At 40.4% G+C, this 143,679-nt stretch overlaps 4 protein-coding genes across 18 annotated transcripts; 2 read left to right on the top strand and 2 right to left on the bottom strand.

Moving 5' to 3' along the window:
* The first annotated feature begins 2,264 nt into the window (after positions 1–2,264).
* On the top strand, positions 2,265–9,671 carry OLFML1 (olfactomedin like 1). The gene is made up of 3 exons (XM_041423257.1): positions 2,265–2,593; positions 4,905–5,193; positions 8,210–9,671. The coding sequence occupies exons 1-3, from the start codon at positions 2,468–2,470 to the stop codon at positions 8,986–8,988; spliced, it is 1,194 nt and encodes a 397-aa protein (XP_041279191.1). The 5' UTR covers positions 2,265–2,467; the 3' UTR covers positions 8,989–9,671.
* Positions 9,672–23,797: 14,126 nt separating this feature from the next.
* PPFIBP2 (PPFIA binding protein 2) lies at positions 23,798–115,625 on the top strand. Of its 15 annotated transcripts, none has more exons than XM_041423243.1 (31): positions 23,798–24,015; positions 24,348–24,411; positions 24,507–24,589; positions 40,746–40,843; positions 53,794–54,008; positions 74,553–74,642; positions 78,474–78,587; positions 86,496–86,627; positions 91,328–91,507; positions 92,913–93,005; positions 95,522–95,630; positions 97,072–97,104; positions 98,754–98,815; positions 99,332–99,407; positions 100,118–100,215; positions 100,395–100,459; positions 101,078–101,146; positions 101,524–101,584; positions 104,787–104,931; positions 106,323–106,355; positions 106,915–107,053; positions 107,690–107,818; positions 109,050–109,200; positions 109,364–109,475; positions 109,962–110,050; positions 110,772–110,894; positions 111,504–111,629; positions 112,482–112,670; positions 113,056–113,226; positions 114,748–114,813; positions 115,496–115,625. In XM_041423243.1, the coding sequence occupies exons 2-31, from the start codon at positions 24,403–24,405 to the stop codon at positions 115,565–115,567; spliced, it is 3,132 nt and encodes a 1,043-aa protein (XP_041279177.1). In that variant the 5' UTR covers positions 23,798–24,015; positions 24,348–24,402; the 3' UTR covers positions 115,568–115,625. The 15 variants fall into 15 exon arrangements, 14 of the variants coding, with proteins under 14 accessions (XP_041279177.1, XP_041279170.1, XP_041279167.1 ...); XM_041423236.1 differs by having other exon boundaries at positions 23,798–24,102; positions 24,277–24,411; XR_005954034.1 differs by having other exon boundaries at positions 23,798–24,102; positions 24,277–24,589; positions 114,662–114,813; positions 115,496–115,549.
* A 1,939-nt stretch (positions 115,626–117,564) lies between these two features.
* LOC121345923 (NADH-cytochrome b5 reductase 2) lies at positions 117,565–124,145 on the bottom strand. The gene is made up of 9 exons (XM_041423247.1): positions 124,023–124,145; positions 123,729–123,875; positions 123,015–123,087; positions 121,856–121,962; positions 120,728–120,857; positions 119,946–120,029; positions 119,351–119,436; positions 118,672–118,771; positions 117,565–117,741 (listed from the first exon to the last, which is right to left on the bottom strand). The coding sequence occupies exons 1-9, from the start codon at positions 124,035–124,037 to the stop codon at positions 117,569–117,571; spliced, it is 915 nt and encodes a 304-aa protein (XP_041279181.1). The 5' UTR covers positions 124,038–124,145; the 3' UTR covers positions 117,565–117,568.
* Positions 124,146–126,486: 2,341 nt separating this feature from the next.
* Positions 126,487–142,972, bottom strand: OVCH2 (ovochymase 2). Its single transcript, XM_041423249.1, is given in 31 exon segments — positions 126,487–126,509; positions 126,937–127,006; positions 127,008–127,109; positions 127,396–127,544; positions 127,816–127,887; positions 127,890–128,010; positions 128,971–129,040; positions 129,255–129,348; positions 129,351–129,425; positions 130,074–130,160; positions 130,545–130,670; positions 131,433–131,526; positions 131,919–132,030; positions 132,342–132,501; positions 132,934–133,067; positions 133,167–133,257; positions 134,029–134,052; positions 135,247–135,366; positions 135,369–135,392; positions 135,395–135,439; positions 136,003–136,123; positions 136,125–136,141; positions 136,512–136,607; positions 136,824–136,841; positions 136,844–136,873; positions 136,876–136,991; positions 137,717–137,808; positions 139,150–139,250; positions 141,037–141,128; positions 141,603–141,612; positions 142,969–142,972. Coding segments are annotated over 31 exon segments (2,490 nt in total).
* Positions 142,973–143,679: the final 707 nt, after the last annotated feature.

Here is a 143,679-nt window from a genome sequence, read left to right as displayed (position 1 = left end):
TCAAAACTACAAACACAGATGGAGCTGAAAATGCCTATTTTTCCTTTGAAAATATCTAACAGCTGTTAAAACAGACACCAAATGGTAAAAAGGTGGAATAAATGCAGCAAAGAAGCAGCATTGACAAGAAAAGGATAACATCTCAGCCAGGGAGAGGACAAGAACAGTGAAAAAGGCATATTCACCTACATTTATAAACTTGTTTCTTTTTAAAGGTTTGAGAGGTCTGTCAAACGAAGGGAATAATGGTCATGAGAAAAAGAGTTCCTTGAGTTAAAACTTCTTGCTCTGTTAGTGTGAAATGTCCTGTGCACTGAGACCAATGTCTGCCCAGGCATGCCAAACAATCCTGCTTTAAATCACCATCAGACATACATATAAATGTAGATTAGCTCTAGATACAGATTAGATATAGATATAGATAAATATATTTGTTTATTATACAGATTATATATAGCTGGAAAAAAACCTTTTCTTTGTATATCTAGGCTGAACAGAAGTGGAAAACATACAACAACCAAAGCAAAATAAATGTAAAAACCCAACAAAGCTCAGGACTTAACCAGATGCTGTGGCATGCCTTCCTAGGATTGTGCATGGACCATCATAGCCATTTACCATGAGATCATGGTTTCAAAAACATGGGAATGCCTCATTTATGGAAATCCTTGGAAGGATTTCTAGGATTTGTAAGAACCCTTCTGGTCTTTCAGCTGTGGGTGATTCTAAGAAATGATTGAGCAACTTCACAGAATCTAGCTCCATCTGCAGAATGTTTAAGCTTATCAAGGGTGTACAGCAGTTCAAGATATTTTACCTTTTAGATTATTTTCCCTGTCTTAAGATAGAGGAAATTATATATCTGTATCTAGACTTCTAAATATGCATTCATGAGAGGAAGTTCGTAATTTGGAATTCCACAATCTTCATCTCCCAGTCATTACCTGGGACAGACGTGAGACTCAGAGATCAACTCTGAAGGGTTCCAGGTTCACCTCAGAGGTTAGAAAAGGAAATTTTTTTTTTTCCTATGTTGATCTTCCCTGGTGTTGCAGCTGATTATTTTGTGGAAAATAAGACAGCATGTGGTGTCATAGGACAGAATCAAGGAAATTCAGACTTCCCAAAGTGTCTGCTCTCAGGGCAAGCTCTCTGTCCCATCAAGCAGGAGCTCTGGAGTAAAGTAAAATGTCACTGGACTGAAAAATCAAATATTAAACTCTCTGTGCATCACTGGCTGTGCCTGTAAATAGGAGCTGGCAAATTGTGTGTCCCTCTTAGGGGTAAAGCAATACTGAAATACAGAATACTGCTCTGTGCACTTGGGTGAAATTTGCCTGCAAAGCACACATAACCACTGTGCAAAAAATCAAACACACAGAGGAAAGAATCTGCCTGCTGTGACACACACACTCACTCTTGAATTCTGCAATCATCACACACTTACACATAAGGCAGTTAAAAAGAAAAAGAAAGCTTGGTAAATGTGATGAAAAATAAAAAAAAACTGTAGAAAAAGAAAAATGGGAGGGGGAAAAAGTGAAGAGGTGGAGAATTCTGAGAAACAGAGGCGTCCAGCTTGGCTTCAGATACAACGGAGGCTTTTTAAGCTCCTAACACGTGGTTTTCTAGCAAATAGTGTTAGCATGGCCATGAGTTTTTCCAAACAAGTCATTCAGTCAGGAAAATTATGAAATCAAAGAAATACAAATTGCCTCAAATGCAGTAGGCTCATGTAAGTTAATTAGAATTAATTTTTAAGTCAGACTAAGTAGAATTATTATTCCAAAAGATGTCTGTCATAGGCTCCACTAAATGGACACAGATCTGTGTTAAGGGTATTGTTTTCAGCTGGAAAAAGTAGTTTCAAGGGAAAAAGGAGGAGGAACTTCTTTTAAAAACAGTTTTATGTCTGGTTTCCCGTCCCACTGTAAATAGGCTGAATAGTGGAAGTGAAATGAGTTATTTTAGATGGTTTTACAGGCACAGACATCAAGCACCAGACCTCCCTGTGTCCCACCCACCCAGGTCAGAATCCACTCTGACCTGCCCCAAGAACACACTGTAGGATTGGTCACACAGGAAAGCAGATGGGAGGAGAAAGGAGGGGAAAATAAATTACTTTTATTTGTATTTAATAAAATTTGGCATGCAGGCTCGATGTGACTCAGTGCTGAACATCTGGGATTGATCATAGGATCACAAACTGAGAAGTAGTCATCTGGCTCCTAGAAATAAACACATTCAGTCCCTCTGCCCCAATGTTGCTTCCTTAATAATGATAGAATGCAACAGCCATTTTAAGTCCTTTTAATCTTTTCAGCCACAGTATTTTTCACTTTTTAGTAATATTGAGTATTATTTTTTCACTTCAGATGATGGAAAATTGCGTTTGATCTTGGACTGGCAGCATTTGGGATTGCCCACAGAACTGATCCACTACTTTCCTCCAAATTTTTCTGGTGCAATGTTACCCTTACAAGTGCATTTCTTGCTGATTCCATCCCTCATGAGCATCATGGGAGCAGCACAGTACATGATGCAGGATGCAGCCCTGCTGAGCTACATTGACCAGCGTTTTCTGTCTCTGGAGGTATGTGCCTGATGAATCCTTCTGCAGCAAAAGAGGTTTGAAAACGTGTGGATGTTCTGAGGCCAGGGCAGTCTGTATGATAAATCAGGAGGGTAAATTTCCAGCTTTTTCCAATGAATGAGCAAAATTGTTGCTAAAACTTTAACTGTAATGAACCCAACTTAGCACATCATTTGTTGCAGGATAAAATTTCTAATGTTATGTTTTTATTCTGTTATAATCTGTATTTTTTTAATGACATCAGTGAATTTAGCTAAAAATGCAAATGTTTATGTAGAACTGTCACAGACCATCCTAAGGAGCTGTATAAACATATTGCCACCAGCAGAAGTGCTGTCAAATATTTATTAGCAAGGAGATAGAAATTTATCAGGTATTTTTCCTGTGTGCAGCTATCCCTACCTGGAAGGGTAGTTTAAGATACATTCATGCAAATCAGCAGTGTATCTGCACTTCAAATAAACCCTTAATATCTGAGAGACTGAAATGCAGTCCTTTCAATTCCTTGAATTAATTTCAATCACTTGTATAAATGCACCAGTTCTTGCTTTTTTTTTTCTACAGTAAAAAGCTACCAGTACTGCAAAATACCTCTTCAGTTTTGGTGTGTTATGGTCATATATTGTTTATTTTTAATTATTGACGTGTCCCTGGCTCCTGGCTTGCATTTTCAGACTTACAGAGAAACTCTAACTTGCCTGATTTGAAGTCCCTTTTTGTACAGAGCCCTCATTAGTCTTATCTTCTCAACACAGAAGGATTAACCTGATATTCTTTTCCCACTGTGTAGATGGAGATTTATATTTTCTTTGCCACGCTAGGAGTAACTTCCCTTGGCAATTTCTGTTCCTTTGGCACCCATTAAAAATGAGATAACCTGTGGCATTTAGTGCAAGGGGCACAAAAGGAACAGGACCAAGAGTGAGGCAGATACTGATGACAGCACTTGAAAGCATTATAAATAAAGGTTTTGTAGAAAGCAATTAAGTAACTTTCTGGAAACTTATAGTCCATAAAATAGGGGAGAGAGAGGAGGTAGCACAGAAAGCACAGCTCACAATGCAAACCAACCAAAGGTCTGCTCAAATTCCTCATCTTGCCAAAGTGGCAGCTGGGCTACTATTTTCAGGACACCTATGAAGCAGCTGCATTGCAACAGAAACTTATTACTTACCTTGGAAAACATTGATAATTTGAATTTAGTTGTAAAGTAATAGGGTTTTTTTTGCTTTCTATGTTTGGGGGGGGGGGGGTTTGGTTGTTTGGTTTTTTGTTGTTGTTTTACATTGGGTTGTTTTTGTTTGTTTGGGTTTTTTTTAATACACCCAATAATTTGAAGGGAAAAAAAAAAAAAAAGAAACAGCACAAAACTTGCTCAACTGTAGCATTTCAGTATTTTCATTTTCACATTTAAATGGGTGAAAAATAGCCACACTAGATTCTGGCTTGGTCAGAAGAGGTGTATCTATGTGAAATGTTCATGGCTATAGATTTCCAGCAGAAAACTCTTTGAGATTGCTTCACCAGTGGTCGTACAGGAGGAGTTCCAGAAAGTTGATGGAAAGCAAGTCATCAGAGATCATGAGCCCTTTGTTATCCATCAGAGCACTTTTCTTTCTTTAGGCAGCAAAACAGAGTATCTGTCTGTCAGTAACCACGTCTGTGGCCACAGCTCTCTTCACAGAGAGCAGCAGCACAACCTCTCCAAGGACTTTTCCTGGGGAAGGCAGTGAGAAGCTCAGAGAGAAGGAGAGAAAACAATTCTCATCTCTATCCACTGCTCCTGTAGTTTGGCACATGTGGAATGTGTTATGGAGATTGTTTATCCAAAGTGATTTGTTAATTGGACACTGGTGAAGGTTGTTTTGATTCCTTGGCCACTTGGTCCAAAGCTGTGTCCTGGCTGTCTCCAGACAGACACAGGGTTTTCTTTAGTATAGAGTAGTATTCTTTAGTATAGTATCTCTTTAGCATAGTATTAGTGTAATATAGTACAGCTTAATAAAGCAATTGTTCAGCCTTCTGAATCATGGAGTCAGAGCACATTATTCACTGTGTTGGGATCATCCTGAAACTATATATGTCAAGTCAAAAAAAAGTGGATTTTTGTCCAGACTTTTGAAGTCTGTGCCAGTCTGAGATGTTCTCCTGGCACAGACACCCAGCAAGAGCCCCCTGGGCTGGAATAGGTGTGTGCAGGGCACTGGGAAGGAGGGAACTGCAGGGCTGTGAAAGTAATCACAAGTGAGGTCCTGATGTACGCAGAATATCCATGTCTGTCCATGTGTTCTCTTCCATGTTCTGACTCAAGAAGAGGCTGGAGAAGTGCAGCCAAGATGTGCTGGAATACGTGGATGAGTTCCAGGAGTTCTCCAAGGCAGTGCTGTCCCGCCTAGCAAGGCTGAGCTCCGACAAAACTGAGCTTAAGGGGCAAGTGGAGAATTTGCTAACGAGGGTCGAGCACGCCCAGAGGGACATCGACTATTTTGGATCCGTCATGGACTCCAACGCCTGCGTGGAAGTGCACGAGGACCTGCTGAAACAGCAGCTGCTGGAAGAGGCAGAAGAAAAAAAGAGACTTAAACTCATGCTTAATGCAAGTAAGAACAGTTTATTTTTTTAGAACTTCGGTGTGGACAGTCCCACGTGTGCATGCTGATACAGGGATAACAGATTTTCATTAGCTGTGTGAATACCACAGATTATTGCAAAGGGGCTTGGGCTGTGTAAATACCAGACTTATAAAACCCATGTATATGCAAAAAGAGTATGGGAGAGGGAGGGAGGGAGGGAGGGAGGAAATACAGTTCAAATATTTACTTTGCAGAAATTCTACTGCATATCAAATTAGTTCTTTAGAAGTTACTTTTTATTATAAAATAAGGTAAAATCCTCTGAAGGTGTGTTCTCGCAAAATCCCAGAAAAACATATTCTGAGTACTGCAGCTGTACTAAAGAATTAATGGTGGTCTTTGCTTTTTGGACAGGCAGGGTCAAAACCTCAACTCAAAAGTAAATTCATGAGTTACTAAACTACTTAATTTACTTCTACAATTTTTACCTGCTTTACTGTTGTGCTCTGTCATCCTTCCTTGTCCCCTCCTTTAATAGGAGAGCACACTGGCTTGGCTGTCAGCAAAGTTTAGTTCTGATGTGAAAATTAAGTGCTACGGTACCCAGCATGAAGAATATATGCACAATCTATGATTTTTTTTAAACAAATGACATTTTATAATTATCTTTACCTTAAAAAGTTGTGGTGTGGATGTAAACTATGTATTATAGACATATTTAGCCTGTCTTCTTTTCATAGTAGTAAGAAATTAAAAGTAAATAATAAGAAATATAAACTGAAAATTTTTAAAAGTGAGTGAAAGAACCTTAGCAAATACAATTCCACTGACTTCAGCAAAATTAGGCTGATTTAATTTTACACATAAATTTACAATTTCTTCCTTAGACTTTTCAAGCAAATCAGTATCAAGGCAGATGCTTACAGAAGCAATCACCTATTCTGCTTCTGAGCTCTCCTTATACTCCACAATTCAGTGCTCTGAATATCAATAGTTCTGTTTTCCATTTAGAGAACTTTTGAACATTGGGCATTTTTTTCAGAGAGGAAAAAAAATCGGGAATTTTTAAATTGACTGTGGTTAAGGCACTTTGAAAATTGTATCTCTCTGAGAGTTTCAGAGGGGAAAAAATTACTTTCCATTTTTCTTTGGTGAAAATTATTACTTTTAACTTTATTGTAGCAGCTCGTGGTAACTTTATTTTCAATTTGTTCCCTACTGTCAGTACTAGTCAGATGCTTTTCCCATTGAATTTGATGTCAAACTATTCCCTGTGCAGATTTTACAGCACTTAGAAAAAGTAGGAAGATCCTCAACTCTAGAAAATAGCAGCTCTGCTTCTATGCTGTCATGTCTTAACCAGACTCTATGATTATTTTTGCTGAGTCTCTTAAAAAACCCTAGAAAAGAGGGTTTTTGAGTCCAGCTTTGTTACTGGGTTTGGGTCAAATTCGCACAGAAAACAACAATCAGACAAAAATCTGGTAATTTCCCCTGCAGAGGAAGATACTGCTATGTCTGCCTAGAGTTTTTGATTCAGCAGCTTTAAATTTTTTTAATCTATCTAATCAATAAATGTTAGATTTGAGAGAGCTGTTCTGGCTTGCTCAGGGAAGGCACTTCCAGAGTGAGGACTCCCAGGGAAGAAAAAAAAAAAATCCACTTTGTAGCAGCAATATCCAAAAGCTTTGATTAGAGGGTATCAGTGCACACAAATTACATAAAGATTGCTTTCTACAGGCAACTGGAGCCTTGCCACTGACTTCAATAGGTTCGTATCAGGCCAAACAGGGGGGCTGGTTTTGCTTTCTCCATTTCATCTGCTGCCAGAACTTCCTGCCTTAGAGCTTTGTTTGTCCTGTTTACTGAAATGGCTGCACTCCTCTGAAAGCAATTCTTCCAACTTCAAATGCTGCGCCCTGTAATTTATGAGTGCCTTTGGTAAACAAGCTTGTTAATACGCTTTGCAATCGTTTTTTTTCCTGGGAAGATTGCTGCTTGATAAAGATCTCAGAGTCTGAATGCCTGAGTCCTCCCAGGCTTGGTGCTTTCTGGTCTGAAAGGTCCCTGCAGAGTATGCACAGAAGGTGAAGAAGCCAGAGCTGTGACTTGAGGCCAGTTTTAACCCTCCAGTGAGGTGAAGAGCTGGGTGGTTCCACCAGCCACACTCCTGGCACACAGACACCACACCAGCTCCTTCCAAGGCCACCTCAGTGCACGCACACGCCTGGCTGTGTGATCTGTTTTCTCGTCTTGTTCCTTTGTGTGCAGGTGTTGGGAAGGTGAAAGGGAAGATAGCCCAGATTTTTGGCTTTCAGTTATGCTGATCTCTTTTTGTTTCTATTTATACTATAAATGCATAAAAAAGGATATTTGAGAATAAGACCAGTCCTGAAACAAAAATACTATACATGTGGATAATGGATTTTAATCTGTATGCCTCCAACAAGAAATAAATCTGATTACTTTACTGTGTTGATCTAAACCAGAAGTCAGTTCTCTGAAGTAAAAATTACAGCCTGTAAAAGGACAGACAAGAATAATCACAAAGTCACTAACGATGCTCCTCTGAGACACACAAATATCCAAATGTTTTGGACAACACTGGTGTAATAGAACAAAACCCAACACTCTACAGGTAGATGAAGATACTACAATTTTCTTAGCAGGAATATATAATAATAATAGAATTATATTATTCAAATGTATTATATATTATTACATATTATATATTAGTGTATAATCATTATAGAATATATTATTATATATTATATAATATATATTCTATATTTATTATATGTTATCTATGATACATTATATATTATTATATTGGTATTTTATATTCAAATACATTATAGAATTATTCAAATATCACATAAAACTATTTTCAGCACTACTTACCATAGCCACACTGCTGACACCTTTACTGATATATTGACTCAGGCCTCAGAGATGAATTAAAAGGAAACTAAGTAATTCAAAGAAAGGAAACTAGAAAATTTACAGATATTCTAATTTTTTGTCTTTTGTTATTTCCTTGCAGGTTGTGACCACATGCTTGCAGGTATTAGGTCCCTGAAGGTAGTTAAGAAGACTGGAGGGAAGCATGGCTCTTGGATGAAAGATCCTGGCAAAAAGCACGGGAAGATTTATTTATTAAGTGGCTCTGTAAATAATGTGATTTTGGAATTTGCCAATATCATGGCTTTCATGGAAAACAATCAGACTCTGAAAGCTCGCAGGGTCCCCTTGCCACTGCCCTGGGAAGGAACTGGCCACGTCATCTATCAGGGCTTCCTCTTCTACCACAGACACGGCTCCTTGAACGAGATCGTGAAATTCAACATCCAGAGAAGAAGCGTAGCTGACCAGATGCTGCTGCCAGGGGCTGGGAGGATTCCTGCCTACCAGCTCTCCCCACAGACAAAAATAGACCTGGCTCTCGACGAGCAGGGGCTGTGGGCCCTCCATGCAGAGCCAGAGACCGGGGGGAACATCGTCCTCACCAAAATCAACCCCGCAGCCATGGCCGTGGAGCACAGCTGGGACACGCCCTGCAGCAGCCGGGATGCTGAGGCAGCTTTCATGGCCTGCAACACCCTCCACGTGGTCTACAACTCTCCTTCTGGGGGCTCCTCCCGCATCCAGTGTGTCTATGATGTTTTGGGTGCTCTGAATGCTCACACAAACCCAGGACTGCATTTCCCAAAACGCCAGGGTGGCCACTCCACCGTACACTACAATCCTAAAGAAAAGCAGCTCTTCGCTTGGGGTGATGGATCCCAGATCATTTACAAACTCCACACAGAGCAGAAAGTTTAAAACCTTTAGCAGCTTTTTCAAGCAGACATAAAAGCCACCAGTCCCAGGTCAACACAGCCTTTTAATGTGTATTAAAACTACATTATTCCCAGCTGTTACAACTTTCATCCATTTTACATAACTTAAGATTTATGTACCCCAGTAATCTTAATGCCCAATAAAGAAGATGTGAAGACTGAATTAATTACATGATGACTACACACCACACATGCACAACCCATCCCCCCCGCCTCCAAATTAAAGTCTAAGGTTAATTGAAAAAAAATATATAGCCCATTTCTGACACGTTCTCTTCCAATGAAACTATGTTTTCTGTTTCAATGCCATGGAAATCAAATCAGAAATCTTTCCTGTCCAAAACACAGTTTGACAACCTTCACTACTCTGAAGATCACTATAGAAAGCCTTCTAGTAAGCTATATAAAATCACATGCTCCCAGAGAAATTAGATATTGGTTTTAACAGGAGAGGTTTATTTTACCACAAAGTGTAGGAATATACAGCCCCACAAACATGGTTTAAATTTAACATAGAACTCTCATACATTGCATCAAGGCTACTCCTATTCATTGAACTTCTAGAGCACTTCCATGAAAATTCTACACTTCTTATCCATATAGCTGTACAGACCACGTGGATCCTGCCAGTACATTAGCTGCAGCCAAGTATTCACTTTTTTCAGCTTCAAGTCACCATTTCTCACTATTTTTTGAGCACATCACTGTTTGTGTGTCAGAAGGAATATTCCTAGGTGAACTCTTCTGTATCTCATACTACTTTTAAAGGTTTTACATCTCACTCTTTGGTGTTTTTCTCATTAATTCTCTTTCAGCATGCACTTGTGAGGCATTTTCCCCAATGTTTCAAGTCATTTCCATTGATTATAGCAGAATCTTTCTCATCCTATCCTCCACCTCCAGGAAAAGGTGGCTCAGATGAGCACAACAGTGCAGGTGAGGGCATGGCACTGCTCAGTCCTGGACTTGTCCAGGTATTTTTGTTTTTAAAAAATAATGTTAAAAATATTAGATAATGTTTTGTTTAAAAAAAAAGCTTTTAGTGTGAAATACAGGTATAGACTGTATTTTAATGACAGCTGCATGTCTAATAGCAAACAAACAAACACACACACACAAAAAAAATCCCCTCTGAAAAACCACAAATAATGGTACTTGAAAAGCAATCCACAGCTGTTGCAACAGAAAACCCATTTTGTTCATTACTCTGAGAGAGCTGTTGTTCTGTTTAAAAATAGCTTCCAGAGAAGAGCCAGACATCAGGGAATGATTTGAGAAGGAGTTCCAGAGTACAATTAGGCATGTATAGACTGCTGGGCTGCAGCAGTGACACTCTGCCTTCAGCAGAAGGAGCTTTGTCATAGTCAGCAGGGTTGGTGACTGGAGCAGTGCTCCTGTGTCACAGCAGACTCGGGGTGCACAGCCACAGACACCCTCAGGCTGCAAGGGAGGTGGGTGGCACTGCTTTCCTGGCTTAAAGGCAATATTTGGCCTTTTATCCCTCCTCTGTAAAATCACAAACATGGAAATGAAAAGTGGTATCAGCCACCTCTGTGAGAGCTTTTACTGGGAAAGATGTGTAACTTTCTTTTAAGAAATAGTCTTTAAATGGGTGTAAATAGGGATTGAATATGCTTTTTAGAAAAGGTTTTCTTGGGATGTGCTTTGGGCCACACTATCACAGAGCAGAGGAAGCCCATGTCATTATTCTATAGAAAGATTTCAATGTGCAATCCTCAAAAGTTCAGGCAGGGTCTTCTCTGAGCCTTGCTGCCCTGAAAATCCAAACTTCATGATGAATTAAAGCCCAAGAGGGAGTGGAGCACCAAGACATCCCATCAGCAACAAAGCGAGGCACAGCCAGCCTGCACAAGAGCTCCCAGCACTCTGTAAAACAACTGCTCATTGTCAAACCCTGCCGGGGCCCTGCTTCCCCACGCCCTGGCTCTGTGCCAGGAGCGTGAGGACACCCCATGTCCTCTGCATGGAGCCCCAAGGACAGGGCAGGACAGGAGCTGGCATCCTTGGGGCCACTGTGCCAGCACCACACGAGGAGTCTGTGGGGGGCACTGAGCACAGTCCCTGGAGGTGAAGAAGGGGGAGCACTTTTCAGTCTGAGGTTCACTCTTGCTCTGTTTTATAGTTCTAAGATTAACTTTGGAGCTACTTTTGTTTTTCTCAATCCCCACAGATATTTTTGTGCCCCATTCCTGTGCTCATCCGGGAATTTCACTGCCTACATTTTACCTTGGCTGTAACAAAGACAAAAACAACTTATATCACTTCAGCATTGCTCACACTCTTCCTGGAGAACAACACAGACCAGGCCACTGGTCCTGAAGCAGGGAATAAGCTGGGAAACAGGCTGTGGGTTTGGGTAGCACAGGAATTTTGTGGGCTGCAGCATCTCTGGGCTTCCAGCACCGGTGACAGGTGAGGGAGTCACATCTGTGAATATGGTCTGCTCTGCTGATCAGTGAACATTCTTGTAAGAAAAAGGTGTCAGGCATTCTCCTCCAGCTTCCTAGTAATCTCTGAAATATATATGATTTCATTAATTTTCATAACTGATAGCACACAAGCAGATATTTTTGAGAAAGTCAGAAGAGACATTTGGTTAACTCCCGCATGACAAAGGGCAAAAAAACACCAAGGACTGTCTGTTCAGAAAGAGAAAGGAAAGAATGACAAATATCTGAACTGAATAATCTGCTCCAAGACAGCAGCCTCCAAAAGGCAAGGACAAAGGACTGTCAGGAGGCAGGAGACAGCCATGACAAGACTGCATGAAAGAGGGCATTGACTTCCAGTTCAGGTAGATGATATGATTGTTACCATGGAAATGGAATTGGTACAAGGGGATGAACACAGAGGAGTCTTCATCAGGAACAAAAAACACAAATGAGTTTATGACCTCCACCTTCACCATCTAGATAACATCCATTACTGTCCTTGTTATTCAAGTCCTTTTATGCTGCACTTTCTCCATGTGCTCATTTTGCCTGAACCACTGTGCTCATTCCATGTGAACCATTGGCTTCTTGCTTTTTCATGTCCAGACCCTCCTCTAGAGGGGAATTGGATGCCCTCTGCTCTGACAGCAGGATCATCATCCTCCCAACAAAAGCAGCACTCCTCAGTGCTTTGGCTGTGCTGAAGGTCCCTCACCCCTTCAGTGACACTGCTGTCACCTCATCCTTTTCCTGCAGTAGGTCGTGACTGCCCCTTCCCACGGTGAGAGCAGGATTCCTTGCACAGATGCTCCTCATTTCCCTGTCCTCCATTCCCTCTGCCATCTCTTCCCCACAAAGGTGGCTCAGGTCAGAATAATCTGCAATGATTACGTCCTGTTTGCACTTGGAGCAGTCAGAATTATCAAAGACAGAAAGGTTTTCAGCTCTCTCAGTTTATTGACACCCATGTGATGAATTTAAGCTTTCTGACAACCGTGTACTTTCTTATTTTAATTTTGTGGATACCAAGGAACTGTGGCTGCTAAAAGGAATTTACCAGCAGAGCAGAGTGTGCTGCTAGGAGCATGCCAGTTTAACTGGGTTTATTTTTACAGTGCCCATCAGAGATAAGCTTGTTTGTCAGAAAATAATCCTCCTGTCTCTTTTTCTTCTTCATTCCCACCTGCCTGGATCTGGAGGATGAGAGCCCCTTTTAGCATTCACTCCAGCAGGCACCATTTCAGAAGAACACACACTACATGTTTGTTACAGGTGGGTTTATCACTAGAAAATACAACTGTTGTCACCCTGCTCTGTCACAGTGCATGTTTTTCCCCCTGTGCTGTTTCCCACTCAGTTGCATGGAAGCTCAGCAAAGAAACTGCAGAAATCAAAACCATTAAAATGCAGCTCTCTTATTACTGAAGAAATAGCTCCTCCTGAAGGCAGAAATCAGGACCTGTGGCTTTTTGAGTTGTTTGAACTTTCTGTGGGTTTGGATTGCATATAAGAAAGTAACATTTAATTACACTTCCACCAGATTGAGCCTTGAGCCAGAAAAAGGGATGTACAGAATCCCAGAATGAATAAAGTTGGAAAAGATCTCTGAGATCATCAAGTCCAAACTTTGACCAGATGCCACAACACCTCCAGGGATGGTCACTCTACCACCCTGAGCAGCTCTTTCCAATGTCTAACCACCTTTCTGCTGGTGATATCTGGATGTTGCTCAGTCTTTTTTCCTGATGTTCATACTGGCAGCATAAACCATGGGTGTCATTTGTCTCAGAATTCATTATTGCAAAATATATCAAAAGCCCTTGTTGTTTTAAATCCTTTTTTAAAATAATTTTGAACAAGTAAAACCTTTGTGTGGAAAAGGTTAATAAAACAACCTTCTCAGCTGCTCCCTGTGCAAGTGTCATATTTATTGCAGATAACCATCTGCTTTTCCTTCTTATTTGAGGCTGACTTCTCCATGGGACTGACCCCATCTAATGAGTCAGTCCCTACTCCGTGACTACAGGACTGGGGCTTTTCTTTTGGCTTTTTGAATAGTTTCTTAAGAGCAGGAGAACAAGGGGGAAAAAATCAGTGGAAAATGTTTTATTTTATGAACCTTTGTAAGTACATCAAAAAGTAAATACTTCTGAGATGGCTAATTTTTGAGAGCTCCTAGCAGACTCTGATCTGGTTTTCTATTTCCCAGTACTATCTTCACCCAACTAATCTGAAAACTGATGCTGAAAGATATGGAATTTTTGGGAGCAGCTGTAGAGGTACCCACTTTAGAATGTGCTGGGACTACATCTGTGTGTAAAGAAAAATCCACCTAGGTTAAACAACCCCCACAGTCTGGGTGGGCAATTCAGGCCTTGGGTAGGGAAAAACATGTTTGTTTTTACCTGTAACACTCACATGGATCAAAGCAAAACCACAGCCACACAAAGTGGTGCTGCCACTTCTGACTTTACCAGTAAGAAGGCATTTTTAGGGTGCAATTTTTCCCAAACTGAGCTCAAAGGCTTGATACACACTGAGGTGTATTCCCCTCACCCCCTGTCATGAAGAGGGCAGTGACATCTCTCACAGACCAAACAGAGGCTCCATTTTTTGCTGCCTTGGCTCCCTGCAGTCAAACCATCAAGTCCAGTTCTTGGTAAAGACTCCCTTTTTGGCCCACTCATTTCTACCAAAATTAATCTGAAAAATGGGCAGCAAAATCATGGGAGATAATGCAGTGAGGGAAGAGCAAAGACCTACACTTAGGCAGGAATGATTTTTGGCAATTCCAAAAGAACCCCAAGCTTCAAAAGCAGATACTGTAATATTGTAATATTGTAATATTTATTGCAATTTTGTAATATTTATTGTAATATTTATTTTAATATTGTAAAGCAGAGGAGAAGGACTAGTTCCCCATCTCACCCATGGACAGAAGTAAGTCAAACTGCAGTCAGGTTAGGCATTAGACAATAGTCTCAAAAATTTCCAGTGACAGAAGACTAACAATTTCCACTGCCAGAAACAAGATTGGCTTGAGCAACCTTGCATTGCACTGATCACACAGCAGTTACCTGCAGAGAGGAGGAGCACTCTCTGGGGTACTGTCTGAGCCATTCTGGGACATTAACTGAGAAAAATAAACTTATTAGAGTGTGTATTTTCTCTAGGAATCTGTGCCCCTCCTGGAAACTGGGAGCTCCAAAACTGGAAAAATATTACTCAACTAGACCAGTCTTTCTATATTTGTGGATCACACTCTGTGTGATCTGATGTTGCATTAATTTGCCTTTGAAATATGATTGGCATAAAATCATTGAAAAATTGAACATTTTGTAACTCTTATCTGTGTCTCCTTGTCCTATATTTGTGATACATGAGGTTAGAAATAATATTTTCATTAGGATGTCCCAGTAAAGATCCCTTTAATAGAGGATTATTACACTACATTGTTCTGTGACCTCAAAGTTAGTCATGATTTTCTTACTCTTAATTAAAAAGGAAAGAATCCAACATGTGAACACTAATTGCTAATGCAAAGAGTTAGATCATGAACATTTTGTATATTTTTCTGTTATCGAGTCCTGTGTTATAATTAATCCTCTATGTAGAATTTTTGGGAGCAAGGGTTATATTTTGTACTTCTCACGTAATTTCTGAAACTCGCTGTAATTATTAACAAATACCCAGACAGAATTAAGTGCTTTAATGGACTTTTTAAATATAGATTTTTCAGACTATTTAATTTAAACAACACATGTACTTTATCAGAATATTTAATTTAAGCAATGCACATGACCCATGGCTTTTTCTTCTAAAGGCCTTATAGTGCTGGCATTATCACTGCAGCTGAGGGTTAGAAGATAAAGTGTCAGCATCATTTCCTGTGCACATTCTCAGTTTGGAATCAGTCTCTGTTCCACGCAGACGGATGGCTCTCCTCAGGAAGAGCTGCAAAGATTTACTTTGGCCTTATACTCACAGTGCATTTTTCCAAAAGCAATTTTAATGTGTCTGCAAGCTGCATGCTGCTTTCATGCCAGCTCTCCAGTGCCACATGTACAGCTGTGTCTGGGTTTGAACAGACAGGTGTCTGCCAAGGAAAGCAGCAGCCTCCCTTGAAATGGAGAATATAAACCCTGTCCCTCAAAATTATTATAATTTTGAAATTAAGGGACTCTCAGGCAAAGATATGGGAATAGGAATAACAGTTCTTTACTAGGAAAATTAAAAATACAAATGCTATAATAAAAAAATAAATTAAAAAAAAAAATCACTGGCAGAGTCAGTTTAGGAGCTGAGCCCTGTGGTCAGGGTGGTGGCACAGTCCCATCCCATGGGGGCTCAGCCCTCCTGCAGTGCCAGCTGTGGTTCTGCTGGAGCAGGGATCCTGCACAAGGCTGCAGTTTTCCTCTGGAGCTCCAGGGCTGCTGGAGATGGGCCTCCATATTCACATTCTTGTTGCATATTTGTTACCACTACATTCCTAGTCAGTCCGGTAAACAAGTAACTTCTTATTAAATTTCAAAGAAATATACAAATTGTGGTTGGTATTTAATGAGAATTATAGAGTCATTAAGGCTGGAGAAAACTCCAAGGTCATGGAGTCCAACCTTGGCCTGCACGCTGCTGTGCCGAACGAAGCACAGCCCCGAGTGCCAGGGCTCCTCTTCCTCTGAATGCCTCCAGCCCCACCACCGCCCTGGGCAGCCCTTTCCAATGCTTAACAACCCTTTCTGTGAAGAAATTCCTGCTGATGTCCAACCTGAACCTCCCTTGGTGCAGCTTGAGGCCGTGTCCTCCCATCCTGTCACTGGTTCCCCAGGAGGAGAGGCCGATCCCCAGCTGGCTCCAGCCCCCTGTCAGGCAGTTCTAGAGTGGTAAGGTCTCCCTGAGTGTTCTCTTTTCCAGGCTAAACCCCCCCAGTTCCCTCAGCTGGACTCCCCAGACCCTTCCCAGCTCGGCTGCCCTTCTCTGGACTTACCCCTATGCCCCTCCTGCAGTGAGGGGCCCAGAGCTTTAAGTATACACTTTGAATAAATCTTTTCCTCATCAAGTTTTTACTTAAAACAACCCTTGTTTTGCTAACAAACAGGTATGAAGAGTGTACTTTTTTCTATAGAAGAAATTCAAAATGTGTTGGCAATGGTCATATGCTTGTATGTTTATATTTTGATATTTGAAAAACAGATGAGATCTAATCTTTTTATGAAAAAACATTTGAGTTCTCCCCACCCACCTGATAAACCTCCATAGCTTTATCAGTCAGAGCACAGCACTGCCATCCAGCTGGGACAATTAAGTTGCAGTTTTCTTACTAGATATGATTTTACTGACTCCCTCTAATGGAGGAAGAGGGCAAGGAAGGGGCTACTTATCATGTCCACAAGCCAACTTTTTGGTGAAATATTTATATTTACTTTGTCTGATATTACTCAGAACACCAAATTACCTTCAACACTGTAAACGTCAGTACCCATAAACATTGCTTTTCATTTCAGCCCTGTTTGTGTTCAAACTAAAAGAATTTGTGGGGCTGTTTGGTGAGCACCTACAATATCACGATTGGCTAGCCAAAAACAACAAGGAATGCTCAAAAACAAGATGTGAATACTTTTTTAAAAGGAATGCAGCATGTACACAGAAGGAGAATATCTGATGATGCAAAAGCAAAGCAGAAGCTAAATGCCTGCCCTTATTCATTCCATTACTTCAGGAAAACAAATATTTCATCTGTGTACAGCTGCACTGAGTAAAGACAGTGGTTTAGGTTCTCCTATGGTGAACTAGGCTTTTGGAATTAAGGAGATTGTTAAAGGAGCCTGAAAAAGTGAACATCTTCCTAAGTATTTCAGCTAAAAATCCCAAAAGAAATCTTAAGATTTTAACAGGGGAAAAAAAAAAAAATTTACAACAGCAAAAAATGAAACACTTCTAAGGCTGAATCCATGAGCCACAATTCAGGTCTGGATCAGAAAGCCACTGTCTAAATCTATAGTTATGACAGAAATGCAGCCATTGGCATACCAGCAAGTTTCTGATACTGAGGTACGTCTTTTGGCTGGACATAAATTCACACTAGAAAGAAAATAAAGGTAATTAAAAATATGCAAAAAATTCTAGTTCCATGTCAAGAGCAGAGCACTTGTAGTGAAACAAATATCAGAACTACAACGAAGATGACTGACCATTATTATTTCCTGTTCAGAGAGGATTTTTTGGGAGATAGAACCCCCTAACTAATAATATTACAAGTCAAAGGCATTAAGAAGCTGCAAAGAATGAAATAATGCATTATGATAACATACAATAACAAATACCACTCAAATTTTAGATTGGATCTGTGTAAAGAAAATTAAACTGCAAATTACCTGAAAAGGCTTGCTAACTGCCCAAATGTCAGCATTTACAGCATTCATAAATATCTTTTTCTATGATTAATTGTGTTTTTATTTGAGCTAAGAGAAAGCATTGCAAAGCACAGAAGCAAAGTTTCAGTTTTCAAACAGAGACAAGTGCATTTAGAGGCTTATATAGCTGCAATCAGCATGAAATCACAAGAGCATTCTGAGGTCATGGGCAGTGAAACAGAGGTTTTCTCAGAGTCAATCAGAACTCCTGCAGCTGTGACACTGAGATCAAGCTGAAAACCCTTCTGAGAGAGCTTGTGCTGGAATTCATTTGGTTCCCCACCAGCTCCAGTCTCAAGGAGGTAAAATGTGCATGAAGGCTGTACAGCTGTACAGCTTCTACCCCTAAGGTGTAGTCCAGTTTCTAAGCTAGTTAATTTTAAGAAAGTAAAAATATATCAGGAGGAAATTTCCTGGTTACTTCTGAAATGTAGTGAAAGTATAGTGACTAGGATATGGGCAGTCATCTACAAAACAAGTTTACAGCTCAAAGGCAGGGCAGAAGGAAGAAACTCTTCAGACATAAACCACCCCCACTAAAAAAAAAAAAAAAAAAAAAAAAAAAAAAAAAAAAAAAAAAAAAAACAAGAACAAACAAACAGGAAAAAAACACCGTATTGTGCAAAACCAGGTCACATGTCCCCAGGGAACCTGTAATTCCAGGAGTTCCCACTGCTGTGTCACTCAGGGTCAATTACTCACAATTTCCAGGCCATGCAAGCTCTTGTGGGCTGTGGTTAATAGCTGATAAACATGTGGGTTATCAGCTGCTGAGTCCAAGACAAGCACTGGAGATCAGGACCTGCTGCTTTTTCCTGCCCTTGAGTTGGGGTTTGGGGTTTTCAGTGGGATTTTTGCTGTAATCCCTTTAATGACTGCTCTGGGACGGACACTTGGGGCGCGAATCAGCAGGGACTCAGCTCTGCAACTGGCCGCTCTTTAATCTGCACAGAAAGCACCATCCGTGCCCTGTGAGATGCAGCCACATCTCAGCAAACACATCTCACCTCTTGTGAGATGAAGCCACATCTCAGCAAACAGCAGAGAATACCAGAGCAGAGCTGATCAGTGAACAAACAGCGCCTGGGCACGTGAGAGAGCTCCTGAGTGTCAGCTGAGCCCCAGGAGCTGACCTTGTCCGCTCTGGCTCCTGTTGGGGTTAGATGAAAGGGGTTTAGGCTAATCTTGCCTGCCTGAGAGCTGGGACAAGTCCCAGCCCACAGCTCATTCCTGCAGCTAAGCCAGCACAGGGTGCTTTGTTCCATCACAGCACCAAGGGGCTGAGCCAGAGCTGCCCCAGGTCTGCCTCAAAGCCAAAAAGAAGGCATGACCTGCTGCAGCTGGGTGTGGGGCTGTGAGGAAAGGACTGTGAGAGAGCCACCACCACCCTGACACACAGAGGTGAGCAAGGACACCATCAGGGAAAGAGACAAAGCAGAGGCCCAGCTTGTGTCCTGCCTCCGAGCTTGCAGGTAAGCTGAACTCAGAGTTTTTCTTCTGTTGTGGCCTCTCCCGGTGTTTGAAGCTAGAGGATTTTGTGTGTATTTTAAAAAATAAGAAATACTTCACAAAAAAAAAAAAAAAACAAAAAAACTGGCTAGATTTCCTGAAGAGATAATATGACCAGAGATAATATGACCAGAGATATCTTTTCAGTCAAGAAACAGCTTGATAACACCTTCTGTAGCTCACAAGACTTTCTAGCATGTGGGGTTTTTTCCCCCCACAGCAAATTTAGGCATTTGTTAAAGCGTTGTGACTGAAACAAATCCCACGACTGAACATCATCTCGTGGAAGGAGCTGGAACACCAGCTCGTGCGGGACTGTGTTCTCCACACAAATGCATTCAGCCACACGCGGTATAAATCCTGTATCTCCCCAGCTGCCTGATGGTGAGAGCAAATGCAGATGTTAGAAACAGCTGTGCCTGCCTAAAAAGACTGCAGCTTCCCCCCTCATCTCTTTATTTACTAGGGCAGGCTTGCTAACCCCAGAATTTTTAAAATGCCTCCACATGGGGAGGCTGTGTTTACGGGGGAGGGGCAAGAACGAGCGCTCCCCCAAAAACTCGCGGGTAATTTAAAGGCTGAACACGAGATGGCGCCAGGTCCTTGCAGCAGCAGCACCAAAATTTGGACAATTCCACCTGTCTCAGGCGGAATTTCAGCTGCAGCAAGCAACCGCATTAATGGCTTGCTAAAATGTTTTTTTAAATGCTCAGCGAAAGGCACAATACTCTCCTGAAAGGCTTTTTTTAAGGACTGCATGTATGAATGAAAGCTTCTGGAAGAAAAAGGAAAGATTGGCGAAAAAACCCCAAATTGCTCAACTAGTTCTCTCTGGCAAAACCATCTACATATTAAGGATTTTTTTTAGCTGCATCATGTCTGTCCTAGTAAGAAGACCTCTATCGTGTTCTGCTAAATGGTGACAGAGGAGAAAAAAAAAGTTCTGTTTTTGTATCAAGTAACTCTAGCTAATCTGCAAAATCTCAATATTGTATTTTCTAAATGCAGGATTTCTACTTTTATGCAGAGGCAAAATATCTTTATTAAAGCTCTCAACTTGAATATTTTGAAGTCATTCCACCAAATAAAATAAATTACAGGCATACCTTAACTACTTAAAAAAAGGAAGTTTTCAAAGGGTAAGAGAAGGCTGTGCCAGAGGAAATTGGTGACGTGACTGGCCACGAATCTCAGCTGAAGATAAAGCAGGCTACACTTTCTAGTGAGACATGATGGGTTAGCTGCATGGAGGCCATGGGGAAGGATTCTCCAACACCTTATTTCCTGTCTGAAGCTGATTTATCCCCATTTACAGGAAAGGAAATCCCTGAATGTTCCAGTGGGTCACTTTTTTTTAAAAAAAAAAAAAAAAAAAGGTTACCAACTATTGCAGCTTTCACTGTCTTGCATCATAATGTTTATTTGTTGTTTTAATGCTGATGTTTCCCAGCCTGCAGCATATGAGGACTGTGATTTGGGGGAAGCAGTGAAACCATACTGTGACTAACATTTATTGTAGTCTTGGAGAAAAGATTTCATAAAGAAGGATGTGAAATCTTGTGAGAATTCTTGAGCAAATTGCTACCAAAGTATCCAAGTGGTTGGGACTGAATTCAGACTACTTTAGCTGCAACTAATTTACTGTCCTTCATAAACAGGAAAATTACAGCTTCATAAAAACCTTTCAGCAAATATAACAGCAATTTGGAACATGCTGCAAAGTGATGTATCAAAAGATGATTTTTTATTTCCTGCCTTAGAACCACGAGTTTCTATCCAGGGAGCACAGCCATTTGGAGCCTGCATCTCAGAGGCTGTTTTGGCCCTTACCCTTCAGGGACTATGATCATTTTGCCACTTTTCTGCACAATCCAGTAACAGGGCAAGCAGCACAAGGAAAGAACCCCTGGATGCATCAGCCTAAGCACCAGCCAGGCACACTTGCAGGATCAGGAATGCAGCCTGAACTGAAACTCAGCATTGCCAAAAATGTGACTGCGACACCAAGGAAGAGAAACTTGGTCAGGTCTGCTCAGTAAGATTTAAGAACATAAGAACAAACCCTGATGATTAAATCTCATTAGGATAAACTGTGAGATCTCACAGATAAATCTGTTTTTTGAGATGGAAGCAATGAAGCTGGTTGGTAAAGCCATGTCCAGCAGTGCTCTGCTGTGGGGCTCCTGACTTGTTTTTCTCGTGGGTCTTTTCCGAGAAGGATGATTCTGCTCTCCCTGAATAAACCCCATTGTTACATAAGAGAGGCAAAGACTTAGCACAATGCCAGCTTTGTGACAGTCGTGGGTCTGCACCACTGCAGCAAAGACACAGACCACTCTCATTGAAGGGGGCACTTCTGGAATGGTAATTAGCCAAGAGGCCAGCACAGCAGAGGGAGTGCTCCTGGAACCCGCTGCACTGAGAAAGGTGCAGAACTAACACACTTATTACAGTGAGAGTAAACAGGATAGACAGGACCAGCAAGATAAAGGGAGCCCAGAATTAAGATTCTCTCTCCTCTCTGGTGGTGCAGCAATATTATGTCAAACAGTAAAAAAGCAGAGCTGTAAAATCACGACCCACGAACTGACAGGGGCTTGTGCTCTGTGCTCAGCCTCCCTCTGCTCCTACCTGCTCTTCCCAAGGGAGTGGCAGTAATTGCCTCCCCATTCCAGGCCCTTCCCCTGCACTGGGGCAAGGCCATGCTCGCCTTCCCAGGCCCTGCCTGGCACTGCTTCTCCCAGAGAAACTGGAGAACAGCATGTACCAGCAGGGGCTTGGCAATTCCAGGCCAGGAATAAACAGGACTGGAGGAACCCTGCATCACGGGGTCAATGAGCTCCCAGGTGCTGCTTCTATCATGTGCAAAGTTGTCCAGACACCTGTCCTAGACCTTGGGAAAAAGGAGGGGAAACTGGGCTGTTTTCAACTGAGTTTTGCCCAGATTGTTCTAAATTCCACTGACGCTTTCCCAAACGGTCGAGCAATACTCAACAAGCAGTGCTGCCCAATAATTTTTGGTATCAGTATTATGAAAGATGCAAATGTTATCAACCTGTGCAATTTTCACCGCTCCTCTACATGACCTATTTAAGAGGACTACCTCAAAATTGAGACAAAACACAAGAAATTCAAAAGCTGAATTAACACACAGTCCGTGGATCTTTGCCAGGTTAAATTATTCTTTAGCATGTTCAGAGATGTTTCAAAGGCATTCTACTTCACTTCCCATTTTCTCTCTCTCTCTCTCTCCCACCTTGAGCATGTCTGCTCTCTACATGAGGTCCAATCCTCTATCTGGAATATCTGGTATGTGATTCATAGCCTTGGTGTTTTGTGTAAGTTTAAAGCAAAACTGAAATAACATGTAATTCTTCCCAAGGTCAGAGAGTGGCTCAGCTGGTAACAGGGAACAAGTTTTAACACTCCAAATACACTGGAAGATAATTCTAGGCAAAAAGAGATTCTAAAACTGAGGAGAAATGTTATAAGTGACAAAATTACAAAATTTAAACAAAATTAAGACATGCTTAAACTATTTAGGTGAAAGACATCACCATGTCAGAAGGAAGACAGCAAACTGTAGTGGTTGAAGTACAACCACTCCACAAAGAGTGAAAAGTGTGCGTTAATTGTGTTGTATATGTGTCTGGAATCTCTTTATCTCACTTTCTGCTAAGCAGTGACTTTTGTTTAGCCAGCTCCACAGAAAGCTGACATCCCCAGAAGCACTCAGCTGCTGTGAAAGGGCTGTGCGACCCCTTTGCTCAACAGAAACCCTTTATCAGATTTTTGCTCAGCCGGGCGTCCCAAGTGACCAGGGAACTCCCAATGACCAAAACTCACAGCAGTTTTCATATTCCTACGAGTGATCCTGGAATCTCTAGAAACGGAAGAAAAAGCTACACTTCATGAGTTTTTGTTTAATGTTTGTGTGCTTGCAGCCTTCCTGCACTAGAGATTTTTTCAGCCATAAACAGAGCATTAGAGGCTGATTTTTAATCAGCAGTTAACAGGGAGGTGATATGAAATAGTTACAACAATATGAACTAACTGTGCTGTTATTTTACTAAGAGAATTAAAGTGAGAAGTGCTTTAAGTAGACAAACGCCTGATTTTTCAATCTTTGGAGCAGTTAGTGTTTGTTCAGTCAACACTACAATGTCTGTGTTAACCTGGAAAAACCCCGGGGCGCAGGAAAACTCATTAAAAAAAAAAAAAAAAAAAAAAAAGTACGCGCGGTACCACTTCTTAAAACAACATACTTTCGATTCCAGCAATAGCGAGGGGGGCAAACGCTGTGCGGAGAATTCCCTGAGCGCAGGAATTCCCTGGAGCACCTGCCCGCGCGGGGGGGCCGGAGCGCCGGGCGCCGTCACTCGGGGGCGGCCCCGAGCGCGGCCGAGCCGGGCTGGCATCGGCAACGGGATCGCCATCGGAAAGGGACGGGGATCGGGACTGGAACGGGATCGGGCTGCCTGGGAAGGTCTGGCTGCAGCCGCCCGAGCCCTCGGTGCGGGAGGCGGCGGAGAGCGGTCCCGGCTGTCCCGGCGCTGCAGAGGCACCGCCGGGCACGATCGGGAAGAAGACCAGGACCAGGACCAGGACCAGGACCAGGACCAGGACCAGGACCAGGTCAGCTGGGGCCGCAGCCGCGCCTGTTGCTCGCCCCGCTCCATCCCGCCGGGAGCGGGGCTTTTAAACAGACGCGGCTCCTGGAAGGTAAATATTTATTCTCGCGGCGGGCAAAGCTCCGAAAGTCCAGTTGGACAGGCAGGTCGGTAAATAAAAGGCTTTGTTGGCGTGGGGCAGGGGGTTCAGCAAGCGCTGTCGGTGATGACACCCAGCTGCAGCCGAGCTCTCTAAGGTGGGAGCCCCCCTCCTTCCCCTCCCCAGGCTTTGACAATTAACTATAAAAAAAGCGGTATGTGCGGGTGTCACAGCGGTGAAAAGGAGGTCGTTTGAAGGGTGTTCAGGAAAAAGGAGCTGGAAGATGAAGCTGGCTGTTCGAGCAGCACAGAGATGAGGGAGGTGAGGGGATGTCAAGTGATCCCCAGTCCCATGGGCTAGTGCTCGAGGACCGCGCTGCTGGGATAAAAACACCTCCTCCTAACATTTGCAAGAAGGATAAGGAACCACCCTCCTACCTGCATCGTCCTTTCTCAGCTGTGCATGGGGCAGAAGAGGATGCTGAATATCATTTTGGAAGGTCAGCAGCTGCGGGTCTGACTGTGTGTGGGTGTAGTGCAATGTGTGTGCTTTTGAAGATTTGCATGTAAATGTCATTTGCAATTTCAGATTTTGAATTCTAAGGTTGTGGAAAGAGGGGATTCACTGAGGGATACTTTTCTGGAGTTGTTTTGTTGGGTTTGTTTGTTTGTTTGTTTTTTTTTTTAAGGAGTATATGAAAAAGTGCATAAAAGATTTAATTCTGAAACTTCTATGGAGATGCGGAAAGAGCAGGTGGGAGAGTAAAGAAAGCAGAATTCCAACTTTTCATGTTCATTTATTGACTTTGCCTGTGTTCCTAGTTTTTACTTTTATCTGCTGTATGAACTTTGAAACCATGAATCTTTACATTTCTCTCTATCTTTCTTATGGGGAAATACCTGGAGTAAAACTTGGTATACTAGGAAAGTGACAGGTCAAACTGGGACAAACATAAGCAAATATGAGTTGTTCTTTTTTAAATGATATGGGTTTTTCCACCACTTGCTCATGATTCCAGTTGAGAACAATTGTAAAGGCCTCTTGAACCTGAAGGAAACTCAGTGTAAGTTAAAGAGAGGGAGAACTCAAAAGAGCCTTTGCTTTGTCTTGAGGACAGGTATAGCTTGGTACCAGAATATGTGAAAAGAATGAAATGTAATAATATATCTGTAACGTTTAAAATAATTTCAAGTCCACAGTAACAAGACTTAGGCTGAGGGATAACTCAAGACTGGTCTCATCACCGACTGCTGAAGTTTTTTTTTCTTCTAAAGACACATGACTTGCCTGTAACTCTTCTGAACTAATGTTAGCATCACTTTTGAAAGCTTAAATGCTTTATTTACCTGAGTCAGGTAGTAATCAAATGTCTTGACAAAACATCCAGCAGCTTATCTGTCACCCATCTGGGACTCTGCCCTATGGGAAGCCCAAATTAAAGGAAGGGGGCAGAAACTGGTTAGTCTGTGTAGTTGGAATGTGGTAGGAATTGGGCTGGGAGTGTTGTTCCCTGGCTGCTTTCATCTCCCATCCCAGGAAGCAGGGGGATTAGAGGAATGGTGCAGAGGGCACTTTCTGCTGCTGCCATCCTGGTTTCACTCCAGCAGCCCTATCCGCATGCAGATAAACAAGGAAGACAGGAAGGAGGTAGGGAAGGAATAGGTAAAGGTGAGATAATAAGAGTTATCTTCCCCTCACTCCTCCTGTATCTGATCTCACTTCATCTTTCTTCGTGTGGTATCAGCAGTGTGGAAAAGGGATCAGGGGGTGTGTCTAGCAAAGGGAGAATGTTCTGGTGTAGGCAGAGACCACAGAAGTGCTCTCTGGGTTCTTGAATCCATTCTCCCATTTTCGTGCCATGATTGTTGCACTGAGTCATGCCTTCTCCAGACAGACCATGCAGGCTCTGAGGCAGCAAAATGTGACTCTGTGTGGCAGAGAGAGTTGGAATGGAGCATAGGAGGAGGACAGATGGACAAGAGTAGAATGGAGACCTTAATAATCACCTTCCTCAACATGCTGATTGTGTCAGCACACAGGCAGGAAAGGCAGAGGGACAATGTCCTGTGGGTGCAAAAGAGGAGAAAATGAAACAGAACAAGAGACTGTGAGCCATATCTTTGTTATTCCATGTGCAGCTCTGCTTCCAGCCCTCATTTACCTCACTTGTTTCCTGTTTGCCTCTTTCTGGTCTCTCTCCTCAAAACAAACAAACTCCCACAAAACCCTACAAGGCACTCATCCCCAGACACTGCTTTCACTCTTATTAGGCTACTCAGAGGCAGACCAGAAACTCATTTGGTTTTCCCTGCAGCTAAGGATTTGTTTGAGCTCAGGCAGCCTTGACCTGGTAAGATTAGCAAAGGACTGTGTTCACACAGGTAAAGCAGGGTCTCAATAGGACTCTGCTTGTTAGCAAAAAAAATCCACCTTCCTCCTGCTCCCTTCCCCAGAAAAGACATTTACAGCAATAGGATGAAACCTCCTCCTTGCTTTAGAAGTCTATAATGTGATGATTTAGTTTATCAAAGCAGAGAAGGATAAATAAGGAAATGTGTTTTATGATGATGATCACTCAGTGTGGGTGCAAAATCATTGAACATGCTGTACAAAGAAAAGCTTTTTTTTTTTCTGTGTTCTCCAGAAATACCCAAGGGTGTGGAAATGCCAATACAGCAGAAGATGACATTGTCTAGGGCAGTAGATTAGGACTGTCAGATATCAGTGAAGCTGCATCACTCCAGTCTCTGGAGATGTTTCTCATTCCCATTTGCCACCCCATCCCCAGAGATCACTTCAACCTCTCCAGGTATAACCTTGAAAATCTCCTAAGCTACTCAAGAGGGTTTAGCAGCAGTGGATGTCCCTGGAGGGACACTTGATCAGTTACCAGAGTTCTGTAGAGACGTATGAAATAACTTTGCTTTAGTCAATACCCTGAGAATTGGAAAGTTTGAGCAGTAAATTAAGTTCCTTAAGTTTTCCCCAGTTTGGTTTTGTCTGTTCAGAGCTATCAACTCACCTGAGGCTTTGAAGATGAAGAAACTGAGTGTCCCACCTTTCCTCAATCTGTTCTTTAACTTTGTCTAGGCACCAGCTCTGAGGTGAAGTCTTTGATAACCCGAGGCATGTTGGATTTCTTTCCTTCTTCTTTCTCCCACCTTTACAACATTTTAGTTCTTCTTTTACATAGATGCACATTAAGCAACAAAATAATGGTGCTTTTTTCTTATAGCTAGATTCCTCTGCCTGTGACATTTTTATTTCAAGCCTCTCTGACCTTGTAACATTACAGTTACCTTTTTTGTTTCCATCTTCATGTGTTTATTTGCTATAAAACCATTTCTTAATGGCACTTTGCTCTTATCTGGTAATTCATTGATGCAGAGAACAAAGCAGTTAAATTACAAGGATAATTTCTTTCTGAAAAAGTAAATCCTGATGGCACTGTTGCCAGTCTAGGTCAATTTGTGTTTATAATGTGCACCTGCCAAGTTCCAGTGTAGTGGTTTAGAGGATTTTAAGCACAACCTGGGTTTTAAACTCTAATTTGATAACCTGTACAGCAAGATTTTATGGCTATTTTGTGGTTCACTAGTATTTCTGCAAAACCTGTGACTGAAACCTGCTGAGGGGAAAGAGCTGTATATTTTCATACAGATCAAAAAGGAAAATGTGGTATATTCAAATGCCTAAGACAGGGCTTTATTTCTCTGTCAGATCATCAACAAACAAATGAGGAACCATGGCTTTCTCAACTCTGTGTATGCAATATATAAAATATATTCTGTGTTTCTCTGTTTAGTCAGATTTTCCAGGTTAACTCTGAAGTAGCTGAGGATAAAAGTTGAGGACTGAACACAGGTTAAAATAGAGCACTTTATAGAGGGGTAAAGATAAGAAGCCTGATATGACCAGATTGTGTAATTCAAGGAATGGTAAATAATGGATCTGTCTTCCAAAAAGTTGCAAGTATGAACTGGTGATTGTATGAGAAGCCCTTGGCATATCACCCAAAGAAATGGTGATAAATTGATGGTGGTTTCCTGAAGCAGATGTGAATTTGGAGAAAACAGATCAGCTGATTCTCCTTCAGTGAATCCTTGCATTGATTTGGAGGCTGAAATCAGACTGAACACTCAAAGTCAAGGAAAAGACAGGTCCAAAGGATGCCTCTGTTCCAGGTCTTGCTTATCCAATGCTCACTGAGTGTTGTTTCCATCAGAGCAGCAGAAAGTGTATGAATATTCACAGGGAATGATTCACTTGCTGCTTAGGTCTTCATACTCTTTCAGATCAACAGATTTTGTGCCAGTTAAAGTAATTAGTGAAGATAAATCTAAGCTGTTGCATTCTAATCTGGATTTCCAGCACTTAGAGTATGGGAGCTCCTGTTTTACCTTGTCCTCCTCTGAAAACAAGTCTGGTTGGTCTCTGCATTCAGAGCTGACTTTGCTGGTGTTGCCTCCTTTCCTCTGTATGTACTGCTCATACAAAAGGAAAAAGGAATTTTATTTCCAATTTGCACTATTTGCAACCCAAAGTTTATTTCAGAAATCTTATTTGGACAGGGGAAGATATTTGCCAAGTGTCTCTTGAATGCAGTGAATCATATTTTTATTCCTCTACATTGCAGATGGTAGCATCTGCTTTAATAAAGCATAATCAGAACATCTTATTCTAATGGCATTGCAGTAAGATTTATGAGTGTGTTTCTGGGATGATCATAAACTAATGAACATAATCCAATCAGCTCCCAAACAGAAGAATTCTGATGTCTCACTCCAGACAAAAAAATAAAAAATCTCTAGCAAGCACCTTGGGGAGATAACCTAAGTGGTTTGTGCTTGTTTCCTACCTAGCCACATAAAACAGGTTATGTTCTTCTCTTAAAGAGTGTGTTCATTACTTCAAGAAAAGAAAATATTAACTTCACTAATTTTGCTTTTTCTTCATATGAAATCCTCTGTAAATAAAATACAAGTATATGTATGAAGTATTTTAGTATTAGTACTGATTATATTAAACCTGAAAATTTCAATCACAGGCATTATAAATTATTAGTTAACTATTTATTGAATTAAAACATTCTTCAATTTAGAAAGCTGAATGCATGCAAAGTAGAAATGTTATCTGAAACTTTAAAGTACAATTTTCAGTCTGCTCTGGCAGACTTTGTATGTATAAAAAGAAAATCCTATTAGACTCTTTGTCATTAAAAGAAAGGAGAGTTGCTTTAACAAGCTTTTTTCAAGAAGGAGGTCTGTTCTGGCCTGCTTTGCAGAGCCTGGTGCTGCTCTGTTGTGAAAAATACTGAATAACCCTTAGTAGTTACTCACCCATACTGTGCCCAGTGTGGGCAACATTTCATAATAATTGTAAATCAGGCAGAGATTAGAAAACTATTTCAAGAATTGTGGTCCAAATGATTGCCTTCTTCATTTTAATTAGGAAACTTGGTATCATCTTCAGTTTCCTCTGCAGATTGTGAAGCACAGCTGGTTCTCATTTAACTGGCAAAAGGCAGATTTTAGAAACCTGCTTTTTTTACTTTTTTTTTAGCATGAGGAGAGGAGCTTGTGTTCAGAGTAAGTGGTTTGCTATAAAAGGGATTCATACTCTAAAATTTAGCTGGGATTCACCAGCCATTTGTAGTTTTTATTTAATCAAAGCTTCTGATTATCCAGAACTAATTGCAAATGGGAGTAGCAGCTGCTCACTTTCTTTGGAAAACCAGATTTGGGTGCTCAGAAGAGCTTCCAAATTAGTAGAGACTGGTAAAAGTGCCATACCAAGCAGAATGTTCATAAATATCATTTCACTATAAATTAATTTTATTTGCTTTCCTTAACTAATGAGTAAACAGAACTGTTACATGTTTACAGCACAGTCTTGAGCCAAACTACCCCTTATCAATAAACAGTAATAGAGGAAAAAAAATTCTTCATGACAGAACTGTATTTTAGTGTTTGCCAATATGACCATTTTCTTCTTTTCAAGTAGGAATGGACAGTTTCTATATTATTTTGGAATTAATGAAACTATCTTGAATATTTCCACTTGGAGGTTTGAAAACAGCTGAAACAAAGGGGACTAAATCTCTCTTATATAATAGCAAATCAAATTTTCCTTGCAAATTTAATGGAAGAGTACAAAGATGCCACAATTACTGATATGGAAGGAGACTTTGATCCATTTTCTGTAAAATTAAATAAACTGAAACTGAGAGTGAATTCTGATTCCCTTTTCTCTTCTGAAATAGAAGCAAAAGATAATGTTATCCAACAGATGGTAATTTCAATACTTTAGTCTTTTCTTTATATTTTATTTTTATTTTGATGCAAGTGGCCCCAAATGCAAGAAACTTCTGACAAACTTTTCATGCAGGCAAATCAGCTGGTAGCTGTTAGGGATTAAAGGGCTTTGCAAGTCATTAGCCTGAAATAATTTCATTTTGTGGCTGTATTAATAAACAGGTCAAATAATGCATTGTTATCAAGCATTAAAATGCATGATTTATTTATTACCTCAGGGAACTCCATAGGTGTATTCACAGACCAAATATGAGTAGTAGGACTTTCAAATAATTCTCAAAAACTGCTGTGAGTCCTGATATGAAATACTCTGGAGCAAGACAGGATGTGTAAATGCCTGGCAGTCAGCATGCCCCCAGGTGTCACTCCTGGTTTTGACAGCGCATTTTATGACTTCAGGCCTTGCTGTGATGCCATTCAGGCCCTCTAAAATAACATAAGAGTTCTTTTTCATTTTTCTGCTCTGTCATTACTAAGGTGCCTATTTCAGAGGCAGTAAAATTTGACTAAATGTATAGCAATATCTTGTTTTGGCTACAGTTATACCCTAGAATTTGGAATTTTTCTATTTATTTCAACCATATGAAAGAGTTCTTGGGACTGGAAGTAACATGCAGTAGAATTTTTGCTATAGTTTTATTTTTCTGCCAAATCCTTTTGTGTCATTGTTCAAGTTGTTAAATACTTATTGAAATACTTATCTGAAAAGGAATCTAGAGAAATCCTCTGTGTGTTCATTATAATGGTTTAACTTGTAGATTTTTCATGCCCTAAAAGTAGTGGGAATTCAGAGAATAAAAGGTGTCCTTTAAATACACCCCAGTGATGGATGATGCTGACAGCATCCTGAACCTCAGCTGTAAATATGTATATAAAACCCAGAGAGCACTGGGTTTATGAACAGGTCTGTTCCTAGGCTCAGCTCTTGCATTCAGTTGATTTACAAAATTTCCAAAAGCTTTCTGTGTCTTAGCAAATCTGTGAGCCAAAATGACTGAACTGGAGTACAGAAACTTTAGAGACTCCTGAGTGGAGACCTGAAGGTTTTACTGAGCAATCAGTCAATATCCGGAAATGACACACACTTGCAGAGTTTCGCAAATTCAAGAAGACATCCTGATGCACGGAACTTTGAGGCTTTGCTTTTCTATCTCTTTCTTAGTCCCTCGTATCATGTATAACATATAAGGAGACGTTTAAATTAATTTGGCTTACCCTTGCTAAGATGATTTGACATGGAAATGTATTCATTTTACATTTGTATAGAACTTGAAATGGTTGGCAGACACTGCATGATGGGCTCTGTAAGAACTTGAGAACACCTCTCACAGCTGATACTAGAAGGTGTGTGTATATATATATATATATTACAGGACAATTTGGGGGTCTCTTTTGTATCCTGTGCCACAGGATCATCCCCTGTGTGGAAACAGCACAATGAGCACTTCAGAACTCTTTTTAAGCCTATAAAAATCTCTTCCCCAGGTAATCAAAATTTGATATACTGTTGCTTTTTGGGTTTTTGTTTATTATCATATTATTGCTTGTTTCACTTGTTGTGATAGAGTCAAAACAGTAGCAGTGCACATAGACGAGGGTGAAATACAAGAGCTGAGCACTTGGGTGGGTTTTCAGGGAGGTGAATCCCTTAAGAGCCTCCCCTGGGTAAATATGTGTTTCTGTGAGCAAATACAGCCTCCATCACACAGGTCACTGAGGAGGCCTGGATATCTTGCCACACATTCATTGTGGGCTGCTCCCTGTTCCCCCTAAAGCCAGCTTCTGGTTTCAGTGCATGCCTAATCTGTCTCTAGGCACCTTGGCATTCACTTTTCCTCTAGGATTCACTGGAAAAACAAGGATAAAGGGTGGTGCAGTCTTCTTGCCACCTGTAATAATGTTTCTTCAGCTGGGGGGGGGTGTTATATATTTCTCTCACCTCTGTGAATCTTAAAAGTATTAAATGTTGTTCTTAGATGTCCAGCTACTCTTCTGTCTGGCTTGCAGCATTACCTATCTGTATAAAGCCTTTTTTTCTCAAAAGCAGAAAATCATGTTACTCCATTAAGTATGGAAAGCAATTATGAAAGGAGGCTGGGATTTAAAATTCAGCTGTGGCACAGGGTTTGATACAGATTCTTTCTTAGTGTTGGCCAGTTTTGCAGGGAGTAAGATGTCCCACATTCTGAATAATGGAGGAGCAAAACCAACAAAATATGTCCTTTCAAACCAAGGTTTTGCTTGCTTTGAAGAATTTTTGCCTCTTGGTGATGATGTCCAGGTGTTGGAATGATGAGTTACTTGTCCTTAGAATTGTCTTGTTAAATGTGATCAATGATCTCAGACTTAGGGAGAATTTAACAAAGCTTGAGGAAAAGGCTGTATCACTGATGGGCACAAAGAATGCAGAATTTACAGGCCACAGGGACTTTAGGCACAATTCCCAAGATAAGGAAGAAAGTAACAAAGCCAAGGTAGCAACTGGTGCAACTCTGCTCTGTGTGTGGGTTGGTCTCTGACCCACCAGGTGAAATTACCTATTTGGGGACAACAGTTAAACCTATTCTTGAGGCAGAGAAAGAGGAAAAACTTGAAGATAGCTTTTTCGCAAGGACATTTTCAATAATCTTCAGGAAGCAATCTGTATAGGACTGTTTTGCTTATAAGCACAATCTTTAAACTGGCACAGCTGTTAAAATTTATATTTTTGTTGATGTGCTGAGTAATGAGGGTTGTGGTGCTTTTCATAGTGATCCATTTGCTGTTCCCAGTTCAGTGCTTTTAATCCAAGTGGATTCAATTTTGATGAATTTGCTGTTTCTAGCAGAAGTATGTTTTTCTTTTCTTTGTTTCCCACAGACACTTTCCTCAAAATAGCTACTGAAGCTTCAATTTATACAGAAGTGCCTGATACTGTCAGTTCCTGTTAGTATGAATTCAACATATTTGTATCCACAGATGTGGGTTGGGTAATAAACCAGCCTAGTGAGTGTTATTTATAAATTACTGCACAGAATGTTTCAAAGGTGGAAAAAAACTCATATCAAAATTAATTTTGCAGAGTCAAAAAGTTGACTTTTTAGTACACATTTTTAGCCTTTACATCTAAAGCTGAGTTTAGACTTCACAAGTGCCTTCACATCACGTTTGTAAAGCTGAGGGAAATTCAGGAGAGAGCTTTATAATCACAGTAATCCAAGAGTAGAGAGTTTTGAAATAATAAATATTCATAAGAAATGTTTTCATCATTGTGGCTATGTTCAGCTGCTTTTCTGTGCAGTCTAACCCAGACCTCAGGTTTTTTACCTTACCTATCTTGTGGATGAGAGTTGCCTCTTTGGATTGCAGAAAGTCAGTTTTCTAGCTCATCAACCCTGCCCTTTGTGCTGAGGTTCTGCTGCAGAAAAGCCCATCTGGGGTACCTCAGCCTCCCCTGGTGCCAGTCCTTCCCTGATCCTCACCTATCCCAGTGTCTGCCCTTGTTAAGGAGAATTTAGAGCTCTCCACTTTTCTAAACCTCCAAAGTGAGTTATTTCTGTAAGCATTTGTGGCTGTTACTGCATGGAAACAGTCACACCTTCACCTGTGTCATCGTATCATTCTTTTGCAGATGCATTCTTTGGCATATTTCTAAAAATCAGAAATATCCTGCACCTTGAATGATTCCCATGGCGTTCCAAGGGCTCCGTGGGCTCCAGCAGCTCTGCCAGTTCCCTGAGCAGTGTTTGCTCCTGGTTGGCAAGGCAGCTGATTTTTACAGTGATCTTAAGGAACTGAAGAAACAGAGAAGATTGGAAAATTGGACCTCCTGCATTTCTTTGACATATAAGATCTCCTGGCCCTGTGTTAGCACTGTTTAGTTTGTCTAATTTTTTAGGAGTTTTGCAGTGACTAGCTTTGAGAACTTTGCTTATCATATCTACCTAATCTCTCTCCATTGGTGTCAAGGATTTGTCCTCTGCTTTACTCTAGGGCAGAGTTGATTTGTGCATGAATTCTGTATTTGCTTTTACTATAACTCCTCACCTTCCAATTTAGCAGAGCATGAAATTACACTACATGATGTGGGGTGGGGAGGGAAGGTGTGGTCTGAGCAGTTTCCCATTCATTGGAGCTGGATTTAAGCAACTTCAAAGATCTCATTGAAATGTTGACCTTCACGGAAGAAAATTCAGAGCTGTGACCTTGCAGCCAGTGAGATTGGAAGGAAAAATTTAAAAAAAAAAACAAAAAAAAAAACAAAAAAACCCCCACGGTTTATTTTAAATGTTGAAATTTTGAGGATCTAACTTTTCTTAGTTGTAAAACTCTCTGAACTAGATGTGAACTGCAATACCAAATCTGACTTTGTATGTGTTTATTTTAAGAGCAGAAATGTTCATATTTTGGCTCAGAAACTTTCCTCTCACGTATTTTATCAGGTAGTGTCTTGTTCAGCTGAAGTTTGTATCCAAACTATTTATTCATTGTGTTGCTTTTTTTTTTTTTTAATTTTAACTAGTTAGATGTCAGAGAAGTGAACTAAAATAATTCAACTTTTTGGACTTAGTAGCAATTAATGCAATTTTGGTTTTAAGATTTGCAAAGTCAGAAGCTATAACATTTTTCTTTTATACTGCATATAGCACAGAAAACTTCATCTATCTGATAGCAACATAAAATTAAATGATGAAGGCCTTTTTTATGCTTTTAAGGACAAAGTTTAAAGCAACACTGAGGGCTGAAGGGCTTCCTGCAGTTGCTGAAAGTGTTACAGAGAGGAGCTGAAGAGAGCTCACTTTGCACATGCCATTCTGTCAGCGTCAGCTCTTATATATAAGGATGAGACTTTGTGCAAACATGAGTCAGGAAATTTGGTTATGGTACCAGTAGGAACTGTAACTCGATATCCATCAGCCCTGTGGAGGAGCTGCTGTGAGGTGATCTGTGTTTTAAAGCATCAAGTATCTAGTATTTTTTAAAGGGATCTTTCTTCTTTCCTTCACCTTCGGTTCCCCCAAAAATTGAAATTCAGACTTGTATTGGCAAACTTAATGGGTTTATTTTTGAAAAGAGATGTTTGGCTTTGACTTTGCCCCCTCATAGTGCAGTAAGTTTAGCTATGTATTTTAAATCACATTATTTAGCACATTATGTGTAAAAGCATCATTGCTTTATGCTTGTTGCTCTGACTTTCATCAGTAACACACAAATATGGTGCTTTTACAGTGCCAAGGTACTTCAGCATATCCCCTTATATAAGAGCAAGGTGTTGAATAGAGACTTTAACAGTTCTGCCACCTACCTGAAGCAATTTGCTATCAGCTCTTTGTTCAACTTTGGCTAATTGATATTTCTCTTTAGAGCTGCCCATTCTGCCTTCCTGTGGGCACTTTACACTTTCCAGCTCAAAATAAACTTGTTTTTTTTTCATTCCTAGTCTAGCTATTCTTAAAACCCTTCTAAAATAGCCTTGATTTTACTTATTACAGAATGGGTAATCAGTGAAGAAATAAACTTGTTTTTTTTTCATTCCTAGTCTAGCTATTCTTAAAACCCTTCTGAAATAGTCTTGATTTTACTTATTACAGAATGGTAAACAATGAAAGAAGAGGGTTTTTACCTTTCTGCCTATTCCAGTGAAACATATGAAGGGGAAATAGAGCAAGTACTGTCTGTATTAAGAAATAAATGAAATTTAGGCTCAAACCATAGAATGGTTTGGGTTGGAAAGGACCACAAAAGTCATCTGGCTCCACCTCTCCTGCCTGGGCAGGGGTGCCTTCTGCTGTCCCAGGTTTCTCAGAGTCCCATCCAGCCTGGCCTTGGGCACTTCCAGGGATCCAGGGGCATCCCCAGCTGCTCTGGGCACCTGTGCCAGGGCCTGCCCACCCTCACAGGGAAGAATTTCCTCCTGTTTGAATGCAAACCTACCTTCCTTCAGCTTAAGGCTCTTACCTGTCTTTCTGTCACCACTGCCTCTGTGAAATGTCCCTCTCCAGCTCTCCTGTAACCCCTCTGGGCACTGGGAAATTGCTGGAAGCCTCCCTGAAACTTTCTCTCCTCCAGGCTGAGCAAGCCCAGCTCTCCCAGCTGTCAGATAAACAGGATTTCTGGCTGGAGAGGATCCTGCACATGGAGCACTCCTTAGGCAGTCATCTAGTGACCAACAGAGATGATTCTGTTCCCTGGATTGCTAGTTAGGACTAAGGATTATCTTAATTAGAGAGTTCCAGCAGGTTCTAAAAGGCCAGGATCCAAACAGGAATTTATAACTTTTGTAACTGCTGGAGCCATGAGCTGCAGGGATGAATCAGTGGCTGTGCTCCTGTCTGGATGCTGCACAGAGTGTGGCTGGGGGAAAAGAAAGGTGAGAAACAGAGGCTGGAAGCTGGGCAGATTTCTGCATTCCAGGGCAGGAGTCATCTTGCAGCTGAAGGAAAACTTGGAGGACTTATGAGCTTAACCAAGGCACTTGATATTTCATTATGCCATTAAGTACAAAGCAATGTAATACGCAAATCAGAGTATTTAAAGAGTTTACAAGCATGTATTTATTTATCCTAGGAAAAAAAGGTGGTGGTAGTTAATTGTTACATGTGTCAGCTAAATGTGAGAGGAATTTGTAGGCCACAGACAAGATCTGGATTTCTGGAGTTTCTGTCAAAACCCACACCCCTTGTGATTGATAAAGTTGGTAACCTCATTATTATGAGCAACCTTGGGAAAACATCTGAGTACCTGAATTCATCTTGTTCATTTTCTTATCTCTGAGCAGCTGCAGGTTCAAGCCAGCCATGAAAGATTCAAATTTAATTAAGGCTTTTCATAGTTCTGAAGAACATCTTGCTCACAGTGAATATGTCTGTTAAATATTATGTTCCTTTGGACACAGTAAGTTGTAGTTTTACATAGAGAATGTAGGCTGAGAAATTTGCAAGGGATATTGGCTCTGAGCACAATAGTTCTACCAAGGATTTTTCATTTTATTTGGAATGCAAATCTCAGATTAGGACGTACAGTGCAAAACTACCTTAGCAAAATAAATTTCAGGAATTCAGACCAGTTTTCTCCGTCTGCACTTCCTGGAAGATGTCATTACTCAGGCAGTTATAACAAACAGGGTTGCAATATCTCTGTGGGCTGGGCTCTAAATTAATATGAGCATGTGGCTTAGATGGGATGATAATAATTTAGACTCATGTCTGCTTAACAGTAAAACTTTGGCTATTAATAGCAAGGAATTTTCACTGGTCAGGCAAAAAAAGGAAATTATTTTCCTCCTAGAGACCTGAAAAGGTGAGTAGCCTCGTTCTTGTATTTTGCTGGCATATTAATTAACCTAGTGAATCCTGAAGGTTAGAATTTGCTAATATTGAAGCTTGTACTGTAGTGCGAGAGGTAACTTTTGTTCAATCCTTACCAAAGCTGTAAAACTTTTTTTTTTAATAGATGTATATATTTACATAAGCAAATAAGTCATGGTGTCCTGCATGTATTGATGTCATTCAGGAATGAAAACTGTAAAAAAGATTTGTAATTAAAATACCAGCAAATAGATGAATCCTGTTGAGGGGCTGCTACAAGTGTCTTGTTATTAAATAGTGTTTTAAAAAGAATCCACAGTTGAAGATATTTCTATCAAATTAGATCAGAAATGGTGGGAGATGTAACAAGCCCTTTTCATAATACTGCTCAGAGCAGCCAAAGTGTAAGGAGGGAGTGTCTGGGAAAGTGAGACTTGCCTGGAGCACACGCAACAGGTCTGTCTAGAAAAAGATGTCAAGCAAGTAATATTACATTATCTCTCTGGAGCAAAGAACATTGCTTTCATTAATAAATCCTTGTTTGATCAGCAGGTTTTCTATAGCTTAATGCAGTTAGGCAGCAAATATTCCGTGGGTACAGGTGAGAAAATAGGCTGACTGTGGAGGCAGGGAGGAGATGGAAGATTCACTTCTGGTGGAGTTTTTCAGAAAACTTTCTGGGTTTTGCCAAGGCTTTGACGGGAGATTTTTCCATCAGTGAATTTTCAAGTTTGTAATGCAGTGTATCAGCATTTTCTGTGCCTTTGTCACCACAAATGATGAAATACTATATCAGATGTTAACAAGAAATGTAGTCCTGCATTTCTTGTTTGAACAGCCGTGTGCTGCTCCAGTGGCTTTCATCACAAATAAAAGCATGGAGTGCAACCTAGAATTAGAAACTCTATGCTATATTTAGAGTTTTTCACTCTTTTTCTGCCTTCTAACTCTGAGCCAGGAATCTGCTGCTCTGATTTCCCTACACAGCTGGTGGCCATGCATTCCTGGGGGAGCCTTGGTGCTCCTCTGGCACCTGTTTGTCACCTGTAGGTGGATTTCCTGCCACTAAGGTGATTATTCCCCGTGGTATGGCTGCTTTGAACTAGAGGAAATACTGCAAGGAAGGAGGATCATTGCAGCTGAGATGTCTTTGGTGGCCTGTGATGTGGCAACAGAAGATGGAAGTCTCCCAAAAACCAGCAAATGGAAGCAGCAGGATCAGGGGGAGTGTCTGGAAAGTTCACATGTGAAAGAAAGCACTCTGAAATTTTAGGTTTATATCAGCTGACTTAATGACTTTCCAGATTATTCTGAGCACAATTTATGTTATTTCCAGTGCCATTAAGTGAAATATTTGGGTGACAAGTACTTTGGTTAAATTTAGCATTGCTTGTACTTAAGATTATTTTGACAAAAAAACTGAGGGACCAAAACCACTGATTCATTTCCATTAATCTGAGCCTTGGGTGACAGTGAGGATGAGGCATTCTCACGTTGCTCTTCACATCAATGTGATCTGAAGTTAAATCGTGGCTTACCCACTGTGACAAGCTATAAATGGCAGAGTTCAAATGAGAATGTTGCAGTTCCTGACTCATTCCTGCATCTGTCTCTCTGGATCCTGGGGTTATCAACATTAACTGGAATCAACATAGGATGCTGATAACACAGAGGTTCTCAATAAATTAGCTTTCTTTGTGTACGAGTCTCCAGCACCATGGAGAAAAACCCATGTCTCAGGATTCTTAGTTTTCAAGAGAAGAAAATTTTGGTTGGATGGTACAAATTTTCATTGTAGTATTTATTTCAATTCAAACTACTTGAATTCTTAGCACAAGTGATCCCATGACAAACACATATTTGTGGCATTTCAGAAGCACTGGAGTCATAGGTTTGCATTTACACCTACCCACAACCTGAGTTATCTGAAGGATTTCTCTGTCCATTGTCAGACAGGTGTCTGGTGATAGCTGCTAAAATTGAACAGTTTTATACCACAGCTCTTACAACTCACTGTAAAAGAAGGCTGAATGCTGAAAGACTGAATTGCAGCCTTCATGGAGCAGAAATGAAAATACTGTGAGCCTTTGTGGGCTCTGTGGGTGCTGTGAGCTGTGTTGGAGCCCTGTGGGCCAAGAGCCATCCCTGTTTCCTCTCTGCGTGGGCACTGCACTCGTGCTTCTGTGGTGAAGTGATGTGCAAAAGGGCCTTATTCCAGAGGGGATTTTTTCACTGGCAGTGAAATGGACTGCATAAATTCTTCTCCCCTTTGAAATGTCATCTGTTGGCAGCAGCAGCTGCTGCTTGACTTAGAGTCCAGCAGCACCAACTCACAAGCAGGGACTCATTCTGGAAGATTTTTCTCTTTTTTTGTTATCCCCAATGTCAGATGGTAACATGAATGTATTTAATCTTGTTTTAAAGTAGCAGCAGTAACTTCAGAGAACTCATACCTGGGGCATTTTGCTTATTTGAACAGAAAAAATGGGATTTTTGGTGTCATGAAAGAGGTGGTGAAAAGACTGAATGGGAATATAGGAAGGAGGAGTAAAAACTATTTCAGAATTTTCTTTACTCTTAAGGCAAAAATCAAAAAGCAGGCCTCCTACAGATTTCTGCTTATAGGCAAGGCATGTTCTGCCCCAAATCTTCATTCGTCAACTGAACCTTAATCAATCCTCTTTTTTTGCCCCACAGAAGAAAAGGCTGAAATGCTCTGATCTTTGAATCTAGGAAACCGTTGTTAAGGATGAGGAGCAGGAGAATCTTGGGCTTCCAGTATTCGAAGTTTTCTGGGATTTTTTTTATTTGCATTTGACTGTTTTAGTGAAATCTCTTTAAAAAAAATGAATCAGAACTCCCAAGTCGTCTACCAAGAACAGGAACAGGTTTTTTAGTTTTCTTATTACTGGGCTGTATTTTTGTATCACTAGGCTGCATTACTAAGCTGTAGCATGGATTTTATTTGTGTAGCCTAATGCATAATGTGACAGTGAAGCGCATTTTGCCATCAGGCTATTTAGTGTAATATGTGTGGTTTATTCTGTCTTTTCAGTAGAGGGAGTAAAGATCTGAAGAAATCCCAGAGGATGGCTTCTGATGCCAGTCATATGCTGGAAGCAGCTTTGGAGCAAATGGATGACATCATTGCAGGTACAACAATGCATTATTTTACACCACACCATCTTGAGACTTAACTGTGTCTGGTTTGCTTTTTAACAATTCTCAATTTATTAGGTTCTCTGACATGCAGATTTCACCATTAACACTCTGGTTTAATAGCCATGTGGAGAAAGCTGAAAGTAAAATAAAGGAAGTAAAATAAATCCTATGATTTCCCCTCAGACAGGTGAATATTGAAGTAAGAGAGATTTACTTTGCTTTAATGCTCTATGGTATCTTAAACACATCCTCAGCCTTGTGGTAACGTTCCACAATTCACATATCAATTTTGTATTTTAATGTGGTTTTAAAAAAGTTTTCACTCACCAAGTCTTCTGGCTAGCTGGATAATTTATAACTGCATCAAACACATGCACATATAGATATATAAAAATGTGTGTACACATAAAAATATACATAACTTTTGTTATGCCCTGGGGTTTGTGCTCACACACCCTGCAGCAGGAGCTCCTTAAAGGAGTGTCAGGGTAGGGCCATGATCTCACTTGTGCACAATGGGAAAGAATTCACTAAAGCTTTATAAATCTAAATAGTGACACCCAAGCTGAGCCTTCTTCCCTGGTGATGGAGTCAATGGCATCAGCCTCTTGTTGCTGCAGTTGTGCTGCTCCTTGATCTTCTTCCTCCTCTTCTGGGAAAGCTTTCTGTCCAGAGACTGATATGGGGCTTTAAATGCCACCATCAGGATAGATCACCATCCAGATTTTTAGTTTAAACAATCACTAGGGATTGGTTTGTTTGGTTTTTGCATCCTCACTCGAGTCTTCCCTTTATTCTAAATGCACAAGCTTTAGCAGACTTGAGATACACAGAACTGTAAATATGAATATGGGATAGATATTATTGAAATGACTTTTCACACTGATGAAAAAAATTCTGCAGAACCTTATTCTAACAAGATTTTAACCAATGGAAGTTAACTGGGATTTTATTTTTTCACACCTAGCAAAACACCATAGATAGGGAAGCACTGAACTTCCCTCAGATGTGTAAGGGGAGAATAAGAAAAGCAAGTCCCAAACCATAATTCATAAATTAGGGAACGTTATTACTTTTTAGCCACTGGGATGCCACGGAAGCTGTGTTCAGAAATCACCTGCACACAAATGGAACTCAGTGTCTCCCTTCTGTGGTGATTTATACAGCTCTGCAAACATTGGGGATATCATGGGATGCATGGATGTGGTTCCACTCTACAGAAAAGCAAGAAAATGAAAAAAGAGTCACTCTATTTAATTTGTTTTCAGATTAGAGGCTTATTTTTTTCCCAGGAGCTATCAGTTGTGAGGCGAGTCCTGGCTATGACAATAGATGTTTAGTGCTGGGTGTTTTTTCATGGCATAGAAAGATAGCCTCCTAATGTGGGGCATAACTGATTAAATAGCAATATATGACAGCCTAATAATTCTTTTGGAGATTTCCCCTAATTTGTCCTAAACCAGGACAGACAGCCTAATAATTTTTTTTCCTAAATTTCATGTCAGAAAAGTAATTGAGGCCAGAAGACAGCTTTTATTTTGGTTGGTTGGTTGATTTTAATCTTTTCTCTGCTCCTTTTTCAGATTGTTTGTTTGTACCATACCATTTCAGGGTTTAATCTTGATAAGTAAGGAATAAAATTAAATTTTTCCAGGCTTTCAAACGACATCACTTTTACCCCCATCACTTTGCTGTCTTGGTGGTGTAGAACACTAATGGAGAGAAGCAAAGCAGACGTTGGAAGAACTATTCTCTGGAAATCAGCTGATCACAGCTGTTCCGTGCTGGTGACCAAGCCCTAAAGTAAAAAGATTCAGGCATAAATAAACTCCAGTGGCACATGGAGTTTATTTCCACAGTGGTCATGAGCAACCTCTCCAGGAGAGCTGACTTTGCATTACTTATATTTTCAGTCTGATGTCCACTGATAGGCAGCATGTCCAGTGGCACATGGAGTTTATTTCCACAGTGGTCATGAGCAACCTCTCCAGGAGAGTTGACTTTGTGACTTTGTATTACTTATATTTTCAGTCTGATGTCCCCTGATAGGCAGCATAACATTGAAAACAGGCTTATATAAAGATACCTAATGGGGGAAGAAACAAAATATTTCCCAGACAGTGCATCTGTCAAGCCTCATGGATGTTAATTGAATGCTTCCCACATGCTTTCAGTGTTATATCTACCTGTACTAATAAAGAAACATATTGATTTATTTCCATACTTAGGAAAAAGTCAGTTGTTTGGAAAGGTTGTTTACCTTGTTTCTTTATTATTTTCCTTTGCCAGAAATAGATAAAACCTTTTAAGACAGGTTAAGTCTGTTTTCATTCTCCTCTAGCCAATGTTCTGTGTGTTCCAGAACAATTTCTTGAATGTTCTGGCCTGATTGAAGGACCAAGTAGATCTGCTGGAGTCTATACTTGGATACAGCTGTTATCCCAATTTGTCTGAAACTGAGGAACAGAATGATTATTCGAGTTTGATTCTCCCTAATTCAATCCAGTAAGCTTCTGTATGCAATTTGGGCAAGGACTGGAAAACAGGAATGGTCTCTTGTCCTGTATGGTGGTGAGAGAAAAAATAAGGTAGAAAACCCCTTTGGAAGGATGACTGTAATACTGTACTGAAACAAACCAGGACTGAGAACAACACAAGTTGTTATTTCTAACATCTTTTAGTTACAAGCATGAAGAAAAATCAGAGCAAAACAATACATGTAGTAAAGAAGAAGCTGATGCAATTAGGAATTATTCAAATAATATACACAATAATACCTGTGAAATTAGATAATTATCAAGCATTAAAACACTGCCTGTCATCCCAGAGTCTGCAACAGCTGATAAGCCTCAAATCGGTGGAGAATTGGGAAATCATGTCCAGATAATGATTCTCCAAACTCACTTTAAAAATAAGTTCAGCTGTCATATTGATAAGGTCAAATTGCCAAGCCAAAATGACTTGAATATTATTTTTGATGCAGAAAACATCTGGGTTTGTTGTCAAACATCCCATCCAGGCAGAACTTCAAATATGGGAAAAAATCATCTGTACATATGTAGCTGCTCTTAGAGCTGACAGGTAACAGCAAAAGATCAATTTTTAAGAGCTTGTGCTATTTCGATTCACTGTATCCAGATTCTGTGGACATCTCCAGGATTCAAAGACCTAAGTTTACTTAGGTAAACACAGCTGATAAAAAAGACATTTTCTTTTGCAATGAGGCCTGAGTGAGTACTGGGAGAGCCACACACTTCTCTTGGTCTTTAGGAGAAAAATTAGCATTACTCCCATTTTAGAGAACTGAGAATTCCAGAGATGAATATCTGACATTATTTAACTTTTGAAGTTTGAGTATGAAGGTATATATAAACATGCAAAAAAGAGAGCATCCTATCTCTTTAATCAGCCCTCATTTCTTTTGTTTGCTTCATTATCAATAAAATATTGGATTGTGGCCATTTAGGGTAAGAACTGGGTATATATGCAAATATATATCACAAGTATTTACAGATTTGCACTTTTAGCCTTCCAATTGTAGAAGTCCTGCCCCTTGCTCCAAGAGGTGACATCTCTCCTGCAGGATTCTGAGTAATGCAACCAAGCAGTCCCACTGCAGCCTGTGCTCATTCTCAGTGCAGCACAAAACCTATTAGTGCTCAGACTGCATGAGGGGAGGATTGTGAGGCAAGATTAACAAATTGAATTTCACTGGGCCTGATCAAATTTGACAGATAGGTCAGTGTTCCCAAGTCTTTTATGCCTCGGTACATCTGTACTGATAACCCGCCCTCAGAGCTATATAAATTAGGCACGCTAAATGATTAGCCTTATTTGACTAAAATAGCAAAAAGGGCTAATGTGATTGTCAATGCACATCACTTAGCCATTAGCTGGAGCGACTTGCACTCCAAACAGAGGCTTCCTCTCAAAAAAAGCACCATATATCAGATCCATCTACTCGTTCTTCATTTAAGGTGCGTGACTTTGGCATTGTTTCCCTCTGAGCTTTAACCAAGTCATTACTTCTTCTTTTATTCAGCTTGTACCCATTTATTAAGATGTGCTTCTTTATAGGACTGTAGATTTTGGTTATTTTTCTTTGCAATATATCATAACAAATTAATACATTTTTTATTTTACAAATATTTTATACCAAACTGCTTCTCGCTGTCATCAGTTTGTAAATCCATTATTTCCTTTTGTGATTAATGACCATTAATTGTAAGTTCTAAAAACTCCCATCACAATATAGTTTGCTACAGTCTCTTCAAATTCACCAAGTCATCAGTGTAATTACTGAGTTTCCTTTTAACCAGAGCTCCTGCAATTATTGCTCACTGAAAAATAATGAGAAAGTTAAATGTGTTATCACATGGGTCTGTATCAATGCTTCAGTATTAGCACAGAAAGATTAAAAAGCAAATACAATTTAAAAGTTGAGTAAGGAGTATTCATGTGTGAATTCCCTTCTCCTGAGCTGGCAGAATGTTGGTGTTATGGCTTTGGCTGCTGTGTTAGAAACCCAGCCCCTGCCCACAGCCTCGCTGGAAAAGGGGCCTCCAGAGGAAATTGTACTTCAGAGATAAACAGGCTTTTAGTGCAAGCTTAATGCATTTTCCTCATGGGATTTACCAGCCAGAATTTGAAGGAGAATCTGTTTGTGGGGGTTGTTAAATCACCTCTAATAAGTGATTAGAACTTGGTTTCTAAACAAAAAAAGAGTACTGCCGCTCACTTGTACTCCTTTGGATGGGCTTTAGGCTCTGTGGAACAATGTTTTCACCGAGTTCCTAGACAAATAAAAGGAAATCACAATATTTCCTGGTGACCTCATCCTTCACCCCTGCATAGCCACGTGTCATCACAGCATTCATTCAGTCTCAGAGCACTTGAACTGAGGAGGATGGACACCTCTGTTCTGCTTCTTGAGGGATTGAAATTGTCCAGAGCAGACAGAGAGCACTTAATCCTATTTTTGTGTGCTGGGGAAGAGCTGGTGGGTCTCATTTGGAGCCCATGCTGCCTGACATGCAGCTGATGGGCACAGCTGGGACTGTGCAGAATGGCTAGAAAATAGCCTCTGTTTGTCCTTTTCAGTTTGTACACTTCCAGACAGTTCTATATTTTTATCACTTAAATCCTATTCAAGGTCTACAATACTTTCAAAGTTTGGTTTCTATAGTAAAGGTGTATAAGTTTATAATTTTAATAGGAATCTTTGTAGAATTTCACTTCAGAGCACTGAACTGACTATTTAAAATAATGATGAGTGAAACAGAATAATTTAAATACTAAGCAATTTCCATCATTATAGATCAGAGTAAGTGGACAACAACAGTGGCAATGGTTTTTTTGCATTTCCTAAATAAATTACAATTGTGTTAAAAGACTATGTTTCAGTTATGATTAGTGCATTCCTTTTTTTTTTTTTTTCTGTTATTTTTCAATCAATGATTTAGGCTACTCCTTCTGAACAAAAGAAATAATATACCTAGAGCACTTGTGTATCTTGTTACTGCTATGCATTAAGTGAGGTGAGACTTTGTGAAGTTATAATATTGTGGCTTTATAACCATTAACTACAGTGTGTTTATGCACAGATCTTACAGCAATAGAGAAAAAGGAAATTACATAGAAAATTACTTGAAACGTGGTCTTTGATAGAGGAATACATATCTTCCTGTCATAACACTTCCAGAAAACTGTGTGTCAAGAATGATGAGGGCTTGAGGGGAAGGGAAATATCAAAATTGTGTGTGACCTCTAACTATCCAGGATATTAAAGGAGGAAATAAAAAGCTGAACACAATATTTACGGTTTATCATTTGTGGGGTTTTATTTTTTACCACTTAAAATTTGTTAAAGTTGCTGACATTTATTTTCAGATACTTGACTTCAGAAAAGCTGCTCAGTTAATTCCTCAGATATCAACAATAACCTATTTATAGCAATTTAAAATATTTTAAACATTTTAAAATAGAGCAGTTCATTGTTTTTCTACTTACTCAGTTCATCATTTTTCATGCCAGTCTCTGTGGCCTTGCCTTTAATTTTGTTAACAACACCTAAAACAAATGTACACACTTGAATAACCATTACAGCCATTTGTTACTGTAATCAGCTGTTTATTAAGACTTTTACTGTGCTGTAGCCTTCAGGTTAAGACTTTGCATAAGTGTCCAGGTGCATTTCTGGTTTGAAAGCATGTGAAAATCAGGGCACTTTGCATGCTGATTTGTGCCTGTGCAGCACTGGCTACTCATCCCTTCCCCAGGGTTGCCAGAGCAACCTGACCTTTGGAATTTCCTCAGTTTTGAGTGCTTCACTTTGCAAGAGGTCACTACAGCTGTCCCCAAACATGCTTCCCATTCTCGCTTTCTCAAAATCATGGGATCCGAGCACAGGATGGAGAGGGGAGCCTCTCAATATTGCTTGCAGGACTGATGGATTCCCTCTGCAAATAGGGCAGAACTGCAGAACTTACACAGTTGAAAGCACTGAGAGCATCTTTCCTTTAAATACTTAATTATTATCTAAAAAATAGGTGTTTAAAATTGTTAGCTGTAAGGCAAAGTGGTCCAAGTCAAACTGATTTACTGATCTGTTTGGTCTTTGACTTCCCTTGCAAGTGTTTCTGCCTTTCCAGCAAAGCAACAGAAGTTTTCTTAAACATGGGAGTTAAATCTAATTCAAAATGGAAAAATACTTACAGGTTAAATATGCTACTTTTTTTTTTTTTTTTTTTTTTTTCTGACAAGAGATAGGGTTTTTTTTAGTATAAAACAGCAGAAATACTGTCGTGTCCTAGACACTTAGACCAACTTACCAAAGTGCAGTAATACATTGCAGCTTTACCAGAAAAACTCCACACATCAATGCTGTTTTTACTAAGTTTTGGGGAAGGACTGAAAAGAAGCAGAAACATAAATAGCTGCAGATACAACATGTGGCAAAGAAAGACAGTTAAGCCATGATGGCCAAAGCCCCACAGGATTGAAAATCTGAGACACAAAGGTTCTTTTGTAGTTTGTATGATGTGATCTGTTCTTCAGTACATGAGTGAGTCAGTTCTTTAACAGGCAAGTGGACAGATTTCTAAGATTGAAATTTAAAGAGGTTTGGTATCATTAAATTCAAAACTATATCTTGTCCACTTCTTTAAGTTAATGAAATTAATTTGAGAGTCTCTTTAAATGTGAAAACTCTGTAATCTTAATGAAACAAGTTCCTTCACTCCCTCACAAACTGAATGGTCTTACTACTGCTCATTACAAACAATTACAGATTTTGTGCTAGAAACAGTGTTTTACTTAAACTACTGATTTCACTAAATAAATAAATTTTTATGTGTATTTTTTTTTAAAAAGAGAAAATTCTTGCAAGTATTTTTTTTTTCTTTAATAAATGTGTTGATCCTGTTTTTCCTGTGCAATGGAGACTTAGCCTCAAACCTCAATTACAGCTGCATAATCCATCCTCCTTTTTTTTCCACCAGGCTGCTTAGCTTGTGTTTCTGGCTAGGAGAGCCTTTTTTTGTTGTAGCTGTGTGTGCAGTCCCTAAAAGTGCTGCACATCACAGCTCAGCGTCTAGAAGCATGAAGGAAAGAAGTCTGAGTAATTGCACCTATAATTTGCATAAGAAATTATAGACAGTTCTTGGAAATTGTCTCAAAGATGCCATGTGTGATTGTAGGCAGAGCTCAGCTGAAAATCATCTGAGCTGCGTGAGGCTCTCATCTGAATGTGGTCATTAGTGTTTTTAGGCTTGGAAATTTTTTCCTAGGGCTTCCTGCTAATCCAGCTTAATAGTTACTTTTCCCTGTAGTTAAAGATCTAAAAGCAGAGATTTGAGGAGAAGTTAATACGAGCTGTGATTCAAAACACACAGTTTGTTATGTGTTCTGCATCACAGCATGGGAAGAAAGGCTTGTGTGAGCTCCCTCTTCACTGATTCTGCAGGAGGCTTAGGAACCAGGAGGCTGAAATATGTCCTGTCCAGCCTTTACAGCTGGTTTACATAAATTCACATTTTCAAGGCTGTCTTCATGAGAAAAAGAAAACTGTGCTTCAAAGAAAATTGCACTGTGTAATCTTGAAGGAGAGAGGAAGAACTTGGACAACATAGATGCTCACTGAGTAAAAATTCAGGTAAAAAAGTTCTCTAGCAGTGTAATGATTGACTGAAAAGCCAGAGGAAAGGTATGTTTGTAACTTTATTCTAAACCCTGTTGGCCAGATGTCAATATTGTTGCTCATGAATATTTTCAGCTTTCTAGAAAGTCATCCTTACCCAGCGTAGATGTAGGGTTTGGTGTTTGCTGGGGGCCTTTTGTTGTTTTTTGCTGATTTGGTGATCTAAAGGAGCCAGCAATCTTTGGAAAGTCTCTTTTTAACCCCTGACGGTTGAGTTGTACATTACCTGGAATTTTTTTCAAAACGCAGCCAGTTTGAGAGTGAAAAAATTGGGATGAAAAGGATGAAGGCAGGGGATCAGAAGTTAAGATGCAAGGGAAAGTGAGAGATCAAACACAACATCTACTGCTAGGAGAGATGGAAGCTGTGTGATGGATGAATGCACACAACAATGGGCTGAGGAGAGGGGGTTTTCAACCTGGCAGGGCGTTTGCCTCTTTTTAACTTGTGCCTAGTAACTTATTTTTGCAGGCTACTGGCGGTGCTGCTTTCTGAATAGGTTATGTATTTGCCCAAAAGGAATGTTTCTTTGAAGCCCTTCTGTTAATTGCAAGGAACTCTGAGAGAAAAATGTGCTTGCATGGTCAGGGTGGAAGAAATGTGTAACTTAAAAGTTGTTTTGCTTGTTTTATTACTTATTTTATTCTTCCTGCCTACATGTGCAGCTGCCTTTAACCTCCTTCACTCACCGACTGTTTGGGGAGGCCAGGAGCGAGCTACATGGAATGTCTCAGTTTCAACACTTTTTCTCCCTTTCTTTCTTTTTTTTTCCCTGCTCTTCTAAAGTGTACATTCATGATGAATAATTGTGTTCCAGGAGTACACTAGGAAACCATGGTGTTAGGTATTATATAAACTTCATGACAAAAGATTCCCCTGTGTCCTGTTTACCCCTGGAAAAAGAAGTGAGGTACAGGAAGACTGTGACTTGCTCAAGAAAAAAAATTAGTCCTTTTGCAAGAGTTCAAAACTGTACTTATTTTTCCTGAGTGTTGTTAAAATTCTGATGTTTGAACTGCATTCTTCCCCTCTTCAGTTATTTATAATAAAGCTACACAGATATAGACAGCTGTTAATGGTGGAGAGTGCTGGTAACAAATTAACAAATAATGTTGTGTGGCATCTCTCTCTCTCTCTCTCTTTTTTTTTTTTTTTAATTTTATTTCCATTAATCTGCAAGATTAATCCAAATTCTTACTGTCTGGTGCTAAAATGTTGCAGCACAACAATGTCAAGGTTTAAAGCAAGGCAAAAAAATACAATGTATTTACTCCTACACACTTCTGTTTTCCAGGGTGTGTTTTTCTGGTGAGCAGTGCAATCCTACTTAATACGAAACTACATGGAAAGCAAATAAGAGAAGCAAGCCTGTGATTCATTTGAATTTCAGCAGTAAATCAGGAAGTTTTCTGAATTAAAGTGCTGAGCTGGGCTCTGTATTTCTGCATTTCTGTCCCTAGTACAAAGTGCATTATTTGTTGCATTCGAAAGAGTTCTCCATTTTCCATTGCAGCTAGGAGAAGGAAAGGGACCACATTAGCAATCCATAGCAAACCAGTTTTAAAGAAATTCAGCGTTTTCCAAAACGTGAGGATGCAGAGAATTCTGCCAGCCTGAACTGTCACTTGAAGAGCCTGGGATAACTCAAGGATGCATATGGAGCATGCCCAGCCTCAGGAAATCACAGAATTCCTGGCTGGCTCTGCCTGTGCTCCAGCACTTTAGAATTTTATCCTTTACAGAATCAGTTCCTTAAAGGTGACAGTCCATGTGTGTACATGCTGTTCTCCCTGGTGTTTTGGTAGAGGCAAATCAAATAAAGGCACGAAGAAATGTGTGAATATCACTGACACTGGATTTTCCTGCATCACCTGGGATTGTTTGCTGTGGAAGGCAGATGTTGCCAGGAGTGTTCTAGTCCTGACAATGCAGGGATGGAGACAAGAGGTGATACACAGTGAGTCACTTGGGCTGGTGAGCAAAGGTGTCACCAATAAGTCCTGGAGAAAATCACAGTGGTACATTTGATGGAGATGTTTATTTGACTATAGGACAATTAACTGAACTCCTGAACAACTGGTTTAAATTGTATTTAGCTTGTTTGATTATTTTGGGTTGTTTTGGTTTTTTTTTTCCCACACCTGAATTATTTGTTGTGGGCCTGTAAGTTTATGCGGTGTTTGTTTGGATTGTGTGGAATTTTGTTTGGTTTTTTCTCTTATGTATAAATAAAAAATATTCATAAAAATAACATGAAAAAACCTATAGCAGAATGCTCCATTTCAGTTTTTTCTATTCCATAAATATTTTAAATTGCCAGTTCATTGAAGGGATAATAGCCACCACAGCTGAGTATCAAACAGCTTTGAATCCTGTCTGATTTTCTAGGGTGAAATATGCTTGCTAAGCAGAAAGACAATATTGGCATGGAATTTTCCAAACAGTGAGAAATAGCACAATTATCATAGAATCAATGCTGCTTAAGGAGTCAGTGTCATAGTTGTGTGTGAATCTCTCAGGATGTAATAAACCTCTCTGGCTGAATGAAAAGATGTCATTGGTTATATGATCCAAATGGCCCCTTACTCAATTTGTAAATCTGCTATTTTTAGTTTAATAGTTTAATATTAATCTGCATTAGGAGATACAGAAACAAGCTGGCCTGCGTAGCTGAGAGCCTAGAAATACGTAAGAAAATGTCATTTAGGGGTTAGAGAGCACAAGCCCTGCAGAGCAGTCAGTTGATCCTCCCCTCAAAAGGAAGTAATTCAGGAAGCCAAGGGTGGTTCACGGGGTGAGGTTGTCTCCTGTGGCAGCCTTGGAGCACCGGATATTGAGGAAACTTTATCTTGGACATGGTCTTGGCCAGAAATTAAGATGAGATCTTGCACTGGAGGTATTAAAATAAACTCACAAGCAACAGAGGTCAACAGGATCAAACGGAATATTCTGAGTCTGAAAGAGATTAAGGTAATATGAAATGCTCCAGTAGTGAAAATGACTGTTGCTTTACCAAAATAAAAAAGAAAAATCCTGCTACAGAGCCTTGCAAAATGTCCAGGGAGGGCTTTTCTTTATTTAAAACAGTTAAAAAACTCCCCACATGGATCATATGGTAGAATTCAAACCACACAAATTTTTGCAAAAACATGACAGACTACTTTGGGTGGTTGAAAGAGTTTTTGAAGAAAACCTGGTTAATATTATTTAAATTTTCCCAAACGCTGTAAGTAAAATTAAGGATTCATTAAATGAGAGACCAAGTATTGTCTTTGTTCAAAAACTGGCAATAATGTTAGCATTAAATGATCAATTAGCAGTTTGGTTAACACCTACTTTAGGTGCAGAAGTTATTTCTGTGTCCTGGGACCTCCAGTGTTGGTGTATTCACGTGATGTGTATCAGGTGCAGGTAAAATTAAACACTGGGTCCAAACATGTTTGCAATGCCCAGACCATGGTAGATAAATGACCACAGCAGGCAGACTAACACTGATTAATGTGAGGTACTGTGCATTCAAGAAGAAAATCTGAATTCCTTATACATTTTTACATCACATTAGATACATCTGCTCAGGGGAAAAATAAACTTAGCAGGTCATTTTCAAAAATTTTTGTTCCCTTCGTTGGTAACTCATAAACTATGTTAAACACATGAGTAAAAAGAATAATAGCAAAGAGATTATTAAAATCCCCTTGTGTACATCAATTATGTAGTTTTCAAATGAATACTAAATGTTATGTAGAGCCAGTGCAATGGGAATGATAAAAAACCTTTAAAAAATCTCCCATTATGTCAAATAGGAAGGGAAATTGTTATTTTTTTATGCCAGAGAGAACATGAATGAAGACATGTGTATGCTCTATTATATACATGAGGCAATGAATTGTAAATAAAAAGTTTTAAAAGTAGAGCAAATAGAAAGTTTCTACCTGACTGCTTCTTAAAGACACAAAGGCATATTAAATGAAATCAAAGTCCAAAATTCAGTACTGAGAAAAGAGAGCTTTAGTGTGCATCTCATTAAAACACACAGGCTACTAAAGCAATAAGTTTTGGAGATCTTAGAATTTGTATTATTTATAATACTTCCATAAGTGAGTTACGGTTTTTTGTGCCTGTTCTTTTTGAGAAAAATGGTATTGGTGTTGGAGGACTGGCAGGAGAGAGAGTGCAATTGGGAGAGCTTTTTGTAATTTATAGAGCTAGAAAAGTTTCATTTGCTGATTTTTGCTAACTTTTTGGGTGTTGTTCTCTGTGGGGGAGTTCTAAACCTGCTCATGATCATTTCTGTTTTTCTAGATCTGATAACATGATCTATTTTGATCCCAGTTTCTTGTCAGAGAGCTGCATCAGTCATTCATTACTGTGCAGTGTGGGGACTTTCAGTGGTGTAGCTGAGAAGTTAGTGACATCTCATGGTAACTGTGGAAAACTACAGGTGATTGGGGATAAACTTTGGGATTTATATTGTGGGCATTGCAAACGTGACCTAGGTCAAAATTGTTTTTTTGATATCCATGTCCACACCTCTTGCTTTGGTTCTCCAGATTTCATGATTTCTCTGATTGATTGGTCTGATTAGAGACCAATTCAGGTATTTCTAAGGCTGAAATGAAGGTTTTCAGCCTGGAGCAAAACACCAGTCTGAAGTCCAAATATTGTAGTGTGCAGTACCTATAATTTGCCACCTACAGAGCAATTATACGACATTATTGTCTCTCCTCACTTTGTTTTTCTTTAGGCACAAAGTCAGCCACAGAATATGCTAATGGTGGTTATGATATTGTGTCACCTGCTCCATCAGTGTACCTGGGCACATTTCAAATTTTGCACCTCCTGGAAGATCTGAAGATGGCCCTGGAGATGCTGGAGGACCCTCAGGAGAAAGAAGCTCTGAGAAACCAAATCCCAGGAGCCACAGCACTGTGTCTGAGGGAGTGGTTTGAGGAGAACCTGGTGAGTTGCTATTTGAGCTGTTCCATTTTGTCTGCAAACAGGGTTGGGTCAAGTATTTCCATGTTTAAATCATTTTCATGGTAACTGAAATCTGCATACTCAGAGGACTGCAGGGGGTGGTGAGCAATAATAGCTGAGGATATCACTGCTTTATGTACTGATTTCTAAAGCAATGCAGATATAGGAGTAGAAGAAGTTGGTAAAAGACCTTATTTTGTCCTTTGGGGAGAGAAGAGTTAGTAAAAATGAAGTACAAAAAAAGTAGCCTTTTCTGTCGTTTCTTTTGTTTGTTTGTTTGTTTGCTTTATTTCACTTTATGCTGCACATAACAAATTTATAACTATTTACAAGACTTCTAACTTTTAAACTGTCAGTTTAGAATACAGTGACATTTCCTGTTGAAGGGACAGACCCAGACTGGGTGATCCTCATTTTCCTTTCCATGCTGCATTGCCTTTGCAGACAGAATTCCAAAGCATCCTGTACACCAGGCAGGGGGGATAAATGCAGAAAAGCCTTTGATTCTGAAGGGGAGACATTCCTCTTGGGATAGGTGGGGAATAAACATCTGACCACACTGCAAAAGGCTGAGGTTTACCAGGTGAGGAGCAGATCCTGAGACAGACCTCATCAAAAGGGACTCACTGGGTGTAAAGGAAGAAAAACACAAAATTCCCCTTCCTCAAACCTGCCACTGCCAGGGACTGGTGGGTTCCTCATGAGTAAAAGAAGAAATCCTGCATAGTGTTATTTAATTTTTCTCAAGAGCTATGACCAAAATTAAGCATTCATTAAGTGAGAGACCAAGTATCATCTTTCTTCAAAAATTGGTTGACATGGGGAATAATATTAGCATTAAAAGATCCATTAGCAGTTTGGTAAAAAGCTAATTTAGGTGCAGAAGTTATTTCTGTGTCCTAGGACCTACAGTCCTAGGATGCAGGAAATGCAGGAAAGCCTTTAATTCTGAAGGGGAGACATTCCTCTTGGGATAGGTGGGGAATAAACATCTGACCACACTGCAAAAGGCTGAGGTTTACCAGGTGAGGAGCAAGTCCTGAGAGAGACCTCAACAAAGAGACTCACTGGGTGTAAAGGAAGAAAACCACAAAATTCCCCTTCTCCAAACCTGCCACTGCCAGGGACTGGAGGGTTCCTCATGGATAAAACCTACCTGTGGCTTCCCCAGCTCCAGAAATTTTCCTGGATTAATGCTTTTCCTTCTGGCTTTGTCAGTGCATGCAACTTTCATGGAACCATGCCTGCGGCCCCTGCTTTGGTGTTTATGATCTGCTGGGGCTGCCAGTGCTGGCTGTAACCCCAGGTTTTGGCTGTTTTTGTCTGTGCTTGTCAGCTGCTGGCTCCTTGGCATTCTGCACTCTGTGGCTGGAAAATCCTGTTTGGGCCCACGTGAGAGAAAGGAATGAGAATGTGGTCCCAGTTTTGAAAGCTAAAGGTGTAGGCAATGTTTAATTTGCATTTACAGTGTTAGATTTTGGATTCAGGTATCCTTAGGCCAGCTCTTACCGAATGCTTGCCTCAGCAGAAATTTTAATGATTTTTCTAATGTTTATGGTAGCTAAGAGATGAGTTTAGTGTATAAAAACCAGATTTTCAGAGTTGTTCATATTAAAATTGGACCTGTATCAAGAGTAGTATTAATCCGACAAAGCAATTGGGCAGTCTGCATTCAGAACCAAGAAAACAGGGAAGTGTGGTTTGGAGTATTTCTAGTGCAGCATGTTGAGATAACTGGTTTTAAAATGTCCTGCACTGCTCTGCATTGAGGGAGGGTAGTCCATAACTGCTGTGACTGTTATTTGAAAGTGGATAGTAATCTTATGTATTTGAAGACCTTTCTTGAATTTTTTTTTAAATGCAAATAATTCTCAAGCATGTATATAATTTCTGTGGAAGAAATCTGATAAAATTCAGCTCATTAAATGAAATGGAAGGTGTATTTCATAGCTGAAATTTCCTTCATTCCAGCCCAGAGCTATGAAACATGGCACTTAATATGTGTCATATGTCAGGATAGTGAGGTAGTGAGTTCCAAAGAATGAGAACTCTGCATCTCAGTGAATCCATTCACCCTGGGAGCCTCAAAGGCAGTTTGGTGATCATTACTCTAGGAAATGCTGGAGTATCATTAAAAAAAAAAAAATCACTTAGATGTGGCACATTCTCCACCTTCTCTTCTAAGCATTCTGCCTAAAGTGAAGGCTAATAACTGAGCACAAAGATTTGGAGTGTATTTTAATTGCATTCAACTGAAACACAAAAACATATTAAGCATAAAACATTGCTTAATATCAGCAGCAGTATTTGAATTGCAACAAACATTGTATGTGAAATGCATGCAGCAAACAGTGGATGTTGAAATAATTCCTTTGAGAATAATTCCTTTTATTGTTTTGAGCTCTTACAGATTAAATAACAGCTATAAATGGAGAGGGATTTTCTTTTGTGAGTGATTAATTCCACATCTGTTTATTTTTGGGGTCCGTGCACCTTTCTTTGAAGCTGCACAGCTGCTCTAGCATGTGCAGCTTCAGAGACTACAACTATTGCTCTGTTTCTAACATTTTGCTCAAATGGGCACCAAAAATATTCCCAACTTATCCTGATTAGGCACACATTAGAAACTGAAGATACAAAAAGCCATTCCATGTTTTTAAAAGCAGATAAGTATTCTTCTTTCAAGAAAAGTGTGCTGTTCTCCTTCACTTCAGTGTGTGGCTGAAAATTGTATCAAAAAGCATTTCAGCTGCCATGGTTAATCAAGAATGCAAATATGCCTAATGAAAATAATTTGAATGTGTGTTTTGCCACTGCCCTGTGTTGCTTGGCTGGGAAACCACAGAAAGGGAAGTCAGAAGGAGGACTGGAGGCTCATTCCTGCTGGATGGTATCAAACAGCAGCATTTGACTGCCAGCATTTGGGTTTAAGCAAACTATGGGATAAAAATCCCGGTGATTGCCTGGTGTGCTCCTTCTGCATTAGCAATCTTCATAACCTAATGCAGCCCTGAGAGCTCTCTGAGGCCCAGGGTGGGTGTCCCTGCTCTATTTGCCACACAGCAGGATTTGGGATTGCAGCTCAGAGGACAGGAAGGGGCTGGATATTCTTTGTGCTGTTTTTATTGGGTTAACATTCAGAACCCAGAGATCAGTTGCACCTGCATGGGGAAAATAACCTCTGCAGAAAATTACCCCTTGGCCTCATAACTCAAGTAGCTTTGGGAGTTGCCACTTAATGTGCTGAACTGCGCCTCCAAATAAATAAATAAAGGCTGTGGAGTTCAGCCTTTGGCCAGCTTTGAAGCCCATGGATTTATTACTGATCAAGTCAGGAAGTTCTGTGCTGTTTATAGATACTACAGCTGGTCTCACCTGCCTTCAGGTCCATAGCACCAAACTCTGGAATTTATCAGGCATGAAATGTCATCAAGTGATGTTTCAGATTAATTTTTTTTTTTTTTCAACCAATGGTAACTTTTATATTCTTTGTCCCGTCTGCTCTAGGTGTGAATACCAAAGATGTGGAAAATTTAGAGATGTCTAGAACAGGAAAACTTTAGGCATCATGTTTCATACCTGATACTGCCTTCCCTATTAACTCTTTTGAGAGCAGCTGCTGAATTCCTTTTTCTTATGAAGCCAATGGTAATTTGGTGTTTCCTCTAAGATCAAGGCACAGCACCTGTTGAACTAAAGATGTTCTTTTTGAAAAGGCCTTTTTTTTGTTGTTGTTGTTGTTCTTTCTGTGGTCTGGGATCTATGAACAATTCATGTTCCTGAGTTTACAGAATAACTGGACGTAGCAACTGTGCTGTCCCTGCTTTGAGACAGACGAAATAGGTTTGACAAAGCACTGAATTCAAAGATTCTGGGTCACATAGAATGAGCATTTTATAGTTTCTGTAGTTGCACAAATCTTCTGGCATACCTAAAATGGAAGAAAATATGATTAATTATAGACTTTTGACAACTTAAGAATGGTATTGAAGACTTTTACCTTGAAGAGAATGTCTGAAGTGCTTTACATGGCTTTATGATTGTAAATTCTTGGGCCTTAAAAACAACACAAAGACCTAGGGATTATCTGGGAGAGTTTGTACAAAACAAATTCGTGGATAGTATCCATGTTTCATGTTAAATATTTCAGTATTGCCAATGACCACGTGGCCTGTCACAAAGCAGATAGTAATTTCAGCATTAAAAATTAACGGCTGCGGTGACAATTTGGCTTTGTGAGCTACGAGAGAATTTAGTATTTAGTTACAGCTTCATATCTCTAAATGAATTTCCACACTGTTCATTCTGGGTTTTATTCCATCCACCTTCATGCAATCCTTTTTTGAGTAAAGAGGAGCACTTGTGTTCTTACAATGGACCCTAAGCCTCTTTTTCAGGATGGCAAAACATGATCTTCCTCCTAGTGGAACATTTATATTTAAAGCAAACCACTCCATCATGTAGCTTTGTAGAATGAATCTTAAAATGCCAATTCTTGAAAACTCATTAGTATTTTCCTGACTATTCAAAGGTTTTTTGGAAGATTGACTCTGAAAGTCTTTCTAAATATTCTCAATTTGAGGAAATAGAGAGAAGAGCAGAAGAAATAGTAGAGGAACATGTGGTAGAGGCAATTTTTATAAATGTGATTTTCCTTATGATATGTGCTCTGCTTTGTTTCTTTTGAGGATCTGTTCTTTAGTGGTAAAACCAGAGACTTTTTAGCAGAAACAGGATAATTTCTTTACAGTCTTGGTTGCTATTAGCTCATAATTAAGGTTCAAAAGAGATTGTTTCTGCTGTGGGTTAAAATCAAGGCATATTTTTCCCCAGTATCTTAACAAAGATTTGAGTGAAAACAGTAAAGCCCAGTTCAGAATTCTGACTTGATGGAGCTTGTGGAATTTGGAAGTCACTTCCAAGCTTTATTTTAAGCATGTGTTAAAGTGATCTGCTGAAACCTAATCACTGGCCTCTCTATTTCACTTTTGTCCAAGATTCATTTCCCAGGGTTATCCATCCAGAGGAGAGCCAGAAAATGACTGAATTCAGGGCACCTCCAGGCACTTGAAAACAGGTTTTCTAAAAAAGTATCAATAGCATTTTTCAGCAACAGCTGAGTGGGAAGGGAATGTATTCTGAGCAACACCAAAGTCATTTATCTACTGGGAGATCTGACTGCAGAACTCAACTGCTGGGAGTCCTGATGGAGATATTTATAGCTGGATCTCCCCACTGCCAAGGGACTTGAGCACATGTGAGATTGAAAAGGGAGCAGCAGAGCCTGCCCGGGACAGCGTAGAAAAGCAGTCATTCCATAAGCATTCATGTTTATTTTTGCCAGCTGGAAACCTTAGATGGGTTCTGTTTTCTGAGAAGGACTCAGAGTTGAAAGCTGAATATCCCAGTCCTCCCTGAACTGATGATGCAAGGAAGGCCTGAACTGGAAAATCTGGTCCTCTCAGGGTTCCCCAGATGTTTCAGGGCAATTCAGAGGACCCAGAGCCAGCAGAGAGGTGCCCTTCATGAGTTCAGCCATTTAGGAACACCAGAGAATGCCTTGGAGACAGCGGAGCAGCTGGTGTACAGAGCTTGCATGGAACTTTTCTAAACCAGGCCTAATTTTTCCAATGTTCTGTGGTTGCTTTGTCTGGGAAGAACCAACCCCATCACCTCTGACTATGCCTGCTCGCTGCAGAGCTCTCAGGAGAAGTAAGAAGGTCTCCTCTACGTGAAGAACTGATGGAAGTTTAAAAGAGTTTTGCAGTGGATAGGGCTGATTTAGATCGCTTTCTTAAAATGCCATTTTCTTTCAGCCTTGTAATGATCATAATGTTTAACAGAGCCACCCTAAACTAGAGTGAGCAGAAGTGCTTAAACAGGATTGAGTTCTGCCCTGAGGCTGAGAGTACTCGTGGAAGACAGGTGATATCCCTGCTATAACGGGAATATCATAAATATTATAAAATAACTGTATTTTATGTAAGTTTTCCAAGATTTCAAGGTACTCTACTGACATACATGAAGTTTGCCCTCAGGTGCAATCCTCAGCTATCCACACCTTGATGCTGTCAGTGCAATACTCTGTAGGAAGCCATGGTTTTGTACAGAAATTGCAAGTTATCCTTCAAAAATACAATTTATTCAGTTCCATTTGTACATGTCGCGTTCAGCTCTTGGCTTCTGTGCCTTCCTTTGCACTAAATGGCTGAATATCCCCTTAATTCATCTTTCCTTTTGTGTCTGATGCTATGCATGGAGTCCCTTTTCATCTCACCTTCTGATCTTTTACTGCAATCCCCAGCTGCATTACTTTTCACTGATTTGAATGCTGCACACTGTATTCATTTAACAAACACTCGTGCATAAATGCATTTTTCAAGTGGAGCTACAGGAAACCTTGGAAAATATTTTCAATAAAGTAATTAACAGAGGGATTGGTAAGGGGGAATTGTTTCCTTAAACAATTGTGTTGACAGAAAAGGTGTAGAGGTTACATAGAGAAACTGGAGAAAAAACTTCATTTTAAAAGGTCCCTGTATTGATTTGGAGGCATTATTTGTATAATAGAAGAAGGGCATAACTTTGAAATATTTCTCTATATAGCTCCTATTCACATTTCACACAATTTGGATGGATAGGTTGACTTACTGAAATTTGCTAAATCTTACTTGTTATGACAAACGTAGAAATATTGTATCCACAACAAAGTTACTTCATTCTCTTTTGGATTAGTATGCTAATAACATGAAATTAAATATTTTTTCAGCATTTGTGACAATTTAAAAATGGAGAAAAAACTCACTTATTTTGGACAAATTTTGTAAACATGTTGGCATCCTGTTCTTTTCCAGAAGTTGGAAACAATAGCCTTAATTTTCCCCAGTAATGAAAGAAAAAAATGAAACACTTAATGCTTAAGAAAAAAAAAATTTTTTTGAAATTTTTAAAATTTTTTTAGAAATTTTGAAAATTTCTGGGATTTGAAGCCAGAACAACCTATAAATTTTTGATGAAAAGGAAGACCTAGAGGACTGCTCTGATTACTCCTATTCCTTTGCCCTTTAATTTCCCAGGAGATTCAGAGACAACAGAAGAACAAGATTGACCATTTGCATTTGTGCTGCATCATTTTTTTTTCTTAATACTTAAGAAAAAATTAAAAGAATATTTGTATATTCCTTATCAAAAATAAGGACTTTTAAAGGTGTATCTGCAGCTTATTCTATTTGGGGGGAGTGGGGTTTTGCTATTTTTCCATTCTGAAATTTAGAAGAGAAAATCTGATGTGCATCATCGCAAGGAGTGGCAAACTGTTACCTGTCATTGTATTGGTGTGGATGCAAATATTTGGGAAATATCCTGTTTCAAATGTCTCACATCCTCATCTGTTGCAGGTTTAGTAGTTTCAGCAGTGCTTTGAAGCATTTGAGACAGGAAACTAAACCTGATTTATTGTAATGTGTTGCGTGGTAGGATGAAAATAAATATCTTTAACTATTTTCTTTACGTACCAGTGTACTCTGCATATAACTGGGGGAAGTGTGCACAGTGATGTTGATGCTCTGTTAAGCAGAAAATATTTTTTTAGATTTTGTGTGGAAACAGAGAACTCAGGTTTCTTATGTAAAAAAAAAAAAAAAAAAAAAAAAGGCACAGTTCCTGTAGAGCTTGGGCTGGAGAAAGCATTTCAGCATATGGTGGGGAATGTGTGGAACTGCCAAGAATGTGCAAGTGTCTGTGGATGAGTTCACAGACAGTAAGTTCATCTCAGAGCCAGCAATCCATCCTTCATGCCAGCCAGGGGAAGGGAGCTGCTCATTGCTGGAGCAGTGGCCGGAGGGGACGTGGCAGTGCTGGGGACAGGGAGCTGGGAATCGCCCCAGGGATGGCAGAACCTGCTGCAAGAGTTACCACCATGGAACAGGGTGAGGGTGAGCTAATGGGAATCCAAGCCTGTTTAACCCTGAGGCAAGTCTGATTCTTGGTTTTAATCAACAAATTAAGGCCTTAGGATTGAGTGTGTCTTATGCTGGGAAAGGATTATTTGTTTGTGCATCTGCAAAATGTTATTTCTTGTCTGTTTTCCAGGATACTATTTATTTTTCTTTAAATTATCACAAGCGTAAACAAAGCAAACGTGCTCATCTACAGAATGCAGGGTATTTTTTTTAATTTGGTTCCAAGAGTTTCTTCTTTCTCTGTCACGTAGACATTATCACTCAGTCACAATTAATACTCTAAGAAAAAATTTCTTGCTGGAAATACTTCATCTAGATTCCTGAAGTGAGTTTTGCCATGAGAAAGGGATTTCTTCCTCCATTGTCTTCTACACAAATGGCCTGTTTCTCTATACACAAGTATTCCCATATTTTCGCTCTCTTTTTTCACTCTGAAGCTCTCACATTTTTCTGCACCATGAGAATAACACGTGTGAATTGGCACACTGAAAACATTTTCCCATTTAAAATCTGGTCATAATCCCTTTGTTTCCAGAGCAGCCCAGACACTAGGACTGGGGGAAGAGAAAAAAATTTTAAAAAACATATGCAGAGGAAGAGAAGTAGGAAAAGTTGATAATAATTCTTAATATTTATTTATTTATTCTTTTATTATATTAATTTAATTAATAATCTTAACGAACTAATAATTTACTAATAGTAAATATTACCACTAAATATATATTATTTCGTTTAATTATGTTAATTTAATAATATTATTCATTAAATAATATTAAATCTATTATTAATAATTAACATAATAATTCTTGGGAATTAGCAAATTTTTGCAGCATGGCCATACTCACTGGGCTCCCCTGATGAGGCTGAGAGGATGCAAACCTGGACACTTCATTTCTTGGCCTAAGAGAGGACGTGTAAGTTCTTCTAGTGTTTTCAGAGGCTGATGGGATTTGAAATTTGTAACCAGAACAATCTCTAAGTTATTGATGAAAAGGAAGACCTGGGGGACTTCTCTGACTCCTCCTGTTCCTTTGCCCTTTGATTTCCCAGGAGATTCAGAGACAACAGAAGAACAAGACTGACCATTTGCATTTGTGCTGCACCAAAACCTATATTTTATCACAAATAAAATGTAAAATTGCTAAAACAATGCTAATAAATATAATTTTTTGAGTCCATGGGGCCCGACCTGGCTGGGAGAAAGAGGGGGAAAAGTGGTGGAAAAGCAAACAGCTTTGTGCTTCTTCAGCTCAGTGTTGGTAGAAGAGGGAAAACACCAGAGAGTGCCTTTCCCTCCAGAATTCTAAGAGGATTTCTGGGTGTTTTTTTGTCTCTTCATAGCCTGGAATGGAGGGACATGAGAAGTGCAGCTGATCATTTAAAGCATTTTTGCTCTCAGTTTCAAAGCTCTTGCAGCATGTTTGTTTACTATTTAAAAGAGGCTTCAAGCCTTGTTTGAAGTATTTGACATGCTGACTAAAAGCAATGGCTCAATTAGCTGAGTGGATTTTGTTGGTTGTGTATCAGCACAAAAATGTAAAATTGCTAAAATTTCTTGGGCTGGCACCTTTGGTGTTCTGCAAATGGAATTTTTAGTCCAATCAAGTCTGTAGTCAGCAGTTTTCTGTGGAAGTATGGAACATCAAATAAACCCTGAGTTATCACACAGCTTATGGAGGTGGATTTTGTTGGTTGTGTATCAGCACAAAAATGTAAAATTGCTAAAATTTCTTGGGCTGGCACCTTTGGTGTTCTGCAAATGGAGTTTTTAGTCCAATCAAGGCAGTAGTCAGCAGTTTTCTGTGGAAGTATGGTACATAAAATAAACCCTGTTGGGTTATCACACAGCTTATGGACCATATAAACTTTGCTAACTTGAAACATTTTACTGCCCTACATTGCATTTGTATTGCCATAATGTGTGTGTTCTTTTATTTCTGGGGACAGCACTGGAGAAGACAGACAATTTGATGGGCAAGAGAGCAGAAGCTGGATCAGCCTCTCTCTGGGGTAACTCTTGGGGTGGTGACTCTGTAGTGGAAGTGGGTGGGCTTTTGCTTCTTTGTTTTTTACCTCTCCACTGAACCAGAAACTGCTGCTCAGTGAAGAGCTACACATAGACATGAATTTCCTGAAAATAAGAAAAACATACAGTGATAACCCGATGAAGCAATGCTGAGAGTGCAACGTGTTTTGCTTATTTTCCCACTGCCCAGAGAAGCTAACCTGCTTTCCCAGTGAAATGGAAAAGCATTCTAAGCAAATCTGGGGCAATGGATTTGCATTCAGCTGGTTTCTGAGAGTTTCAGGCCAAAGATCAAGCAGGATGTAAAGTTCAGTATGCAGGTGACAGGCTCCCAGGGAGCATGTGACTGTCTGGAATGTATGCTGTCAACATTCTGGCTGATAAGATGCAGAAAATTCAGACACTCACCTTTTCATCAGGGAGAATGACTAACAGGAATCAAGTGACAAGGTAGAAGTAAGGTATGTTGTCATTTTTAATGCTTTTCAAAGGGGAAATGGATGCTACCCTAAATGGAGATGCTGCACTGGGGCACGAGGATGTTCAGTAACACAGTTTTTCTGTAGTTTTTAAAATTAAAAACACAATCATTAGCTGATAAAGTGTGGTGGAGTGTTTTAAGAGAGGCATTTCCTTCTTCCCTGAATAAGACTGAAATGGGAGTCTTAGAGCCAGTGTTTTCAAATGGATGAAATGTGGAACTTTAAGGCACCACAGTGGTGGTATTATGGGATATGCAATGCTGTGAGGTAAAGTTGGATGTATTTTCTAATCTCCATGATTAGATAACAATGTTTTTTTGGGGAAAAAATGCTTTATACTCTTGGGCATTCATGTTTAATGTCAAGACAACCCCTATTCAGTCTCCAGCTAGTCAGCCATGACAAAAGCTGTCATGCACAGGGAAATGTACTCTATTAAGTAATTACTTTTTTTTTTTTAATGCACTATTGATGATGTATTAAGATCATGACAAAAGCTGTCATGCACAGGGAAATGTACTCTATTAAGTAATTACTTTTTTTTTAATGCACTTTTGATGATGTATTTTTTTCCAGATAGTATTAGCTATTCAAGAAATAACTGCTCCCGTCCACTTTCAGACAGCATAAAATAAGTATATTCTATGCTCAGGGCAACCCAAGTCAGATCTGTCTTGTAGCATTGCTTTTGGAAACAGGCAGTTCTTTTCTCCTCACTTTTACTGGTGATTTTAGGTATCCCAGAACCTTTAGAAACCTTGTAGCAGTGACTTGCTAAAAATTGTCATGTTTTTCTTTTCATGTGACTTCAGGTAAGAGCAGATAATAAATGCATGAAGGGAACTGAAAGTCTAGACGATATCCTTCCCTCTTACCTTGTGTTGTAGGAGGTTCTCAAAAGAGCTCCATTGGGTCAAAAGGACCAAGAACGGTTGAAATATTAAAAACCTACATCCCCTTGAATAAATTTTGTCACATATCTGTGGCTTCCCCAGTCTGGAATGTGGGTGGGTCCCTAGGAAAGGCTTTCTACAGCTGCAGACCTTGAGTCCTTTGTGTATAACACCAGCACCACAGGCAGCTTTGGCTCTTCCCAGCTGCTGGCTGAGGGCTCCCTAAGCCCAGGGCTCAGTCTGGCTGTGGGATCTGAAGGCAGTGAGGAGATAAGCAAATGTTCCCCAAAGGTTCCATGGGGGCAGCTGCCTTTGAGTCTGAAGAGGCAGTTGTGTCCTTGTGCTGCCTGGGTTAAGGCCAGAGCCATTTTGAACTAGGGGGAGAAACAACACTGGAAACTGGAGTTTACTGGGAAAAATTAGAAGTTAAGGATAACTGCTGTGTGGAGACACTAGAGGACACCGCAATAACAGGCAACATTTTAAACTTCCCTTCTTGCCAGAGCAATGCGTTGCACACGTATTTATCTCGGTGTTGCAAGTTTGAAAAGTTGCTATGCTGTGAGATTTCAGCTTCAGCAGGAGCAGACAAATATCTTGGAAGGGTATCATCGTCTTCTGTTAGAATGGAAAATCGCCTCTTTGGCAATTGCAGTATTTATGGGATCATCATCTTATTCACAGGATCGTCCTTGAATTCCTCCCCTTTTATAATGCCTTTTGAGAGGACAGGCAAGTAATTCAAAGAACAGAACTTATTTTTAGGTTTAGTCTGAGCCTGAAATAAATTGAGAAGGCTGAGTAGTGTTACGATAAACAGGGAGCAGAACAGAGACAGGAAATAGGGGGTCTTTGGTAATGAGTTCCAGCCACTCTTGAAACAGAAAGCCAGGGAAAGCACTACTTGAGAATAGTTTCTCAGTGACAGCTTAATAATTTTTAGCTTGTTATTCAGCATTAAAGGGGAACAGTTCCTGCAGATTTATGTTGTTCTTGAAAGATCCCTTTTTAAAGATCATTTAGCAAGTTATCTTTTTTAAGTTTTTAGGGTTGCGTTGTTCTTGCTGCAAACCGATCTGCTGTTTAAAAAAACCAGATGTTTGGGGGGGAGCCTGAAGTTTATACAGTTGCCTGTTGTATATACATCTGTGAGAAGCCTTTGGGATAAGACTGTGGGACGGGGCAAGGGATTCTGCTTAAAATATGACCAGGCACTAAAAATTTCAGAAGCTGAGGGTTGAAAGGGGAAGAAATCACAGCTACATCCTGTAGAACAAAGCAGAGCGCTTGCTTCCAAAAGTTTCTTTTAACCCTGGGAATGTGACTGCTGAGATGGGCCCAAAGCATGGATGGTGAGATTGATATTTACAAGCACTTCACGTGGCTAAAGAGGGTAAGTGATCTGCTGGGCTTTGTCTGCTCTTTCTAAATGCACATTTTAGCAAAATCTCAGCGAGAATTCTCTGCTTGGCGAAAAGAAACTCATTCAGTGCCTCAGACTTTAAATGGTGTGAGTTTCTTCATGAGAGGTGCATTAAAGACGTGCCTTGGTGTAGGAGGAGGAGGCTTAGGGCGGAGGGGGGGGGGAGAAAATCAGCTGTCTTTGTCTTTAAAAATGAAACTCTAGGATCAAACTTTGAGCAAATGGCAATAGATTCTGGCAACTGCTTGTGCCTTCCGGGGATTGCAGTGCAACAAAACAAATCCTGCATGGTAACGTACAGCAAAAGAGAGGAGAGGCTCTTGTTTACCATGTTGTGCTTTGAAGGGAAAAGTTTCCTGCACCAGCTCTCCACTTAAGTGATTCTTCATCGGGGTAACTGTATGAGACCTCTCGAGATGCCTTTGTCTCGGGTAAAAATGGTGGTGGTTTCCTTCTGTGCCTGTTACTCTGCTAAAAAGATGGGGGTTTTTTAAAGGCAAGGCTGTTAATTTTGTTGATGAACTGCCCAGACATGGATTAACTGCATGAAATTGTCTTTGTCTTCCTTTTTTTAAAAACAAGTAGTTTTGTGCCGTTCTCTTTTCAGCTTGAAAAAATAACTTTGTTTTTGTCAGCTTTTAGATTTTTTTTTTTTTTATGATCTGAGTATTTAGTTTTCAGTGTTAGAAAAATCCATGAATGGGATATGACTAGATCTCTCAGAATAGGCTGTTTTTTCAATTAGAATATGGATTTGTGTGTCACGAAAGAAAGACATTCTCTCCTTATTCTTTTAAAATCTGTTTCAACCTGTGTGTGCTTTTCCTGCAAATTCTTGCCTGTCTATATGTATGTACACATGAATACAAATGTAAGTGGTCTCTTGGGTTTTTACTAGCTGTGTAAACACAAAATATCTGTCAATTCTAATGTGAAATGTGATTAGGAGCATTTATTTTGGGTAATTTCTTGAATAAGTGTAAAATATTAATGATGGGTTGGTCTTTAATAAGAGCTAGAGAATCCTGAAGTTAATTTACCAGATGTTTGCATCAGATTCTGGAAACTCACATTTCTGGAGTGTGTCTGTGGAGGGGATTAAATGGGAAGTGAGCGGGTAGTGAAGAGGCAACAGGAAATAGCTGCTGGTAACATTATACTCTTAGTTTAACCTGTGCTCTGGGCAGTTAAAGCTAATTACCTCTTCAAAAACCTGTCTTTGGAGCTCACTTATTAATTTGCTATTTAAATGGCGTTATGGACACAGCATGTCTGCCACTCCTGCTTCCAGAAATTTCATTTCTGTGGAGACAGGTTTGCTAACAAAAAGGTGAATAAGGTCTGCTGCCATCAGCTTGAGGGCTGTGCTCATGGAGAACACGGCGTTCAAATGTGGCACGAGGTTTTACAGGAATTAATAATGCTCCTGCTGTTGCTGCATGTAATTCCCTTTATGTCAGGTACATAAAGGAGAATATCAATACTGCTGCTTTTCCTTGCAAGCTCTTTAAAGGGGTGAGCACATGTGAGGGAAGGGAGGAAGACTGAGTGTGATCTTGCACTCTTCCCAGGAGAACTTTAAGCAGTCTGCTCCCAAATTCCTTTGACAAGTGATTTAGAAACCAAAAGAGTTGAAACAATCTGAGCTGCTTGATCAATTCTCTCATCCAAGAATCCCAATGTCTCAGATCTGGCACTGACTGTTACAGCACATAAAGATTTCAGTTCCTGCAATCATAAACTGCTGCTCTTTGGCTGATAATAAAATTATGAGTTGCTTTCAGAGTAACATGTGGCATTTAACAGAGAATAACTGCAACAGACTTCCATAAAGCCTTGGTGAAATATGCCAGAGCTGGCTCAAATTTCATCATTAGCAGAAATCACTTCAGAGACCCAGATGGGTTTTGATGCCGCAGAGTTGGCTAGGCTGGGTTTGTGTGGTATCTGTGGCTTGGACTGGGTTAGGGCAGCAAACAAAAACCAAAATCACGAGATCCAGGCGGGCAAAACAACAGATACAACTTCTATTTTCAGATGCTTATAATGGGGGGTCTGGTTTTAAGCAGAAATCTTGTAACATAATGTATACAGTGGCATCTTGCAACAGCAGCAGGGGAAAAAACATCATTTAGGTCGAACTGAAATCGTGTGTCACCACACTTCAGTTCTTTCCACTGGACTTTATTGGTGTCAACATGACCTGTGGAACTGCTGGGCCAAGAGTGGCCAGAGGGATGGACAAAGTGGGCAGCAAAACCTGAGAGCACGTGGACAGAGCCAAGGAGAGAGGACAGTGGAAATTCCTTATGGAGAAACAAAAAATTCCTGGTGTATAAAAAAGACTTGAGATACCCCCCACTGCCTGGAAGTGTCTAGTTTTTAACAAATATTCTTCTGTTCTCCCAAGGGACTTGGGTTAGAGGGTTCACATACAATTTTGTGTCATTCTGTTGCTTTATACTTATCTCTCCACCCACCCTTAATTAGAGGATACCATTCCAGACAAAAACAGTACAACCCATATTTTGGTACGTAGACACGCAGTTATAGCCCAAAATGATTAACATAAATGCTAATATTCCCTGCAAACTGTGTGGCACAGAGCTGATGGCTGGCCTGAAATTTGTGTACATTGGTTTTATGCCTTTCTTTTTGTTCTGGATGAGATTCTTCACCTGTACAGCAAGAGGTGGAGTGATCAAACCCATGATGTAGCCATTAAATTCAAGATATTGAAGGTGAATCTTGAGGCTTCTCTAAGGATATTTTGTTTTAAGACATGCAACTGTCTGGAGGAAAAAATAAGTATTAGTTTTTAGAAAAATTATCCAGATAAAATAAAAATATTTGTTTAAAAATTAATTTGGTTTAAGGACTACCAAAATTTACCTATCTCTGTCCTTTCTTAATTTCAGACTGCACTGTCAGCTTTTTTCAAGTGTCTGCTACTTTCATTTAAGCAACCAGTAACAATGGCAAATAAAACATCCTGCTGTTGATTTACTAATTGCCTCCAGATGAAAGGCAGGAATTATAGATCCAGAAATTGTGTTCCAGCCCTCTCCTCCTCCTCTGAGGTAACTGAGGGAATGCACATACATTGAGATGGGTGTGTATCTGAGGTAGCGCTAACATGCCAAGAGATTAAATTTTTGCTTCAAAAGTCAGATGCAAATAAAAATGTTTACTGTGTAAGCTGCTCACTCATCATAATTCAACTCCTTGTGACTCAGACCATAATTCTAGTGACCAAAAAGAGTACTACAGAGGTGGAAAGACCATAGACTTCTAAAGGTTGTCAACTCCAAATAGGCAGGGGAGAGTCTGCAGTGTGCATTTTCCTGTGTTAGAATACAGTGCTGAGGTCTGGGTGCTACTTTGTGCTAAAGCTGCCTGGGCTCTGCTGGCCATCCTCCTTGTTTTCACCTTCTGAACTACAACAAAAGGCAACACATCAAGCATGTTCCTAATCTTCCCCATTAATACAAGTATTGTCATTATCACAGGCATCCTGTGTTGTATTTGCAGGAACCCTCATGGCAGGGAGGAATGATGAATCTGACTCCATGTTCTCAGAAGGCTAATTTATTATTTTATTATATTAAAGAATACTAAAGTATACTATACTAGAGAATGCAGAAAAGATACTTACAGAAGGCTAAAAAGATAATAATGAAACTTGTGACTCTCTCCAGAGTCCAACACAGCTTGGCCATAATTGGCCAATAAGTCAAAACAGCTCACATGAAACCAATGAAACAATCACCTGTGGGTAAACAATCTCCAAACACATTCCAGAGGAGCAAGAAACAGGAGAAGCAAATGAGACAAAATTGTTTTCCTTTTCTCTGAGGCTTCTCAGCTTCCCAGGAGAAAAATCCTGGGTGAAGGAATTTTTCCAGAGAACGTGAATGCCACGATCCTGTGCAAGTATTGGTGGAGCTGAAGGTGATTCATGTGGCTAAGGAAGAGAGGAGGGCTATGGCATAATCTGTCTCCTCGCAGAGGCGGGTGTCTTGTTGAAAAAGCTCACAAATCACCACTTTAACTGACTGCCAGGTTTCTTTTCCCAGCTCCTCCCCGCTCCACAGCCCAGGATGAGATCCATGGTGTTTGTGACAAATTTCTGAGTCACAGCTTGCTGACCAGCTTCAGAAGTTGGAGGAGTTAGGATTAAAATTGGCTGTGTTGGAGATTCTTGGTGCTGAAAAGGCACACCTGAGGAGAACATCAACTGACCAACGTGTCTTGTCATATCCTTTGAAACTTTTGCTGATTATCCCCATTTTAAATCAAAGCTACTGAATTGTTCTCCAAAGTCTGATTTTGTGTGTGTGTGTGTCACATGAGAAGGAAAATTCAAGCCCTTTTCTTGGAAGAGGACTCAGTAATGACTGGATCATGCAAGGGATACTTAGATCTTCCCAGCAACTGTCCAATATTATTTTCATATTAAATCAGTGAGCATATTCCAAGGAGAGATAAAGGGTTTGGAGGGTAAAAGCCCTGTGAGAAGCAGTTGAGGGAGCTGGGAGTGTTCAGCCCGGAGAAGAGGAGGCTCAGGGGAGACCTTACCACTCTAGAACTGCCTGACAGGAGGCTGGAGCCAGCTGGGGATCGGCCTCTCATCCCGGGCAGCCAGGGACAGGATGGGAGAAATGGCTGAAGTTGTGCCATGAGAGGTTCAGATTGGATGTTAGGAAAAATTTCATCACAAAAAGGGTTGTAAAACACAGGAACAGACTGCCCAGGGAAATGGTGGAGACACCATCCCTGGAAGAGTTAAAAAATATATAGATGTGGTACTTGAGGACATGGTTTTAGGGTGAAAATGGTGGTGGTGCTGGTTGGACTCGATGATCTTAAAACTCTTTTCCAGTCTTAGGAATTTCATGATTCCTGTAGGCAAAGTATTCATGGCATGCAGTTGATTTTTTTTATCTGCAGTGGTACTGCCATCAGCATATTTTTAGCTACCTTGCCTTAGCATATCTTTCCTTCTACTTTGTTATCATAAACTTTTTTACGTGTTTTGTGCAATCTCTCTCATTCTTTCATTGGAAGAGGCATAGTTAACATATTTGGCTCATAATTTGTCAAGGCCAGGTAAGAATTTTTGTTCTTTAATGCTGGATCTTCTGAAGTAACAACTTTATAGGAAATCCTGCAAATTCAGCCTTTTAGACCTGTGCAACCACATGACCAGTGTTTATTTATTGTCTGGGAGTTCTTAGAGGAATCTGTGATCTCGTGTCTTTTGTGCTGTGGGTCCTGTATTCAATTGCTGCTGGTACATGTGACATCTTGCTCAGTTTCCTCTCAGTCCTGGCTCTCACAACTGCAGAATGCTCTCCAACCATCCACAGATGGCCTTGGTTCATGTTACACTGTTTTATCTTGTCTTTATACGTGCCGCAAAGAATTACCGAGGCTCGAACAACTGCTGTACGTCAATCAGACACTTTTATTTAGCAGGTCGTTTTTCTGTCTACTGTACCTTCCTGTGCTTATCTGGGGCCTTTCTGGCTGACCTCACACCTGCATGTTTAGAGCCTTTTCTGTGAGGTCTTGAACCCTAGTAGTACTGGTCAAAAACGTGTGACAAAAGTATATTTTGAGAAGGGTTAACACGTTCATCTTTCGATGATGAGTGCTGGTAAGTGAGGTGTGGAGTGAGCACCTGCACATTCTGTTTTCAGTGTCCCTGTTGGCCCCTTAAACAGGCAAAAAAGACCAAGATTACTGAATTTATAGGTGATTTTAGTTAAGGGCCTTGCAGCTACGCTTAAGGACATGGTTAAAACACAAGAGCCAGATGTATAGGAAAGAGCATAAATAGTAGAATGCAAGTCAGCACTGACTTCTCAAAGTTATACATTTAAGCAGAAATAGAGTAAAAGCAGAACGAAGAACAGGATGGCAGCTAAATAAAAGCATTTTAAAAGGATCTGGAAGTTATAGGTCCTAGTCTGAAAATATGTTAATTTTACTGTATGTTTAATATGGAAATAAATATGGCCCAGGAGTCTGTGAAAAGGTTTTACCACTCAAGCCAGTTTCAGCTGGAGTCCTGTGTCTCCTCTTAAGCCCTTAATTTCAGAAGAAGCTGAGAAATAGTTGATGGTAAGGAGCCAAAAGAAAGCCACAAAACAAATCTTGAAAAATTTACCTATGAAGATAAGACAGAAAAATTCATATTTTCTTTCACAGCATGAGGAGGACCTGCTAATTAGAGATGTAGAGATAATCTTCAAATACGCCAAAAAAAAAAATCTCTGAAGTGAATGGAAGGACCTATTTTTTAATTTATGGTGGTATGATAACCATGAAGTTCATGAGGTTATTCAGATTAGGCAAGAAGAAAAATGCTCTAACGATGGGTAGGTAAGAAGTAGATGGAGAAGCTGTGAGTTCCATCTCTGGAATTCTTTAGAAGAAGACAAAACAAGAATATTGCAAACAATCATTGGCCCTAGGATGGAATAGTGAACCAGAAGATCTCTTCAGACATCCTTCAGCCCCTGTTTGTTGGTGCCATTATGATTCTCTCAATTTCTTTCAAAATAATCAGAGACAAGGGTGCTTGGTTTCTTTCAGCTTACAAAGGTGCCACACTTGTATCTCGTACCACATTTATATCTAGTCCAGCACTTTATGTTTTGAAAACTGTCTTTTGATTGGATAAAAATTTGATTTCTCAATTTGAGTTAACTAGCACCATTTTTATTTTCAGCATTTGTTTTAGGTTTGGGCCTGTTGGCCTCAGTATAGATTAAGAAGCCATAAATATATTTAATTAAAAAAAAAAAAACTGTTCACAAATGTTCAGTTGAAAAAGAAAGGGCAGTAGGGGAGGAGGATTATAATTCTCTTGGTGCCATTGTGCAAGTAACTATAAATGAGCAGTCAGCTGCAGTTGAAGGGAGCTCCTTGGATTCCTGTGTTAGCTGAAAATCCAGGCTGAGTGTTGTGTTCCCTGGCAGAAATGCAGTGCCTGCAGTGGAGCTGGGAAGTCAACCTCTGGGGGCTCAGGTTACTTTTGATGCTCTGAGCAAACAGCTCCTTTCCCACAATGTTTCAGCATGCAGGATGAACAGAGGAGACTCTTCTAAACTTAAATAAATCCACTTTTTTTTTTTAAATGGTGGTGTTTCTATGTGAAGTATTAAAATTCATGGGAAATGGGGTATAATAGTTAAGAACAGGCCATGTTTTAGAAGCTTTTGGTTCCAAGAGCCTTTTAGAAGTCCGTAAGTAATTGGGTGGCTAGAGTAGTTCCTGATAAGAATGTGATCATTTAAATAAATTTTTAGTTGCTAACAAAAAACTTCTAATTTTCTTTCAATTATCTCTATAGCAATTTTTGCCACTTGAAAATAAATACAAGATTCATTATGGTGGAGAATAGATATTTCAAATTAAATGGGTTTTGCTTTGGTAAGATGGTATTTTCCACTGAAATTACAATTTTCTAGAAAATATCAGTCTATTCATTTACCACTCTTGAATGATGGAAATGAGAGATTATTCAAAATAGCTTTAAAAAAGGTACATTCTTAAAGTACATTAATTTTTAATGTACAATAAGTACAGACTTAATGCATATGAAATAAAGAGTTCTGGTCTATACACACATTTTTTCATTTTTTTGTCTTGTAAAAACTGCTTAATATACAATTTGTTTAACTGTTCCTTGAAACTTTAATTGTAAAAACTCACAGCACTTTTTTCCTCCCAGTCACAGGTGAACCATCATTCATCCAATAATGAAACTTATCAAGAAAGGCTGGCACGATTAGAAGGTGATAAAGAGTCGCTCATCCTGCAGGTAGGTCCAAAAGAGAGAAGAATTTTGTCTGCATAATTGATATCCAGTGCATAAAAGCTGAAGTGGCAGAGTATTTTCTGTTAAACAAATGTTAACAGGTCACCAAACATAGCTGATATTTAACAGGGAATTGATTTGTAATCTGTAGAATTCCTCTAAATGGTTTCATGGTGGGGTAACCTGGTAGAGGAGAGGGGTGTAACAGCAGTAAAAGTGGGGGGGGAGTGGCAAAGGGATTAAAAATATTTCTGTCCCAGGCTACTGCTGGGATGGTGGTTCTCATTCTAGGTTTGCTAGGTTGTGCCAGTTTTCTGAGTTGTCTGCCAGCATTTTTAATGAACCAGAATACAGGCAGGTAGATGGAATTGGTATTTTTCCTGTTTATATGCCGTACCAAAATTGTTTACATCTTCAAAAAGCTTAAGGGGGAGGGAAACAGGGATAGAGAAAATTTGACAGTAAAATGCATGCCTAAGCTCTTCCAGATTTCCTGTTTCTCAATTTACCAAGCCTTTTTTCAAACAGATCCCGTGTTCCATATAAGTTTTCCTCCTGGAGAAAACACATGTTGCACAACTTCAAAAAAATATTCTTTTTCTGTGTATTTTTGCTAGTACTGAACTGTACATTCCATGCTTTTTAAAACCTGAAGCTGGAGATAATTTAAATAGTCTTTGCATATCCTTTCTCAAATGCATATTATCAGCACATATTATTTATATCAAACAAAGCTGAAGTGTGTTGGGTAGGTGTTCTCCCTACTTTCAGTCACAAGTTTCTGTAAACATGTCTTATCCTGTATGTTCTGCTCACACTTGTGTTCATTTACTGAGCAGAACCCTTACTGCTGTTGTTAAATAAACAATAATGTTTTCAGACACAAGCTTTGGCTTGGTTGGAATTTTTTTTTTCATTACTGTTAAACTGAATTGCTCTTACCAAATTTAGGAAAAAAGAACCCCACCTGACTGAAAAACAATCTTCTGGTTGGAATTTAAGTGTGTGCTACAAATTCCCTTTACAACTGCTATTTATTAGAACACCTTTTATTAATCAAGTGGTTGTTAACACTAAAACCTTGATTCCATTAGTAAAAGCAAACAATTTCTCACACTGTACATTCATGTTTTGAGTGCACGAGCAGCTCATGAGAGGAGAGACAATTATGGGGCCAAACCCAGATGTTCCATCCAGAGCTGAGGGTGGCACTGGGGCACCTGTGAGGGTCTCCTTTGTTCCCCACATTTCTGTGCAGTCCTGTGACCTGTGCATCAGCCTTGGTGGCTCTGACAGGTCCCTGCAGACTGTCCCAGGCTGCTGCTCAGGATGTGCTTTTCTTCTCTCTGTCCTGCAGATTTTCAGTAACTATTTCTTCATCCACACAAACAGGTACCCAGGGAAGTAGCCAGCCAAATGCACAAAACACAGGGGTTTATGACACATTTTAGAACCTGTCTAGAGTTTTTCTTAGAAGGACTAGAGTAAAATCAGAACGAGAAAATGTCTCTCTCGCATTTTACTCCCATCACTTCCACCCCCCCATCAAACCCAAAGGCTTAGTCAATATTTATGCATTTTCTTTCCCACTGCACAGCGTTGCAGTGGAACTGCAAAACCCCCAGGCAGATAAGACAGACTAAAACCTCAGTCTGGAAGGTGAGCATCAACAACAACAAAGATGCCAAGGTGCAGCTGGGTTTAGGACCTGTTTTACACCAGCTCTTCTGTGCAGGCAGTCAATGTGAGGAGCACAGGCAAGCCCCAAGCTGAGGTTCCATGGCCTGAGGGACTCTGCTGGTGCAAACCTGGCTGCTGGGCGTGACCTTGGCAGGAGGGGTAAGAAAAGAAAGGGAACAGAGCACCTCTGTTCTGTGGCTCATGCTGAATTGCACCAATGCCTGGGCCATGGCTGTGATCTGGAGGGAATATGAGGCTGGGAGCACTCCAGCCTGGCCTCAGACTCTTAAACCTTTCTGACACTCCATTTTTAGCTAAGTGTTCAATGCCCCTCACTTTTAGAGAAAATATATTACCTGCAGGCTGAGTCTTGCAGGTGTCGCACTCCTAAGGCAAGATGGAATTTCCAGCTTAGCAGAAACTGGGATTTTGTTCTGGGTGCAGCCTACGGGTTCCTTGAAGAGTCTGGCAGATGTGATCCAGGACAGAGGGGAAAATATGAGCTCCAAGTGGCTGATGTGCCTCTCAGCCCAGCTGCTGGAACCCCCAACACATGCTTCTAAAGCTGCTCAGCTTTCACTAAATTCCTCTCCAGAGTTTCTTTCCAGGTTGCAGTGGTATTTAAACCTAACCTGAAGCTCTGGTTTTCTTTCTCTGGAACTTGCATCGCACTGAAGCAGAGAATTCAGTTTGTCTCTTCCTGCCTTCTGACCCCACACGGGGTTTTTTGTGTATCATCCCTCATTTAATAGGAGCAAAACAAAGTGGACAGGCAGCAGATTTCCTTGCAGGGGGTTCTCCTGCCCCAGCTCCAATGTGTCCCCCTGCCATCTGCCTCCACCCACCCCTTCCTATCACCTCCATACTGAGTTCAGCTGTACTCTAAGCTACAGACAGCTACTTTAATGGGAAAAAAATAGTATTTTCCTTTTCTTTTTTTTTTTTTTTCCTGTGATTTTTTTCCCAGGCACGCTTGGCATTGTATCAGCAGTAAAAAGCAATACAGAAGTCTCCCTGTGCAGCTTCCCTGAAGTGAACTCAATTGTTCATTGGGTTTTAGACATGCTGTGTAGTGGATAGATCTTAAAAGTTTCATTTCTACCTACTGCACATTTTTTATTTTGTTTTATTAATAAAGATGTTGCAGGGTTAGATGTGAGAGCATATATAAGTGTTTGTTAGTGCATTTTCTTCAAAATGGAGTTTAAACACCTTAGGTTCCTTTGTTTGTTTGTTTTAGATAACATTTTTTCTAGAATACTCAAGGCTTTTATATAAATAAATAGTTACAATGAATATACAGAGTGTATGGTCTCCTTAATATAAGAATTATCACTGGGTTTTTTTCCATATCTTTCTAACATTAGCCTGGGTGCAGTTTTTCTGCTTTGCAAGATTTGGGTTCAGGTGCTGGACTGTTTTTATTGCACACCCACTTCTCTGTGCCACCATTCCCACAGTTCTTTAGCAGGGCTGCTTATTGTTTCTTTTCCTGGGGTTCATTGTCTGTATCTCCCTGCTTTTGCTTTCATGTTTTGGCTTGCCAAAGCCTGTGATTCTCTGTTGGAATAGAACTTTGCCACAGCTAAAACTTGCCTTTCCCTCACTGCATTCTTCATAGCTTCAGAACTCTTTATTGATAGGTAAGCTATCAACAAAGTTTTGTTCTTGTAAGAAGTAAAGTAATTGGTTGGGTTGGGAATGAACAGTTTTCTTACTTGTCTGTTTTAGGGAGTGAAATGCCAACAGAACCCGAAATGGTGATGCATGCTCCAAAACCACTTAAAACACTTCCAGTATCCTCTGTTCTTGTTTGCTCCTCTCCAGTTTTCCAGACTTTTGCATGGAGGGACCCAGGCTACCAATAGGTAGCATTCCACCTCTCCTTGAAATGCCCTTTCTTTTTTATATGAAAACAAAACAGTTGCAGGGGAGGGGAGATGAGAGGGCGGGGTTGATGTGAAATAGAGGTAAGACTGCAAAACTTCTCTCTTGGTGGAGCAGGTTGCTGCAGTGCACAAGAATATTAAAGCATTGAGGGCTTTAAAAGGGAACTTCTTGTCAAAACGTGCATTTGGATGTTATATGCATAAGGTAATTGAAACTTATTTACAGTCAGTTCAGTAGCACTGTGCTTCTCCTCTCAAATTACAGGTGAGTGTTCTCACAGACCAGGTGGAAGCTCAAGGAGAGAAAATCCGGGACTTAGAAATCTGTCTTGAGGGGCATCAGTTGAAGCTGAATGCTACAGAAGAAATGCTCCAACAGGTAAAAATCAGGATTGCAGACCTTCTCCAGAGGTGGGGTGAGCACACATGGTCAGCTTGTCTGCATGTGTGACTGCCCTTGGCAACAGGATAAAACAGGGAGGGAAAAAAAAAGCTTTTATTGTTCTCCTTCTGCTTTGCACTTTTCTCCCCCCGCAATAAATGTTTCTTTGTTTTCCTGTTGCAGAAAAGTTTTACTGGCTGGTTGCATAATGCTGTACGTGGCAGCATGTAAAATGAAACTATTGTGTCTTATTTGAACTGTGCTTATTTGGACATGGCTGAGTAACTGGTTAGACAGGTTAAATGTATCTAATACATGTAGGACTTATAGAATTAAGAGGTTTTATTTAAATGCCTTCTGTTTTCCTATGGCTTTGAAGTTGAACAAGCGGCAGTTTGGAATGAATTACTGTATCAATTTCTGTTCCGTAACCATTTTCGCTTAACTTTGGAGCTTTCCCCTTAGTTTGATATGAGAAAATTAGTATATAAAGACATTTATTCTTTATTTCAATCAACAGTTTCAGGCTATGTGATTCAATTTTTGCTTTTTGATATTTTGTGTTGAGGGAGCAGAGCAAATGATAAATTAAATACCTTAGAAAACTTGCAGGTCTGTTGATGCTGAAGTTCTCTCCCTGTACAATTTTCTGTTGTTACAGATGCAAATTTTCCATTGTTAATGCAGTGCATAGATACCAAAAATAGATATGAAACTGTAAATAAGCCTCAAAAATCTATACCAGAAATGTTTAGGATAGATACTGTTCTCTATGAGCTTAGTTCTTCTCCCCACACAAATATTTTGTGTTATAAATTTGCTATTTTAGTCCATGTGAGATATACAAGCCTTTTAATGAACTGATCATAGCGTTAAATTATGATAAGGATCCTTATGCATATGTATGTAAACAGCAGCAGTTTCTATAACATAAAACTGTATCCTAAACATTTTAAATTACAATTCTCAGAGGTTCTTGAAAAAACCTTCCATCTCACACAGTCCAAAATGCTTCCAGCTGGACAAGGCTGTATTCTGAGGGGACAGCTTTAAAAATGCAAACAGTGAGTGCATGTAGTTTTCCAGCGAGATCTGAAGTGGAACTCAAAGAACAGTGATTATTCAAGTTGTGAAAATCTGTTTTCAGACTCCAGGAATGCATTCCCAACAGAGTGCAGAAGCTCCCTGTTCCAGTCTAAAGCTAAATCGTTGTTCTGTGACTTCTGCTAAAACTGCTCATTCTTTCTCTGACTTAAAATGTTTTGCCCAGATAGTCTTCTGAGGAAACTGTGAACTTAAAGCCTTTTTTACCAGAACACTGAGGCATCTGAAATTAGAATATAATGTCGCAGGAACATTGCCATTTCAGTGAAAATGTTTGCATCTGCTTGTCTAGCCCTAGGCACGTGCACGAATTGCTTACAAAGCTGATCCTAAAGTGATAAACTGCAAAAGGCTGTACCAAAGCTGAAGAAGTAAGAGAATCTCCAGATACATCTAAAATAAGCCTCAAATCTGAATTTTGGGATAACTTTGAGCAGCTGTAGTTGTTGTTTCTCCCAGTAGACACTGGGATATGGGAAACGCAAGTTAGATCTCTCAGCAGTAGAGTGAGTGTGTGGTTTCAGGGGTTTCAATAGATGAATCAGTCAGATTTTGAGGAGATTTGGGTTCAGATCTTCTCAGCCAGCAGCTGCTGCTAGTGTCCTGCTTTTCAGAATGACTTCTGTTACCCTCTTGAGAGGCGGTGTAGCCTAAATTCAGATTTATTTCATGGTTCTGCTTCCTTATTTACAATATATTTGAACTACACTGATTTTTGCCTTTGTGAACTTAAGGCAGCTGCTTCCTCTAAGTGGAAAATGGAACAATAAAGATAAAGCCCTGTCTTTTTAATTTCAAGAACTACAATAAGCGTGACTCATAATTAATTCTGTGAAAAAAAATGTTTCAGTAAAAAATATTATAAACTTTAAGATAACCTAATGATGATATCTGGAAGTTCCACAGCAGAAAGGGTATCTAATACCACCCTGCAAAGTGGTTTTTGCTGAATCTGTGCTAGCAGAGACTTGTCAGGGTGGGGTTACTGGCAAAAAATCCTTCTGGCTTATGATTTATGCACCGTTGTTTTGAACCCTGCTACAAAGTGATCGTGCAACCACTTCTGAAACAGCAACTGAAATAAAAGTTATACAAATAACATCAAGTGGCTGTTCAGCATTTTGGGTGGGCATCTTGAATGTGGAGCAGCAGCAGCAGAGGAGAAGGGAAGAAAGATTCTCCTTTCATCCTTCTCCCTCCTCCTGACCATGTGGCTGCTGCCACTGATTCGAGCCTGTCATGCTCAGCCAACCTTCTCCTCCCTGACTGGGAGAAAACTGACCTGGAATTTAGAAGGAAGGGGCTGTTTTTGAGATGGCTGAGCCAAACAGCTCCCAGGAAAGGTCAAGGTGGGGCAGAAGGGCAATGGGGAGATGTGCTTTGACCTCACTGTTTATGGAAGCACAGCCAAGGGAAATCCAGCTGAGCAGCATTTGAGCAATGGGAGGATCCTGTGTGAGAGGTGCAAAGATGCCCTGGTGTGCACAGGTACAGATAATGTGATGCTTAAGGCATCAAACCCAAAGTTTTACTTTTTTCCACCACAGATTGTAATGAAGAAAAGTGGTTTTTCCGCCTCGAAGGTGTCTGTGTTTTCTTCCTTCAAGAAAACGAAACAGGCCTTTTCAAAACTCATGAAAGTCAATGGCAAAACCTTAATTCAGTCCTGAAGTATAATTCAGGTTTGGCCAAGAAACAAAGTCATCCTTCACAGTAAATGGTAACAGAAAATTTTCTGGAGCATGGCTGGCAGCAAGATGCAAGTTTAATTTCATGGAATTACCTTCCAGTGGGGTGTCTGTCCTGCTGCTGCATGTGTGAAGGACATGGAAAGGCTGGCCTGTGTGAACAGCTACCTGCCCTACCCCTTGGCACATTGCAATGGAGATGTCTAGAAGTAAAATTAAAAAAAACTTCTTAGAATTATCCTAGGAAAACAATTTATGCTGTGACAGCCCATTTCCAGTATATAAACTGCTTTAATTTGTAAGGTTACAGCTAATTTGAGAGAGCAATGATGTGTGTGTGTATATCTTGTTCTAAGTTACTTCATGTCATTACTAAGTACTTTGTTCCCGTCAATTTTATGAAAAAATTTGTATTTTTTGAGAATAGAGAGTACCTTGGGGGAATCTCCTATCAATGTGCTGTAGAGTTGGAAACAGTAATTTTTGCTCTGTAAAGTTGCCTAAACTGCCCCATAACAGGGAGTACCAGCCATGCCTAATGTAAACACATCGGGGCTGTGGAATCTGCGCTGTCGGGCTTGACAGCTGTGCCATGTCCATCTGAAAAGTGAACTTCTGCACACACAGACTTCACCTCCATGGTGCCTTTGCGTGCATTTGTTGGTAATTGTCACCAGTAAATCTAGTTTGTTCCCTCTTTGCTATTCCAGAGCTGCATTTTGTTTGTTTAACAGATAGCAATTTCCATTCCAAGCTCTCTGGCATAAGGACAGCAGTTTGCTTACCCCACAACAATTCTGATCTGGGTGGCAGAGTCTTTCCTGCAGCTGAACTAAATCCTAGATGTGGTCTGACCGTGTCCTTGTGCCTTCCAAATAACTCCTGACACAATCTGGGGGACTCATGTTGGATAGTTTTGTTGTGTGAACATGATTGTGTCTTCAATCAAGTGAATTCTTTTGAAAAGTACAAAGGACTTGGTTTTGGGATTCTTTGTGCCTTAAAAAAATACACATAAAACGTGAAATGCTTGAGTGTAAACAGGAGTGGATCTCTGTTCTCTTGTCAGTTTATGGCTCACTTCTGTCTGGTTGCAAGGGCCAGAAGAAGGTGTGTCAGACAGTGGAGAGCCTTTTTAAAAACTGGATTAAAAGCGTGCAGGGAGGAGCTGTATCACAGTAGGAACTTGAATCCAGCACTGTTCAGTGTGTACCTGCTCTGGTTTTGCAGCTGTCTCATGCTCAGGGGAGCCAGAATCCTGCCTTGGTTGCAGGGCATAAATCTGGTGTGTATCTGTTTGCTCCTCAGGAACTTTGCTGGCTGGTGAAGACCATTCCTTCAACTTTCAGTTGCCTGAGTTATCTGATCTTAGGTGAATTTCAGCACTTGTTTATAGCATGCAGGAGCTTCTTGCCAGCAGCTGGCTTAGTGTTTCAGATTTTGAAGTGTGCTCTGTGCTGCTCTGGTTGAGCTCTGAGGTTTTCAGAGCGTGCTCCCAAGCTGTGCAGCTTTGTCTCTCCAGGTGAGCACTCCACTTCGCTCTTTTGGAGTTAACGTGGGCAGGAATCTGCTCCTCAGGCAGATCCAAGGGCTGGTCAAGTTGGCAGGGCTATGGGAAGCTCTGTCCTTTCCCTGCCTTAACCATGTAATGGGCAAATGATGAATTGGAGAGCTGTAATTCCCTGCCTGCTACTGCCTTGCACCATTTCATGGTGATTGCACACGTACATCGCTCTCAGCTGTGCTTCCAGCTAAGCAAATATCTTATTTCTGCCACAGCTGACACACAGCTCTTGAGAAGTGCAGTCCTCATTGGGGGGGCTTCTGGCTGCATTTTGCTTCCCAGGTAGGTAGCTTGGTCTGTCTGTCTCTCTCAAGGTTTTTGATAAGGGTGAAAAGTAAGGAATTTTTCAAATGTTGTATTTTATAGGGTGCACAAGTGCAAAATGGGATCTTTGGGGTTTTTTTTCCCCCCTCCTCTCTTGACTAAAATCTTACTTATGGTTTCTCAATCAGTGTATGGCATGATTGTTTCCTCTGTTTTGTGGAGAGCTAAATATCTTGGAATTTTCTGTGCTTGCAGCTGAGAGCCTAAAATATTGTCCTCTTTTCAAGCTATTTTTGTCGTGTTACATTTTATAAACTGTTTTATAAGAATTGTGTCTTTCCAAGACAACTAAATGTGAGAGTGAGATATACAGCATGGGCTACAGCTTCATTGGGAATACTGGAAAAGTTGATTAAGTACTTTAGAAATATATAGTGTGAGTTTTAAAGTAGTGTGTTTGGAAATAGTTTGCTACTCTTTGATCTGTCTGGTACACATATATCATTGCTTCTGCATGCCTCCTCAATTTTTAAAGTTAAAAGTTGAGTTTAGATAAAGGTCTTTAAGAAGGAAAATTACACTTGCAAAGTATAATGTACAGTATATTTTAAAACTAAAAACAAGTATCTTGCTTCTAAAGAAGACTCCCTAGGATATATTCTATATCTGTTCTGTTTTTCAGCTAAGATCCTCCTAAAGCTGCTACAGCCTAAATTACCATTTTGCCTGTCTTATATTATCTTTTTTTTTTTTTTTTTGCTTTCAAACCAATAACATAAATTTGTATTTTCTTTTCTTACAATTGCATATTTATTCTGGCTGAATTCAAGTTGCATCATACCGCTGAAATACACTATAATTTCTCTGTAACAAAATGGTTCACATTCTTAATGAGCTGTTCACTGTGAGCATCTGCTTGAAGATGAAAATAATTGCTTCCAGATGTTCCTGTTTCAAGAGGAGACATTTACTTTAAACGGCACTTGCTTTCAAAGCTCAAGTCAGGTCCTCTGGATGCAAGAGGAATTGTCAGCTGTTTTAAATCAGAAGAGCTCCATTGAAAACAAACCAGGGGCAGTTAGCTGGTTTGCCTATTTTAAGTCACGAGATTTATGCCAGTTTACTCCAGCTGAGAATCTGATTCCCCAGCTTCAGAGCAAATTGTAAAATTGTGTTTGAGCTGATTAAAAGCAAAGCAAACCCAAGCAGCTGCCTTCATGCTCGCTTGGAGCAGGCAGTGCCTCCACGTTCACACAGAGCTCCTGAACTTGGGATGAGAGGAGTGAGTGTGGATTGCTCTCCACCACATAACTAAGGGTAATTTAGGGGTCTGTAGGAAAAATAAGAAGTAGTGCCAGATGGTGCACTCTAAGGATAGGTCTTTTGTTTAAAATCCCTAGAGGGATGCTGCGGCTCCTTGTCTTATTAAGAAATATTCCTCCCATATCATGGAACACCATGTCAGTGTCCAAAAAAATTTTAAATGTTGTTTTAGCTCAAGAGTGAATAGTCTGTCCATGGGGCCAGAGTTGCCTCATCCTGCTCTTCTTTCTGATGTTCAGTGGCTTTATTTCATATCAAAGCCCCCATTTTTAACTCTGCCTTAACGTGCAGCAGTCTGCTGTCTTAACAGCTGTGCAGATCCTGTTCCAGTCTGGGCTGGGCTGTGCCTCTGAAACTCCTGCAAATTCATGATTTCTGGAAGACAGAGGAGTTATTTATAATTATAATTGTAATTTGTAATCACCTGTGTAGAAAGCAGTTCCTCCTGTGATTTCATTAAGTGACTGCCTCTTAGAGCTTTTCAATTAGAAAAAAAGTCAGTGCAATATCTTTTTCTGATTAGTGCTTGATTTATTTCATTCGGAGAAGACAAAAAAAGAAAAAAAGCCAAAACCACGAGGTTACATTTCTGTTTATTTTCCCATCCATCCATAAATATCATTGCCAATGTCAGCAGGAATGGGCATGGCATTGGGAATAGTGGGTGGCTTAGATAATTAGTGTTGCAATACAGATGCAAGTTTCGTACTATTTTTAATTTGTGCAATATTCCCCACCAAACTAAAATAACTTACATGTAGAGCAGATTTTGAAATGAACCTTGACTCTGTAATCTTTGAAATAGCCTTTGTGGCTTCTCCAAGCCATGGTCAGCAATGTGCTGTACAGTTTGGGGCAGAGGAAGAGATGAGAAAAGGCTGCTGGACGTGGTGATTTCTGATCCCTCAATAACATCGGCCTAGATCCAGACTAACTGTGGCAACTTCAGTTAAATCACTGCCATGTAATTCAAAGCACAGTCTGCTGTGATTCCTCAGTGTGATTCATGTGATCAACACACTAATGGGATTTAAAAATTATCAAAAAAAATCTTTTAACCATCTGGAAACCTACATTCTTTCGTTAAAAATCAATCTGGCACTTGGAAAACAAAGTATGAATTTTTTCAGTAAGGCTTAAACTCCTGATGGGACTTTTTTGTTTTTGAAAACAGAGGTGACAGAGGCATTTGATGTACGTGGGACACTGTTAAATTTTGGATGGTTTCTTGCCTTGGCTTTCCTGAAAAATGAACGATTCAATGAAGGTGTAAATGTTAACCATTCTCCAAACACACTGATATGACTCCATCCAAAGCATGTCTACTCTGCAATCTGCAAAACAAATTTGGGGCACACAAGCAAAAGCCATGAGCAGTTATTTCTCCTTTACAGCATTTCTTGGTTTAGACACTGCCTTTTAGACTCCACTTGGGACATTTCTTTCACTGCAGTTCCCTCCACACTGCACAGCCCTCAAAATCCATCAGGTACTACACCGTGTAAGTTACTATTTATTGGTGTAGGTAGAGGTGTTGCTTGCCTCTGCTGCTCAATTTGGGTTGAGGTGCTCATTCTGCAATACATCCTTTATTGGATAACACGTGACAAGAAGGTCTACGAGGTAATCCTAAAGCATAACTTTGGCTGATGAGTGTTTTAGGAAGACGCCAACTCTTTTGTAATGTGCCATTATGGAGGTTTGGGTTTGTTCAGCCTCAGTATTGTTTTTGATTTCATGTCTAGCCCAGGGATTAGCTTTGCCACACATTTGCTTGAAGTAAGGAGTGGGACACAGTGGTTTGGTGATTAACACAGAACATTTAGATGAAAATAACTGCAGCACTTGAGAAACACATTGAGGTTCAAACTGAGGGTTTAATATGGGCCTGCCAATAAAACACATGGCAGTCTGTCAGTGCTCACATAAATAACTGGGGAAATGATTCTACTTGGCTTTCAGGAGCTGCTAAGTCGCACATCGCTCGAGACTCAGAAATTAGATCTGATGGCTGAAGTGTCGGACCTGAAGATTAAGCTGGTTGGTATGGAAAAGGAGCAGAGTGAATATGAAGAGAAACAGAACAAAGCTGAGGTGAGTTTCTTTCATTGTTTTAATTTTTTTCCATGTCTGTGGTGTGTTGTCCCACACCTGAGCTTTTGGGCTGAAGTCAGCAGGGAATAGGATTTCCCATGCTGGCAGCACAGCCCCTATCACTGATCCTATGAATTCAGGATTATGCATTTTTGGGATTGGTTTGTTTTCCTCTCTCTCATTATACTTCAGAGGTTGCTGTTTGGCTTTCGTCAAGGCAGAGTCCCCTCCAGAAGCATTTATTGCAGTGGGTGTTCACTTAACCCTTTCCTTTCCCTGGGAGCTGCACTGACATGGCTGTGCCAGACCTTCCAGAGCTCTTCCCTCATTTTTGTGGCAGAAAAGAATGTCAGCTCAGTAGTGTCAGGAGTGCCACCAGCACTGAGATCAGGGATTTTAATGTATTTGTGGCACTTGGGGGAGGACATTTGCCTCAAATGTGTCTTTCCCCTTGTGGCTATGTAATAAATAGTGCAAAAGAAAATATCATGGGCTGGAGGCAATTCCAGCCCTTACTCCCTTTCAGCTGTGGAGAGCTCTGGATATCAAAGGAGTTTTGGGTTTTGCTGTATTGGTTAAAAAAGAGAGTATGAAACAGGGAATTCGTCTGAGCAACATCCATCGTGGTGGTGAGCAGCAGGTGGGAGCTGGGAAGGAAAGCAATCATGGAAGAGAGAAAAAATTCATACAGATGTGTTGCTCTACTCAGTGGTCCTGTTAGGGGACCAGCTAGCAGGAGAGGACTGCCTGGAAAGGAAGGATTGCTGAGTCTGAAATTTATACATTGATGACTGGGGAAAAACAAAAACAAAAAAAAAAAAAAAAAAAAAAAAACCCCCAAAAAAAAAAAACCCCAAACTTTGTTCCATATTGACTTGGGAGGATTCGAAATCCAAGCAGCATTAGGAACTGTTTGCTCTCCATAACTCTGCTAGTGGAATAGGTGATAACTATGCATCAGTACTTTGCCTGCAGTGGTGGCTCATTTGGGGTGTGTTTGCTTTCAACTTATTTATTCTCTGAAGTTTTCTTTAGAGATTCAAAGATAACATAAAGAGAGCAGTTTCTGGCAGAGCTTGCAAGCCAGAGAGGCACCAGCTGCTGTTTTCACCACCTGTGGCCCTTCTCGTGCTCTTTCAGCTGTAATTGCCAGTGCCTTGTGTACAGAGGGGGCCTGAGCACTCTCAAGCTACCTGAAAATCTGAGCAGCACCTGCTCCCAGTGTGTGGAATACCGGGCTGAGGATGCCTAAATTGTTGCAGGGCCAGCCTGGCTCTTGGAAAGCAGCAAAGATTTCGGGTGCGTTTTTATGGACAGGACTTTTGAGTGCCTGGGAGGTCTGGTCCTGTGAGCTGTGAAATCCTGCTGCTGCAGTGTGGTGTGTTCCCCCTTGGGTGGGAAAGTTGAGCTTTAACAGCCTGGATGCCTTGGTGGTGTTGCAAAGTGATAGGACACGTTCCTGCTGAGATGGAAAAAAGGGTTCTAATCTGATGGAGAAGCTGAGAATCGTGTTGAGTGTGTGCTGAATTATTTACTGTCCCAAGGTGTGATTAGGTTTCTGGCATGTAGAAAGTTGCAAAATTTGTGTGTGCAAAGCAAGGAAAGGTGTGGGAAGCAAACAGCACTTTTGGTTTGCTTCTTGAGTTATTTATGTATTTATTTCAGATTCTCCTGAGTAAGCATAAATCCCATTTATCACGAGTTGCTTTCAATCAAATGAGATGCTTAGTGGAATTCTAATGCTTTAACCCTATTTCTGCACCTTTTCCTGTAAATTATACTAATTTTTCAATACAGACATGATTTCAAACATCAGAATGAAATTTATTAATGTTCTTTACATTATTAGATTACAGCTGCTTCAATTTGGTAATATTTTGAGTGTTTTCCTGAGCTCTTTGCCTCCACTGCCCAACTACATCTGTCTAATGAAGAAACCCTTTGACAAAAACAGTCTACCTGTAGTTTGCTCTTGGTTTTGGCATCCAGTAGTTAAATCATTTTAAATAGCTTGCTCAGATACTTCAAGGCTGACCCTGCTATTTCTAAATATAATAATGGGGCTTTAAAAGTTTTAAATTAAATGTGGCATTGCAGGATCATTCAGCTCAACCATGTTTTCTCTCTATTCTAATTTTGTGTTGGCTTATTTCACAGCAGCTGTTTCCAGTCACTGAGAATTTATCTATAGAATTATTTTTCTGGTTGGGCTGGGAGGAAAGAAAGCAAATTAAGACATCCTTCTAAATATGAGTGAGTTTTAATATGTAAGATTGGTTTCACTTTGTCTTGTGCAGCTGTTATTTAGGTTTGGTTTTAGTGAGCAGCAAAGAGTTTATCAAGCATCTCTAACCTCTTCTCAAAGGTATTGATTTCACACTGAATGCCACTTGTCCCTGGCTCTTCAAAAGTCCATACTAAATATAAAGTGCCTTTTATTTATATATATTGCAGATGGGCGAGGAGAATAGCTGCTTGTATATCAACTGTCTCACTCCTGGCTTTGTCACTTTAATTCCTTGTCTGGGGAATAATGTCCTACTTTTGACACAGTAATGCTATGAAGGTTTCTGGACTCTCACCTGAGGGGGTTGTGTGGCTTTTCTCTTACCTGAGAAGCCTCAGAAATTTTGAAAATGTGTTTTTCCTGAATGCAGCAAGGTATGAGGCAGCAGCCTTGATTTATGGCTGCCCAGATGTCTGCTCTACCTGAATTTGGACAAAAGAGACTGTCTGTCTGTCCTGCTTCTTCCTCTTGTAGCATGGGATAAGTCTGTGGCTTTGGCTATAAGCTGCTGGCAAGTGTTTTGAGGCTCTTGCAACTTCTGAATTAAATATCTAGTGCAAAGCTACTTGCAATTCCAAAGAAACCGGAGTCAGTGAGGCACTGACTCCCTCTGGGGAGTCTGGTGTGCTGTCTCATCTGAATCAAGGTGTTGTAGTCAGTGTTCATGAATGCTCATGCTGGGAAAGAACCTCAAAAAGGCCTGTTCTACCTTGAACCTGGAAACAATTGCGAAGGCACAAGCTAGAATTCCCCTGGGATAAGGGTTTCTGCCGTCTCTGTACCGTCAAGTTGGTCCTGTGGGGTCTGTGGACGCTTCCCTTTCCCCCTTTTTAATGATAAGGCAAAAGAGAGAATTGCAAGGCAGCAGCAGAAGTGTTTCTGGACTCCCCCATGTCACCACACGCAGAGCAGCTGCCAGTTTGTGCTCAGAAATCTGCATCCTCTTGGAGCTGCCCCTCTCCATCCAGACCCTGGTGTGGGCTGACAGAGCTCCTGCCAAGGCTTGGTGCCAAAAGAAAGTGAGGGAGATGGATGTGTGTGTCCTGCCAGTTCCCATCCCCAGCTGGTGCTGCTCTGGGAGGTACCTGATTGTGGAGAGGATGGTGAAAAACCAAACCAAATCCTCGTTTATGTCCATTAAAGGTTTGCTGGGTGAAAGAGGATGAGCATCAGACATTGTGATCCTGATTGAGCATAATATGTACAAAGTAAAATGGATGTAAAGGCTTTTCTGAATTTCATCTTAAACACTGATCTAGAAAATACTCAAATGTGTGGAACTCTTTTGTGTGAGTTAGGTGAATCTTTGTGAATGTTTAAAGTTGACTGTGGATGCTGTTACTGCCCTGCCCTTGCTGTTCCCTAGCTCTAAAACTTCTGATTTTCCTGCAGAGTTGAGGTTACAGGAGGATTGTTGGCAATTCTAATGAAGAAAATAATAAAAAAATTATTTGCCACGTCATCTGTTGTTCTGTCCACTGAAATCTTTTTCTCTCCTTTGAAAGATGGATTAAGCTCCTCAAATTTGTTCCACTTGAGAAGACTGAGAAACCACAAAACTTATTAGTTATTAGTGTCCCTGAAAACTAAGAGAAAGGCACTTCACTCATAATACCTGAAAAAATACTCAGTGCTATTTGCTACAGAGTTGGGGAATTTAGGTGAAATATCATATGGATTTTCATACTTGACTTTGGTTTGCTTTCTAAACTGGATTTTTGTGTGTGTGTATCACTGAAGTACACAAATCCAAAAAGTTGACCAGCAAACTGGTACACTTGCAAATAATTACTTTTTCTTCTGTGTTATCCTCCTGATTTCTCCCACATCTGTTGCTTAACTCCTCCTCCACCTCAACATCCTGCCCAGATAGAGAGGTGATGGAGTTATTTTTCTGCCCATGCTAACCTGGAAACAGAATTACTTTGCTAGTGAATTCTGTGTATAAATTATGAAAGAGCAGGCTATGGCCCCAGCTAAGCACTTTGCAGTTTATTCCTACTGGATGATTTGGAAGTGCAAATGAATGCAATCAGGTCCCATTTCAGCAAAAGTGTACCTCTGAGCCAGCATATTAAAATGTGTTTCAAATGATCCCTCACATGACTGTGAAACTTTCCAAAAACAGTTTCTGATCTTAACTTCAGAGTCAGAATCATGAATTAGTCTGGAATGTAGATTCTGTTCCATGTAAACTGTGGCTTTGTGCAATATTCCAGGTTTATACTCTTTTATATCTACTTTATCTGAAAGGAGACACATAATCTGTCTTTTTTAGTTTGCCTTTGATATGCTTCACGTAGTTCTTTGTGTTGAAACTGTAGAAATATATTCTTTGCATCATTTTTTTTCCTTACCTGTCCTTTTTTTTTTTGTTGTCTTTTTTTTTCTCCCTTTCCTCCCACGTTTTCAGTCAGTAGTGAACCTGATCAGTGACCTACAGGAGCAGATGTGTAGACTGCAGCTGGAAATTAATAGTAGGATCCAAGAAAGAAAGACTCAAGATAGGAAAGCAGACTTGACCCCTAATGATCCTCAGTCTGGTGCAAGATCAATAGAGCCCCTGGGCCAGAAGAATTGCTCTCGGTGTGAAGTACGAGAAGCTCCCCTTGGCAGAAGCCTCTCTATTGCCTCTTCTCCCTCTTGCAGAAACTAAATCCCACTAACCAGAGCTGCCTTGGGAATGTTTTGGCATTAATCTTTGTGGCTTGAGTGATGACAGTGCCATAAAAAATGACCAGGAAAAAAAAAAATCTCACCCCAGACTCGCCACCCCAATTACTGGGACAAATTTGGTCACCACTGATGGCTGTCTACTAAAGCACAGAAATCTGTAAAACCAAATCACCCCTTTCCGATTTTTCAGTTTCCATTTCACTTGTAAGTCTGCAATGCTGGTGTAGTGTGGGTTTTTTGGATTTGGGGGTTGAGATTTGTCTGATTTTGTGCAGCATGCTGGCATGGTTTGTAGTTTGCTGCTTTTCCTCTTGATGATGCACCCCAGCTGTGCTTGATGGTGTGACCTAACCAGTCCTCTGAACACAGATTATTGATTCCTGGATACCTTAAAAGCTTAACACAGGTATCAAATAATTTCAGCTAAAACTCTCTGACATGTACCCTTTCTTTTTCTATTAAAAAGAGCCATAATAAAATTAATCTGCTGGTACTTTTAAAATAGCAAATCCAACATGTTTTTTTTTATTCCCTGCCATTAGCAGGGACCAGAATTTGCATAACAGATCCTGGTTGTATTTAATCAAAAATGTGTCACATGGCAAAACGAAAGCTACTTTGCATAAATGGCTTCATGTCACTGAAGGTGGAATGATACTGGTACGCCTAGAAAAAACCATTTTAGTACTTGATTTCAAATCAGATTGTTTCCACATTTCTTTTCTTAAAATTTGCATGTCCAGAACTCATAAGTAATCTTCTTGTATTGTGAGGGAGTTTTTCAGTAATTTATCTCACAGGTTTACATTATAAAAATAGCTATTCTGTGTGATACATCTATTTTGAAAATAGTGCTGTTGTTTCTGGGCTTGTTTTTGTGCAGAACTGCTTAATGGCCTATTGGAACTACGGGCTTTAGGTTAGAGAAATAATCTGAGAGTCAAATCTAGGGGTTATTCCAAATAAATCTTAATGTAATCCAAGATGTTAGTGTGGTGCTTAATGTATGTACTGCACAGGAGTCCAAAATTGGGTTTCCCCTCCAAACTTTTCCTTTCCGCAGTTCATTTTAAGACGTTTTGTCTTGTCAGAGCTCCATCAAGGTTTTAACAATATTGTCCTTTAGAATGAGCAAGATACAATTCTATCAAGGAATGGGAGGAGGGACATCTAAGGGACAGTTTCTTGGAGCAGGTCACAGTTTTAGTGTGGCAGTTCAGTGTTGAATATTGTGTGGTTCATGCATGATCTGTAATTCAGGACTGTGAAAAATTAATATCTGCCAGGAAAACCTTACCTTTAATTTCCTTCTTCCTCTGCAGGGTTTGTTACAGGAACTCAAACACCTCAAAATTAAAGTAGAAGAACTGGAAAACGAAAGAAATCAGTATGAGTGGAAATTGAAAGCAACTAAAGTAAGCAGAGTCCTTGGCATTTTCTAATGACAGGCTTCTATCAGCTGGGAAGGATATGCTCCATTTCTCATCAAAATTTACTTCTCCAACATTTACCTTGTGTAAGGGTAGCTATGAAGTCAAGTTTTCTTTAAACATCTTTGGAATAAATAACTTGGGTTGAAGGTGGTGTAGCCTTCTTTGTGCCTTTTGCTCCCTCCATGCAGTTTTCAGTCTGGTACTTCTTGCAATTCTTAATTAGGAAACCACAAAAGGCATTTTGAGTTGCAAAGAGCGGCCCAGAGTAAAGGCCCCTTTGAAGGCTTCGTGGCCTTGATTTGTGTAATGGTGACAAGCTCTGTGGGATATACTTTCCTGAAGAGGCACGCAAAGTTTGTTGGGTGTTTGCTTACTATGGAATTTGTTTTCACAGACATTAAGCCCAAAATACACCATTAGGTCATCTGCTTTGACTTTGTGTATATCACACTGCACGGCTCCCTTACACTTTTGCTGACCTTAAGTCCTGCAAAGCTGTTGGATCATAATCTGGAGAAATTTGACTTGTCAAACATTTAATCATTTTCCCCAGCAATTAATCTTTCTAGTGGAACATTCTCTCTGTTATTTCTGGTTTGAATTTTTAGCCCTTTTCGACTGGATTAAAAAGCACCATATGATTTTTCCTTCTTGTGCTGTAATCACATCTCCTTTCATTTGTGTAATAATCCCTGTTGATATGAATGACTGATTCTTGACTTGTGGTTGAATCTTGGAGAAACATTTCAAATTATTAAACTCAATTTTCTATTTAATGCTTGATAGCTTGATCCAGACATGACAAACAGCTATTATTTGTATTAGCATTTCTTTCTTTTGAGAAATCTTGGATGAAGAACAGAATGTTGCTGTCATGTCTTTTTTCTCATTAAGATAATAGTTCTTCAATCCATGAAAATGTTTTCTCTGACGTGGTGGAGATGAACAGTCTTTGGGAAAATATTTTCTCAAGCAGTGTGTGGCCAGCTGCCAAAACAGATAGAAATTATGGAAAAAGTAGAGGCAGAAGGAAAACAGGAAAGAAGACTCATAAAACCCACTGAGGGAGAGAAGGTGCAGGGCTGGAAAGGAAACAAAGTACAAGGAAAGGGAGAGGAAGCAAAAAAATAATCAGAGATGACAGGAATTAGACTTTAAGGGAAAAGAGAACCTTTGAAAGAGTTCTGAGATTGAGTAGACCAGGGGAGGCAAATCCAGATCTGGCATTAAGGTCTGCAAGCTTTTGTCTTCCTGTTGTTCCAGCTTCTTAGACGAGAAATTGGAATAAATCCATGGCTGGATATAAAAAGAATATTAGTCAGTGGGAAGTGTAGGAGCCCTTCAGAGATGCAACAAGGCAGATTCTTCTATTCCATGTGGAATTTTAGGCAGAGCAGTGACGTTATCCTGCAATCCAACTGCTTGCTTCCTGGTGAAAATAAGTTTGTGTGCTAATTAATCCGTGTTTCTCTGTTTGGATAATGCTGTTTGGGTTTTGCATCTTTCCTGCTGTATTTTATTTTGAGAAACTGGTCAAATTCATTGGGGGGTTTTGTCCTTTTTCTTTGCTTTTTTCTTCCCTTTTTCTCCACCCTTTTTTTTTCTTCTTTTTTTCTTTCTTTCTGTCCTCCATCTGCGAGGAGGCTTGATGTGCTTTTACACGGGGAATGTAGAATGTTGGCACACAATGGTTTTGAGACCTCTGAAGAAACTCTTATCAAACTGCTGACTTACTAAAATATGCTGCTAGCAGTTTTCTCATAAATACAAAAAGAAGATTAGAATCGCTGCATTTCAAACTGAACAATCACAGAATTCTTCTCCCTTTGTCTTGTTGAGATTTTTCATGTGGGATTTTCTGTCCAAATCTGGTGGCAGCCCTAAATCTCCAGTAAATGTAAATGAATATGGTATTTTGCTGCATGTGTGTGGTGGTTTTCCAGGCTGTGCTTTCCTTCTACCTATTTGCTGTTTTGAGGAAAAACAGTTTTGTTATCTTGCTGAGGAGGCACAGCATTAATAGATTCTCAGTTATACTAATAAGTAGTAACTAGGATTAAAAACAAAAATAAATAATAAAACAAATAATAAATAAAATAAAAATAACCAGTATCTGTTTAAAAGTCCTTTGGTATCTTTTAGAGGACTTCATGCAAAGTTTGAGTTCCCTATAATAGTCATTATTTATTTATTTATTCATTCTATTATTATTTTTATAACAACTTTGTAGCATTGACAGCTTTCCAGAGTTTCCTTACCTACATAAATCCTTGGAAATGTTAGTCTGCCTTTTCCAAGAGCTGATTGCATCAGGAAAAATGAGCTTCTCTAATAGAAATAGCAGCATAAATACGTATAGTTGTCCTAGTGTTTGTGAAATATCCTGAGCTGGTAGCTGACCTCAATCACAGCCTCACTCAGGCATCTCCTCCTTCCTGGGAAAGACTCACAGGCAACGGGTGGGGAAATTTTTCTGACTTTGCTGTGTTCTTTTCCAGGCTGAGATAGCCCAGCTCCAGGAGCAGCTGGCTCTCAAAGATGCGGAGATAGAACGCTTGCAAAGTCAGCTCTCCAGGACCTCCTCGTACACTGAAGTGGCAGAAAGAGGTAAGAGGAGGGGAAACAAAATTTAAAATTCAAAACCCTACTTTAAGTTTGATTCGGTAGCAGCATGGTGCAGGGCTGCAAAGAGATACAAAGAAATGCAAGAATGGACTTAAAATTTATTATGGGAGGAAAAGCAGTGTCAATTAATTCTGTGTTCTGGTGGAGTACAGGCCTTTAATGTGTGAAATTCTATTCCAGTCTAGAGGCAGCACAAATTGAAATAAGTATCCTCAGGGCCCTGAAACTTTTTCTGTTGGTATTTTATTTATAATTGTAAAGACTCATCATAGTTCAATGGGAATTTATTTTTCAGGTATACCTTGAAAATATCTTTGAGAAATCCTTACAGTTTCTGGTTTTTAAGGGAAAAAAGGGTCATGGTAGTAGCTAAGCCTGATGTTTCAATGTCCAAACATCCTAAAAGAGTCATTGCTTCCTTTCTCCATGGCTGTGTGTCGTTCAGGCTCCCTGTACCATGAAAGTTTGCACTTTTCAGAGTCCCTGCCAGCCTGGGCTGGTTTAGGATTCTGTGATATTGCAGGCTTGTGTTTGTTTCTGTTGACATAGGTCAGTGGCAAGTAAACCAGTTTGTTTAGCCTTTGGTCTCAACCAGTGGTGCCACAGTTCTTTGAAATATTCACTCCCTGGGGCTCCTGCCAAATGCTGGGCCAGGACAATATGGAATTAGGGACCTTTTTCCCCTGCAGCACCAACGCTGAGCCACGCAGGAGTATTCGTGAGCAGTTTAGCACAGGGCATCAGCTTTGCTGCTCTAACAGCTTCTGTGGGTGTTAACTGAGGCTGCCCGAGGCTGCCCTGGCTGGGATGTGAATTTCCATGTGCTGTGCTTCCCCCTTCCCAGGGCTTCCCAAGAACCTCCTCTGGTTCATCCCAGCAGAGTGACTTAACATCTCCTTGTGGTGATCTCACTCAGCTGCAGAGCTTGTGCATGTAGAGAGCTGCATGTCTAACCAGAAACTTAGTTTGTCTAACAGCAGTGCTTGGTAGAGGAACCCTTCTACTAATAGAATTATGTATTTTCTGTGAGATTCCCAAACAATTTAGGGTATTTCAAAAGAAAGATAATGGTATGACAGTAAATCTAGAGCTCAGCAGCATTCAGCTTGTAGAAATGTGGTGAAACTGTCCTTGATTCCAGTGGCAGAAGAATCAAACCCTCAACAAAATCTGTGGGCTACATTCAAGGAAAGCACTTGGACTGTATTTGAATGGAAACAGAAACAATCCTTCTGAAAACAAACAAACAAACAAAAAATTACTGACTGATCAGAATTTTGGGTGATCTTCTCAAATAAAGTTGAAAAATGATGTGAATGTACTAGTAGTATGCTAGAATGCATATCCTAAGTAAATTGCAAAATTGATCTAATATGTGCTTTTTCTACATACTTTACTTGACTCTCACCACTTACCATCGTAGAGGAAGTTTATAGGAGAAGGCTAAAAGAAAAACGTAAGCCTTGCAATTCCCTTTTGGCTTTGTCTCACTGTTCCTTTCACACCAATGTTAACTCAGATGCCTTCTGCAGCAATAATTCCATGTTTGTTCAGATTTGGCTGTCTAATTGTAACACACACGAGACACTGCTTTCGCTGCTTGCAGCAAGCAGACAGCTCCTTTCCCTGCTCAGTGAGGTTTCACTGCAGAAATAAAGGTCAGAGGTTCACAAATCAAAATGTTGGACATCAAAGGGACATTGTCAAGGTTAACAGAGCCAAAACGTAACAATTACCCCCTTTTATTTACACATATGCAAACCCAATTTGATTATGAGAAAAACAGCTTTAATTGAAAGCCTTTCTCTTTGGAGAGGAGGATTTAGGCTTTTTTATTTTTTAAATCACTGCATTAAATTAAAAAAAAAAGTCTGAATAAATGTCCCCATGCTTGATGATGTTAATGAATACTGTAAGTAAAATTTGCTTTAGTGTGCTTAAATCTACCTTGACGCCTTTTTGAAGTCTAATATTTATAAAGAGAAATTAGTAGGACTGTGATTTTTTTAAAAGTCTCCCAATTGCTTGCCCACTGCCTTGCTGGCTTTAGTTTTTGATTTGGCTGTGCCTGTGCATGTCCTGTGTCTCTTCTTTGAGAAAACACCTGTGAAGTTCATGTACATGTTTTAAACTTAATCATTGCAAAGTGTGCACTTTCCAGAACCCCTGCAATAAAAACTAATTACTGCTTTTTCACATAGTTTAGCTATGACATTTTGTGTTCAACCTTCATTTGTAAAGCCTTTTTTCACAGATGCTCTTTGGCAATGTTGATCTTCTTTCCCGTCTCTCCTTTCATGCCTGCTGCCATATCTGTTTTCATGGTTTTTTGGGAACAGTTGTGTCTGGTTTAGTGTCAAAGCATGAATAGCTTTGTGGTAGTTACAGCACAGGAGCTCTTTCAGGTTCTGTCTCCATCACACTTGGTTTACTCAGGAAGGTTTGCTGGCACTGTTGTGTAGAGAAAAATGAGAAATTTGGTTCAGCAAAGTTAGGATGTGATTAACAGCCTCATCAGTTTCAGAGAGGATGTTTTAATTGACTTCATTTTAACATTACTGGATAACTTCTATCACTAAATTGTGTGTGAGGAAATTCTCCATTGGCTTGTGATGCAGATTTTAACCAAGTTGCCCATACTGAAACATTTAAGTAAATAACATTTTGCAGAATTTCCTTCTATCGAACCAGTTTTTGTTAGTTTTCACTCCCAAGTTCATGGATGTACTTTAGCTACTTCTCTAATGGAATATATTTTCAATCCTACTTTAAATTATTTCCTTAAGTATGTAACAGCAAACACACTCTCATCTTTTGCAAAATGAGCTTCAGCCTTTCTTTTCTTTTCCACTGCTTGACTTTCATAGTTTAAAATAGTGTTATGTAGTCTTTTGTAAGCAAAACCAGGATGTTTGTGTTGTGCAGTACTTTTTATAGTTCAGCTTCTGAAAAAATCTACACTAAATGTAGTTTAGTAGTGCACTGGCCACGCCACTGACATGGTTTTGGTTATTAGCAAGAACATAGGGAAAGTATCAAAAAATATCTATTTGCAGTAAACAGAGCAAGTCTTATTTCTCTTACAACATTTTAAAACATTTTCAGACCAAGAAGTTCAGCGGTTGAAGATAGGAATGGAGACATTATTGGCTGCAAATGAAGAAAAGGTGAGAAAATAATCCTTTTTCTTCATGTTAAGAATGAAATGATGGGTTTGAATTCCTGAAATGTTCCAAATAACACGCTTTCTGTAAGGACTAAATGAGAAAGGGGTTCATTCTTCAGGAGACTGTCATTTTTGAGACAACAAATCAAGCTGTGGCATTTTCCTGGATGGTGGCACACCCATATATGATCATATAGACAATAATATGCATCCCTAAAAACTTCCTTTAGCAAGTGGGGAATCCAGACAGGGAAACATTAGTTCTGGAGAATATTAATGTGGCTCATAACGTTTATTTCTTAAGAAAGCCCTAATGTCAAACTCCTCTGGTTTCCCTACATCTAAAAATTCACATTATCCAGCAAATACTGTGTACAAAGGCAAATAACATTCCTTACAAGGCATGTGAAGGACTGAGCCTGTTTTCATTGAAATCACAGAGATGTAGTACAGTGTTCCTGCAGTTAAAAAAGGAAGGATTTAAAACGTAATTTAATTTATTTAATGTTTTCCACAGGACCGTCGGATAGAGGAGCTGACACTACTGCTAAGCCAGTACAGGAGGGTCAAGGACATAATGATTGTAGCTCATGGTAAAATAGCTTGTGAATAATTTCCTGCTTTTGTTTTTTAGTTTATGTGGTGTTTCCTGTGACCATTATGACCTGTGACCACCAGCCATATTTCACAGCATAAAATGCTCCTAGAGAGGGAGAACATTTCCCTCCCACTGAGGAAAACCCTGACAGCTGACAAGACAAGTTTTGTTTGGAAGGAACAACTCAAAATGCACATTGCTTTGGTGCACACAGTTCTGTGTATTCAACTTCAAAATCTGGGGGGAGGAAGAATAATCTGTGTCCCATTTCTCATTTGCAGTGTAGGAAGTGGAGTGGGTTTTAGGACAATCTCATTTTAAGTTGCCACCATAATTTTCAGCACTGAATTGAACCTGGGAAACTTGGCCTTCTGAGAGGACAGTTTTGTTCCATGCACACCACCACATTAACAAGCAATAACAATATCTTTAGGCCTTGCATGGCAGAATGGAAACTTGTATTTAACACACAAAAATATGGGATGAGAGTGAGTGTATTTAACACAAAAAAATAGGGAATGAGAGTGAATGTATTTAACACACAAAATAGAGAATGAGAGTAAATGTCTCTCTGAATGTTCATTAAGTAAATAAATAAAAAGAAAAGGAACAAGCCGTGTTGCTCTGGATTGTTGAGCTGATACTGCAGAAAGAAAACTTTGCCTGTTTCTCCCCCTTTCTAATTCTTCTCTGTAATTCTTTCAGGCTCTCCTGTCTCTGGTGGCAGCGAAGAGGAAGTTGAGGCAACTTTAAGGAAGTGGAGCCTTCTGAATAACTCTCAAGGAGAATTACTGAAAACAGAGGTACAGATGTTCTGCAAGCAGGTTCTGCTGTATAGATGATTTTTTGCTGTTGGTTTCTCTGTACTGACGAGGGTGAGGGTTCAGCCCTGGCTGAATTTTTGCATTTCTTGGTACGGGCACAGTAGATTTCAGCAGAAGACACCAGAGCTACAGGCTTGAAACTCTTGTATCTTCCCCAGGCCTCTGCAGGAGAGTTGTCACCAGTTGTGCTCCCTCCAGTGCCACACAAAGCCGTGGAAATCAGGCAAGACCTTTCTGTCTCCTGTGCTGCTAAACTGTATTATTTATTGTATTTATAGACTGTTTCCCTGTTGGCATCTTCTTTTGACTGTTCTTGGCTTTGCTGCAGTTTGGGGCACTTGTGAAAGCTGTGCTTGTCGTGGAGGTTTGCAATGCTTAGATGCTAAGGTTTAAAGTATAGGAATAAATCAGCATTTTTATATATAATATATCTTTCTATAATATATATATTTATAATATAAATATTTTTATATTATAAATATATAATATAAAAATATATATTATATTAGGTTTGCAATGCTTAGGTGTTTAAGGCTTAAATTATAGGAATAAATCAGCATTTTAATATAACATACATTATATATTTATATAATTTATACTATAATATAAATATATTTAGATTGTATTATAAATTTATAATATAGAATTATATTTTATACATATATATTATTATTTTATAATTATATTTCATATATTTTATATATGTTATATAAAATATATAGTCTATATTCTATTATATTACTTTATGCTATATATATTTGTATTTATATTATATAACATGTAAATATATATTTATGTTTCTATATCATATATTTATATATAAATTTATTTCTGTTTAAAGTGGAAGCATTCCAGTATCCTCAAGCAATTTAATTTCTCAGCAGGAAGAATCTTTGGAAGTCACAAATAGGTGAGAATGCGTAAAACATCATCGAAATGTAAAACAATTTCCCTTTCTAAAATCCCTAAATGTTGCACAGAGTTACTGCTGTGCTTGTTAAGAGTTTCTAAAATCATCTAGAGGAGCAAGGCTACAGCTGCCCACTGGGCCTGGCTGCATTGCACTGCTGCTCAGAGGATGCCTTGTTGCTCTTTCTGCCTTCATCTACTGCTGTTCTCAATGCCATGATTTTCAGACTGAAAACACAATAAAATAAACAAATATCTTAATTCTGAGCTACGTTTTATGCAGACATTATGTGATTTATGCAGCTGCTGTGCATGAGACAGTGGTGATATGCAAACAAACCACGTTGTATTAACTGCAGCTTTTTCCCATTTTTTAAGGGTTCCACAGAAAAAAAAGTCAAGTAGTTTAGAAGACTTGCAGAGCGAATCCTTGGAAAAGGTTGGTTTATTTGTAATCACAGCTTCTGGTGTTTAATGTCTCAACTAAAAGACAAAGATCAAGCATAAATATTATTTTTGTTACGCATACAGTAACTTTAACCACCACTAACTCTGTATGTGGGGAAAGAGCCCTAAAACAGCTCAGGTTCTTTTTTCCCCCCCATTTCCAAGCTGGTTGACACACCCGTGTAGACACACCTTCAAATTCAGTTTTTGCCCTGAGAGAAACAAAAATATTTAAGGGAACTACAAGAAATAGTGAGGAGTCATGTTGTTAAACTGCAGTATTATTTTGTTTATAAGGGTTTTTTTTTTAAATATATTTTACTTCCAGGTCACCAAAAATATTAAGGCAGCTAATCCTGAAAGTAGCTAAATCTTGGGACTGGGTATTTCCACATAGGATTCGTTTTTGGGTGTATGGATGTAGCAGTTTTTTATATTACTTTATATTATTCAGTTTTCCCTGAGCTTTCTGAAATGTTGGCAGCGATGCTGCCTTAGTTAAAGCAGCTGGACCACTTCAAGGGCTTTAATTCCACTCCAGAATAAAACTTCACAATTTGTAAAGTCTTGTTACATTGTGGTCCACAGTCTTGTTTTGTCGTTATGTATACTGATGTTTTTCTAGATTTCTGTAACTCTGCTTTGTGAGACTTGTTGTTTTCTGTACCCAAATTAGGCTTGATACCAGGTGACCTAGACCCAGTAATGCCTTTGAAACCAGATACCAGTCATATGATTGCTCCAGTTCTTAAATTTTTAAATTTTTTTCTTACATATTTTCATATTTTGCTGGAGAGGATAGTGACCAAGTAGAATGAAATTTGTGACATTTGTGCTGCATTGGTTTGATTGTACTCACACACATGACAAATCAGAACTAACATTTCATTCCATGGAGAACTGCTAAAGGTTTTCTTGTCATAAATTTTAGTTATTTTCTTGTCTTAATCCAAAAATCTGAATTTGTCTCTGTGATATGCTGTGATAAGGCTGGACCTACACATTTAGGCTGGAGTTATTCTGCCTTGCTCAAAGCTCAAATTCCCACTGCTTCCAGCAATAATAGTAATAAAATAATAAACCACATCGGTGTCCCTGACCTAACTGTGGTGGAATTTTTATCATTTGGTTTCTGTCAGAGCTCTTTATGGTTTCAGCTGGATCCATACAGCATTGTGTGTATTATTTTATGTCAGTTGTTTTCATATTGGTCTGTTAAACAGCTGTTGGGTTCCCAACTCAAAGCAACTCTAAAAAGACCACCCAGAAACCTGAAAACAGCAAAATTCCTTTGATCGCAACAGAACTTAAACAGGAATTTTGCAGAGTGGGGAATGAACAAACACAATTAGTATTAAATAATAGATTGAAAAGAAATTAAGAGGTAACAGTCCTTGTAGTATATTGTCCATACATTAAGCACGATCTCTATAGCAATAAGACTACATTTGGTGTTCCATGTATGTATGTTAATACTAACATTTGTCTGTTGCTTTTTTCCACAAAACTTTGCAATTGCCCTCCCTGAAACTCCATAGTATGTAGATGGAAAACCAGCACAGCCTGTTGTAGAACAAGAGGTATATTAACTGCAACCTTCCCTAACAATTCTCTGGTGTGGTGTGGTGTGCTGTGATGGTATGGCTGGTTTGCATTTTATATTCCTTTTCTCTTCAAAATGTTTGCATAGTTTCACTGCTGACAAACAACGCAGGGGGTAAATATTTGAGAGGGAAATGTTCTGGTTTTTTACTTTTTATCTAGAAGCTTGTTACATGAAGCTGAGGTCAGTCACTCTCAGAATACACACTGCTGATGTAAGACACAATTTCTCTACTCTTACAATAATTTTGGTACAAGTTGGGATCTACTGCCATTGCCAAAAAGGAGCAGGGGTGGAGGACCTGAGCAATCTGGCCTGCAGTTGTGGTATCCAAAGAATCCTCTAGGCCTTGGAGTAAGAACAGATAAAGCAGTAGTTATCTCATAGCATTTTTAATGTATCATCCTGTCACAGACAGTGTTTTGAAAAAATTTTGTTGGAACGGGGTTACTGAAGAGGAGCACACTGTACTTTCCTTTGTACTAAATATAGTTTGCATATTTCCAGTGCAAAGTTTTCCTATGAAACGTCCATTCTGATAGTGAAATGTTTACCAGTGGGGGTTTACTCCAAAACACCTATTGGATGTACACCTCTCCCCCTAATAATTCAATGGCAGCTGGAATGTCAAGTTCACTGCTTGTCTCAAAAAGCATCCCTGTCCTGCAGCCTTCACCCAGAGTGTTGGCTTATCCATCTTTTCCTCTAGATTCAGTGCTGAAGAAATCCCAACAATCCATTTCCAAAACTGTAGGCCAAAGTACCTCTGTGAAACACATGCTTTGCCTGGAAAAGGAACTTATTAGGCTCAGAAGTATCAGAATTATGGGAACATTTCATCTGCCCTTGTAAAAGGAGCAAGGTGCCCAAGTAGATGTCACTTGAATGCAAGGAAAATTAGGTTCTGTGATAGAACTGGCAGTTATATTTAGCTGTAATTCTTAAAAAAAAAAAAAAAAAAAAAAAAAAATCACATGTGCAATTCTGTCTCTGCAAAGAGATTTTTGTCCTTACAAAAGTTAAATCAAAAGTTAAATTTCTGTACCCTAACTTTGGTTTTGATTCTTTTACTGTTATTAAACGGTGGTAGGAAATATGTTTGTGGGAATTTGAGGTGTACAAATACTTTTAGATTGAATTCCAGCAAGATACAATTGTGAGGCAGAAACAAAGAAAGTCTGGTGGGGAAAAAAATGATCTGAGAAGTAACTAAACACATTTTTGGTGCTATCAAAGTTGACCTTGGAAAGATCAATTAAATAGTGACAGGGTCATGGAGTAAAGGGAGATGGCTATAAAAATTATTATGGCAAAAGCAGGTAATATTTCACATTAATATTTTAAAGCAATGCAGAGTGGATGAAGTGGGAGGGGCAGATGAGGGAAGGCAAGGCTTTGTTTTAGCTGGGGAGCTGTCAGCTGATGGATGGGTTTAAACTGAGTTGTCTGTAAGCAGGAACGTGCAGGGAGTGGAGTCATTTTGAACCATGCTTTTTTCTCAGCTTTAAGAACATTGTGTACCAGATTGCAGACGCTGTGAGCAATCTGAATTGTGTATTTATTTTATCTTTCCCTCTTTTAAAAACAACAGAGTAAGCCAGTGGGGAAAGGCAGCAAGTACCAAACGCTGCCAGGAAAGCTGCCCCGAGCCCTGCAGAACGGAGAGCAGGGGATGTACAGCTCCCCAGAGGGATGTGGCACCAGTGACAACGATGACAACGGCGTCCCTGGCCTGAGTATGTACCTGTGCCTCTGCCAGGGGGAAAATCCAGACTGTTTGAGGGGCTGGGACATAGCATGGGATGGAATCTGCTGTGCCAGAACCATGCACTGTGATGTTCACGTGGTTCATTTAGGGAATGTCCTACTAATTATTGCTTTTATTTTTTTTTTTTTTAACAAATACCAGAAACATTCACGTATTTTTTCCCAAATATTCCCAAAATTTCCCATATTCTGCTCGTGGCAGAATGAGGGATGAGTTTAATTTTGACGGTTTTTTTTCTGTTGCACCTGACAATGCCATTAGAAACTTCACAGTACAACCATCAAAAACATGAACATTTTGGGTAAAAATCCCTCTATCAGCACTGCTGGTTGCTTAGCTGTGGAGGACCCACTAGTGAAAATTTAATTTACTGCATGCAGAAAAGCATCCATGGATTTTGAAACTACAAACATATTTCCATTCCACAGCCACAGCCCTGTGGAATCCTGAATTAATTTCTTTTCAGTGGCACCTTAAGCACAGATTTGTAGACAAAAAGGAGTTAAGAGTGATGCACAGGGCCAAGTATTTTTTTAGGACTGAAGGGCTTGGGAGCTCAGGCACAAGAGTTACCCTTGTGATTCTGAAGTCTTCCTGCACTTAAAAAGTTACAGTGGGTTTTGGTTTTTGTTTTTTGGTGGGGTTTTTTGGTTTTGGGTTTTTTTGGGTTTTTTTTTTTTGCTGTAGTTCTTTTTCTTTGGTGAGGATTGGTTAATTTTAAAGCCTCATGGTCCCTAAAGCTGCTAGCACATTGCAGTTTCAAGGTTGCAATAGGTTGTGGCTGTTTAGGGGTTTTGAAAGAGCTTTTTTTTCTGTGATGGCAACTTTGCAGGCAAAGCATGAGCCATGCTGAAGTGTCTTTAACTGCAGGATTATCCAAGGGTGGGTGAGCTTGAAAAGGAAAATTATCTTTTTTCTAGAAACAAGCAATGGCTTCTTAAATACAGAGAATTTTTTCTGCAGGTAGTTTTGTTTCTTGCACGTGCAATGAATTCATTCCACCTCCAATTCTGTATTTCAGAGCAGTTTGATGCAATCTTAGCCACTGCTTCATTTCAGATAATCTGCAGGCTTCATAGAGCTCTCTAGTCTTTCCTTAAAGAGCTGAAACTTTCCAAGAATAATTAGGAAAGCTCAAACAGATCCATTTCCATCCTTACCTCTTTAAGATGATCTGTACAGAGTTCTTGGGGCTTGTGCATATTCACTGCCACGTCGAGCATAACTGCTTCTTTTACTTTTTGTTCCTGCTTTTAATGCTTAGCTTAACTACTTTGCCCTTCTGTAACTTTATTTTGCTGGTGTTTTGTATCTTCTTTGCTTCTCCATCTGGCTTTCTGCTTCTTGGGATGACTGAAGATCGCGGCAGGAGTGTCAGTGCACCCGTGTTAGGTACTGTATCCACACAAGATGCAACTTGAACACTCAGTTTGCTGCTTACTTTGGTTTTTTTCCTTTCCCTCTCCCTTTCCCTATGAAATACTAATCCCAGCTGGGCCCTCTAGACTGAACTCCTTACGTGCAGTACTGAAATGAAGTAATAGCTCCTGCTGTGTGGCATTCACATGGGGTTTCTTTTTGTGACAGTTATTCCTGGTTTCATTCTGTTTTCACTGAATTTAGAAAAATTCCCACTGATTTTGATGGAGTTGAGGTATTAAGAGCAGGCAAGAAGACCTGAAATTAATTCAAATAACGTAGTTCAATAGAAAAGACTGAAATAACAGAATTATTTTACCCAATGTTTTATTATTTTCTTTTTTTTTTTTTTTTATCAAATGTCCAGCTGTTTTTTCACCTTCTGAGCATGTTTGGTTATTTTAAATAAAATAATAATTTTGTAGGTATCTGTACTTTTGTATCATGTCCTGCATTTAAACATCAGCCTCCCAGACAACAACTCTATCAGTAATGAGTATAAAATGTGACTATAATACTGTTCTTAACCCAGGAGAAACAGAGAACATGGATGGCTCAGTGGTCTCAGATGACCTTTCACCTCTCTCTTCGGGAACGGATTCAGGTCCACAATCTCCCTGGGCTCCAGAAAACAGAAAGAATCCAAAAGGGATCAAGAAAATCTGGGGGAAGTAAGGTCATTTTTGTTTTTATTCACTGTCAAAGCATTTCAGCTGAGAATGAATTCCCAGAAAAATCTACAGTTATCCATAGCAAGAATAACCTAAAATTTGGGGAGAGAAAGCAGTTCTGGGATTGCACAGGTGTGTCCATATCTACACAGGGGGGTGGAAAAAATGTTGGGAGTGTTCACAGCATCATGCTGGTGAAAGAAATAAGGCACTGCTGTCATCTTAATGCTATTAATTTAGCATGCCAGCAGTTTCATTAGCCATGAAAAATTAAATTGTAGCAATTTGCTCATTACGAAAGACACCAGGTAAAAAAAAAAAAAAGGGAAAACAGAAGGAACAGAAAGCAGGGCACAGTTGCACTGTGTCCACTTGATCTGCTTCAGCAACAGCAGCCATTTCCAAGTCTGGATTATTAATTGGATCAAAGTGTTACAGCTGCTCTGCAGAGCTCCTTTATTTTCCCCCAGAGTTAGGGCCAGACCGAATTTCCTAGAACCCCTTCAGCTGCCTCCGGAATTTGGCATTTGCGGTTTCCAGGGAGATGCACAGTTAGTTGTCACTGTAGTTTCCATGCAGAACAAACATCCTCTGTCAGCAGCTAACAGTCCTGTCGTGGCACTCTTGTCTTGCAAGAATACGAAGAACTCAGTCAGGTAACTTCCCTGCAGACGACCTGGGCCTGGCAGAGTTTCGCAGGGGAGGTCTCCGGGCTACAGCTGGACCTCGCTTATCCCGATCCAAGGACACCAAAGGCCAGAAGAGGTAAGAGCTTGTTACGTTTGCCCAATTATCCAATCACAAATAAAAGGCCAAACAAAATTGAATGTAACAATAATTTTAATGAAATTTAAATGAAATAGTTTAAACTATATAAAATTGAATACATTCAATAAATGGGCAGTATAATATGGTTATAATAAAATATAGTCTGGTTCGGGTAATGACGCATAAGCAAAATTACCGCGGGGTACGGAGTGCGAGGGCCTTGGGACCCCTGCCACCTCACGTACCAGCTTGCCAAGCCCAAAATTCCCCCCTTTATACTGTCTATTATCAGCATCCCCTCCTATTTTCGATTTATTACACTGGTGTCTCCACCCTCATCTTCATCTTCACCGCGCATGCGCCACCATCTTTTAGGGGTCGCACCTCTCTTTGGGGGTCGTCCAGATGAAGGCCGCTCCTCTTCCTCAGGTGTCCTTTATTTCACCTTTGGGTTACACATGCACACCAAGCTAATATCATATATGCCAAAACCAAAATTGTATAAGCCAATATAATAAATCTTGTAAATTAACATATTTCTGATTTCCACCCAAGTTTTCCCTCTTTCAGTTAATTTTAGCAAGCTTTATCTGACTCCCTCTCCTGCCTCGAACATCTGCAGAAGATAAAGGGGGGGCAGACCCTTCCCCTCCGCTTTCCTAGCTTTTTACGTTTTTAACCATTTTGTTATCTCCAAATATTGATTACTGTATCCATATTGATTACTGTTTCAATTTTATCAGCACGAATCACACCTATTTATCACAAGCTCCTCCCCCTGGCACAGCCTGGTGCTCTTGTGCCCAGCAGCCCAACCATCCTCTTGGGGACTTTGGTCCACATGGAGTTCCACAAGAGCTGGAACGAATTTCCCTGGCGGCAAAATCATCCCCTGCCTGCTCTCCTCCAGCTGCAAGTTGCAGCTGCTGGGTGGAGTGTCACAAATTTCACCTTGTTAAAGAACAAGGATAATAATTACCTCCTCATCTGCATAACGATGAGGATTCAGCAATTCCCTTTTCCCTCTTTTCCAACAGAAGACGGGGAATTCTTATCTGCCCTGCAGCTTTTCACAGGTTGTGGCTGGGCCGCCAAATTCCCAGGACACCCCAGAACTCAGCACCCTGACAGATCTGCTGCTGTGCTGCCTCTGGCACACCGTGAGCTTTCCAATAGGGGCATTCCTTCTTTCCTTTAAGATTTTCCCAATGTTTCTTGTACTTTTCAGCGACCACAATGCCCCCTTTGCTCAGTGGAGCACTGAAAGAGTTTGTAACTGGCTGGAGGACTTTGGCCTGGGCCAGTACGTGATTTTTGCCCGGCAGTGGGTGACATCAGGCCACACGCTGTTAACTGCCACACCTCAGGACATGGAAAAGGTAATCACTGCTTCTCTCTTCCTGCTGGTTCTGTCCCACCAGGCCCCTCCTAACCATTTGCTCTACCTTTCTGAAATCCACAGTATCAATTTTCATAGTTACCTCACATGAGGAAAGGAGCCAGAGGCAGGGCAAACTTTTTGTTAATGTTTTTTTATTGCAGGAAATGGGAATAAAGCATCCACTGCACAGGAAGAAATTGGTTTTGGCCATTAAAGCTATAAATGCAAAACAAGATGAGAAGTCTGCACAACTTGATCATATCTGGGTGACACGTAAGTGTTTGGACTCTCCCGGAGTTGGTTGGGAAGGAATTTCTCCCACCTCTATGAGAGGGCAGCCTGATTCATGTCCAAGCACTTATCAGACATTTTTTTAAAGCACTAAGTTTCCCCGTAGAAGAATTGAGGATTTTTGTGCTGTTCTTGACATCCAAACGTACAGCTTGTGGTATGCTCTCCCATGGGGAGCTCTGTCAGACAGCAGGAAATCAAATGGGTGGGCTCAGTCTGGGAAGAGCTCCATGCTGCACGAGATGTGCTCCAGCACAAGTTGTATGCCAAATATCACAGGGCTGCTGTGGGCACAGCTGGTTGGTGGGAATTGCTTTCAGGCTGCTGGCAAGAGGCTGTCCTCAGGAGAGGGGAACAGGTAGAATGAGCCACCTGAATGCCTCAAAGGAAGCCAGGCCAGGCAAGAGGGGAGAAGGGCTTCATTCTCACCGATCTGGATTTGGTTCCCCATTGCTCTCATGTCTGCAGGGTGGCTGGATGACATTGGCTTGCCTCAGTACAAAGACCAGTTCCATGAATCCAGAGTAGATGGGAGGATGTTGCAGTACTTAACTGTGGTAAGTACAGTGCTTTTTCCTCAGTTTTACCAATTTTAACTTCTGAATAAGCAAACACTTTTAAAATTTTGCTTTGAATGTGAGCAGTTAAAGAATTTTTGCAAGACAGAAATAGTGCCAGTAATAATTCCTTTGTGCTGCCCAGTGTATGGAGTTTGTTCCTAAGGTCCATAAAATAAGTCACATGTTAGGGCTAACTTCTGCAAAGTCCTTCTTTCAATATCATGTAGCACACCACAATTAAAAGTAAAACGACTTGTTTTACCTGTAACCTCTGGAGCTTGTTGTTCTTCGCACCAAGCTAACAACAATATTCAGCAAAGTAACAGCAGAAAATCCAGTGATTTGTACAGCTCTGACCACATCCACAGCACACCATGAACACACAGCCACTGTTTTCTTCCTATTCTTCTGCCCAAGTCTGGCTAATTAAGGCCTGGATTTGTCTTAACAGGCTACACTCCTGCCTTCATTTTTTAGGCAGGTCTTGCTATGATGCAATGTTAAAAAAAAACCCAACAAACCAACAGCAGAACCCCACCCAAACTTCCACCCTAATAAAACCCAAACCCTCTTTAAAGTATAAACTTTCATCTTTCCTAAACCACAGTTACTGTAGTGTTATATAAAACTACACAGCAAATTTAAACTTTTTCTTCTTGGGGAGAATATCTGTTTTGCTGTGCGTTCTGTGCCACCTCAAAGTCTCTCTATTTCACAGAACGACCTTCTCTTCCTGAAAGTCACCAGTCAGCTGCATCACCTGAGTATTAAATGTGCCATTCATGTGCTGCACGTCAACGGCTTCAATCCCCACTGTCTGCGCAGGAGGCCAGTTGAGGAGGTAAAAGAATGTTGAAATAAGTTACTTTCAGCAAGTACAAATTACCTGGTCCCAGCCAAAGGGGATAGAAAGTGTACTGTGATACAACAGAATCATTGCTTCTAGGGACTTACACCTAAGCAGCAGTTACATCACTTTTTAGTTGAATCTCATGCATTTCTCTTCAGAAGTTACTTGCATAGTGGAAAAAAAAAGTTAATTCATCTTCCAAGAGAATAATTTGGAGTGATTTTTCTTCACCTGACCTAATTTCTAAAATCTGTACAGTTTTACCTGATCAGCATTTTTTTCTTAGAATGTTTAATGCTAAGAAATACTGTCAATAACCCTGTTGTCAAACCATTCCCTTTTTATCCCTGCAATCTGTAATCTCTGCTGTTGTACTTCCTGATGCAACACATGGGGTTTCATCAGTACTAGACTGGGTCTGCCATCTCATCATAGACTGCTTGAAAGGGGCCTTGAAGAGAAGCAATCCCTCAGTCAGGGAAGGCTGGAGGAAGCCCTTGGAGGAAGAGGAGGGAGGCTGTTTTTATCTGAGCTGAGATACGAGCTGTGCACACTCAGTGCAGGCTGTGGTGTCATCACCTTTTGTGGTCTCTCCAACAGAACAATGTCTCTCCTTCCGACGTGGTGCAGTGGTCCAACCACAGGGTGATGGAATGGCTCAGATCAGTGGATCTGGCAGAATACGCACCCAACCTTCGAGGCAGCGGAGTGCACGGGGGCCTGATCGTAAGAATTTACCATTTCACTCTTGAAAATTGACAGGCTGTAATGTGAACCATCTTTTGTCTGATGTTCATCCAGCAGAAAGAAACAAACACGTCTGCAATGTGACAGCGTGATCAGGCCTTCTAAGGAGCCTCTTTGTCTGATCCACGTGTCTTCATTTTACAAAGGAAAGCCAAAATAAAAAAGGAACAGCTAAAACACTTTCTGTAATCAAAGCTGAGCTCTGCACGAGTGTATGACAGCAGCACAGAAAAGGAAACCTCAGCTGTGCAGTGCAAAAGTTGCTTTTTGATAAGGAATCACTGAGTGTTTCTTTGAGTGATGTACCAGAACTCTGAGCCACACTAAATAACCGCCCTGAAACCACAGCAGTCAGGAATGACATTTTTTTAATTCAAAACATTCAGAACTATTTGCAGCTCAGTAATGTCAGGGTTCTGAAATACCATGATTCTAATCCTGTAGAATTTTTGCAAAAATACAATTGTAGAAATCATACACAGATTAAGTTTTTACCCTGAGCAGAGAAGAAAATTCTGAAAGGAAACTTGTTCAACCCAAACAAATGCATGGTTTGATGATAAATATAAACACATATTGATGGATTTGATGATAAATATAAACATATATTGATGAGTTTGATGATGAATATAAACACATATTTGCCTGATCACTCTCAGCATTTTTTCTTGGCTCCTTTCAGGTATTTCCCATTTAAACCCCAGTATCATGAATGAGCTATAAAAGGTCTAATGTGAACAGGTACTTAGTGAGAAATCCTCTGCTAAGCACTGTAATAGTTTATTATTGCAAATATTTATATAAAAAATAAACATCCTGCCCTTTTCCCAGATTCTGGAACCTCGTTTCAACGGCGACACGTTGGCCATGCTGCTGAACATCCCACCCCAAAAGACCCTCCTGCGCCGCCACCTCACCACCAATTTTAACGTGTTAATTGGGCCAGAGGCACAACAAGAAAAAAGAGAAACCATGGAGTCAGCAGCATACACACCTCTGACCACCACTGCCAAAGTTCGGGTAGGTGCTGCTGTCAAAAAGGAGATGTCAGTGTCAGACTTCTCTGCTCTGAATTATGAAGAAAGTAAGGAACAAAGGTGGGTAGGGAGAGGTGAATTACAGGAGTGCTACATTTCCCTTAATTCTATATACCAGACCTTTTACTATGTATCTGTTTCAATCAGGTCCTGAAAACAACCAAACAATCTGTTCTGCTTTTCCTTAGAAGGAGCATCATGTAAACACATTTGACATCCGCTGTAACTCCAGTGTGAGAACAAGTGTAGTTCGTTCAGAATCTACGTTCTTGAATGACCAGGGTATAGCAGTAATTGAAAAAGGGGAAGATTTTGAATGTTTACAGAACAACTTTACTCAAACTACTTGTGTTGACTCCTTATTTTAGCCAAAGAAACTTGGATTTTCGCATTTTGGAAACTTAAGGAAAAAGAAGTTTGACGAATCAACAGACTACATTTGTCCTATGGATACAAGCCCTGCTGCTACGAATGGTACTTCCAAAAACTACAGTGGCTACAAAGGACTTAGTCCTTTCACTGACAGGGAACTGGATCAGGTGGGACAGACAGAGTGATGCCATGCTCATCTCATCCTCTCCATGCATTCCAAAGCTTGCAAATAACCAAATGTTCCCCTATAACAAACTCTTGCTACATCCGCATGAACTCACAGAGAAAAGTATTGGCTGTGGACACTGGAAAGGGTTCCAGACTAAGAATGTTGGGGTTTTTTTAATCAACATCATAATAAACTCATCCATCCTCGAGCCCTTTTTCAGGACTATGACACCTTTACACTCTGAAGATTGAGGTATTTTGTCAGTCAAGGGTGTGGTTGCAGGAAACATAAGACTTTTGTACTTCCAGCTTTCATAATTTTAGTATGGCACACTATTTTTTTTTCATTATCTTTATGGGTGGTTTTTAATGTAATAAATTCATTTGGACAAACTTGTACAAAGCTATCGAGTTATATTAAAGTACAACTGGATTGTATTTTTTAATGAGCAGTAATCAGATTCCAACTGAATTTTTTTTCATGGTGTACAGTGGGGAGTAGTTCTGCCTAGATAATACATGTGAAGAAAATGCATCAGCAATTAACAAATTATTAATAAACCAATCGTTAATTCACTTTTGCAATGTAGTAGTGAACTTGTGAATGAAACTGTCTAGACAGCATACAAAGAAATTGTGATAAAACCATCAAATTTTATTTCAACTTTGCTGTTGTGTAAAGGGATGTAAAACCCTGAAAAACGGAGCGCTCCTGGAGCCTTGTGTGAACTTCAGCAACACACAAGAGCCACACAGAGGCAGCTGGAGTAAACTGGCCTTTCTCCACTGACATAAAAACAGTTTAAGCCTGATAAGAGAATGGTCACAACATTGAAAAGACTAACTGTGAAGGTAATTTTTTCATTTGCATGGTTCAGTGCATCTAACATCTCATTTGTGTTCACTGGCTAACCATGGCCTTCTTCAATGTACTGCTGCTAAATAGGGAGAAACCCTGACTGTGAGTGTGGATGTCCACTTGCTCAGCTCAGAGTTGTGAGAGAAGAGCCAAGAAGTTGTTGTTTGAGCCAAGAACTTGCACTGTGCAGTTGTTCCAGCATGACAGAGAGACTGGATTTTTCTCTAGGAGCATGGTCTGTCTATTAAGCATGACACCTGAGCATGTGGTCCACACAGGAAATCACAATGCCCTAGAACTGGTGACATTTCTGTGTAAAAAGAGGTCAGATTTCTTGCCTGTGAAAGCTTACCAGAAATGAGTAGTGTCAGACCATTCAGAAAATATTACTTCTCCTTGATAATATCAGTTAAGCTTTTTTATCTTTCTGTGAATTAGAGGCCAAGTTTCATGGAATCAATCTCTCTTAATCAGGATCCACTCTTCCTATCATTAAATGCATTTTCACATACCTTGTACCACGGAGGCATTTTTGTAAAGGAGCTTTTCGACTTACCCCAGCTTCATTTGTCCAGGCACAGATCCCTCCCAAAGCTGCATGTAGAGTGAATAAAATTGCACATGCTGTCTGATTTGAACTAGTTGCTGACTGCTTTTACAGATGGAACACTCAGAAGGCACAGTAATGCAAATAGGGGCACTTTCCCAAGGCATAACCCACCTCACGGTAAGTACTCATTCCTCTCTTGTTCCGGTCACCCATGTGCTCTCCTAAAACTCTCTGAAAGTTGGTCATTGCTAGTGGTAATGAAGAGTAAGTGGGTCCCTGTTCTTGTGAAGTATCTCATTACAGCCTATTGGAACATTCAGCCAAAAACATAACAAAAAAAAAAAAAAAAAAAAAAAAAAAAAAAAAAAAAGCCCTGTTTTTAAATTGCTGTAGAAATTCAGCTTCATTTAGGCCTAAGTTTTCATGAACTCTGATGTCTCTTCGACAAAATGACTGATATTCATCTCCTTAAATGAAAGCAATTCTTCAAAGATTTTGCAGGTAACCACCACCTCAGTCACAGCAGCTAAGAATGAGGTACAGACTTTTGGAAATTTACATGAGCTACAACTCTGTGCAAGACAAAACACCTCGCTCTTGCTTCTTCATTCCACAAAGCCAATGTATTAAATAATAAAAATAAGTGACTGGAAGACATAATGAAGAATTATGAAGTACAGTTGAGTTGCATGCCAGACACAAAATCTCTAAAAATTTCCCCAAGCAAAAAAGTTTACTTAAAGCTGTATTGAAGAAATTCCCTTTGTGTGTGGCTCCCACCCCTTGTGTTGTGAGCTGGGTCTGTGGGAGCACAGGCCTCTCACCAAACACCTCAGCCCTTCCCATCTTGCTCTTTCAGACACTGCTGAGCCAGGATGAAATGCTGAATGACAGCAGGTTTTTAACACCGACCTTTGAAGACTGGAGATGATGCTTCAGCAGGACCAAGATCACTGCTTGCACCTCAGGCCTGCAGGAGTGGCCAGGAGCAGCTGGATGCCGTGGAGCAGGAAAGCTTTACCTCTTTTCTGCCACTGCCACCTCCCACGTAGCATGTCCTACCGTCAGTGTAGCCACACCTAACAGGTAACTCTCCTCTGTGCTGTTTGCCCATGTCATGTAATAGGAAACAGGAGTTGGGAGAGGAGTGGGACTCATACCAAGAGTCTGGAAAGCCAAGACTGGCAATGCTTTGTCCATTTATTCAGATGACTTTTACATGCTATGTTGATGTACTGTTATGTGAAAGACCTTTTGTAATTTTTTATTTTTATAATTAACTTGTAGTGCAGGAATCATTACTACATAATGGTACCATGGGGGCTAATCAGAGCTACCTGGAAATCAGCTGGTGAGAGCAGCAGTAATGGCTCACTCACCACTTCTGTGGTCCTGCCAGACTAGTCCCCAGAAATTATTTCAATCTTTCCTCCCTTTCACTGGCACCTGTCCTGCCCTCTCTTTATCCAAGTCAGTGCACTGTAGGATGGGAAGAATGGAACACAGTACTGTCCATCCAGCCCTTGCTTTTATTAGGATGACAAGCTGCCATGTTCACAAATCTTTACCTAAGGCAAAAACAACTGCAGCAGGAAATTGTAACTCTGAGACTACCAGGGAAGTTCCAGAATGAAAACAAAGATTTATTTCTTTAAAACACCTGACAAAATAAATCTGTTACTGCTGTACTGGGCTACACAGGATTGCATCAGAGGGAAATATGGCCTCTCACTTTTTGAGGGGCTGAGGGTGAAGTTGTCACCTTTACAGCACCAATTATTTGTGGCATTTGTTTACATGTACATTTCCTGTGTTAATGAGCTATTAACAAGCTCTCTTAGTAAACAGATAAATGCCAGAAAAAAAAAATCTCCTGAACTGTAAAGAAAAGTACTTTGTACAGGGCTGGTTTGCATGACTCTCTCCTTGCTGGCTGCAGGTGTTGCTTTAGATTCCAATATAGCCTGAGGGCAGGTCACTGCCAGCCACAACCCTCCCAAAGAAAGAGGAAAGCTCCAGGGCTGGCCACAGGATGCAGCAAGGGCTCTTTGAGAACTACCTGGGGTGCTTTTTACAGATGATCTACCCTGATCCTCACTTCATCAGTCTCTCATGACAGACCTTGCACTGTATAAGGTGTAAGAAGATAAGCACGTGATTTGAGTGGTAAAATCAAGACAAGTTCTTTTCAATCAGTGCAAACTGAAAAAAAGGTAAATTCAGAAGAGTGAGAAATCAGTTGATGCATCAGCAAACTACTGATGTTTAATAAAAGGTATTAAATGTACCAGTGTGGCAATGCAGTCAGTGCTAGCTCAGGTAGCACAGACATTTGAAATACCTTGTCAGGTCGATTAGCCAACAGACTTATTACAGCACTGCAAATGGGATTGGCTGCTCCAGCTGCCCTGGGATATTCCAAACACAATCTTTCCTGTTTTCTTTCAATGCTGTATTTACAATCCAGTGTGTTGTTGTGCTAACTTGGCTGTGAATAGTCAATCCATAAAACAGTTGAGTCTTTTAAATATACGTAGCAAGAAATCCTAATTAGCATAACACTGGTATAAATGCTTATTTTTTGACTGTTATGAATAAATTCTGAATGTTCCTCTCTCTTTTATTGCCTGTGGAATGATTTAACACAAATCCATGTGGATGGCCATTCATCTTTATTTTTTTCCCCTCAGAATTAATTAGTATAAAAATACTAATTGCAGAGGTAAGACTAAGTAACTCCCACAAAATTTAAGACAATTTCTCAACTTCTTAGTATTAAAACACACAAGGTAATTATGAAGTTATAAATCAGAGAAATTACATCAAGATGTTAAAAAACACACACACATACAATTGCTGCACAGTTGCACATCAACTGTTCCTGTAGAAAAATACGCAGTACTTCCAAAAAAGGTATCAGGTGACATCAGTGTCAGTAAGCAAATGTACTGCTCTTGGGATAGCCAAGCTTGTCCAGGTTGGGCTGACAGGCAAACTGAATCATTGGTGGTGGCCCACACATGAGAATGAGGGTCTCGCTGCCAGGAGGAGGCAGGTGGGCTTTCAGCATGTCTGCAGTGACAAAGCCAGAGCTGTACTTCCAGTCTGCAACAAAGAAATGAATTCAATTACTTTGAATCTCTGTACAAGCTGAAACCTTTTTAAACCTCATTAAGTAGCAGAAGAATCAAGTTGTGGCACCATCACTGCAAGCCAGGAGAGGGTTAAATGTCTCACTCAGCTCAAACCTAGTGATCCCCTTCCAAAGGGACAACAAGCATGTAGATAACAAGGATTTGGTTGATAAGACATGGAGGTCTTAAAACAATAAATTATAAAACTTAAAAGAAATGAGCAGATAGGAATAAAAAGGAAGAGTGAATCAGCTTTTCCAATGAAGAGGAGTCACCCAGTGGCAGGGAGGGGTATTGAGACCTGTACTTTTTGTTTTTTGAGATGGAGTGGTGAGGTGACATAGTTTGGTGTCAACAAAAGCTCTGCCATGTCATTTAGTGATAAGAGAAAACAAATTAAAAGAGGAAAGAAATGCTGAATTATTTCAAGCAGTAGTATTATTGAATGCATCTGCCTCTTGAAGTGAGCCAAGAAGGAAAATGATGCTCAATCCATACACACACAGCTCTGTTTCACCAGAATCTAACCTGGAGCTGCTGCAAAACAAAGATGTGCACGTACTATTTACAGGTGTTAAACAATTTAATCAACAACATGCTAACATAACCTGATTTGGGAGATAGCCCAAAACAGAGCTGAACTTTTGATGGAACTCCCAAAAACTGGAATACATGAAAAGATGCATTAGATAACACATGTGACCCAAATTTAATTATGAGCTCCCAATTTTTAAGGCCCAACTGGCTTAGATCCCTTTTTAAAACAGGGTGTGAGGAGTAAGGTTTGTTTCTGAGGAGTTTCAAAGTGTAAGACAAGAACACTTGGCATTACTCTGCTGTCCCCTTGAGCAAGAGTGAAGCTCTGACAGGGATAAGCAAAGGCATTTCCACGGGTCCTTACCTTTTGGAGGTCTGTCCAGGGTGTACCACAGCACAAACTGCTCAGGGTGCCTCTTGGCAATGTCTTCTAGCTCAGTTCTCAGCAGTATATCATTTTCTGTCTGCAAAATGAGAGTGCTGGTTAGCTCCAAACCATCCCAGGAGCCCTTTGATGGGAGCTCACCTGCCATCCACAACAAATGCAATGATAAAAATTATGCAAATCAAGAAAGTAATTAGTATTTTGCCCCTTCCATGATAGCTATTATCATGACAGGCTTCTGTAAACAACAACAAACTGTGAGACTTAGCAGTCACCTAAACACAGTCCTAAAGATGGCATTGGAATTGGAATAACTTTTTAATCCAGGCTAAAATCACAATGAGCTGGATTTGTCCCTGATCCTGGCAAATTTGGCCCTGGCAAATGTCCCTGGACCAGCATGGTGAAGGTTAGCTCTACAAACAGATTAATGGAAACAATTCCTGTTTCCTTGAAATCAGTGAAGGACTAAGATGAGCAAAGGGATCAGGATCTGGCTGAAGTATTTACTCCCTAATGTAGGAATTCAGTGAAACCACGAGGAGACAGCTAAGTGTGAAAGAGTGTGAAACATGGGCCATCAGTTTAAAAAGCTCAGAAACCAGCAAAACCAAGTGGGCTATTAAAGAAGAACAAACAGATGGGTCAGAATACTCACCTGATTAGCAAAAAGGAGGTAACATTTTGTGGAGTCCTTAGGATCATTTGTGATCTGACGGATCAGCTGCAACATAGGAGTTATTCCTGTTAAAAACCAAAAGGGTTAAAGTGGTTATTTCTTTCCATGGCTACAGTTTCACTATTAATGCTGCTTCCCTTCAGTCTTCAACAGGATCTCAGTCTGCACAGGGCTACACACCTCTGGATTTCTAATCCACATGGTGTGCAGAGATTGGAGGTTTCCATTATGACAAACAGCTCCAAAACAAACCTACAATTCTTGTATGCAGGGCTTTTCTCTTCGGGATTCTCCATCACATAATTTTACCCCTCAAGACATGTTCTTAAAATACTTTTTGTCACCGATGAAGTGAGTTCTCTGAGGTCATAAGGTAAATTAGGATTCAAACCCTCAGGCTGCCACTCCCCAGGACTGAGCTCAAACCACTGGAATTGCTTCAGTGTTGCCACCATGAAAAGAAATCAATGAAAAGAAATGCAGGTGTACATACTCTGCTACTAAAGTACAATGACAGTCCTCACATATATCCGTGGAACATTTTCATTCTCTTAGACACCCCACACACCCTTACCTGTTCCTCCAGCTATCATCCCAAGGTGCTTTGCAAACTTTTTCTCTGCTTCAGACTTCTTATTAGGCTTGATAAGAAAGGTACCTAGAAGAAATATTCCAAACAAACATGGACACAAATTTCATGGGAATAAATTACCACAGGTGATCAAGTAATAAAAAAAATTTTCTGGAAATCCCTCCCTTCTGCTGTGATAGAATCATCAGGAGAGAGGTCAGCATCCAGAGAAGTGCTGAGCACTCTGAGGTGAGACTTAAGTGCACAGTTCCTCTCTGGCAAGATCAGTGCAAAGTCTTTCACTTGTATCCTACAAGAGGATTACTTCTCTGAGCTTATTTCCTCACAGTCAACTCAGACCTGGTGTTATGATGAAATGGAGCTGGCTCTCAGTCAATAACAGCACTGAGATTCTCAGAGGACATTTTAAGCAACAATCTCACTTGCTTAAGAAGCATCTGGAGCATCTCCCTCCATATGTATAGCTGAGCTATTTTATTTCCAGCGCAGATTTCTCAGTCATATAATGCAATAGCAATTTTTTTCAGTGTTATAGTCCCAGGAGTGAGACACTCATCAGTTACTCCATACACAAAGTACCCTTTCCCATCATATCAACTCTGACAGGCTCATGGTCAAGTCTAGGAAAGGTGGTTTTTCCTCTTTTCCACTTAAAGAAAAAAAAAAAAAAAAGAAGATTCTCTATAGGTGTCAAGTTTTATAAAACACCTCTGAAAATAACCAATACTTCCCTTTTGATCTCCCACCTTTGTGTGTCACAGTACCTGCCCCCTTATAGACCAGGAGTCCATTGGGCCCTCTGAAATCAATGGTGTCTCCAATCTTCATGTTATCTAGATACTGGGACATCTTCCCACCTTCTGGAAACTTGGGGTTCACATTTTTGTAGTAGACCTGTAAGAACAATCATTTGCATATTATCAACCACTAACTTTCCTGCAGACAGTATCTGTAGAACACAATTGTGCAGGTCTGAAATTCAACACCTGAGAAAGAAATCCAGGCAATTCTTTGCTCTCAGTTATCTCTTGAGCCTTGCAACAGGAAACAGCCAAAATAAGTGAAATGTGCTATTGGGCACACATCCCTCTGCTCCCTGCACACAGCCAGGATAACAGGGATGGGTGGCAGGAAGATTATGTACTGCTGCCCTCATTTCACTATTGCCCTATGTCACCCCATTTTTGTAGCTGTTCCTTCTGAAAAGAGCATTGCTGCATCTTTTCCTTCTAAACCTTTCCTCCTCAGCCACAGAACAGCTTTTTCAGCTTCCAAAGCACATAAGAAGCATTACACAGCTCATAACAATTCACCACCCTTGTAACATGAAGAACAGAACATGCAAAAAATAATTTTTAAAAAGCGTGGATTTTTGCCTTTTTGGATTTTAAGGACAAACTCTATCATAGAAAAGGATTAGGAAATCCAGAAGTCCTGGGATCAGATAATCCTGCATCTCCTAGCTTAAAGGATTTCCCTTGTGTGACTTGTTTTCTGCTTAGAGCTGTTTGCATTAAGCATTAGCAACAGCTCAGGCATCTAGAGGGAGAGAGATCAGTATCCATGCACTGTTAAGTAAAAGATATTAGGGAAATTCCTAAAGTATTGCCAGGGAGATGATTCTCTCCTCCCTCTACTCTTCCTCTGCCATCCCTCAGTGCCACACAGCAGACACACAGGATACAACTTACTATTCAAGGGCAATGAGTTGTTTGCCATGCAGTCACCCTATTTGAAAAATATGAGATTAGATGAAAATGAAATTTAATGAAATTTGAACGAAAGACAATGAAATTTGATGACTAAATCAAAACAAACTATTTCACTAAAATGAAGTGCCTGCCCTCCTTCCAGTTAGCAACTTATCTCTATTAAAGGAAACCAAAATTTACCTTTATAATTAAATCAACATAACCTTTTGTCTCATCACTGGAAACTGGGGTATAGGCTCGAACCACCAGATTCCCATCAATTTTTGCAGAAAGGTAAACATGTTGGCCTGGGGAGAGAGAGTTACAATCTGATTATCATTTTCATCCCTGGAGGACAAGAGAGAAAGGCAGGCATTGTAACCTGCTACACGTGCAATGCCAGAGAAAATCCTTGCCATATAAATGCTCCATGAAACATTCCCTTTCTTCTCCTTTTTCAGCACAGAGCAGGAATCCTCCAGGAAGCAATATAGTTTCAGAATCTTATTCCTAAATTCTTAAGAATGAACCTGGATAAACACATGCACTGCAGGGCACATCTCAGCTGGTTTACCGATTGCCTAGTTAATTCCATTACTCTGTCCCATACAAGCCAGAAGAAAGTTTGGAGAAAAACAGGCAGCATGCAAGGACATGCTCACAGATGGAATGGGATGACCCTGACACCTGCCATACAGCACAGGGAGCTGCCAAACAGTGCAGAACAAACAGTGCCACATCTGCAGATCAGAGAGAGACTTTCCCCTGCACACCGATTTTCACTGATTCAAGGTCCAAGGTTCAGTACTATCAGTGTTCCAGGGCACAGGAAAGAAGGCCAATCCTAGGCTGAAATTCGTGCAGCTCCAGATAAAGTTGCATGGAAACGTGTGTAATTCAAAGGTAAGTGCATGCACAGGAAAGGCTCTGAATATTTCAGCATCTTCCCAGGCAGCAGAGTTGTCCCCTTTCTCCTTTACAAGTGTGACTGTATTTGCCAAAACCGTGAGGGCAATTGCCAATAGACTGAGGGGACCATATGGAAGTAGAAGGCAAATAAGAAACATGAAAAAGCTTTGACAGATACCATTCTTGCCTATATCCTGACTGGTGACAAATTCCATCAGGCTCAGTTCAGTTTCACTGCTCCATTTCTAACCTACACCACACAACTGGACAAAGCACTCACAAAAGATCAGAAATACCACCTTCTGGGAAACCTGGTATATAAACATTTTTCTCTGAGACAGGAGCATTCAGATGCAGCTTTCAACCCCTTGCTTTGCTGAGCCTTAAATTCAGTCACGAGTCCAAGAACTGTGAGAAACCAGAAATACATGTAATTGTTTACAGAACTTACCCACAGGTAATCCTAAAATATGATTCGTTGAGGGTAGCCCGAACCTGAATTTCTTAGTATCGTGACTGATTTCCTAAAAAACCAAAGTTAGAATGAGGTCAGCATCACCACTACAGTTGAATTTCGAACTCTACTCAACACAATATGCTTCAGCAAGCCTGCTCTTTGTTAGCATGCAAGCCAAATGCTGGGAAAGGACACAAAAACTGCTTTGAAAAACAAAGTTGAAATAACCAGGAATTTCAGAAGCAGTCTTCTGCTCTTTACATCCACAAGGAGTGACTTTTGCCTGCCTGCACAATCCCTACAGCATCTCTGCACAGATAAAACCAGGAAACCCTGTGCCCAAGGCCAGCGAGCACATCGCATGCTTGCGGCCAAAGATCAGGCAACACGGCCGTGCAGAAGCTCGGCTGCCGGGCTTGCTTCTCATGGGGCACCCAGGACAGGAATGCAGGGAGGAACTCAGCCGGCACTTCAACATGCAAAGCATCGGGAAACAACAGCTCGCACTGTGCCACAAACGCTTTTACACACCCCGCTCTACCCTGGGAGCACCACAGCGCGGCTGCGGGGGCACGGCCATTCTGGAGGGCTCCGTGCCCTGCTCTGGGGATTCGATCCCTGGGGTAGCTCACGGCCAAGAGCCTGCCAGGCCAGCGCACCTATTGCCCTCGGAGCCCCGATGCCCCATATCCCCAGAGCCCCGGGCACCTCCTTGTCCAGCAGCCGCAGCGGGTACTTGGCCTGCGGGTCCTGCAGGGTGACGGGGCTGCTCGGCCTCCGCGCCGTCCCTCGGAGCAGCAGCAGCAGCAGCGCGGACGCCGCCACCACGGCCACGGCGATGGCCACAGGCGCTCCCTGGGAGGAGAAGAAGGGCAGGCGGTGAGAGCACGGCGGCAGTGAGGGCACGGCCCGCCTCAGCCTCAGCCCCAGCCCCAGTCCCAGTCCCAGTTCCAGCCGCAGCCGCAGCCGCAGCTGCAGCCCCAGCCCCAGCCCGGCCCTCACCGCAAACGTCTCCATGGCGGCCTCGCCCGCAGCTCCCGCCGCACCGGGCCCGCTCAGCCCCGGCCGCGCAGATCCCGCCTGATCCTTCCTCGAGTTCCTCCTCGCGGTTCCGCCTCCTGACCCTTCCTCGGGCTCCGCCTCCCCGTTGCTCCTCCCGGCGCCGCCTGGGGCAGGGCGGCGCTGGGCCCGGGCGGTACAGGGAGCTCAACTACGCCCTCAGGGCGGGTGGGTTAGGCTGCCCCGGGAGCCGGATTCCTGGTTTCCCAGGATGGATTGGGTTGGGAAAGACCTCTGAGATCACTGAGGTCAAACTGTGACCGGACACCACCGTGTCAGCCAGCCCGTGGCACTAGTGCCGTGTCCGGCCTTTCCTTAAACACCTCCGGCGACAGTGACCCCGCGGGCAGCCCCTTCCAACGCTAAACAATTCTTTCTGCGAAGAAATAGAAAAGGAGGCAAACAAAGTTGAACTGGTCAGTTCAGATGAAGAAATAGCAGTATTTTTGTGCACCCAAGGCATGGCATTAAATTGATTCTTAAATGAGAAATAAACCTGCCCTCGTGCTGCTTCTGGAAAAGTGCAAGTGAAACAAAGCCAGGGTAAAAGAAAACAGGGAAGATCCAATGGGAATGGGGTTGTCGTGTCCTTTACCGTTCCAGAGCTAACCAGAACAACCTACGGTCACAGAGCCACGCCTAAAAACTAAAATAGAATCACATTACATGAACCCCGTTGAAAGTAATTTTTTTTTAATTTTTGTTTCTAATTGTGTTTGGTTGGGTTTTTTTAATCAAGATTTTATTTGCATCAGAAAACAGCTCACATTGTTGCTAAAAGGTACTGGCACATTACAAGAGACTAAAAAGTTGCCACAAACAAAAGCAAAACTAGGCTTTCTGTAAAATCATACTAGGTGAAACACAAAAAGCTAACAACAGAGCAAGCCAAGGAAAAAGTTAGTGCCATAACAATCAAATCAAAAGCAGACATTTTAAGATAGAATTTAAGACAGGAATTTTCATAAAAGATACCAATTTATCACTGTATTCAATATCATCACAGCTGATAGCATCTGTAGTTCTCTCTACATACTTTTTCCTTTTCTGAACACATCCTCTTGAAATCCTTAAATTAATAATAAAAATAATTAATAATTAAATTAATAAACAGATAAAAGTCACTGTGTTCCTGTTAAGCAAAACAGAATAGCAGCCACGAGATATTACACATCTGCTCCCAGCATAAACTGATACAGTCAGCCAATGGCAACTTCCACCATAACCAAACATTAATAGGCTTCTATGATAAAAATTTACAAAGGATATTTTCCCTCCATTTCTCTCTGACGAACTCTTCAGAGAGCTTGGCAAAGATAGAACACACATACTCTATCAATAATGCAACACAGCTCTTAATCTGAATCACTGAATCTCAATTTGCCCATAATCTTAATTTGCCCATAATCAATTTGTTAAGTATTTTCATAGCTTCACAAAAAACTCATGCTCAATATTTTGTGGGCTTTTGCCTCAAACTTTACAGTGAAGAGAAGAAAGTGGTGAAATATGTTTACCTTATTCATTGGAGAATACAGTCAGTGAGATTATTGTTTGCCCAGCTACAGAATAAAATTGAAAGTTTAAAAAAACCTAAAGAACCAAAGTTTAAAACTAATATAATAAGAAAGGAGCGTTACTGGCATCAAATGCTTGTCTGGGAAAAGCTTTCTAAACATTTTTGCCATTAATATCAACAAAGACTAAGTGAGATATCTTACCTTCTAGTTATTATCTGGACCATTGAGTCAAAGGAGGATTATGCTTGTGCTGCCTGTTGTACTATCCTACTAATCTAGTTTTGAACACTACAGCTGAGAGCAGCAGGGTCTGCAAGGCTAACTGGAGCCCGCCACCACAGATTTCTCTATCAGCAGCCTTTTGGACATTAAACAAACTGCTATTAACAAGTTAATTCATAGATTAATTAGGATAGCTATCAGTTCTTGCATGGTCCCTTGACCTGTCTTTTCAAACACTTTTGTTTAAACACCAAACAATTTGTAAAACCAGAAGCTGTATTAAAAAATATCCTGCAGTATTTTTACACTCTCCAGCACTACATTCAAGGACATGCTTGGCTCATGTGGCTTATTTTCCCTCTTTTCCCTTCTAAAACGGATTAACAGAGTGTCAGAAGGCTGCAGGTAACTTGTGACTGCTCCAACTCACGTGAAAAGCCTAAGTCTCTGTTCAGATAAATCAGCAGTAAATTCTCCAGGGTAAGTATCAGCTACTCTGGAATCTGTTCATCAGACAAAGAAACCTGTATGTTCCCACCAGATTTTGTTTTCAATGGCATTTGTGCTTTGGGAATGTTTTACAATGGGATCCATCAGAACTGTTCTTTAGACAGTCACACAGTAAAAATGGACAATGGGATCCATCAGAACTGTTCTTTAGACAGTCACACAGTGAAAATGGGGAGCTCTGAAAAAAGAAGAAGAATAAATCAGGGTAAACTCTGCAAAGATCACCAATGAAGACAGGCTGTAAACTTGTCAAAGTGGACTCAGCTGCCACCACGTGTCAGTTCCTGCTCCTCTGCTTCCTCCCAGCCCTGAGAAATGAAGCTGCAAAGCCACAGCAAGGAAAACATTCATCCATACATGAAATCCAGTAGAAAGTGGAATAATAATAATAATACAGCTGGAAGAAATAAGGTTTTCAGAAGTTACTGCTGATTTGTTTCTTTTTCAGGCTTTCAGCTAAGGATGTTTTAACCAGACAAGATCTCAAGGAGTGGCGGACCCCCAAATATAAAAATGGCACCCTGGAAAGGACCTCAAATTAATCATCTAACAATAGCAAAATGATTAATTTAATGGTTGTTATGTTGGGTTTTTTTCATACATACCACTACTATTAATATTCTTCTTGATCCAATCAAAACAAAAACTAACATTAGTGTATTCTCCTGGGTAGTGTATTCTTCCTTCCACATCTCAAGCCCCAGCTAGTAATTCCATGGAGAGCGTGAAACCCCAAGTTGTTTTCTGAGGAACATACTAATGGGCCTCCAGAATCACCCTGCACAAGGACAAAGGAACCTTGTCCCGAGCCAACATCACTCTTGCTGTTTTTAAAATCTCAGTTCAACAAGGAGAGGTCCCAGCTGCTCACGTGCTTGGAGCTTTCCATTTTTAAAAGACAAAGACACAACCTTTGTTCAAGGGAAGTAACTCTTTTTGCAATATGGATAATTCAAATTTGACTGCTAAGGAGCCTTTCACTGTGAATCACCACTGCCTGTTTGCAAGAAAACAGCTTTGGGGAGGTTTTATGCTTCCCTTTCTGGCCTCTAAGGGTAACTTACTGTGCATGAGTCCTTGCCTTCCTCCAGAGGGAATCCTGCAGATCATCCCCAGGGTCACTTTACTGGGAAGTTAATGTAATAGCTCTGACATATGTCAGGTGCCAGGATGGGGACTTCCAGCTGCTGCAGTTTTTTCCCCTTTTCTCTGTCTTGAATTAAAACACATAATCCAGTAGAGGCATGAATTAGTGGTTTCAGAAGAAGATTTTCCCTTCTCCTTTTCAAATGGCCTCAATCTAAATTACCTGATTTCTCTCCTCCCACCCATGTCCCTTCATGTCTAGCTGAGCTTACACAAGTGAAAACTTTCTAACATGTCTGTTCTGCAAAAACTAATGCACAGACGGGAGGACTGTTCCAGCACAGAATGTGGTATTTAAAACACAGGCACAACATGCCCACGCAGCAAAGACTGCATACCTGCTTCAGGTGCACCCCACCCTGTGACCACACACATCCTCGAGAGCTACAGCACCTCCTCCCCGGCAGGAGGCACGCTGGGAGCACGGAGGGGGTGAATTCCAAGGGCTCAGCCAGTTGCAGCCGGGCAGTGTCAGAGTCCAGAGTGGTCTCGTTAAAATTTGGGTGTATGAAATACTGCTTGATTGATCTTTTCTAGGAAAGCAAAGACATCAACGTTTTCTGAAAGACTTGAGAATGTGAGGCTTTAAGTTACTTTGGTTTTATAAATTTCCAAGATGCCTTAAGAAGGGGACACATATAAAAGCAGCTCCAGAAACCGCCAGCTTTCTGATATTAACAAGTCAAGATTATGCATCTTTGACATGGAACACGGAATGTGCAGAAAACTCCATCCAGCAAGGGTAAGAAGAGTGTCTTGGAAAAACATTTATCCAGTGTGAGCAAAGTCTCACACTGGACTAGTGCCCTAGTCTTTCTGTCTTGGTGACAGTCACCAGTGAGCACAGAGACAATACACCTCTCACTCCCACATCCTCTGGGGTACTGAGCTTTGGAGCTCAGTGAAGGCACAGGTCTGTGCTGACAGTCACACAAAAGCTGTTGTGTAAATGCAGATTGGGATCAGCGTTCACATTGTATTTGCAGGAACCCTCGTGTCAGGGAGGAGTGATGAATCTGACTCCATGTTCTCAGAAGGCTAATTTGTTATTTTATGATACTATAATATATTAAAGAATACTAAACTATACTATACTAAAGAATGCAGAAAGGGTACTTACAGAAGGCTAAAGAGATAATAATGAAACTTGTGACTCTCTCTCTCCAGAGTCCTGACACAGCCTGGCCAATGAGTCAAAATAACTCACACCAGAATCCAATGGAACAATCACCTGTGGGTAAACAATCTCCAACCACATTCCAACGGTGCAAGAAACAGGAGAAGCAAATGAGACAAAATTGTTTTCCTTTTCTCTGAGGCTTCTCAGCTTCCCAGGAGAAAAATCCTGGGTGAAGGGATTTTTCAGAAAATGTGAATACCACATGGTCAGGGCTGTTGGATTACTTCATCATGGAGAATTTGGGAATCACATTCACATTAAAAACTTTTGAAAGATTGATTTGTATTTCATTACTAAGCAGAGCACAGAGTACCTGTCTGTACTCTTACTCTGTAAGATCATAAAGTCCTTGTACCACCATCCATAACTCTCTGTATGCTTCCCTAAGGAAAAAAAAAAAATAGTTCATTCTCGGGCTGATATAACAGCAGTCCTGAAACCCATGAATCTTAAAACCTGCTGTGTTCCTAGCACACCTCTGGAAGAATCCAGAGGCAGTGTAAGCTGTAACAGGTGTAACCAAGCCTGTGCCACCCTGGATGGAAGCAGGGACACGCTGTGCAGTTACGGACATTCCCAGGGAAGGGCTCGTTCCACTGCACTCATCTGGAATGAAGGCAGTGGGCAGCTGTGACAACCCATTCTTGGGCAAGGACTGCTCCTCCACAGATGTGCTCATCTGCAGTTTGGCAGGCACAGCTTCTTCATCTCCAGTTATGCTGCTGAAGAGGAACCTGGGCTGATTTGAAGGCATTCCACAAACATCCTCTGAAACAGAAAGCACTGATGTTCCAAGAAGTCTTTAGAGGTTAGGTTAAGACTGGGAGAAGTAAAGAACACTCCATTTAAGGGCAACCCCAAAGCTTTTCAAGATCCACCTCCCCCTTTTTTGCTAAATCTTCCAATTTCCCTCATTAAAAAGGATCCAAATGTTTAGACCACCATGAGAAGATGATCGTAACAAAAAACAGAGCTTCACCAAGATAAAAGCTACCACTTACCTTCTAAAGTTTTAGCCTCCAACCTACAATGAACAGTGGGTCCCTACAATGGGACTCATCCCATTTTCCACAGACTACTAGAGGTGGAAAGGGCAGCTCTAAAATGCTGGTTGTTTTTTCAGTTATTCTGTAGTCTTTGCAATTGTTTTCATTAAAGGAAGTAGGTGTAAACTGACATACAAGCTGAAATGTTATTGAAATGTTATTGTACATGACTTAGCAAGATGAAGGCAACAAGAAAAATTAGGTTCTGCTAAAGCCAAAGCAGGTAAATGTCACTGTGCATATTTTTATTTCCTCAAAATATCTTACTAAAAAAATCTGGACCAACTGCAACCATTAGGTATTTAGAGAATTTGTAGTCCATAAGGTACTCTCTAGTCCCTTGAAGGAAGCATAATTGAGGTTGTCTTACCTGTTGTAACCTTTATTTCTTCTTCACTAACATTCATGTTTTCAAAATCTTCTTCTTTAGTTGAACTCAAAATATTTAAATCTAGCAAATGAGGGTGGTGAGTGTGTTAGGAGGATGTCCTGAGAAATATTTGTATTATAGAATAACTTTTATTTCCTTATTTATTTTTGTAGAAAAAACAGATTTCTGTTTTAGGGATCTGTGCTATTACAATATTAAAGTGCAATTTAAAATGTGCCACAAACACAACTCCCAGGTTTTGGCCAGATTAATTGTTACTCTTCACCATTCATTAGGCCTTTGTTTAATGCCTGAAGAGGTTTGCAATCCCTTTTTTCACTGAAATAATTTGTTAGATGAGAATTTCCTAGAGCAAAATAATTCTGAACATCCACTCCACTAAAGAGCCCTTTGTGTTCCCCCAAGAAGGCATTTTCCCAAGTTTCTATTTAGTTTTCTGTTCCCTGTTAACATGGACAAAGGAGATTGTAGCTCTGAATCCTCCAAAGGTCTCTGTTTCATCAGAGTGGAAGACAGCCAGCATCAGAGCAGAGGAGCTTGGAGCAGGTGCTGGTAGGGCAAATCCACAAGACTCGACTAAAAATGAGAAAGCAAAGGCTCACTAAAAAATTAACAGGTACTTTTTAATCCTTCTCTCTTTCAACAGTGGGTGCACAATATTCTGTATATTTCAGCTTTCAGACAGGAAGGTTAAAAGTAACCATGAGCAAGAGATAAGCAGGCTGAGGCTGAAGGACTGACCTATTCCTGGCAGCCTTTTCAGCAGTTTCCTCATCAGAACAAGGAGTCTCTGGTATCATTTCACAACAGTCACAATTGCAGCACCCACAAACTTCCTTACAAATGAAATGCCCCAGCTACCTGATTTTCCCTAATTTAAGCACCAGCTTCAAGCAAGTGCTGAAAACAGTTTTTTGGGATGGGATTTCCTCTCACTCACTATAAGCCAAGTGGCAAAAATTGAATGATGCTCTGGAGTGAACAGCTGAACTCTGAAAAGGAAATGTCTAGGGTACTTTGTGTGTGATATTCCTATAGATCCAAATTACTGTGCTATGTATTTTCTTCACTGGAACCAATTCAGAACTGTATTTCACACAGAATTTAAACACTCAAAAATGGTTTACTTCAATGTGGCTTTGCCTCTGTAAGTTGAGAAGAATTAGCAATTCTTCTCAATTCTCAATTCTTCTGCAAGCATTTTCCAAGGTACTGAAACTAGTACCTATAACATTACCTGAAACTCTACAAGCAAACTTTATTTACACTGGACAATAGGGCTAGTGAACATCATAATAGAAATAGAACACCCCCAAAATTAAAAATCAAAAGTCAAACCAATTTCCTCCTCTTTTCCCACATCTTCATACACAGTCATGGCATCATAGAATCAATCTTCACTTTCTTCTACTTCAACAGACTGGTATGTAACCTTTAAATTAAAAAACGAATCAGTGAACCTTGTTGTGATAGTTATATGGAAAAATTCAAAGATCTAGAGGGTCTTTAGGATTGTGAGCGATTCCTGCAAAGTTTGATTTCTGTGACATTCAGACCTCTCAGAGGTGATACATAAATATTAAATTTTCTAGAAGAATCTGTCATGATGAAATTTAACCCAGGAAATCCTATTTTACCATAACCTAAAGGACAAATCCAAACCTATCTGTCTTTTGGGATGGATAGTGGTTCCTCTTAACTGCATCCAGCAGCATTATTCATGCTCATGTTGCTTGATCTTGTATGTCCTTAGCTGCATCATTTCTTGTTAACTCAGTGGTGCCCATTTCCATCATGCAGGCACAGAAAGGATTCATGTTATACCTTGACTACATGGTCCTCTGGAGCACAGATACTCCACTGACAGCCTGCCAGGTTGCTGCAGTGCTCTGGGTAGTGCATACTCTCCAACACTCCTTCTTCAAAGAGGGACTCACTGCCGGCAGCTGGAAATCCAGGCAGACAAAAATGGAAAGGAAAGCACCAGCTGGAAATGCTATCAGAAGAGGAACATCAGGAGTTCTTTTAAGAATCAGCTGGTGGCCCTTGGGCCCATCCTTAGGGCTGGTGAACTACTGTGCACAGAAAAACCAAACACAATTCTCCAGGACGTGTTTTAGCCTCAGCTGCCTCCCTCAAGCCCCCCATGGAAGCATCATCCACACAGAAGTACCACAGGAGCTTCCTCTGGTTTATCTTCTCCTGACATTCTTTTCCAGGTCCCCACCCAAGAGTGTAGGCAGGCACATTACTTGGCTTAAACTTACCAGGAGAATGTCTGGTGTAAGAGCTTTGTAGGTGATGGAAAAACCAGTTCCATAATCCTCATCATCAGAAACAAATTTCAGTCTTATACTGTTGGAGCCAATCAAAAGAGGTAATGGAGCATCTCCTCCACAGAATTTCCCTGCAACATAACATTAGAGAATAATCACTGGTTAAAGCCTTCAGTTACTTGAGAAAACTTGCATGTACCATTTTTAATACTTAGCTATGAAATTTTAGGATTAAAGGGAAATTTCCTATACATCTTTCTACTTTCCTTATTAATCCATTATCCCAAATAGATTCACACTATTAAAAACTGAAAATCATTGACACCAGAAGTGTGATACAGTTCCCTACCAGGCATTTTGCAACCTCCTCACCTCCCACACTCTTTTTTCTCTTATTTCAGATCCTATGTCTCAATGCATCAATCAAGCAAGTGAAACAATCAACCACCACCTCACTGGGTGCCCTTGCTGTTAGAATAAGGAGTGCTCTGACAGGTTATAGGTCTTAAAGGTCTTTTCCAACCTGAATGATTGCTTCAAAGAATGAGGGGACAAAAACTCACCCACAAGTCTGTCATCTTTTGAATAGACTGATAATGAAGCATAGTCACAGAACATTTCTGGCTCTACATCAAAGTGGGAGAAATGTAATTCCCTTTAATTCCCTCCTGGCACAAATACACTCCATACACACAATCTGGAATAAGAAATCAGTTCCCATTCACAAAAATGCAACCAAAACCTACACTTCTATGGGGAATATTCTCTGGGGGAAGACTTTGTTTTCTCTGCTTACTGATGGTTTTGATAGAACTGTTCAGGCCTTCCAGGAAAATGTACTTCCCCTTCACTCTTGCAGAGTTTGCCATCCTGAACACTACAAAACACTGTGAGTTAAATCATAATGAAAGGAATTAGGTTTGACACATATGCAATCAGCTGTTCCACCAAAAATCTCAAACATCTGGAGGATATTGTGAGACAGGGTTGCTCAGCTGCACTTTGTTTCTGCTGGCAAACTGATGTTGTGTCTTCTTTTTTTCTCTCTTTTATTTGGAATTCTGACCAATCAGCTTTAAACTCCATCATCTGGGAGCAAGAATGAAGCCCTACCAATGGACTCTCATTTTTTTTGTAAATGGCAGTGCTTATTTTTTACCTTAAAGAAACTCTTGGTTACATGAAGATTTCAGTAGAAATCATTTTCAGTGAGGAAAAATGGATACCCCAGAGCAAAACAAAAGTGTTCATGGCAGCCCATCTGAAATAATGCCCTTGGTTATGTTACAGCAGGAGGCTTTTGCAACAGTTCAATGTGCTGTTAAAAATGACTTTAATAGAAGAAGCAGAAGCTTTCCTGTTTGGTCAAGTGTCAGCAGAAACACAACAGCACAAAAATCAGCTCCTCTTGCCCTTCCTTCTGCTTGCAAGGTTACCCAGTGAGAGCAGCATTTATCAACAACTATGTAAACACAAACAAATTTAAGGAGTCAAGTACTTATTAGATTATTGCACTTGCAGCATCCTGGGAAGACCAATAAAAACTGGCAAAAATGTTTTCAAAAAGGTTTTTTCCTTTATAAATTCCAACTATTTTGGGGAGGGCTTTTTATGTTTTAACACAAATAAAAGATACTGGGCAAAAGTAATATACTCACCTATGGAGCTTTTCACTTTCAGATCTAATGAAGGAGGGATAGGGAATGGAGAGGAAAAAGAAGAATAAATTACTGCAGCTTCATATTCACAATTTACTTTTGTCCATGTGAAATGGCAATTTTGTACAGCTGACACTGAGACAACTCCCAGTGCTTTTTGGGGACACAGTGCCTACAAAAAAACAGGGCTTGGAATCAAAACATAATTGCAAGTTTAGAAAATGCTGACATTGGAATAAACCGTTCTGGAGTAGCCACTACCAGAATGAACCACGCTTTGAGAGGTCACTTGGTCTGAGCAGCACTTGTTCAGAAGCTAAACCCTTTTCATTTTTCTCTGACACATTATGGGGGTTCCTTCTTTGAATCACCCATTGAAGATGGTTTCTAATAGGAAATTTTATTTTTTTCCTCCCAATTTTTTTTTCTTCTCATTGACTAAACCTCTTAAATAACCCTCCCTCAGTTTTTCAGTTCTCTGTATAAGTTCTAACACAGTATCCAAAACCCTTTAACAAAATTAGACAAACTTATTAATTAGACTGAAGAAAATGTCAGTTCAGTTTCTTATAACTCTCAGTAAAGTTCACCCCTGCCATTTATATCTCCAGCTCCATGACTTTGGCAGTGGCACCTGATGGTCACACACCGTTCCCCAGTACAGAGGGAATTCATGGCCTTTTGGGAAGAGTGAACAAAAGCACTTCTGAGCGTGACTTGTCCCCATGTTGCTGTCAGATGTCTGATCCAACATGCTTTAGTTGAGAAAAATGACAAGTGACTTCAAAGAAGTGCACATGGAATCTCTGATACTTTCAACTGGTGAATTTCCACTAAAAAAAAAAAAAGAAAAATTCCAATATACCTGCTAATGGGCTAGCTGCATAAAAGGATCATTCTTTTAAAAAAAATAAAAAAATTTAAAAAAAAGGGTCCAAGTCAAAAGGATCATTCTTTTAAAAAAAATAAAAAAACATTAAAAAAAGGGTCCAAGTTGGAAGTAAAGTGGAAGAGAAGCAAACACTTACAATGTTCTCAATTTGGTTTTGACAACTGCCTGTCAGTAACACACACTTCAAAGGACTGTGAAATGCAGCAGTGCTTTGACAGGAAATCATATCAGTGCTGTATCCTGAGAAAAGATAAAATGAAATAAAATGTTCTGAGGCAGGGGATTCATCACAAGCAAGGGACGCGTTACTGCGGGGACTTAATTACCAGCACTCAGGTTCTCCTGAACCCAGCACAGCACCATGCTGAGGTCTGGGAGTGTTCCCAGGGATCCTCTGTTGTAATGTTTCTTCTTCTCGCTCCTTATCCAGCTGCAGGCACATCCCATCCCCAGGAGATGACACCAGCAAGCTCCAGGCCCTGTGCTTGCCTCGACACAAAAACGGCCTCCCGAGTCTCCCTGGAAAAAGGCCCAGCAAAATTCCAGGAGCTTGTACACCTGAGCAAGCCTTAAAGAGTGTGTTGGAGTCTCTTTTGTGCCTTACTAAAAACCTGCAACACAGGGGACAGTCAGCTTTAAAAGAGCTGTAGACACACACATTTTTGGGTGTTTAGTCAGGATTGTCAGAAGGGGAGAGACAGATTAATTCCCTTGTAGGTTCATCTCTGATGTGCTTGAGCATGTAAAGGAGTGAGGAACAATCACTTAACCTTTATCACACTTCTTTTCCTTCCTGTATTCCAATTCTTTCTACTTTCATCCTCTGGATCTTTCCACATTAATTAATTTATCAAGTGTTCTGAAGTTGGAAAGCCCTAAGCATTATTGCACTGGGGTACATTGCAAAATTGCTCTCAGGAACCTGTCCTACAACCCATACGATAATTAATATGGAATCATGTCATTAAGTGCATTGCCCCATAGGGGACTTTTGAAAGAATTCCTACATCCAAACCTCCCAGTTTACAGTGAATTTGTTTACTTTGGCACACAGAGCTCCTGAGAAACACTCCTAAGCACACAGGGCCCTGTGTGCTGGCAGGCATCTCTTCCTGCATCTTGGATGGGTTTCTTTGAAGTTGACAGTGCTCTTGAACACTCTCTGCTGTTTAGGATTGGGAGATTGACTTCATGCAAGACCAGAGTGAGGGAGCAGTCCATCTGAAACACAAATCAATGCTCAGAAGAAAAGCTGGAAGGTAAACTTAATGTCACTGTTAACACACCACAAAAATCGGTTGGAAACCTGCTCCAAGCCATACTGTTGTTACAAGCACGTTTTGGCAAACATCCAGTTTTTTGTATAGAAGTGATTTTACTTGAAAAAATTCCAAAATGTTTCAAAATTCAAATACAGGTCTAGTTTTTGTGATTACCCATTTTGAAGTAATTCACAGGTAGGTGTGGAAGCAAAATCCCATTTTGAGATTACACTTCTTAGGGCCAACTGAAGGTTACTTTTGCTCAGGTCTGACCTGGGCAATCAAGCACTTAGTTTCAGAAAAAAAAAATGATAATGTGAGTGGCTTACTTTCCTTTAAATGGCCCCAGCGACAAGCAGTGCAGATATATCCTGCTTCAAACTTTTCACCTGCATGAGGAAGACATGCTGGCAAAACTGATGAACCTGCCACACAGTGACATGAATCTTATTAGTAAATATTTGAAAGAAAAATTACATAAAGCTTCCTTTATAAGTGTTGGAGGGTTTTTAACAGAAAGAAAAATCTTGTTATTTTTGTGGAATCTGTAAAATTAGTCTCATATTGACAATTTATCTTCTGCATGCAAAGAACAATAACTTTTTCTTCATGGAGAAAAAAAATCACAACTCTGGCCTTACTGAAGTTGAAGGTGCCAGCTTCAGAAGGGTAATGTCATAGTTCACTGAGTCCTGGGGTCAAACTTGGGGTGCTGACTGACAGATGTGCCAGGCAGTGTCTGCTCACTGCTCTCCCTGAGCCCCAAGCAGTGCTCTCCTGCACTGACATGCAAGTATTGCAGAAGGTTCCTGCGGAACAGAAAAATTAAAGTGCAGCTATGCAATCTTCAATGTAAAAGGGAAAAATGAAGTTGTTTTTAAACAGAGAAGTTGTTACTTGTGATACCCAATACCTTTCATCTTCAGATTTTAGAGCATTTAAGATGTACAGACTGCAGGAGCTGAGTAAGCCCTGTAGGAGGAATTGGGAGATGAAAAGGACTGAGAAGAAAAATCCTTTTGCTGCAGACCTGACCATGGTTTGGTTGGTTGACTAAGGAATCAGGTCCTCTTACTGTGTTGAAGTGTTCAGCCACATTGCTTTTTGAAAGAAGAGGGACGATTTGGACGCAGAAAATTGCAGAATAAATAAGGTCAGTTCTCTATAATTCTGAGTTGATCAAAAAAAACCCATAAATCCACAGTGAGTCCTGCCTCAGGGCTCCTGGTACCAGACCAGGTGTGCAGCAAGGGAACACAAAAGCAATGAGTATAAACTTTATTCTGCTTCAAATGAATTTTTTACATAGACTTCCAAAATCACTCGTTGTCAATATGTGTAAGTTTATTTATTAATTATTTTGAGGTGTTCAGAGGTTTTTTTCTCCCTTTCTGTTAAAACATGAAAAGTACTGATTACAAATAAAAGGGTAGCATCTGTAAGTAAGCACCACAAAGTGATGCTACGGCACACACATTTTCCAATCCATGTTTTCCTGCACCTGCAGCCTGCTCCTGAAATATCCCATCCATACATGTCCAGGGAGCAGTGAGCTGCTGTGACCACCCACTGAGCACAAACAATGGTGCCTCCACAGAAATGCTCCTGCCTTCTCTTCAGGGAAACCTGCAGCATTTAAAGAAGACATTCCCAGTGAAGAAAATCTTTGTGTCTGCTCTGGTTGCCTTTGGGGAGGAACACGGAGAGCACCCCCAGGTGCTCTCTGGGGAGTCACAAAGCCAAAGCTGCATTCCCAGCACACACACTTCCATGGCTTTCTCAGAATCCCTGAGCCTAAGAGATCCTAAAACTTGCTGCTCTCCCCTCAGCTGTGCCTTGGGGCCTGGAGAAAAGCAACACACATATAATAAACACCAAGTCCCTGAGGTCCTCAGGCTATGAAGGCGAGTGGTTGGTTGAAAATTTTGGGATCAAGGATGCAAATCAAGGATGCTGGGCAGTAGCCAGGGCCTTGGGGTGGTGTCCTGTGCCCTATTTGTGAGCAATGTCACCCATTTAAAACAGACTCATCTACAGCTACTCTTCCAGAAAGAGTGGTAAACAAAAATAAAAATCATAAACCAAGGTTTATCAGGAAGCAGGACAGGTTCTGAGTCCTCTCCATGTAGCCGCAGCTCTCTTCATAGAGAGCAGGCAGGCACAACTTCCCAAGGATATTTCCTGGGAATCCCAGTGAGGAACCTCAGAGGAAGAGAAACCAATTCTTATCTCTATTCTCTGTGCCTGTGTTTTTGCATATGTGGAATGTGTTAGGAAGATTGTTCACCTGAAGGGATTCGGTAATTGGATTCTGGTGATGGTTGTTAATATTAATGAACCAATCTCTTGAAGCTGTGTCCTGGCTCAAGACAGTCAGGGGTTTTTCTTTATTATCCTTTTAGTATAGTATAGTATAGTATCTCTTTAATATAGTATAGTATAATGTGATATAATTTAATAAAGCAATCGTTCAGCCTTCTGGATCAATGGAGTCAGATGCCAACCACTCGCTGCATCGGGGGCTCCCTGCATTCGATATCTCCACCTGTTTCATTGCTTTTCCTAAAAGCAGGCTGGAGTTCAACAATACAGTATCATACAATGGCTTGGGTTGGAGGGCACTTTAAAGATCCAATCCTCCCTGCCCTTCCAGTTTTCTCAGAGCCCCATGCAAGGACTCTGGCCTTGGACACTTCCAGGGACAGGGCAGCCACAGCTTCTCTGGGCAGCCTGTGCCTCATTGCCCTCACAGTAAAGAATTTTTTCTTAATATGCAATGTAAACCTCCACTCTTTCAGCTTGAAGCCATTTGCTCTGGCCCTGTACTCACTGCTCTGGTTAAAAGTTCCTCTCCAGCTCTCTTGTAGGCTCCCTTCAGGTACTGGAAGGCTGCAATGAGGTCACCCCAAAGCCTTCTCTTCTCCAGGGCTTTGTTCTGCAGATAAAACCACATTTGCTTGTGCAAACCTGCCATGGGTGTGAGCCTTGCTTCACCTGGTTTCCCCCAACAATCTGAGTGAAAAAGGCAAAATAACTCCACAGGCTGGTCTCTTGCACTTTCTGCCCAACTTACGATCTGAGGGAGAAAAAGAAGGAAGGATTCAATTTGAATTCAAGTTTTATTTCTGTTTTGGTAAAATAGAATTGGAAGGCATGGCCTGGTACAAAATTCAGTCTTTCTGCCATGTCAGGAAACAGATCTTACAACCCCTAACACAAACTGCCCAGGCTAAAGCTAAACTAAGAAAAACATGTGCAGATCTTCTCTTTCAAGCAAGTTTTGGAATTATTTTGGAACTAAATCACTGTTGCATTATGAATTTCAGAAATCTGTTTACAACCAGCCTTTGTATTGAAAATACTTCTGACAAAGAGTCAAAATACACAATAGACCTTGATGACCAATAACAGTGGCTGGATTCTCCAGAACATCTCTCACTATGCCAAATTTACTTCTTAACTCACTATTATTATCATCTACGATGGCTGAGTGAAGCTGATACCCTTTATGTGTTTCTACAGGAGAATATTTATAGAAATAATTATCTGCAGTGATCATTATTCATTTGGTTGTATTTTAAGAAAGGCAGAAGCAAAGCAAGCAGTTCTGCCCAGCAGCAAATTGTAAAAGAGGAATTCTTTGTAGTGCACTTCCCAAAACCAACAGTGGTCACAATTTGCTGGGTTTTTTTTCCCTAAAGATGAGAACTTCAATGACAACTCATTGAAAACACATCTTTAACAGATTTAACTCAAACTCTGTTAAACTCTCCATTGTGACTATTACAGCATCCATAATCATGGACCATGTTGTTGCTCTGGCAGACAGGAGGGTGCATTCAAACCATGGAGGACCAACACTTGTACAAATTGTCTTGGAAATGTGGAATTCTCCAACCTACCAAGTGAATCCAACACCTAGAAAAAAGGGGTTTGCTGGATTAGCATAGCTGATGCAAGTGATTACAGTGACACAAATGTGCTGACACAACACTACTTACACCAGCTTTTAAATAAAAAAGGCTTTCTGTAAAAATGAGCCTGTTAATTTATCTGACTTTCTACATTCTTCCCTAATTATCACTCCACACACCTTTTTCCCCTTGTGCAAAGACACAAGGACATGGAAAGAGGAAAGAGAGACAATTTTTTTTTTTTAATACTGATTTATGTTTTACCAGAAAGAACTTGGTACTTGGCAAATGGGAATAAATAAATTTAAAAAAATTAAAAATCAGATTCACAAAATATTTTTTCTATCAGCATTGAATAATTGTATCTTCCAATGCAAGAGTAGTTTAAAAGTGATAAGTTAATTTTTTTATACATATTATACTAAACATTTATTATCTTTGTTTTGACAAACTCTAAAAGCCCCTATCCTTAGTAGTTTTTAATCCAAGAGATTCATGATTCCTTTACAGGTTTCCATTCTTGTTTTCTATAAATTAATAAATTTTCATGAAGGAAGCAGGAACAATTGCTATCATTAATTGCTCCAGAAAAGGGATATTCTGGATTTTAACACAGAAGACAATGGAAGGGAGGACCTGCTGTGTTCTGTTTGTACCCCAAGGGTATCCTGATAAATCATGACTTTGCTGCAAATTTGAAAGTATTCAATTTTATTTATTTAATCATTAATCACGCTTAACATTATTTGTCCTGAATCATCCAGGAATCAGGCAAAAGTTTGTAAGAATTACTCATGGAAAGAAAACTTTCATGCAGATAACTTAGAAGATGAAACCAGTGCAGCTTCTTGATATCAGCACTGCCTCCCAAGCTTGTCACTGCCAAGTAGAACCAACAGGACCTAAAACCATTCAGGAAGATGTGAAAATTCCCTCCTGCCTTTCTGCAGAGCAGCTGGCACAGCACAGAGCTCTGTGACCCAGAGCAGCCTCAGCAGCTGCAGCTGGCTGGGGAAAAGGCTTATCCTGGGGCTGAGTGAAAACACAGAGGGTCTGGGACACAGAGAGGGAAACCCAGCCCCAAACCCTGCACTGCAGGGCAACATCAACTCAATGAAGGAGAGGTAACTCATTAATCCAGGCACAAAACACTTACTTCCACTACTGGGTTTTCCAAATGTCATGGTATGAAAAGCCAGATGTCTGCTAAGCAAGGCAGGAACTTCCCTTGAAATGGAAAATTTCCCCCAATGGAAAAACCCCCTCCCTCTGAACTATTGTGTTTTTTTGCTGCCCAATGGACAGCAGAGAGCTGCCCCAGCTCTGACAGAGGGGACAGAACACACAGCCCCATTTCCAGCCTAAGACACCAAATTTAATAGAGCACAGTTCTGCTACACACCATCACTGAAGTCTTTACTGTAAAATACTGAAATCCTCTCTGAAACTTTTTTTTTTTTTGAGGGAAAAATTAATTTACCATGGCATGCTTTGTTAGCAACTTACCCAGGCAGATCTACACATGGAAACAGAACTCACATGGAGAGAATATCAGTTGCTATTTGCCCCAACAATTTCTACAGATTTTGAGGAGGCAACACTTTATATTTCTTGCACACGTTATACTTAGCCACTATTACAGACCTGAGAAACACACCACAAGTTTATAATGTTGTTGGCAGCATGCTCAGTGTTTTGTTTGGCCAAGGGCTTCCCAGTAACAATCCCCCTAATCCACCTTCAGTAACCACCCTAACAATCATTTATGTGTTTATTCAATTCCAGTTTTTCATTCTTTCCCCTGCCAGTCACAGAGTAACAAACCCCAGCTTTTATTCTCAATATGCAGTTTTATAGGAATTGAACATAAACCCTGTCCTAGAAACTTTGAGTTGCAGTTGGGATTTTTTTCTGTTATAGATGCAGAATTTATTATGTGTGCAGTTTTCCTACTAGTCCTGAGGAAATCTCCATTTCTGCCACTTCTGAAACCTGTATCACCAACATGATCATCTGGTCTTCTAGTTTAGGATTATAGCTAGGTTTGGGTAAAAATTGCAAAAAAAGACCTACAAACTAAAACTTTGCGATAACAATGCTCACTGTGCTATCAATTAATTTTCCAGAAAAAATCATATCCACGATTTTTCAGCCACCCGAGCCTTTTTTGGGGAGCAGATTGTTTGCCTGAAAATTTAGAAAATAAATGTTTATAAAAAGGGCAGGGACAAAAGTTAAAAGCCAGTATAATTTTGAACTATGTAATTCCATCAGTTAATAAAAACGGTGCTGCTGACAGGTGCCTGTTTCTCTACCAAAGACAAACTGGCAGCCAAAAACCACGAGGCAAATCCTTCACCAGTGATCCAAAACAACAGATGTGGGATCTCACAGTGCTAGCAGATCCCTGATGGCTTTAGACCAACCCAAAATTAGGCTGCTGCCAAACCGAGAGGACGGCTGTGCCCCATCTCCCAGGGAAGTGCTGCTGCCATTCCCCTCACGCCAGTCTCAGCCCTGGCCAGGCTCTGTGGAGGCCTGAGCTTGTTTTGTGCAGCTGGATCTGCTTTTACAGATGAATTGGTTTCTTGACCAAAGCTTTTAACCAAAAATTGAATGCCAGTGCCAATGCAAAGGAATGAATGCATACCCTAGACAGAGCAACACATTCATTTCACAGGTAGCCCCCACTTAGAATTTAAAACATCAAAATCCATAATGAAATTTAGCTGGGCTGTTCTAAACACAGCACTGTCCTCAGAGCAGATCCAGAATTTTCAGTTGTTCCAAGCTTTGTGACAAGCTTGTGTTCCAAGCTCCTGGTGAATAAACGTGTCTCTCAGCCAAGTATTCTGAAATGTTGGGGTATTACCCATTACACGCCAGGCATGACGAAATCCCTTTTCTTCAGGGGTGAAGATCCCCAAAGGCAGAGTAGCTTTGTAGGCTTTCAGCAGCACAGCAGGAGTTAAAATTCACCCAGTAACTCTGGAGTTTAAAGAGGAAAGTTGCTCCCAGGCCTGCACAGCTTAGGTCTGCTCCACATCCTCCGAGGCGTTAGTCAGCCTCATTGATCTTGGATGCAGAGGGCTTTGTGAGACTTTGAACTATTCTTCCCTCGCTGTTCCCGTCACAGCCACCCCAAAACTGAAAGGGCTGAGGGTTCTCGCCTCAGAGAGACCCTGAGTTGTGTTTTATGGCCTCCAGTCAACTCCAGCAAGGACTCAGAGGGAGCAGTAAAACTGAAGGGTTGGCTTTTGACAATGTTTTCTCTTCAGCTCTCTACACCCTCCTAAACTCTCCAGCTGGCCCATCGGGGCACAGAACAAGGTGCACAATGGCAAGAACGCTCAAAGGAGCACTTGGGAACCCACAGAATCCCCCCAAGAAGCTGGTTCCCAGAACATTTGTTCTTTAATTCAGGATTTTGGATATGCATCGATGTCACCATGATGTTTTTATGAAAAGTCCTTTGCTAGGATTTTTTCTCCTATTCTGGCTGAGAAGCCTCAGAAAAGAAATGCGAACAATAACTATCTGATAGCTGTGGAATGTGGTCTGGACATTGTTCACCAACAGGTGC

The sequence above is a fragment of the Onychostruthus taczanowskii genome, unplaced genomic scaffold (genome assembly GCF_017590055.1).
Source record: "Onychostruthus taczanowskii isolate IOZ18803 unplaced genomic scaffold, ASM1759005v1 scaffold76, whole genome shotgun sequence".
In the NCBI taxonomy this organism is placed as follows: domain Eukaryota; kingdom Metazoa; phylum Chordata; class Aves; order Passeriformes; family Passeridae; genus Onychostruthus; species Onychostruthus taczanowskii.
This window is presented reverse-complemented; position numbering and strand designations above follow the sequence as displayed.

Excerpts from the sequence above, each read along its gene's own strand:
- OLFML1 (XM_041423257.1), top strand. The coding sequence starts at position 2,468 with ATGTTACCCTTACAAGTGCATTTCTTGCTGATTCCATCCCTCATGAGC. Across the intron at positions 2,594-4,904 it reads AGCGTTTTCTGTCTCTGGAG|AAGAGGCTGGAGAAGTGCAG; the intron begins GTATGTGCCTGA and ends TTCTGACTCAAG. Across the intron at positions 5,194-8,209 it reads TAAACTCATGCTTAATGCAA|GTTGTGACCACATGCTTGCA; the intron begins GTAAGAACAGTT and ends ATTTCCTTGCAG.
- PPFIBP2 (XM_041423233.1), top strand. The coding sequence starts at position 24,420 with ATGTCAAGTGATCCCCAGTCCCATGGGCTAGTGCTCGAGGACCGCGCT. Across the intron at positions 111,630-112,481 it reads GAGTGCACGGGGGCCTGATC|ATTCTGGAACCTCGTTTCAA; the intron begins GTAAGAATTTAC and ends CCCTTTTCCCAG. Across the intron at positions 114,814-115,495 it reads AAGGCATAACCCACCTCACG|ACACTGCTGAGCCAGGATGA; the intron begins GTAAGTACTCAT and ends TTGCTCTTTCAG.
- LOC121345923 (XM_041423247.1), bottom strand. Across the intron at positions 121,963-123,014 it reads TATTTTAGGATTACCTGTGG|GCCAACATGTTTACCTTTCT; the intron begins GTAAGTTCTGTA and ends CTCTCTCCCCAG. Across the intron at positions 120,858-121,855 it reads ATGTTGATTTAATTATAAAG|GTCTACTACAAAAATGTGAA; the intron begins GTAAATTTTGGT and ends TTGTTCTTACAG.